Source organism: Gambusia affinis, linkage group LG05, assembly GCF_019740435.1.
Source record: "Gambusia affinis linkage group LG05, SWU_Gaff_1.0, whole genome shotgun sequence".
Taxonomy (NCBI): Eukaryota; Metazoa; Chordata; class Actinopteri; order Cyprinodontiformes; family Poeciliidae; genus Gambusia; species Gambusia affinis.
Genome location: NC_057872.1, coordinates 30,855,949 through 30,994,425, shown reverse-complemented (window position 1 = coordinate 30,994,425; position 138,477 = coordinate 30,855,949). Strand labels below are relative to the sequence as shown.

The 138,477-nt window shown below is 42.3% G+C and overlaps 11 protein-coding genes and 2 long non-coding RNA genes across 24 annotated transcripts; 6 read left to right on the top strand and 7 right to left on the bottom strand.

Moving 5' to 3' along the window:
- Positions 1-10,372: 10,372 nt before the first annotated feature.
- Positions 10,373-13,332, top strand: LOC122830484. The gene is made up of 3 exons (XR_006370542.1): positions 10,373-10,776; positions 11,166-11,309; positions 13,254-13,332. It is a non-coding gene; the product is annotated as an uncharacterized LOC122830484 (long non-coding RNA).
- Positions 11,321-17,673, bottom strand: si:ch73-139j3.4 (CD82 antigen). Of its 2 annotated transcripts, XM_044115801.1 has the most exons (9): positions 17,388-17,673; positions 16,954-17,319; positions 15,888-15,966; positions 15,048-15,160; positions 14,899-14,973; positions 13,641-13,739; positions 13,363-13,560; positions 12,444-12,527; positions 11,321-12,029 (listed from the first exon to the last, which is right to left on the bottom strand). In XM_044115801.1, the coding sequence occupies exons 2-9, from the start codon at positions 17,218-17,220 to the stop codon at positions 11,553-11,555; spliced, it is 1,392 nt and encodes a 463-aa protein (XP_043971736.1). In that variant the 5' UTR covers positions 17,221-17,319; positions 17,388-17,673; the 3' UTR covers positions 11,321-11,552. The 2 variants fall into 2 exon arrangements, with proteins under 2 accessions (XP_043971736.1, XP_043971735.1); XM_044115800.1 differs by having other exon boundaries at positions 16,954-17,673.
- Positions 17,674-29,336: 11,663 nt separating this feature from the next.
- LOC122830483 (oocyte zinc finger protein XlCOF20-like) lies at positions 29,337-37,021 on the top strand. 2 transcript variants are annotated; one of them, XR_006370541.1, is made up of 4 exons: positions 29,337-29,473; positions 30,182-30,313; positions 32,197-33,917; positions 36,901-37,021. XR_006370541.1 is itself a non-coding variant. In XM_044115803.1 (3 exons), exons 1-3 carry the CDS (start codon positions 29,425-29,427, stop codon positions 32,994-32,996), a joined length of 981 nt encoding a protein of 326 aa, XP_043971738.1. In that variant the 5' UTR covers positions 29,337-29,424; the 3' UTR covers positions 32,997-33,974. The 2 variants fall into 2 exon arrangements, 1 of the variants encoding a protein (XP_043971738.1); XM_044115803.1 differs by lacking the exon at positions 36,901-37,021 and having other exon boundaries at positions 32,197-33,974.
- si:dkey-199f5.8 (beta-1,4-galactosyltransferase 3) lies at positions 34,104-48,400 on the bottom strand. Its single transcript, XM_044115802.1, has 7 exons — positions 48,199-48,400; positions 39,683-40,344; positions 36,989-37,224; positions 36,320-36,507; positions 36,115-36,237; positions 35,938-36,042; positions 34,104-34,995 (listed from the first exon to the last, which is right to left on the bottom strand). Exons 2-7 carry the CDS (start codon positions 39,951-39,953, stop codon positions 34,776-34,778), a joined length of 1,143 nt encoding a protein of 380 aa, XP_043971737.1. The 5' UTR covers positions 39,954-40,344; positions 48,199-48,400; the 3' UTR covers positions 34,104-34,775.
- A 5,342-nt stretch (positions 48,401-53,742) lies between these two features.
- On the bottom strand, positions 53,743-62,330 carry psmc4 (proteasome 26S subunit, ATPase 4). Its single transcript, XM_044117977.1, has 11 exons — positions 62,227-62,330; positions 60,734-60,832; positions 60,050-60,236; positions 58,791-58,937; positions 58,589-58,698; positions 57,210-57,303; positions 56,966-57,133; positions 56,821-56,897; positions 55,373-55,541; positions 54,167-54,222; positions 53,743-54,093 (listed from the first exon to the last, which is right to left on the bottom strand). Exons 1-11 carry the CDS (start codon positions 62,293-62,295, stop codon positions 53,980-53,982), a joined length of 1,290 nt encoding a protein of 429 aa, XP_043973912.1. The 5' UTR covers positions 62,296-62,330; the 3' UTR covers positions 53,743-53,979.
- A 1,281-nt stretch (positions 62,331-63,611) lies between these two features.
- On the top strand, positions 63,612-69,886 carry LOC122831635. The gene is made up of 6 exons (XM_044117982.1): positions 63,612-63,685; positions 63,817-63,962; positions 67,906-68,241; positions 69,162-69,425; positions 69,510-69,545; positions 69,662-69,886. The coding sequence occupies exons 2-6, from the start codon at positions 63,905-63,907 to the stop codon at positions 69,766-69,768; spliced, it is 801 nt and encodes a 266-aa protein (XP_043973917.1). The 5' UTR covers positions 63,612-63,685; positions 63,817-63,904; the 3' UTR covers positions 69,769-69,886.
- A 128-nt stretch (positions 69,887-70,014) lies between these two features.
- On the top strand, positions 70,015-83,016 carry scn1ba (sodium channel, voltage-gated, type I, beta a). Of its 3 annotated transcripts, XM_044117978.1 has the most exons (8): positions 70,015-71,204; positions 71,890-72,238; positions 72,328-72,518; positions 78,507-78,673; positions 79,070-79,307; positions 80,345-80,486; positions 80,598-80,668; positions 80,839-83,016. In XM_044117978.1, exons 2-7 carry the CDS (start codon positions 72,138-72,140, stop codon positions 80,662-80,664), a joined length of 906 nt encoding a protein of 301 aa, XP_043973913.1. In that variant the 5' UTR covers positions 70,015-71,204; positions 71,890-72,137; the 3' UTR covers positions 80,665-80,668; positions 80,839-83,016. The 3 variants fall into 3 exon arrangements, with proteins under 3 accessions (XP_043973913.1, XP_043973916.1, XP_043973915.1); XM_044117981.1 differs by adding an exon at positions 77,771-77,987 and having other exon boundaries at positions 70,015-72,518; XM_044117980.1 differs by lacking the exon at positions 70,015-71,204 and having other exon boundaries at positions 72,110-72,222.
- Positions 83,017-83,835: 819 nt separating this feature from the next.
- gramd1a (GRAM domain containing 1A) lies at positions 83,836-108,638 on the bottom strand. Of its 6 annotated transcripts, XM_044117971.1 has the most exons (22): positions 108,484-108,638; positions 107,174-107,288; positions 102,887-103,358; positions 98,568-98,745; positions 97,915-97,935; positions 97,745-97,829; positions 95,954-96,057; positions 95,070-95,165; positions 94,825-94,905; positions 93,317-93,435; positions 92,798-93,101; positions 91,504-91,657; positions 90,086-90,238; positions 89,387-89,508; positions 89,178-89,320; positions 87,867-87,970; positions 87,300-87,515; positions 87,113-87,197; positions 86,577-86,588; positions 85,520-85,627; positions 84,980-85,100; positions 83,836-84,902 (listed from the first exon to the last, which is right to left on the bottom strand). In XM_044117971.1, the coding sequence occupies exons 3-22, from the start codon at positions 103,258-103,260 to the stop codon at positions 84,807-84,809; spliced, it is 2,676 nt and encodes an 891-aa protein (XP_043973906.1). In that variant the 5' UTR covers positions 103,261-103,358; positions 107,174-107,288; positions 108,484-108,638; the 3' UTR covers positions 83,836-84,806. The 6 variants fall into 6 exon arrangements, with proteins under 6 accessions (XP_043973906.1, XP_043973908.1, XP_043973907.1 ...); XM_044117973.1 differs by lacking the exon at positions 86,577-86,588 and having other exon boundaries at positions 108,484-108,637; XM_044117972.1 differs by lacking the exons at positions 107,174-107,288; positions 108,484-108,638 and adding an exon at positions 106,011-106,149.
- Positions 108,639-109,589: 951 nt separating this feature from the next.
- Positions 109,590-113,916, top strand: si:ch211-225p5.8 (uncharacterized protein LOC555567 homolog). Of its 2 annotated transcripts, none has more exons than XM_044116529.1 (5): positions 109,590-110,457; positions 111,445-111,611; positions 112,422-112,656; positions 112,727-112,886; positions 112,952-113,916. In XM_044116529.1, the coding sequence occupies exons 1-5, from the start codon at positions 110,418-110,420 to the stop codon at positions 112,995-112,997; spliced, it is 648 nt and encodes a 215-aa protein (XP_043972464.1). In that variant the 5' UTR covers positions 109,590-110,417; the 3' UTR covers positions 112,998-113,916. The 2 variants fall into 2 exon arrangements, with proteins under 2 accessions (XP_043972464.1, XP_043972465.1); XM_044116530.1 differs by having other exon boundaries at positions 111,396-111,611.
- A 937-nt stretch (positions 113,917-114,853) lies between these two features.
- Positions 114,854-116,356, top strand: LOC122830820 (potassium voltage-gated channel subfamily E member 1). The gene is made up of 2 exons (XM_044116531.1): positions 114,854-115,300; positions 115,889-116,356. The coding sequence occupies exon 2, from the start codon at positions 115,917-115,919 to the stop codon at positions 116,310-116,312; it is 396 nt and encodes a 131-aa protein (XP_043972466.1). The 5' UTR covers positions 114,854-115,300; positions 115,889-115,916; the 3' UTR covers positions 116,313-116,356.
- Positions 116,357-117,297: 941 nt separating this feature from the next.
- On the bottom strand, positions 117,298-120,445 carry dnajc28 (DnaJ (Hsp40) homolog, subfamily C, member 28). Of its 2 annotated transcripts, none has more exons than XM_044116527.1 (2): positions 120,367-120,445; positions 117,298-118,450 (listed from the first exon to the last, which is right to left on the bottom strand). In XM_044116527.1, the coding sequence occupies exon 2, from the start codon at positions 118,438-118,440 to the stop codon at positions 117,304-117,306; it is 1,137 nt and encodes a 378-aa protein (XP_043972462.1). In that variant the 5' UTR covers positions 118,441-118,450; positions 120,367-120,445; the 3' UTR covers positions 117,298-117,303. The 2 variants fall into 2 exon arrangements, with proteins under 2 accessions (XP_043972462.1, XP_043972461.1); XM_044116526.1 differs by having other exon boundaries at positions 120,292-120,400.
- A 4,777-nt stretch (positions 120,446-125,222) lies between these two features.
- pycard (PYD and CARD domain containing) lies at positions 125,223-131,524 on the bottom strand. The gene is made up of 5 exons (XM_044117735.1): positions 131,210-131,524; positions 129,500-129,631; positions 128,618-128,866; positions 127,814-127,867; positions 125,223-125,572 (listed from the first exon to the last, which is right to left on the bottom strand). The coding sequence occupies exons 1-5, from the start codon at positions 131,457-131,459 to the stop codon at positions 125,313-125,315; spliced, it is 945 nt and encodes a 314-aa protein (XP_043973670.1). The 5' UTR covers positions 131,460-131,524; the 3' UTR covers positions 125,223-125,312.
- Positions 131,525-132,002: 478 nt separating this feature from the next.
- LOC122830921 lies at positions 132,003-134,374 on the bottom strand. Its single transcript, XR_006370616.1, has 4 exons — positions 133,040-134,374; positions 132,868-132,957; positions 132,487-132,828; positions 132,003-132,165 (listed from the first exon to the last, which is right to left on the bottom strand). It is a non-coding gene; the product is annotated as an uncharacterized LOC122830921 (long non-coding RNA).
- Positions 134,375-138,477: the final 4,103 nt, after the last annotated feature.

Below are 138,477 nucleotides of genomic sequence, written 5' to 3'. Positions count from 1 at the left end.
AAAATCTATAATTGGGGGTGTTCTGCCCCAAGTGGAGCAGTTCAGGATTTTGTTCATCAATCAGGGAAAAATTGGAGCAGGAGATCGACAGGCGCAGCGTCTGCCGTGAAGCGGCCGCTGTACCGGTCCATCATGAAGAGAGAGCCGAGTCAAAAAGCAAAGCTCTCGATTTACTGCTGGATCTACGTTCCCACCCTCATCAGGACTCGCTGGAGGGACGATGAGTCCTGGATGGCCTGGGAACGCCTCAGGGTTCCTCTGGAGGAGCTGCAACCAGAGGCTGCGGAGGGAAGACTGGACCTCCCTTCTGAAGCTGCTGACCCGGACAGGATGGATGCACTGATTCAAAATCCCTCCAGCTGCAGGTCAAAGGTCAGCATGTAGGACTGCTGTGGATTCTTATCTGAGGATGTAAAACATCAACACTGCAAAAACACTAAAGGTGAAAACAGTTTCTGGTGCAACAATCTGAGTTCACCTGAAATGAGAAACACAAACGTATGAGAAACTTTTCATTTCTTCATATGGATGAAAAATTACAGTTAAACTCACTTAGAACATTTTCCTCATGAAATAATCTGACAACGGAGTGAAAACGTTTTCATCAACAAGTAGTTTTAGTGGAGAATTGATGTTCTAACAGTTTCTTACTGATCAGACGTCTGCAGACATGTTGGTCCCAGAGTGAGTCAGAGAACGTGAAGAGTGTTTCTGTGAAATATGAAAAATGTGGATTCCTGATCCCATCATGTAGGGAAATTTGCATAAATTTCCCACTGTGATGTCAAAACTTCTGAGAAGATGCAGGAGGATTCCAGAGAACGAGCCGCCATGATGGAGGATAAATATCAGCTGCTGCAGCCGGAGCATCCACAGTACCAGCAGCCCGGGTGGGGACCAGAACCAGAACCAGGACCAGAACCAGAACCAGAACCAGAACAAGAACCAGGACCAGAACCAGGACCAGAACCAGGACCAGAACCAGAACCAGAACCAGAACAAGAACCAGGACCAGAACCAGGACCAGAACCAGAACCAGGACCAGAACCAGAACCAGAACCAGAACAAGAACCAGAACCAGAACCAGAACCAGAACCAGGGAGCCACCAGAGTGCTGCATCTTCTCCGCTGCTTCAGCCTCCAACAGACGAAAACAAGTCAGTGTTTCTGTTTCAGTGTTTCAGTGTTTCAGTGTTATAAATGAAACTCTAAATATATTTTAAAATTTTCATGCCTTCTAATGTTTTTCTGTGTTTTTACGTCTTCAGTTGGTTTTTAAATTATTTTTAAAATATTTTGTTTATGAGTCTATTTAGTAAAAAAAAAAAAAATAGAAAGAATTATTAGATTTAATTTCATTTAAATATCGGGCTGCACAGTGGTGCAGTTGGTAGAGCTGCTGCCTTGCAGCCAGAAGGTTCTGGGTTTGATTCCCGGCCTGGGGTCTTTCTGCACAGTTTGCATGTTCTCCCTGTTCTCTCCGGTTCTCCGGGTTCCTCCCAGAAACACGACTGTCAGGTTCACTGCTCTGTATAAATTCTTCCTGTGTGTGTGTGTGTGTGTGTGTGTGTGTGTGTGTGTGTGTGTGTGTGTGTGTTACATCTGTGTTGCCTGGCAACAGACCGGTGACCTGTCCAGGTGACGCTGGCCGGACAGGCAGCAGCTCCTCTGACCCCACTGGGAACAAGAGTGTTAGGAAATGGATGGATTTAAATATCACAAGATTTTAACTTTATTTTCTAACAAGGAAATTAAAATCCTTGTTGTTTATTTATTTTTTTCCTTGCATAAAAAACAGTTTAAAAAATTAAAATAAAAATAACATTTGGTGACAGACATGACGGCTCTCCTGGACATGAAGGAGTTTTTATGAATGTTTTTGACTGTTGTCATGAAGTGTCATCCAGTAAATAATGACACTAAGGAAGCCTGTTATTAGAAAGTTTAGTGGAAGGAAAAGGTGCACAAGCAGCAGGAAGCGATATCAGAACTAGCTGGACTTCCAGAACCTCAGCTGATCTCCTCTGAGCCGCATTGAAGCAGGACTTCCTGCCAATCGAGCCCAGAGCTGAGGAGGTCCAGTGTGGAGACGAGGCTCAGTGGAACGTCTGTCTGGGTTGAAATGATCTTTTTCTACTGTTGTTACTGTGAGGCATTTTTTCATCCTGTCTAACTTACTGGATGCTGATGGAAACGGACGGCGTCTCGTTGTGGAGCCGTTTCTGTCATTCAGGCAGAAGCAGCTGATCCAGAGTGACGGATGTTTTTCAGCAGCAACTGGTTGGTTCTGCTGGGAATCCATCTCTGAGTTACTGGGCCGTTTCCATGAGTCACTGCAGCGTCTGGCCCAGAAGAACCCAGAAAGGTTTCATCATCTGATCTTAACGTTCAGCGGCTTCCAGCCCGAAACACGACACTCAAAAAAATCACTTTTCACCAAGAAAATGTGATTTAAAACTCATGAGTGTGAATTTTAATATTTAAACACAAAAAATCCATTAATGTAGTGAATTTTAAATTATATTAAAGTGCAAAAAAGATTCAGGATTTATTGATTCATTTCATTTTAAGGTGAAAATAAATGATTTTCAGACTTTTTGTTGTTTTCTGCAAACAATCAAAAACTGATAACATTAAAAACAGCATAAAAACTTTGGACAAATTTAGTTAAAATAACAGAAATTTACACAAAAACATGAAAATAGAGAATATTCAGTTTATATAGGAGTTATTGACAGCATAAATAATAAAGTAAACATGTCATAACAACATTCTTTTAATTAACTGGATCATAGATGGAGGTTTTTTAAAGATGCTCAACAGATTTTTGTGTTTTTTACTGAATTTGAACCAGATGAAGCTGAAATTACTGGAGATTTACAGACAGTTTATCTTTTATCCTAAATGTAAAATGTTTATATTTTTGGCTTCATTTCTGCTCTGGATGTTTTGTTTTGTCACTAACGACCTTTTCGTGAATATGATTATTCAGTCACTAAATTAGCTGACAATTATTCCAATAATCATTTAGGCAGGTGAATCATTTCAGCGGTTATAATAGGCTCCTCCCCCGTCGACCAAGTTATGACGTCATAGACACAACTTTATTCTTCTCCTGTCGGGACAGAAATGTTTGTAATGTCTTCAACCTTTACAACAAAAGTCAAACCTGAAGGTCATCTGGTACCGTCCAGTAAGAAAGGTCAAACGGTGCTGAAGCAGGAGCACGAGAGATTATTGGGAAATGCATCGATGACTGGAAGCCTACTATCAATTTTCTCTCCGCTGACATACAAGATATTAAAAGCACAGAGCTCACCACGGTCAGCCGAGTCAGCAGAGCTGAGGAAAAGATTCAAGCACTGGAAAACAAAGTTCTGGAGATAACATGAGAGAAGAGACGGAGGATGTGAGGCTGGAGGTCTGTCAGAATATAATCCCAAACTACAAAGAGAAACTTGATTCCTTCTGAAAACATCCAACCAAACCAGAACCCCGAGATTTCATCAGCATTTCCACAACTTGAACTGGAAGATGGCAAAAGATTCTGGCTGCTTGAAGTGAAGAAATGTAAGAAGATCTTTCTGTGGAAGAGAAACGGAGCCGCCGAAAAATCCAACAGCCCACAAGGATAGAAGATCACACACTTTATAGGAGATCGAGGTTTTGTGGACGGGAAGGAAATGAAATAACTGTTTGATCGAATCCCATTCAACCTGTAATGGAGGAAAAGTTTTATGTTCCCAGTTAAGTTGGACTGAAACTCAGACACTCACCTGGTTTGTTGTTTTACTCTGTTAAAGCTGGAGGACTGAAGGATGTCACTCATTCACTCCCTTGATGGCGACTATAAAGTTTGGGAAGCTGAGTGGGGAGAAGAGCTGTGGACTCACCTGCAGCAGGTCATTAACTGTGAAACACAAACTGAATGGCAGCATCATGCTGAGTGGACGCTGTCAGTCATCACATGATGAATCTCTTTCTTATTGGTAACATTTCTGGTTGTAAGGAAAATGTCAGGATTGATGCTCTTGTTGAAAAACGTGGTGATATTAAGATCATTTTAGATTTCAACATCACTGTGAGTGAGAAGGTTGACAGACAGAATAAATTCAGATTGTTGACTTTATGAATGAGTGAAGTTTAATAGATATTTGGAGGGTAAATAATCCAAACACAAAAAGGTTTACATGGAGAAACGAAGCTGGTTCATAAGATAAGATAAGATTTATTTGTTATTGTCATCAACATTTAAATTACAAATCTGAGATCATTCAAGCAGCTCTTAGTGATCATAAAGGTTTTTTGTTCAGGTTTGTTTCTCCCCTGGTAGAAACACTAAAAGGAAGCTGCATATTAGAAAATTAATATTTTCCTTCCTAACCACAAATTTGTCTGTTTAACAATTAAAAACAAAATCTCAGAGCTCTTAAAACAGCACAATCTGAAAATAACTGAACGTTACTGGGAGCTTTTAAAATCTGAGTTCAGAAAGATGTTCAGTAAAGATATCAAATAGAATAAAAACAGCATAAAGGAGGAAACCTGCTTGTTCTCTGAGATGATGTCTTTATCCTCCAGTCTTCCTGAAAACAGAGACAAGTTACAAAACCTTTAGATTAAACTGGATCAAATTTAGATTAAAAAGCAAAATGAGCTTTTAGACGTTCTGGGACCAAAAGGTTAAAGAGGCAGAACAAAACTTTAGTTATTTCTTCAAACTTGAAAAGCAAAGACAAACTAAAAAGTTTTATTAAACTTAACTTTTATTAAACTTAATTCAAGAGCACAATTATTGATTGGTGATATACGTAAAAGTTATTATAAATCATCGTCTGATTCCAGACTTTCTCCTGAGGAACAGGATTATTTCTTTAACTCATTAACAACATTTAGTGACCAAAACAAAATATGATGTGACTCTTTAATCACACCTGATGAAACTAAATGAGTTATTAATAATCAGAACTTTACGACGTTCTCAGAAGAACTGACTCCATTTTTACATTCTGTGTTTATTGAAAGCATTAATAATGAAAAACTGTCTCAAAGCTGAATTAATCCCAGAACCTCAGAAGGAATCATTCATTCTGGATAATTAAGTAAAGAAAGTTTTATTTCTTTACTCAACAGTGATTCAAATATTTTAGACCAAAATGGAAACAGTTGTTAGAGGTTTTATCTGATTATTGATTATATAAAACTGGTTCTTGGTATCTTAGACTATCCAGAAATGGGTTCATTTAACAGCTTTATTTTATTTTTAAAAGACATTTGACTGATAGAACAAGAGTTCATCTTCAGAGCCCTCAGATTATTTGGCTGTGGGGATCATTTTAAAAATCAATCTGCTCTCTTTATGGAAACAATTCAGTAAAATGAAGGACTAACAGATTTAAAACAGAAGGTGATTCATCAGGGAATCTCCTTTTTCTTTCTTCTAACTACTTTTATTAAAATATTGATCTCTAAGGCGTCCCAGTTGGAAAAACTCGAGTCAACTAGCTGATGATGCAACTTTATTCTTACAAGATAAGTTTCAAATTGATGTTGCACTTAAACTTTTAAATCCATTTTCTGGTCTTAAACTGAACTCATCTAAATGTGAACTTCTTCCAATCAATAGTTGTAATCAATTATCTATCAGGAATTCCTGTGAAATCTGAAGTTAAAGATCTTGTGGTAACTATAATTAAAGAGCAAACAGCAAGAATTAATAAAAACTTTGATCTATTTATTCCCTCCAGTCAACAAAGATTTAATCTGGTTACAGAGAGAGCTGACCGTCAGCTGGCTGAAACTGAAAGTTTTTCTCATCTTGTCTTAACGTCCCAAACAACAAACTTTATTCAGATATTGATTGGGAACAAACATGGTTGTTTTTTGTCTCAGTACAGGAGGCGTCTCTTAAAATGTTACACAGATGTTACCCTGTAAATTCAGTCCTGAATAAATATATTCTAAATATTGATCCTCTTTGTTCCTTTTGTCACATGAACCAGAAACATTAAATCACCTTTTTGGGAATTTCAGCAAAACTTTTAGCTGAAAGAGCTGAGCTGTTTCTTTAGTCAGAAATGTAATATATTTATTCCTTTGAGTGTTAAACGTATTTTCTTTGGTATTTCCAATCACAGCATGTCTGGGAAAGAATATATTATAAACTTTATTATTCTGTTGGCTCAGTTTCACAGACATGCCTGTAAATTTGCTCAAAACAAACCAACCTCTGTTTTTAGAGTTTATGTAAGATGTTTATTGGACTCTTTAAAAATGTGCACCAACTGTACAGTTGTGAAACTTTTAACCTTAAGTGATGAATTTGATTTGTAAACTGTTATTTTTTCTTTTTCTCATGGATCCTGTGGATTTGTTGTCTTGGTATTTCCAGCATAATACTGTCTGCAATTGTATATTCTTTATTTGTTAATAAAGTTTATTTTTTTAAAAAACGTCTCTTAGCAGCCAGTCTAGCCTGGCCTGCACAGTTTGGAGGTGTTTACGCAGCTCCTCCCTCCGTGCGCAGCAGCTAGCTTGGTCTTTGAAACGCTGAGATTCTCACCGTAACGCAGCAAACATCTTGTTTCTGGGAGGTCTAACTAAGTCTGCTTCTCTTGCAGTGACTTGCCGTCTCATTTGCTTCCTGTTCCTGGCCTTGTGGGCGGAGCTTGTAACGGGCCGGGCGATGCCAACGAGCTGGACGCCGTCGGTGACCTCTGACGTGCGAAGCCTGGCCGGGAGCCTGGAAGCGGAGCTGCAGAATTACAGCCGCTTGCTGAAGGAGTCGGTGAGGTTCCGTCTCTGGTCTCCGTTCAGCAGAAACACGCCGGCGGGTTTAATCTCACTCCGTTTCCTTCTGTCCTGTTTTTCACAGAAACACTTTAAAGGCCTGCCGTCTCAGGAGTGTGAAGAGACTCCGCTCCCGTGGAGCAAGGTGAGCTGGAGACAGCCTGGACTCAGGACGGTCTCGCCTTCATGCCAGGATTTTCTGTAAATGTTTAGCAGAGGTCATGATTCCTCTATTGGCTGCTGAGCGAAAAATGATCAGCTGTGAAGGTGGTAATTATAATTATTGTGACGCACTTTGGTGTCAGCAAACAACCAGATGTCCATTTAGTCGCAGGTTAACTGTCTTTGCTTCTTTGAGTTCTCGCCACAATTTATGTTTGCTCTCAACGAGCCCAGCTGGTCTGAGATCTGCTGTTCGCCATTTGTTAGTTGTGGTTTGTCAGGATGAAACAATGAGGAAATAACAATAAATCTGGAAACTTCTTGTTGGCGCCAAGCTGTCAGAAGGTGCTGAAGTTGGTCTCTGCTTTGTTTCAAGCCTCGCGTGATTTAGCGTGGCTACCAGAGGAACGTTCACTGTGGAACTGAACTGCAGGCTCAGCTAGGAGACAGAAACATGCCGAGTCAATGTGCTGCTGTAGCTCGTCTTCTTCAAGGTCCAACATGATGCTAGCATTCAGAGACGGAAGCAGTGATTTGACCTCTGACATCAACAAGAACTTTAGGCAGTGCTAACTGCTAACTAAATGGTTATGCTAACCCTAAAGAGATAATCATTAACATTAGTTCTGCTAACTCAAACTTCAAACCAGAGGTTGCAGATTAATTTAGGGGCAGCTAACTGCACTAAGTTTTCACTTAGCAAAAATTGCTAAATGAATAGTTAGCATCACTATTAGCGTGTTAACAGAAGTGTGTCCACCACTAGTTTTGAGTCATTCAGGTTTTCTATGACTTTTCTCATAAATTGTCTTCATTGCAGTCGGCTGACAGACTCTGTCAGAAACAAACCTGCACAGTGGAAATCCAACGTTACGCTGACGAAAACAATCAGGACAAAATGGGAACTTTGGTGAAACACATGATGATGTTCAACGGAGAGCTGCTGCAACACCTGGTGAGTTTCTGCCAAACGATGATGAAGGGAACGATAAACTAGAAATGGAGGGAGGATGAGGTGTTTTTCACAGATTTTGTAAGACATTTGATTGATTGATTGATTGATTGATTGATTTCAGAGTGTGGACGCCTGTCCCGTCCCGTTGTCCACCAGCAGTCCGGTCTCGGCCCCAGGCCACCCGGACTTCTCGGTCCTGGTGGAGCTGCTGCAGTGCATCGCCTGCTGGAGGAAGCAGGTGATCGCGGTGGCGGAGCAGAAAACCGGATCTGCTCTGTGAGCGCAGAGATAATTTAATTCCTCAAGACGATTCAATGGGCTGCACAGTGGTGCAGTTGGTAGAACTGTTGCCTTGCAGCAAGAAGGTCCTGGGTTCGATTCCCGGCCCGGGGTCTTTCTGGAGTTAGTGTAACCCTTCTCGCTTTTCACAGCACCAGTGTAGCCTTGCTTGCTTGGTTGTTGTCACCTGGTGAGATATAAAATGAAACTCTCACAGTGTGACTGACTGCATGCCAGTGGTCCACCAGCTGAAAAACTAAAGACACAGTTAGTGTGGTGACTGAGTGGTCAGACACAAACTGGCCCAGTTCTCACTATTTTCCAGTCCAACCACAAGAAAACTTTACAAATTATATTTGTAAATGTTAAATGATCTTTCAGTATTTCATAAATTGTTGAAGTAGTAAAATACGACCCTAAGTAAAAACAGTGAAGAGCTTCCTGTCTGCTCCTCCACCAGGTTCCTCAGAGAGCCTGAAGGACCCGATGCATGCAGTCACTCATCACACCACCAGGTGGCTCCAAACACATGGATCAAAAATCTCATTACAAACACACACACACTATTATTATTATCATTTTGGGCAAAATTCACATATACATTCATACACACTTTTCTCTCTGTTACATTTGCATGTTCTCCCTGTGCATGGTGGGTTCTCTCTGGGTTCTCCGGCTTCCTCCCACAGTCCTAAAACATGACTGTCAGGTTAACTGGTCTCTCTAAATTCTCCCTAGGTGGGTGTGTGTGTGTGTGTGTGTGTGTGTGTGTGTGTGTGTGTGTGTGTGTGTTGCCCTGCGACAGACTGGTGACCTGTCCAGGGTGACCCCGTGACCCCGCCTCTCACCCAGAACGTAGCTGGAGAGGAACCAGCAACCCTCCCGACCCCATGGGCCTTACCAGAAGGGCCGCTTTTCATTGGCTGATGCCCATTCTATGTGATCACGTGATTGGCCGTCTCACAAACAGGCTTCCTGTTAGCTAAGTACAGCAAAATAGCACTGATACAACTTGTACACCTTGTAGCCTGTCTGCTACAGTCTCACGTTAGCTAAACAGATCAATATGCAACGTGTATCTGACTCACACTGAAGATTTTATTTTAGTAGAAAAGGCTTTGGACTAAACTGTTCCTCCTGTTAGCCTCTCTAGCACCAAGTACAGCTGGTCAATCAACCATCGCTGGGTTCAGGGAAACAACGATTAATAATCCAGAAATAAACTTGGTATCGTAACGGACTGAATGTTTTGTTTTTAACATAATCTTTGCTCGTCTTCCATCTAAGAAATGGATGGACATGTCTAGTTTTCTGTTTGCAGTCAGAAAAAGAAGCTTGAATTAATGTTTATTCTTCTGGATTATCCAGCTTTGCTATTTTATGGAGTCACATTTTTCCATCTTTCCTTTACTGTATTAAACTTTTTTATTTTAAAACTGTTTTTTAACTGTTGAGATTTTCTGCACTGTCTCTGTGGGGCTGTCTTTGTGTACTTTTGTAGCTTTTCTATAAGATGACTGAGAATGTTTTTTCTATTTATTGAATACTGAATAAATCATTTAATATTTAATAAAAATGTTAAGATAAACAAGAGTCTCTTGGTCACATTTAATCCCAACATTTTTCAACTTCTGGTTCTGCTGCTACTTCCTGGATACGGAAACATTTTTAAATAACAAATTTGCAGAATTTGTCTTTGATTATAAGCTACTAATTAACAATATTGATCTATATAAAGACAGTCATCATGTTACTGAATTCTCAGAATAATGATCAATAATAAGTTAAGAATGTAGGAAACAGATAAATATCAATATGTGACACTTTATTTCTACAACATGCCCCAATATGAAACATTTTCATCTAGACATTTAAATTTACACCAGTGTAATTTTTAACAACAATTAAAGAAAACAACAGCTAACTGCTAACGCCTGGTTCACACGGCGGGATTTTAGAATTACCGGGTTCTTTTCAAAATCTGAGAGAAAATAAATGATACACAACAAACTACACATGAACAGATTCCAATCACCAACCTTCAGATATCAGACGGAAAATCTCGCAAAATCTCTCGAGATCAGACGTGAGTTTAGAGTAAACAAACATGACAAGGCGACAGTTTGATTGATGGTCACAAACGGAGATAAAAACAGCGCTGAGGCGTCCAGCGGACTCTCTGTCCTTTTGTTTCTCAGTTTTTATTAACCTAAAACACGCCGCGGATTTTTAAAGGAGAAAATAGTTTTTCTCTTAAAACTCTTCAAGCAGCCATACTAGTCCAGTACAGGAAAACCTTTTAAAATTAGAAACAATTTAGAGGAAAAACACAAGATTTTATTCAAAATAGCTAATGTTTATGTAACCCTGCTGTGTTTGTATATTCTGCTTTTCAGTATTCTTTTATTTTATGGGTAGTGTCCCTTTAAGAGCACTGAACAACATTACTTTACGGCAGCATTCCCGCTGCAGTTGCTAGGGGAATTCCCGGGCTTCAGAGTTTCAGAGCTGCTGCAGAACAGAGACATGCTAGTCAGCGTGGCTTCTGGATATCATTTGATTTTTATGCCTATATGATGTTTTCCTGCTAGGTGAGCATTACTGGAGATTTGTAATGTCGTATATGTTCTAATTTTATGTACTAAGTTGTTCGCTAATGCGGTTAATACGGTTGTTTTAGAAACCAAACTCCTGTTCTACCATGGGTACTGTGAGTTAAAATGACTGTCAAGTTTGTCACGTTAAGTGAAAATTTTAATTTTCATTGATGTTCATAAGGTGCATATTATTTTATGCAGTTATATTCTTGATAAAGAATCTTATATGCGGTTTTAAATTGAAGCCCACTGCAGTTGCTAGGGGAATTCCCGGGCTTCAGAGTTTCAGAGCTGCTGCAGAACAGAGACATGCTAGTCAGCGTGGCTTCTGGATATCATCTGACTTTCATCTCTTTTATGCCTCTATGATGTTTTCCTGCTAGTGCATTGTTGTGAGAGGAACGGTGGGAGGATGTTCAAGTGCCTGCAGAGGAGGAAGGAGAGACTGCTGAGTTTTTCATGTTTGTGGACACCGGCTGCCATCATCATTCTGGGTCCCTATCCCAGTCAGGACAGCTTTTTCCTTAGTATGCACCAGACACACACATACAAATATAGAGATCTATATGAACTTTATTTTTTTCACCCTGTTACACTCATGTTTGGAGTGACTGTTGTTTTTTGTCTTGTTTTCAGATAAACTGATCGAGTTGAGATAAAGTTGGATTTATTTCAGTCCAGTAATTTGTAATAAAACTGGTTGATAGTAAACTGCTATCTGAACGACTAAATTCTATTCTTTGGTTACATTTACAACATTGAGTCGGTGTTTAATAATGCTGAGTAGCCTCTTGGTAACCATGGTAATCCTGGTTCTGGCTGAAATTAAGTGGCTCCTGGAAGCCCTGGTTCTGGTCCTGGTTATAGTTGTACTGGTCAAACGTCATGTTGTTGGCATCTCCAGCAGGCATGTACCCCTGGTTCTGGTTCTGGTTCTGGTTGTAATGAAATGGCTCCTGGTACCCCTGGTTCTGGTTCTGGTTGTAATGAAATGGCTCCTGGTACTCCTGGTTCTGGTTGTACTGGTCAGCCATGTGGTTGGTGTCTCCAGCTGTCATGTAGTTTGGTTCTGCAGCGCCTTCATCCGGGTCTATGAAGGCGTGGTTCTGCTCTCCGCCGTCCGGGTCGGGCTCGGAGGCGGAGTGTGAGTCGGTGTCGTCTTCACCAACGAGCCGCTTGTTTTTCTTTAAAGTGTCTTTTTCTCCAAACATGCGGAACAGAGACCCAGCGATGAAAATGTCAACGATCTGCAGAGCAAAGGGCCGTTAGCACCCCCTTCAGGCAGCCACAGGCATTACAACTGAAATGCAGAAATCCATCCTTAAAACCTAAATGACTGAAATTATATCAAATTGTACAAAAATTGTAAATTTTTTTAAATCAAATTACTTGTGATTTTGCTGTTTATGATAATTACGACTTACTGCAGAATCTAGTTAAGGGTTAAAATTATTTACTGGTTTAATTAGCCTGCTGCATGTTTCCTCTTTAATAAACCAGGTGCAGTTCACACTCCGACCACTAGATGGTATCTAATTACTGATAATAGCAACCATAGAATGAGAGGAAACTGTATCTTTTATAGTTTTTATGCTCCCTCCTTGTTTTATGCCCAGTGAAGGAGGAATGAGTGGAGGTTAAACCTTTCAGATTATTCTTACCTGGATTAAAACGAGGAATGCAGCCATGGCAACGATGGTTATGACGTTCTCCTGCAGCCATTGGTTGATCGTCTGCTTGCAGCTCTGCAGCATTAAACACATCATTTCAATGAACCAGCTCATTATCAGGTGAGGATTCTCTGTGCAGACGCGGTTCATGTTGTTTACATCTGGAAATGTTGCGCATTAGAGCAACATTGGAGGCAAACAGCTGATTCTGTTGCGTTCCATCCGTAGCGGCGGTAGAACTGAATGAAACCTGGAGGTGTTTTATTAATTCAGTGCAGGGAGCCACAGAAAAGGGAAAAATAACAGAAAAACTTGAAACCACTCCTACTCTTATTTTTTGTCGCTTACTGTGTCGGCTACGCTTCACACAGACTTGTTGCCATGGCAACCTACTGACGACAACGCCACTATGTGTCAGGATTCAATACCAAAAAATAATGTAATATTTCCCACACAAAGAGCAGAACATTCACTCCGTTACAGTTTCATGTTTTTATGTTTGATGTTTATTTTGTGATTATTAATAAGTGATCGCTGTGATAGATTAGCTACTGCTGCTATTAGCTAAGCTAACACAGCAGTGGTTGAGTAGCTAACTTGAAGCCCTGCTCTATTTGTCAGAGTTGGTGTGACGGACGCTTTTTTTTTAACTGAACCAAAACACCAAATTCCACAGCACGTCTACATGTGAAGGTTGTCAAAGTCAAGCTAGCAGAACTGACCTACTTCCCTCTCCCTCAATATGTTTTCTTAATTAAAACTTTCCTGACCAAAACTGTCTCTTTTTCTTTTATGTATCAGACGTTAGGAGCTTTTCGCCCTGCAGCTGGGAGCTGCGGCGGGATGGAGCACACATGACGTCACTCTGCTATGGATCCAGATTTCTGCTGTTCGTTTTAGTCGACTGTACCTCATTAAAAGTCCCAGTTCCTGTTCCAAACACCGTTTCATTGGTGCTTTCGTTTTCCAAGCACCAGGATGAGTTTATGCTAGGCTGAAAGGACCGGAAACAGGAACACGGCAGCACGTTCCGACCTGTCAGGTTCAGAGTTTGAATGAAGGAGTTCTTGAGCCAGTCGTCTGGTCCATTTACTCCACAGCAATTAGTCTGTGAGCCAGAATAAAGACAAATATTAACCAGGCATCTTTTATTTTAGCTAGGACAGAAGTGATGGTGGAGAAACTCACAAAATGCTGAATGTTATCCATGATTCTGTCGGCTCTGCTGCTGCCATTTCCGTACTGAGATATGATGTTATTCACGGTTTGAGCCAGGCTACCATCGATCTGGTGAGGGAAACTGCGGTAAGCTGTGATCTTTGAGAAAGACTGAATTAATCACAGACTAAAATATTCACACATGCATTCAAACCAAACCAGAGTTCAACCGAACCAATGAACCATTGTTTGCTATGTGATCCGCTTCAGAGTTTGATTATGCATTCATACCTCCACAAACGAACCGGACTATCTAGGCAGACGTACTGGAGTTGGATTACAGTGGATTAAACAGCGCTGGTTCTGGTTCTGGTTATACTGAGCAGCCCAACAATATCAACATTTACATTCTTGTCTTTCGAGTGAAGCAAACTGATTACGTGTAGAAAAATGTAACTTTTTCCTTCTTCTGTTCACTAGTCACTATTTTCACAACCGTTACCAGGATCAGTTTTAGGTCTTCTGTCCAATTATTTCTGTGCACAGCAGAGTAAATTCACAACACACTTTTAAATCCCAGGACAGGGTGCTGGTCTGCTAGGTCTCCTCCTGATTTCCTCCTAATCTCAGGGTTAGACGTTTGAACCAACATCTGAGCCTCAGGCTTGTTTAGCTGTTTTATGCAGCTTCAGCAGCTGGAAACTCTTTAACTCTTTCTAGGTGGACGAGAATCAAACCAACAGACCTCTTCAGGTAAGAAGTTAAAGGGGCGCTATTATGTGTTTTCCAGGCACTTAGTGCCGTTTTATAGCACAATCAAGTAACGTTTTTACCTTCAGTTGTTATAAAAATACTAAATATATCCAACATGACTTAAAAGAAATATTTACTTCCTGATTTAATTGGGTCTCTGTCTCTTTAAAAACTTCTGCTCTTCCTGAAGCTCCGCCTCCAGGAAGTCGTCCGAACATGGCTCCTCTATGAACCCTTTAGCGTTTTTACCAACGTTGCTCTGCAGCAGTTCCTAGAATGAGCTCAGCAGATGTTTGCTAATTGCTGCTGGCTAGTCTGAAGGAGCTGGGTGGAGGAGGAGCTGCAAGGAGGCGGGGCTAGGCCCACCCAGGCGTTTTTTACAGCTGAATGGTTGCCATGGAGATTAAAGTATTTCTCAGACATGAAGGAGTCAAAGCAAAACTCCAGGTTTATTTCTGATGAGAGAAAAACATTAAAACATTTTTGGGGAAAAAAGTAGATTTTGCGTGATAGAGACGCTGTGAAGAGGACTGACCCTGTTTCTGTACAGGAGCAGCAGGACGGTGACGTACAGCTGACCCAGGACCAGGGCGATCAGGAAGCAGAGGTACTGAGGAGGAAGAGCGCGCAGAGTTGAGCAGGTAGCAGCTGTTTTCCTCCAGCAGGGAATCATGGGAAACTCACCACCAGCAGCAGGAACCGTTTCTCCAGGGCCGCTCCAGTACACCCAGTCAGGCTGACCAGCGCCACCACTCCACCGATTATAAACAGACCTGCTGCCACCACCTTCAGCTCCTCTGGACGCAAAAACACAAAAATATAAAAAGTATTTTAAAAAACAAAACTGAGACGGATTCGGGGTGAAGAACCTCCAGCGGACCTGACCGGTGCTAACATTATTAAAAAATTAAAATACTGAGAATTAAGTTAAAATATTATTATTTATGTGATTATGTAACATTATTCTTGTACATTTATAACTTCATATTGTTTTAATTTATTTTTTTACAGTTTTATTTCTGTAACATTTTGACTCTATTTCCATCTGACTTTATTCTCATAATTATTTTTTTGCAGTTTTTTTCTAGCCCACAGAGTTTGCGACTTTGTTGTGATCTGCAGAATTTTTGGAGCTTCAGCATCAGATCCAGTTTTGTTCTGGACCTGGATCTGGACAGAACCACCAGAATTCAAACTGTTTGAAACTATTGCAAATTTAGTAGAAATATTTATTCTTCTTTAATTTATTGGATGGCAGAAAAATCCATCTGAATTTCTTCAAATGGCCAAAATAAATTGTTTGATATTAAGTCATATTTATACCCAGAGAAACAGGAAGTGGTGGATTATTAAATAAAAACTCTGATGCCATTAGAAAATAACACTGTGAATTAAAATCTGCTTTATTTACATTTACTTTACTGGAAATTTCAGTTTTCATCTTTTCCTCTGGGGAGATTTTCCTCACCATGAATAAATGTTACACTGTTCCTTTAAACAAAAGTATTTATTTTAATTTGGTACCAGAGGAGAGGACATTCAGGAAGCTTCCAGAGTCGAAGAGGATCCAGATTCCACAGCCCATAACGCTCAGACCCAGAACCTGCAGAGAAAGTCCAACTGAAGTTCAGACCTGCATCGTGTTTCTGCAGGTGAAACTGCAACAGGTGAGCGAAGCATCAGAGCAACAAGCTGGACATGCTAACATGGAGCTAACACTGCAGGCATGCTAGAGTGGGATTTATGCTAACATTAAATTTATGCTAAAACTGATGTTATACTAAAAAAAAAAAAGTATCCTAGAACAAAATTTACAATAAGGCAAAAATGAAACATATATTTAAAGGGAACTTATTCTAAAACTGAATATTTTGTTAAATAGAATTTAAGCTAAACTAAAACAAAATAAAATGAATACTAAAATAAAATTAATGTGAAACTGAATCTATGATGGATTCTATCATAACTGCCATTGTGCACATTTTTTTGTTATGATTTTTGCATTTTGTTGATCTTTCTGGGCCACCGTACTTCTAAACATCTGATCAAAACAGTTCAATCTATTTCTTAACAAGTCATAAAATGATGCAAACGTTTGAAACAATATAACCTTTCAGCTCAGGTGTGTTGAAGCAAGAAGAAACATCTGAATCCTGGGCGTCTCTAAATCAATAATCAATAAATCATTTTATTTATAGCCCTTCCTGGCTCTTCTGCCTAAACAGCCATTAAAGAGGCAACTATATGATCAATTGTTTCCAGGTCCAAGTGCTGAGCCTTGGGGAACTCCTTTACAGAAAAGATTCAACATGATCACTTCCTGTTGCTACGAAGAGCCACTTCCTGTCGCAACAAACAAAACAACCAGGAGGAACAAACGGACTGGAAGCAAAGAAACTGGATCTGGAAACAGGAAATGTTCTTCAAAAAGCATCAACAGTTAATATTAAACTCTGAAGAATAAACCAAACATTTGAGAAATATTTAAAAAGATGACCAACAAAAATAAAAATCTCCAGTTAGGAGTCAAAAAGAACCTGATTGAAATGATTTAAAACAAGTTGATGAAGAAAATCCAGGAGAAACTCACCAGGAAGACGGAGTTTAAAACCGTGAAGCAGAACTTCAGCACCTCGATTTTCACGTCCAGCTTCATCCTGACCAGCAGCAGGTCCAGGCCGTTCTGTCGTTTTCTGTCGTTTTCCTGCTTTTCTGTCGTTTTCCTGCTTTTCTGTTGTTTTTCTGTTGTTTTCTGTCGTTTTTCTGTCGTTTTTCTGTCGTTTTCCTGGTTTTCTGTCGTTTTTCTGTCGTTTTCCTGGTTTTCTGTCGTTTTTCTGTCGTTTTTCTGACAACACATCCACAGCAACAGAGACGTTCTCCAACTAACCGCTTCGCTTCCCGTCCAATCCTCTGGGAACCAGGTCTGTGCTGAGATCAAAGGTCACTTCCTTATTACCTGTTAAACATCAAACTGCTCAGGTGGTTTCCATGGAAACAAACACCAGGTGTTTCCTCTGATCTCACCTGAAACCCAGAAACTCGTCTTTGTCTCGTTCTGTGTGACATCCCAGAGTTAAACTCCTAAAAGAAAAACTCTAACTTGCTGCATTTCCCATCATCCCTTGGGGCGTTCAGGACCGCTGAGACGGAACAAGGAAGCAGAAGTTCTGAGCATTCCCGATCGATCAGTTATTAAACAAACTGTTTTATTTATTTATCAGTTTCCTGATCTGTTTTCCAACCTGAACCTTTAATTGTTTAAATAAGTTCATGTTTTCAAAACGTTCTGGGTTTTGTTTAAAGTTATTATCATCATGTGATTAATCATTATAGTTAAATGAAAATCAACAGTTCTTTGTAGATTGATGATGAAATTTTGTTTATGTGAATAAATTAAGCTCGAGTTGTCAATATTAAATGAAAGCAGATTTTTGTTTTCATTGTTTTTCATCCAGTTATTCAACAGGCGGCCAACAGGCGGCGCTGTTTCACTTTTTGCTTCTTTTCTTAAGGAAAAAATAATGATGCAGTAAAACTCCTAATCGTATGTTTTGTTTCACTGAGTTGATCTTCAGAAAATGAAACTAAACAGAATATTTCAGCTTGACAGTTTTCACTGACAACCTGCAAAATGTCCCGTTTTCACTAGAAAACTCTCATTTTTCATGAAACTAAATATTTCAGTACCTCTGAGGTAAATGGCAAGATAAATATTTACTTTGGACTTTTATTCTTTAAAGAATAGTTTACAGCTCTTGGCCCAACAGCCAATCAGAGTCTGGCTCTCCGCTGGTTCCGTTTCTGATTCAGATGAACAGAAATAATAAACCAGACATTAAAGTGACTTTACCTGAAGTCAACCAGCAGAGGGCGCTGCGATGCTCATCTTCATGTTGTGAATGAATACAGAGGAACGGAAAGTTTCCTTCATCCAGAAGCTTTTTAACATTTTTAACCCCTAAAGAGGAGAAGATAAAATCCTCCCTGGCCTCAGCAAACACTCTTTATGTTTCCCAGCAGGAAAAATGTCTGCAGGCCAACAATCCATCAGGAAACCCTGATTCCTCTGTGGAGGCATCACTGGGAACAATGGAGTTATAAATCTGTTTAACTGGGGAGGCTGACTGGGAGCCGAGCTGAACAGAACCAGAACCCAGGATGGTGTGATCATTTTCTGTTTTCATCTGTTGGTTCTGCTTCACTAGAAATGAGCAGGAAGAGGATTCAGATGTAACAAAACGATACACTACACCCATACACTACATAGTTTATAAAACACTTTAGTGACTCTAGTGAGTCCCAATGATGAGGTTTTACATTTAGTTTTGGGCTAAAAGCAAATTATAAAACATTTTCCACCTTTTCCTCCCCAGGATCGAACATCAGAGCTGTTTGAGCGACTCATTAACTGAATGTCCACAACATCTTTAAGATTTTCTTTATGCTAAATATTTTATTAGTAAAACATTTTTAAAGAGTTAGTACAGCAGAAATAATCAAATAAGTAAATCCGTCATCTAGTCCAGTGGTCCCCAACCTCTTTAGAACCGCAGACCGGTCAAGACTTCGCATATTTGCTACGGACCTGGGGGGGGGGGGCAAGACCAAAGTATTTGATTATTCCTTTTTGCGGCCCTGGGGTTGGGGACCACTGATCTAGTCCATCTTTCCCTAACGTTGACACTGAGAGCTGAAGAGGGAACCTTTGAGAGTTTGGCGTTTCCAAGCCCAGACCTGTCCTGATGATGAAGGAGGTGTTGCAGCAGGAGGATGATGATGATCGATGAAGGCAGGGATCTCTGTAGGTCTGATGAGCTTCTGTCTCTGTAGGATGGAGGAAGAGTCCTGACTCAGAGCAGCAGGTCTCGGGTCTCAGGGTGACTTCCTCATGTGTGAAACGTTCCTCAGCTTCTTGTCTTGCGGCTCTGAATCTTCCTTCATCTTGTCTCACGATCTTTCTGGTCCGTTGAGATGTAGGCGAGCCGACCTGGAAGGAGGCACCAGTTCTTCTTCTTTGCCTTTATCTTCATCTTGGTCTTTGTGGTCTGAACCCGCTGATGACAGAAGTTTGATCTGAAGCCTCAAGGGACTGGTCAGACTGGTTGGTCCCCATGAACAGGTCAGTCTTTGACTCTTCTTCAGCTGCAGAGTTCTTTGTCCATCTGGATCTTGGCTGGAAGCTGCCTGGAGGATCCAACCAAAGGTTCCTCTTTAATTCACCTTTTTTAGGGTTTATCCACCATTTTGGTGCGTTTGCATTGGCGAAGTCTGATGCTGTTTGTTTCATTGCTCAGACAGATGATCTCTGATCCATCTGTGTCTCAGAGACATTCTGTCCTGATGTCTGTCCTGATGTTTGTCCTGATGTCTGTCCTGATGTCTGTCCTGATGTCTGTCCTGATGTTTGTCCTGATGTCTCAGGTTGCTCAACGCTCCTCCTACATCCGTTGCCTGCACATCGTTTTTCCCAACAGTTTAAGAGAGATTCTGATTTCTTATGATTAGATAGAAAGAAGAAATAAAAGTTCACAGGAGGCAAAACCAACACACAGCCAGACTGATTTTATTTAAGTTTAAGTTCACTGTTGTGTCTAAACGTCACTCATGTAATTAAATTTAAAGGTCATTTTATTTATTGATACTGTTAAACTAAAACCTCCAGCTTGGGGAAGTGGGAGGATCTCAGGTTTTCTTGACAAACATTTAACTTTCCAACTGATTTACATCTGAGCTAAATGATGTAAATCAGTTGGAAAGTTAAGTAACCAAGACATTTAGTTTAACCTTTAATAGTTTGTAAACTAAGCATCTAGGCTAAAAACTAAATAGTTTCCTTGTTGGTCAAATATTCAGAAAGAAAGCTAAATATTTTGCTTCAAACTTCATATTAATCTTTATAACTAAATACTTTGTTCAGAGGTGTGTATTTAGTCAGGAAACTAAATATTTAGCTTGAAGTTTAATATTTAGCTTGCTATAAAAAATAGTTTCAAAATAAATATTTAATTCATATTAAATATAATACAAATTATTTATAATTTATGTTATAAATTATAATGTATATAATTATAAAAATTTATATAATTTATATAAAATGTATATAATATATGTATATCTCTCTATATATTATATATAAACATATACACACACTGTGTGTGTGTGTGTGTGTGTGTGTGTGTGTGTGTGTGTGTGTGTGTGTGTGTGTGTGTGTGTGTGTGTGTGTGTGAGAAGCAGCGAGGTCACATGACTCATCAGGAAGGTTCTGCTGGGTTCTGCTGGGTTCTGTCCAGAAGCAGATCCTCTGACTGTAAAATGTTTTCTGCTGTAACTGATGTTACGGCCTTAACACTGTAAAACCAAACAGCTCCTCCAGTTGAATCTTCTCATTGTTTAACTTTAGCTGAGATTAAAGCAACAGAAAACAGCTGGAAGGAAAAACTGGATCTCATTTGATCTGCCTGATTCCCGTCCCACTGATGATGCTAATGCTAACGCTAACGCTAAGGAAAAGGTTGTGGGTTTGGATCCCATCAGAACATTTCTGAGTGAAGTTTGAATGCTGCCCCTGTTCTCCACGTCCTGTGATGTCATCAGGGTTCTATCCACTTCTGTCCTAAAGGAGTTTTATTCCGGTTCTGATCAGGCTCTGATCAGGTTCTGATCAAGTTCTGATCAGGCTCTGATCAGGTTCTGATCCAGCTCTCTCTCTCTGAGGCCACGCCCCCTCCTCCTCTCCCTCAGAGTCTCAGTCGGCTCCAGCGTCTCGTCCAGGATGAACGTCCCTCTCTCTCTCTCGATTGCCCTGATCCTGTTTTCCTGCTACGGTGAGTGACCTTTGACCTCTGACCTCCTAACTGACCCCTGTCAGTCCGCTGAACGACCAGAAAACGGTTTTTACTCTGTTTCACTCGCAGCTTTCGCATCTGAAGAGCCTTAAAGACGAAACAGTTTAACCACCGGGTCCTAAAGTATTTACTAAAGTATTTATCAAAGTATTTACTAAAGTTTTTACTAAAGTTTTTACTAAAGTTTTTACTAAAGTTTTTACTAAAGTTTTTACTAAAGTTTTTACACCCCAGAACGTTTTTCTGCCTCAGTGTTTTGAAGGTAAATCAGGTTTTAGACAAAGTGAAATTAAATTCTGCTGCTTCGCTGTTAGGAAATCTCATTTCTGTTCCTGTTTAAACAAGTTTCTGAGACTAAAATGAAAAAGAAAACATTTGTTTTCAGCCAGCGGAGGGAATCAGAGCTCTGTGCTGTGTGACAGGCACTCGGACCTGTAGAGACCTGAACGCTGCGGGTCGGCCGTTAATCCAGCCGAGGAAGGAAAGAGACGCTGGATTACCTGAGTTTACGCTACAATCTGTGAGCTGCAGCCAGAATCAAACAAACAAGTCTTCATAAAACTGTGGCAGACAAACGAGAACAGCTACAGGATGAAAGTCGTTTATGTAATCGGAAGGAAACGCCTGGAGGTTGAAATCACACTGAAACTAAACGGAATTTAAAGTCGTCGCCGTTTTTCTCACATGGAGAAAAATTCATCCAGAAATTCACAAAAAACGGAGAGAATTTTCTCCCCAGACGATAAAAGACTCCTGGTGAAAGCAGAGATGAACCCGGTTCTGATTGGACGTCCATCAGAACCAGCACCCAGAGTCCAACCGGGTCACAGGAGGTTCCCAGTTACCCGACCCAGTTAGCATTCTGACTCACATTTCTCTCAAATTTCCCCCAGAATGCTCAGCTTAGACGGTTCTGACCCAGTTAAATCCTCAGAACGATTCAGGAAACAACGCGCTAACAGCAGAGCTAACTCTTAGCTTAGCGCTTTGCTAACTTTGCTAACGTTTAGCGCACTTCGCTTCTCAAGTTCATTTTTCCAGATAAATTCTTAAGTGTGAATTTACTTGACAGTTTTGTCAAAAGTTCAACTTCTGAGCTGAAGTTTAGAATATTAACTATTAAGAAATCTTCTAGTAGTTAGATAATTATATTCATGCTCTTATTTTGAAGGGGTTGAAGTCTGTTCTGTTCATAAATTCCATTTCCTCTCTTCATGTTTGTCTTCCGCCCAATAACTTTATTAAAACAGGAAACATTCCCAAACAGACATAAACATGATACAATATTTCCAATAAGAGTAAAAAGTATTTAGTAATTAAGTACTGAGCATCAGATCAAAAGATTTAAAATCTAAAGTTCTGTAGAAACGGTAAATTATGGAAATTTTAAAACTAAAATAAAAAACTTTTATCAAAAATAACATAAAATAGATTTTAGGCAGAAGAAACTTTTCCAAACTGTTGAGAGGTCAGTAAATAAAAAACCAGCGGCGCTAACGGTCAACATCAGGAGGAGCTGCTGCCTGTCCAGCTAACGGCCCCAACGAGAGGCGGGGTCACCTGGACAGGTGACCAGTCTGTCGCAGAGCAACACAGAGACAGACAGGACACACACACACACACACACTCACACACACACACACACACACACACACACACACACACACACTCACACCTAGGGAGAATTTAGAGAAACCAATTAACCTGACAGTCATGTTTTTGGACTGTGGGAGGAAGCCGGAGAACCCGGAGAGAACCCACCATGCACAGGGAGAACATGCAAACTCCATGCAGAAAGACCCCGGGCCGGGAATCGAACCCAGGACCTTCTTGCTGCAAGGCAACAGCCTGATATAACAACATGGTATTATTAAAAACTAATGCTAAATCACCAAATTAAAAATTAGCTCTGCTATTAGCGCATTAGCAGGTTAGCATGCCGGTAGTTCTGGTGTTTACTGAACCTTTAATTTACCTCCAAACATTAAAACATTAAAACATTAAAACAGTGAAACAGTTAAACAGATTTTCTCCAGTGTTACTCAAACCACCAGTTAATCCACCTCTGATTAAATCCGTTTAGTTTCAGGTTTTGAATTAAAATACTGAAATAAAAGAACTTTTTGAAGTTTTTCTGTGTTCCTGAGATGCTGCAGATTTTTCTGCAGTGTTTGGCTTCTGAACACTGAATGACTTCAACTTACAGAACCAGTTTTCAGGGAGAGTAAAGCCCATCAGAGCATGAGTTATCGCCTCGCTCTGTGGGAAACCACCCAACACGTGAACCCAGAAACAAACCCGCCGCGAAGAAACGGATGACAGACTGATTTACTGTCAGAACGTCGTCAGTGATGTGGAGGAGTTTGGTTAATATGAGCCAAAAAAGGAGGTTTCCAACGAACCCAGAGGAGCTGCAGGTTCCAGATTTAAACGTCCTTCAGTCGAGAAATCAGGACCAAAATGATTCCCTGACCTCAGTGGATCCTCTGACCAAAACATTTCCTCCTTTCTGCTTCTGCCTCGTCGTGTTTTTTGTAAAAACATCTTCAGTTAGGAAATTATTCTCTGGTTCTGGAGTTTGCTGACAAGCTGCAGCTTTTTTGCAGATATTAATGATGTTTAGCTGCTATTAATGATGTCATTAATAACATCAGATATTAATGATGTTTAGCTGCTAAATATCTTTTCACATTAAAGCAGATAAATATTTCCAGAACTTAGAATGAAAAATTAATCAACAGACGCAGCTTGCTCACCTTTATTCAGGTTTTCTCGCCTTTAATCTTCACATATAGATTCATATTCTGTCCAGATATAAATATTTCCATGTTAAACATTAAAGATAAGAGTATTTAATAAAATGAAATGTCGTTAGCAATGCTTAGCTTTTGCACTGTTAGCCCCATCTTCCTCCAGGCGTAGAGTTTCTAATCTAGATGTCTTCTGTAATTTAGTGTTTGCAGATAACTGAGTGATTAATGAAGGAACTCTAATCTTTCTGTGGCCTTCAGTCAGACTTTCTTTGTTTAGTTGTGAAACCTCCGCTGCTCTGTTTTCACTTTCCAAACAGACCAGGAGACGAAACCCTGAAACATGAGCGATCATGTTCATCGATTCAGAGCAGTGCAGACACGTTTCTGTCTGAATCTGTCTGAGAAACATTCAGATCACTGTGGCTAAAACCAAACGCAGCAGATGAAACCCTGCAGGTCACAGAAACGTCTCACTCCCCACAGGGAGGAAAAAACCAAACGCCCAGCCACCACATCCGCCTCGCTGCGCTAACATTAGTTCTGCTAACAGTAATTAGCAGAAGCTAAAGCTAAAGGACCAAATTAAACTACGATGAAATGCACCATGTGTCAGTCAGACGTTAGTTACGGCACACATCGCCCTCTGCAGGGCCAGGTTTGTTACTGCACAGCTTCCTGCGTTTCAGGAAGTGAAACTTTCACCGTTTAGTTTTCTACTAGCTGAGTTTTGCTAACCCTGCTGCTGTTTTAGCCTGGCCTGCTCATGTTTTAAACTGTTTACTGTGGGCCTACAGAGATGCATTCTGGGTAAAGAATGAACATCAGGTGGGAAAACATACGGACAGGAAATGGAACCACTGCATAGAAGCTCTTCACCGACTTCAAAATAAGAGCATGAAAAGTTTATAAATAGTAAAGTAAATTTAAGCAAAGTTCTCTAAATGTTTTCAAAGTTCCCTAAAGCGATAAACAACAACAACAACATACTTCTCATGTGACATCACTTCCAGGAACTTTGTAACTGACTGACAGCCATCTTGGTAGGCAGTTGCTATGGCGTTGCTATGACAACAGTAAACAGTCACCAGAACCTCTTCATTCATACCATACCATACCATACCAGCTCTATTTATAAAGCACTTTAAAACAACCACAGTTGATACAAAGTGCTGTACAATAAAAAAAAAAACACAACAAAATAAGAATAATTATAATTAAAAGTAGTTTAAAAACAAAGACATACACTTTAAACTAGATCTCACTGGTGTTGAAAGCCAAGTTAAATAGATGGGTTTTAAGACGAGCTGGATGTATCCGACCAAAGACTTCAGCTGAAGTTCCTCTGAATGGTCAGATGCATTCTGGGTAAAGACACATTTACCCACGAGTTAGCGCCGCTCTGAGCGCGTTAGCAGATCAGCGTCCAGCTCTGGTCATCCAGCTGATCCCAGCGTCAGAAACCACCAGAAAACCCAAAGCTCCATCTCAGACTCTACAGTTCGCAGGCTAAAGGTTAAAGGTCATGACAGCACAGATAGGAAAACTGTAGAGCTGAAGAGAGAATGGCGCGTTGTGAAGCTTCCATGTTTTTCTCAGAAACAATTTAAAATATTTGCTGATTGAATCTGATGGAGACTTTGAACCGTCGCAGGATTTCACTTAAATCCAGGTTTCCATGGTTACCTTCCTGGACTTAATGTCTCATTTTGCTGCTCTGAACCGGTTCCTGTGATGTCAGGCCCACAGAGCGGTCCGTTAAGCCCGAGGGGGATAAGTGCTGACACGGCGTTTATCAGTCTGGACCAACAAGCTCCGACACATCTCCGCTTTCCTTCCAGCTGCCAGAAGCAACTTCAGGACAGAGGTGGCTGAAGTTCAGCGGGTCTGAAACAAACGAGGTTTTCCCAGAAACAGGAAGGTCTGAGTCCAAACGTCGGCCGGTCACCCGACCCAAACGGGTTCTTAATGAAGCTGCTGTCAGAATACTGGGACAAACTTTTAAATCCCTTCCAGGTTTTTTCTGTTTTGTGTTGTGTAAGAAAATCTGTTACTTTCGCTTTGAGTCTTTAGATTCCTGCGTGTCAGCAGCATTTCGGTGCCTCAGGCGCCGACATGCTGCTGCTGCTGCTGCAGCTGCTGCTGCTGCTGCAGCTGCTGGACCAGACCTGCAGGGTCTGAACCGCTGAATTAGCTCCACTAGAAGATCAGGTTACTGATGGCATCTTAAAACAACAGCAGGTTTTAAAACTCCTTGACTTGAATAATAAAACAGAGATAAAAAGTTTGACAGTAAATGTTTCTTAACAAATGTTTCATATTAAATACATTTTTACGTCAGATAAACCTGAGTTAACAAAACAGAGTAGAAAAACAAACCTGAATGAACATGAACATGTAAAGATAATTAATCACCTGGACGGCCAACCAACACAATCCAATACATATATATATACATATATATATATATATATATATATATATATATATATATATATATATATATATATATATATATATATATATATATATATATATATATATATATATATATATATATATATATATATATATATATATATATATATATATATATATATGTAATGTTAGGAAAAATATTTTCTAAATAATTGCCTAAATATTTTAGAAATTGTCCTCCATTTATTCATACAAAAGAAATCCTCTTTGTTTTATTTAAATGTTGCACCAACATAATTTATGGTTTTAGGAAAATGTTATTTAAAAATGTGGATATTTTAACTCTGAAGTTTGAACTAATGAATTCTGTTTCCTGACAGGAAATGTAAGCAGCAACGATGAAGAAGAAGAGACAATTCAATCCAGTTACAGTGAATCAACGACGCCTTATTACGACTACGACTACAACGCCACCTTCGAGTATTACTTCGGTAACAGCAGCAAACTGCAGCTTCAGGTTTATTCACATTTCATTTACTGACAGAGGAATCTGGTTTTTCTGTCCTTCTAGTGAATCACAGCTTCATCGGCTCAAACGAGGTGAGTAACGGCTCTGCTGCTCTCATTTGTCCTGTTTATATCATTCATACCTTTATCATCATCCAGTTTAGCTGCAGTAGATACAAAGGAAATCTTTTACAACTTAAAGTCTAAACACATTTTATTTCAGAATTATTTATTTGTTAAATAAATGATCAATCAGAAATATCCGAATCAAGTCAAAACTGGAGATGTGACTCTTATTCTGCTTTTCAGATTTAGGCTCAGAATGTTTCTGTAAAGTTCGTTTGATGAAAAGAAGTAAATCTGCTTTAAAAATGCACAAACTGGAAAAGTATGTTTACAGATTAAGAGTTCCCAATAAGAGACCAGCGGCGACCCCTGCTGGCTGAAAATCATCCTAAACATAAAACCAGTCAGATCTGAGCGTCAGAAATCACACAGCAGAACAACATGAAAATATCATTTATTTTCACAGAAAAGTGTTTTTGTTTTATCCAAGTGGTTCATTTTAAAAACATTTTCTTTCTCTTTCAGACCTTTCCAGATTCGGACACCATGGTAGGCAATAGATTCACAATAAAACGCAGCTTCCACGTGTTTCCAGTCTGATTTGTTTAAACTGAATATTTTGATTTTAAATATTTATAAATTAGTAGCTCGTTAGCGTAGCTCGTTAGCGTAGCTTACTAGCGTAGCTTGCTAGCTTGTGTTGATAGTTGTGGGATTAATATTAATAGATGAACAACTTAAAACTTAAGCAACAGAAGAAATTTGAGGATTGAGCCAAGTCAGGGGAGTCTCAGATTCACACAATTTAATTTATATGGAGCTAAATTAGTGTCGATAAAGTTTGTTTAAAAAGTAAAAACAATTTCAACAGAAAAACTGTTTTTAAACTTTTCTTCCAGTTTAAAATCTTTTTTCGTTTAAAACTTTTAAAATCAGTTTTTAAAAAATACGGTTTCAAAACTTTCAATACCCAAAAAAGTTGTTCAGTTTCAATGATTTTTGTCTGAAATTTTCAGTTTCAAATCTTTTTTTCCAATTTCAGATCTATTTTGTGTAGTTTTATTTTCAGTCCAGAAGCATTTGTTGAATCAAGATATATTTTTGTTTGCATCACAAATAAATGTGAGTCAGGTGTGTTCATTAGTGAATATTGAGACCATTTTAGCTCCATATGAATGGGACCATTGTTTTTCCGATGATGATGATGATGATGATGATGATGATGATGATGATGATGATGATGATGATGATGATGATGATGATGATGATGACATCACATCTGTTTCATTCTCTTGCAGACGGTCTTCAGCAGCTGCAGATCAATAACCGACCGATCGCTGCTGATCAGCTCTCTGCTGCTGTCTCTGGCGGCTCTTTTCCACTAACAGCCATCGTTTCCATGACGATGCTGCCACCACATTCAGTTTTATTATGTAATAAATGATTTCACTTGCATGAGGAGGCGTGTTGGTGAAGCAGCTTGAACTAAACCTTAGTGGGACGTTTGGGTTCGGACTTAAAGTTGTTGCTAATGTCTGATCAATACTGATCCATCCAGACGGGATTTCTGTTAGCATCGATACCAGTTAGCACCTGATGGTTACCAGTTATTGATATGGGATCGTTGTTCAGCCATGATGCTGAAAAGACCGTTTTAAATTCAGGGTAATTCGGACACCAGGACGGTGAATCAACCGGATAGAAAACGTTTTAGCCACATTAGCATAATAAACTGAAGATGAGTGAATCATATCCTAACTTGGACCCAAATGAAATGTTTGTTTTTGAATTTAAATCTTTGTATTTAGTTGGACTGATCCGATTCTTTGTCTTTTTATATAAATGGGGTCTGTTTGTTCTGATGTCTTCTGAGGTGTTGGTGTTATAAAAATAAACTGGAGTTACCATTTCTATTCTAATTTTTTAAAAGTATTGATGACTGAAGTTTAACATTAAAACCTGAGGACCGTCCGATAAGTCAGTCTGATTTATTAAATTTTATGCGTTCCACCTGTATCTTAGAAATCACATATTAGTATTTGTATCTTCTTTCTTTGTTACAGAGAATCCCAACAGGACCAGAACTTGGTCCGGAGAGTCAGAAATGACTGAAAAACAGAAAAAACAGAAACCTTCAGAAAGTCTCAAAAACACTTCAGGAAATTTACTTTTAATTTCATATTTTTTCTTCAGATTTTTAAACGATTTATTCATATATATAGTTGTACGAAATTCATATTAAATGTGAATTCATATTAAATTAATTTCATGGTTTATAGCCAGACTGGTTTTGCTAGCTAAGGCGAGCTTGCCACTCACAACATGGCGGCGAAAGACGAGCTGTTTGTGGGCGGAGCAAACCGAGGACCAGGCAGAGGAAGGAAGGAGGACGCTTTGTTTCAGAGCAGAAAGCGGCCGGAGGAAACGTGGACATGCTGAGCTGCAGAAAGCTTCACGGAGTTTATTGACGTAGAGATGGATCCGGTTCTAAACCTGGAAGTTCGGGTTCTGCTCCACAGAACAGGTATGACGCGCTAACACCGGAAGGGCCGCTGGGACTTTCACACAGAAACAACATGGAGCCATTTCTCCCAACAGCAGAAACATCTCAGCTTCAGTTTCTGCTGCGAGAAGTTCAGTGGAGAGTTGAAGCTCCTCAGGCAGGTCAGGTCAGGTCAGCCATGTTTTTACTTACGTAAACAGATCTCGCGAGAATAGAACAGAGTTCTGTTTTTATTCTTTCTCCAGGATCATCTATCAGGTTTCAGGTTATCACATGTTTCTGAGTGCTATAGAAATATTACAGCATATAGATATATCTGGATGATGTCTGGATCTGCTGCTACAGTAGCAACTTTAGTTAGAATGACTGATCCTCATAGAAAATTCAATGGAGGGAAAAACTCACTTGCTTTACAGCTGGAGTTTGTATTAAAATGTACTTTAAATTTTAAATGATGTTCTGCATAACTACATCAAACAAATAGACTTCATTGCATCAAATTATACTTAAAAAATAAGAAGGAGGAAACAGAAACGGAACCACAGAGAAACTCTGAAAGATTCCAGGAATCCTGGAGAATTATTGATAAGAGGAAAGTCTGTCTGCTTAAAGGAAAATGAAAAAGAAAAGACAGAAACTGAACTAAAACGGATGTTCGGTTTGAATATTCCCGACCTGCAGATGATATTCAGACCGACTGGTGAAAAAGATCTTATTTTTTCCCTGCAGACGTTCAACAGCAGCATGTCTGCAAACAGGAGAGGGTTCTGAAACAGGAGGAACCAGAACCTCCGGATATTAAAGAGGAGCAGGACGAGCAGAACCGGACTCCTACGGACGAACAGGGAAAACCAAACAAGTGTGAGTTCTGTGGGAAAATCTAGAAACAGAAGTCGTCCAGGTCCTGAAGTATGTAGGAGGATGAAGTTAATTCTTTAAATCCAAACATTATTCTGCACTGAAAATGTGAATGTACTATTATCCTTCATTACTGACTGACTGACTGACTGACTGACTGACTGACTGACTGACTGACTGACTGACTGACTGAACATTCACAAACTAAATTTTAAAAGCTCAGTATGTTTGTCTCATTGGATTACAATAAACGCAGATTTTATATTTCATCTAATGCACGTCGCTTGCAGGAATTGTAACAAATGATTTAAAAAGGGACAGTGCGACATTTCAAACATGAATCTCACCATTTGATATGCTGAACCAGATTGTAGCAGCTAGTTTATATCTAATGCTAGTGCATGTGTGCTAATGGACGGCTAAAGAAGAAGCATTAGATGATAGAAACCATGGAGAAACTGTCATGATATTGAATGTCTGTATAAAGAAAAACTCCTGGACAAACAGAGGAATGTTTTTATGAGCTGCAATCTAGAAATATTCTAGATTAGAAATAACTGGATGGAAGAAAAATGTAGAAGTTCATCAAAAAGTTGCATTTATCTGTGAAGATTTCAACATTGATCTAAAAGCAACAGGCTCAGTGGAATATGAATAAATGTTATTTAGATGGCAGTTCAGACGGTTCGGTCTGCAGAGTCATTGGATAAATAATGTCCAGTTGAAGAAAACGAGATGAAAAGCAGAAAAATGAGCAGTAAATTACAAAAGGAACAGAAAAAAATAAAATAAAAACTTTTTAGGGAATTTATAAAACAGAAAACTTCTGAATCAGAAAACAAATATAAGAAATATAAAAATAATTTGACTGATGTTATGAAGGAATGTAAAAAGGAATATTATTATGAATTATTGTATAGTAATAAAACTAATACAAAGGCAACATGGAACATTTTAAATAATGTTATCAGGAAAACTTTTCCTGCAGAATCGAGTCGTAAGAATCATAATGTTGGTTATTATGAGACCACAAACCTGTTATTCTTAAAATCTAGAATTATTACATTTGAAGAGCTGGTGGGATTAAAAATGGCTGAAATGATGTTTAAGGCATCTAATAAAGAGCTGCCTGAGCTCATAGAGAGCATGTTTTATAAAAGACAAGGAGGATAAAACTCAAACTTAAGGACTGGTAGTTTACCAACAACAAGAAAGAGCTTTTGAATTTCAATTCATTATGGAACAAGTTAAATGAGGAAAGAAAGTCAAAATTTAATACAATTTAAGGGGAAATATTAGAAAATAATTTTCACAAGATATGGAAATATGGATGATTGTTGGCACTAATGTGTAAATTGAGGCTAACGCATATGAGTGGGTGGGAATGGATGTATTTACTGTATAAACCCAGATAAAATGGAAAATTAATGAACTTATGTCACTTTATTATTTTTGATTTAATAATGTGGATCCATTTGAATCCACTGTGAGTTTATGGGGTTCAGAAGTTTCTCGCTTCTTTCTACTCTGTTTCAAGCTTCTTAAGATTATTGTAGCAGAAAAATATGTCGTTTGCATTCCTTGTTCATGTGAGTGATTTTCTACAATGTTCTAAATAAATAAAATGCTACTTGCTATCTCAAGACTAGCATAGATAACTATTCCTGTCATCTGCTAACGTCGGCCGATCGCTAATCAGACAGCAGCTAGCTTCAGATGGGATGTAGCTTCCTGCCTCCAGAGAATAGCCTCTGCTTGCGCTGGTCTTCATTTTTTTAAGTCAAACACATGTAATTCCTGATTGAACCAGTTGGTGGCAGCCTTTCTCACACAGCAAATGAAGTAGCTTCTTACTAAACTCACTTTTCTTCTTCCTTTGTCTCCAGGCCAACGGGACGTTATCTTGGATACTCGTCATATAAAACAGGAGAATATTTCCAGACCGGACCAGGAGGAACCAGAACCTCCACAGATCAAAGAGGAAGAGAAGAATCCACGCCACAGTCAGGCCGAAAACCAGCTTGAACTGAACCAGGAGACCAAGGCTGTTAGTTTGACCTCTGCTAACGAGGAACAACACCAAAGTGAATCCGAACCAAACCGGAACCAGCTCAGAAGAACCAGCAGTGAAGCAGACACCTCACCCGTCTCAGGGAGTCGGAGCGACACAGGATCTGATCAGAAACCTTTGCAGTGTTCCCACTGTGGGAAAACGTTTGTGTGTAGAGCCAAACTGACGGCTCACACACGAGTTCACACCGGAGAGAAGCCGTTTGTTTGTAAAATGTGTGGGAAAAGATTCAGAACCAACGATTGCTTAAAGCGACATGTGCTAATCCACACAGGTGAGAAACCTTGGATTTGTGAGATCTGTGGGAATAGATTCAGTCAGAGCTACTACCTATCAGTTCACACCAGAACCCACACCGGAGAGAAACCGTACCACTGTGAGGTGTGTGGGAAAAGTTTCCCCAGCAACTCCGCCTTGCGCAGTCACACCAGTGTCCACACGGCGGAGAGGCCACATGTGTGTGAAGAATGTGGGAAAAGCTTTGGACGGAAGGGAACATTAGACAAACACAGGAGAACCCACACCGGAGAGAAACCGTATTTCTGTGAGACGTGTGGAAAACTTTTCAGAGACAACTACACGTTATCGCAGCACATAAAAATCCACGCGAGGTAATAAAACAGAGTTGCCATGGTGACCACGTGAAAAGTCCGACTGCGGTCGGCCGGCATGTCATGAAAGTTTCAAACTCAACACCGATACCAAGAAATGAATAATTTTAAAAACGTTCTTAGTTTATTACCCACAGCAAACACCGGTTTGTTTCTTTGCTTCTCTATTTAGCAGCAGCTGGGCTGTCGGCTGATTAACATCTTCTGCATTAAATGGCAGCATTAACTGGAGTTTGACCCCCACACCAGGGGGTCAAACTCCAGTCCTGGAGGTCCGATGTCCTGCAGCCTTTAGATGAGCCTCTGCTGCAGCACCTGAACAGAATACTGAGGTCATTAAGGTTCTGGAGAACCGATCCACACAGGAGGAGGTCATGAAGCCGTTTCATTCCAGGGTTTTGTGGATCATCTAAAACCTGCAGCACAGTGACTGGAGGACTGGAGTCTGACTCCTGTACCAAAACCCATTTCAGGAGCAAAATGAGATAAAAACATAAATACAGTATCAAAGGTTATTATAGAATATGTGATGTAAAAACTAAACTGGAGCTGAATGGTTCTAGTGCCGAGTACAGATATTTGAATGTCCTTCCTGTAAATATTTTCCATAATAATGTTAACTAAGGTCACATTTTCAGTTCCAAATCCAACAGCCTGATTTGTTAAACAAATTTTTGTCGCTGAAACGATCATATCCTCCTCCACCTGTGATGTTGTGCATTTAATGGACTCTTTATACAACAGCTTCCGTTTGGGAAAAGCGGCTCGGTCGTTTTCAGTCTGTTGAAAATGTGATTTTACACTCGGTGCTTGCAGGGCTTAGCCAAGGTAACAATTAGTGATGAACGTCGATCCGAAGCTCTGACAAGTAATCTGGAGAAAAGTTTTAAGAAGTTCGCCTCGTTATACGTTCACAGACACGAAGGTGAGTTTTATTTTCTTTAAACTTTGTTGGTGTTGTGCTAGCTATTGTGTTAGCATAGCGTCTTAGCATCAGAGGAACTAAAGTTCGATTCCTCTGGGTGTCTCGATTTCAGACGTCCAGCATTGAACGATTTTCTGTTTCATATGAACAATAAAAACCAGGAGGGAAGAAAAACCCGACAGAACATTTTCATCTTGAATCTGTTTATTTATGATTATAAGGCCACTGTGGACTGTGCAGAAGTTGGAAAGGAGAACAGAAATTAACTGACACCAGAACCCAGAGCAACCCGTCCCATTCAGTTCCTCTCCTCCAGGAGTAAAAGTCTCAGTCTGTCCGACCCAAACTGCCGTTTATGGATCAGAACCAGGCTGGAGTGTCTAAGGCCATTTCCCATCTACGTGATGCAGGAGTCTGATGCAACCTGGAGCTCCAAGCAAACAAACATCAAGTGATATGAAGAGTAAAAACTTCTTCTTTGGTTTCTTCTGCCAAACTCAGAGGAGAAGAGAGATGTTTTCACACAATCAGCCGTCGGAGTGAAGAAAATGCAGGAATTCATTTATCATCCACAGGAAACGAGGAAAAAGAGAAACAGATGCAGTGAATCTGAAACTGACCCAGGCCCGGTCAGCTGATCAGAAAACGCTCCAGCAGCTTCCTCCTCTGAACTCTTTCTACGCTCTAAGGTCTACATGAAGAGAAAAGACGCGATTCTAAGGCCTCATGGTTTATACAGCGCCTGACACACAAACTCACAGAGTCCAACCAGGTTCCTCCTCTCTGCAGCTCCAGATGACCGCAGGAGCCACAAGGGGGAGCTATCACTTCATTTTACCACAAATCACACCAACAGGATTATTTCACAGCAAGTTTCTCCTGGAGTTTGGTTGAAGAATTGGCTGAAAGTTTCGGCGCTGCGGGTTTCGGTGCAGGCGGGTGCAGGCCGGACTCCGTCCCGATGTTGACGGTGATGTTGGTGTAGAGAGGCAGGTAGTCCCTGGAGACGACCTCGTACTCCACCGTGTTCATGCCGTCCATCTTCCAGGTCTGACGTGTCTTCGCCAACATGTTGAACCTGAAGGGAGACAAAGTTAGGATGACTTACACAAACAACAAACGTTTTCAATTCCAATGATTTAACAAATAGACACAACGTCGCTCACAACGATATTCTTCTGTTTCAAGAATCTGTGATCATTCATTGAACTTCTTTAGAAATATGGATTGTGGACGCCAACATTAGCATTAGCAATATGTTTAGCATTGAGATGTTATGTTAGCTTCTGCAGCTAACAGCTTGAATAGGCTAACTCCTTGTAGCACAACTTGAGCAGCAGTATTTCTTCCGGGTCATTGATGAAGCAGGTTGTAACCCCAGTGGGTCGAGAGCAGCAGTTAGCGGATGTAGCTTGTCCGTCAGATTTACGGTTGTACCAGAAACAAAATACAAAAGTTCTGGCACTTGTATGTATTAAAACTTAAAAACGCAATTGTGTTAAAAATATATTTATATTTAACGCGGTTAAATCTTTGTAACTGATTATTAAAACTTTAATTTATTTTGTCCATTTCTGACTAAATGTGTCATTTTGTTTGACTAATTTGACTTTGTGTATTAACATAAAATATGACAGAACCAACTCCAAAATAGCAGTTAGCAGCTAAGCTAGCATTGCTAAGTGCTAACAGAACTTTTGTATTTATCTCAAAACATTGTCAAAACAAAAATCTGTAAAGAATCACAATTTGGTGAAAATTATCCACCTGGAATGAAAACTCTTTACTGCTTGCTCACTTCTTCATGTGTCTGTGATGACAGGAAAAGATGCACCGCCACCCTCTGGTGTAACTCAGTATTACACCCTCATTAAATACACGTTAACCTCCTTCTAGTTCTGTTGAATTACCAGTAAAGCCAAATGTTAATCAATGTGCTACATGTAGGATTCATGTTAATGTGCAGAAGGCTGGTTGCTTTGACTAGGCCATGGAGTCCAGTCGTGCGGTTGCTCTCTACCTCTTGGGGTTCACGTCGTTGCCCTTGTCCAGCTTGTGTTTGATCATTTTGTAACGGCCGACTTTCAGAGACGGACGGCTGATGAACATCCCCGCCAGAGACACCCTGAGGACGGAGAGCAGAAGGTCAAAGGCAGAAGGTCAAAGGTCGGTCGTGGAGCATCGGAACGGGTCTGACCTGACGCCGATGTCGTCGTCCTCGCCGCCCCAGCCCCAGTAGTTGTTGGGGAAGCCGTTCATCTTCAGGTAGTGCAGCGGCGACAGCGCCGACACGCCTCCAAAGTACATTTTGTACGGAAGCCTGGAGGGGACAAGCAGCAGAGGCAGCGTGAGTCGACCAGTAGGAGGCGCCGCGGACTCTAACGGACACTGCGGCGGCGCACTTGTAGCCAAACTTGTCCATGGCGATGGCGGCGTGCTTGGGGTTGGCGTCGCAGACGTAGAGGTTGCGGTCGTCCTCGGGGATGAGGTCGACGTCGTGGAAGAAGAGGCAGTCCCAGTCTTCCTCCCTCATCGCCTCCCGGAAGCCAACGTTCATCAGCTTGGCCCGGTTGAAGGTGTAATTCCCGGCCTGCGGCGCAAGAACATCCAGAAAAACCAAAACTGAACAGAAAAACGGATCATATTTCATTTTTATTCACATCTGAATGAATCCAGGAAAAATAAAAACCATTTGATTTTATAAAGAGAAAAGTTTCCCATAATAATCCAGGCTGCATGTTTTCCAGAACCAGAACCAGTTTACGGTTCATCATATGATGCTGTTTTCACCAGTAGACCTGAACTGGTTTCCAGTCTGATGCTCTCAGAGCCAGACTGGAAACATTCGGTTTGGGTCGATACCGAGTCAATTTTTCAATCGCTGCAGGTCACAGAAAAACATTCAAGTTATTAGTTTTTCTCATTAAAAGAGAAAAACTGGTGGAAAAACAGAGAAATGACGAGATTTTCCTCCGTCATGCAGGGAGCAGCCAGCAGAGGGAGCAGCAGAGCCGACGGCACCCGGTTCTGCCCGGTTCTTCCGGGTTCTGCCCGTTCTGGGTTCCACTCACCTGGTGGATGACGTAGATGCCGTAGCTGAGCTGCTGCCGCTGCAGGAACGGATGCAGGTAGTAGAGCAGGAACTTCAGGTGATGCTCGCGGTGGCGGTGCGGGATGATGATGGCGGTCCGGTGGCGGGCCTCGCAGTCCGGCGGCCGGTACCGCCCCCCGCTCACCACCAGGGGGTTCTTCTTCTGGACCTGGGCCAGGGTCAGGCCGGACGGGAAGCTGACGTGGATCGGCCCGCCTGCGGACACAAAACAGGTTCTGGTTTATCGGATCGGAGGCAGAACCACAGAGCAGCATGGAGGCAGAAACCGGGTCGGCGGGCAGTTCTGACTCAGACCAGCAGGTAGCCAACAGAACCAGGGGGTCAAAGGTTAAGATCAACAGCAGCAACAGTTTCATAATGACACCCTGAGGAAAAGCCAGCAGAAGCAGAGCTGATTGATTGATCCATTATGGAAAAATCATAATCAATTAATCAATAACTGGAGAAAATCGACTCTAAAAAGGCTGTTAGAAAACCTTCATCTGTTTGACCCAGAACTGTTCTGGTGTTTTGGCTCCACCTGGTTAATCAATAATCACCAGATTAGAAAACACTGAATTTACAGAAAAGCAGCTAAAAATCCTTCAAACATTCAGAAAGGAAAACGGCTCTTCATTTTTTTATTTCAATCGATTAATCGATAACTAAAACAATGGAGAAACACCCACTGACTTCAGCAGAGGGATGACCTTTGACCTCAGCTGGTCAACATGCAGACCAGCCACTTCTGTAAGAAGATTTTCCCAGAGTTCCTGGCGTTTCCCGCCTGGAATCCTGTAATTCTGCGACTGATGGGTTCAGCAGCACAATCTTCATATTTTATACTCTAGGGCCTAAAAGGCAACAAATGAACACCAGAACTGAACAGAACCACCATTTCTGGTTCTGGTTCTGGTTCCGTCTCTGCGGCAGAACCAGCAGCTGCTGCAGCGGAGAAGTCAGACGACGGATACATCCTCCTCTTTTCCGTCTTTAGAAGAGATAATTAATCCCAAACCTCCAAACGGCCCGGCAGCGCCGCGCTGGGAAGTCCAATCAGAAAAAGAAAACGACGCTCACGGCGTTTCACACGGACCTAAAAGAGGGACGGACAATGGGAAAAAAAAAAAAGCGGAGGATGCTGGTGGATTTGTGGATGAATGTCGACGGTCTGGTTTCGAGATCGGACTGTAAACAACAACAACAACAACAACAACAACAACGTCTGAACTGGTTTTAATCATCAAACTGATTGTTGTGTTGTTGGCTGTCAAGTTTAACTATTAATTTATTTAGTATTATATTAAGAAGAATAACAACTTGAAGCCATTTATATTTATAAAATAAATATTTATGACTAATAAGTAGATATTTGTATATTTAAATAAATGTAAATATTAATGTGAAATGTACTTTAAAGTCAGAGAACTTAAGTTTAGTTACTTGTTCATTTAACTTTAATTACTTTGTGGGTTTGCTCAGTGTTGTTTATATAGTTTATTATCATTTCCTGTGTAGTTTGAGTGAAATTAATTTATGTAAACTTACATGCAGATTAGTAATTATTTATGTTTCTTCTTTTGGGTTTGTTTAGAGGTTTTTACCAGCTTCTGGACCAGTTATGAAAATGTCCTGACAGACGTTAAATAAATGGAGGATAAAACGAAGCAAACTGAGTAAAACCCAGTTGAAGAAAATCTGCATCGACTTATTGACGCCTCTTCAAGTGGGGAAGCTGCAAAAACTAGAAAAGAACCTGACAGCGCTCATCGAGATGGACCCGGTAAATTAGCGGCGCTGTGCCTTTAAGGCCTCCTGTGCTGCAGCGTCGGCACGGCGACGGGCTTACATAAGCCCTGGTCTCAGGAGCAGAAGGGAGGAAGAGGAGCGGGATGAAGAGCCTGCAGGCGGCGCCGGTCCGGATCAGAGCCAGAACATGAAGGTTCTGGCCCAACAGAACCTTCAGGCCTGCAGGATCAACATTAAAACATGGCTGCTGGACGGGAAACAACAACAACAACAATAACAATAATAATAATAATAATAATAATAATAATAATAATAACTTGGTGAGACAAAGGCAGCAAATGGTTGGATGGATGGTTGGATGGATGGTTGGTTGGTTGGTTGGATGGATGGATGGATGGATGGATGGATGGATGGATGTTATTTTTATTTTCTCCACTGTTTCCTCTCTGAGTCGTCAGTAAATATAAATTCTGAGTTGATGGTTTTAATTTTAACAATTTAAAAATAAAAAGTATTTATGTTTGTTGCATCAGGCAAAAAAGTATCAATAAATAGTTCTTAAATTTTTTAATACCAAAAAGTATCGTGATGAAATTCTTGAAATCATCCCAAACTTTGGTCTAGTTAAAGTCCTGGCAGAGTACACTGCATGTGTTTACGTTTGTGATGGTGGGACAGAAAATACTCGTCTCTGGCCTGTAGATGGGATGCAGCGGTTGCTATGGAAACCTGATTGTTTCCATAACAACAAGTGGAGACGTTTACTGGATGAAACAGCTCCTCTGTGTCGCGTCATCTTTATTCCCCCAGGAAACAGGAAGTCACTAATCACTAACTAGAAGGTTCCCCCTTGTTTCAGAGGGAAAAACAGCAGTGATGATTTGCTGGGTTCTGCCGGGTTTGGACCGGAGGGTTCTGGACTCACCGATGAGCGGGGACGTCTTGGGGCAGTAAGGCATGTCGTCGGCGTGGCCGTGTCCCCGGGACAGGTGGGACAGGTTGGCGTAGACGTCCCCACCGCCCAGCGCGGCGCCGGTGCGGTTCCGGACCGGGCCGGCCGCCTCGCCCTTACGGAAGATCCGGATGAAGTAGCTGACCCGCTTGTGGTAGCCCTCCCGGGACAGCAGCGCCATGACGACCAGCTGGATGCCCAGGAACATGAACAGGAAGCGCCACTTGGACTGCAGGGTAACCATGGCGACGGCTGGATGAATGAAGCGGTTCTGAAAGGTCCAGGTGAGGACGTGAGACGAAACGGATCAGTTCAGGGATAGGAAGGCACTTCAGGTAGGCGTGGGGGGGAGCTTCCCCCCAGACAGGAAACAGGAAGTATCAACCGGCAGGAGAGGAAACGAGCGCCTGGCGATCCTTCAGCTCATCGCTGGGCCGACCTCTGGGGGTCCGGCTCGCCGTGAGGTGAAGACCCGGCCCGCTCATTCTGCTGCCGTCGGCTGATTTGGCTGCCGCCCCCCCATCATGGCCCCCGTGGGCCGCCGCCAGAACAAAGGGAGCGAGGATTACAGCCGGTTCTGGAACAACGATGCCGGCCCGCGGTACTCGCTGACCCGTTGCCGTGGCAACCAGGTTCTGAAAAACAACAGAGGAAGAAAAGGGGTGAACAAACCAAGCGAGAGTGACCTCTGACCTCTGCTGCTGCGTCAGAAACAAACCCATTAATTAGTCGGTTAAAGCAGCCGGCCAGGCGGCGATAATCCTAATCCTAATCCACTGAAGGCGAGCAGCTTCCAGCTAATCACCTGATCGCACGTCTGACAGAGGAAGAGCGACATTAAAACTAAATCTGAAGAACAAACTTCAGTACTGGAAACGTCGACCATCTTCACACAACAGTGTATAAAAAATATAAAACGATGATTTGTTGCTACCAACTTTTCTGAAAGAGATAAATGAATTTATGACTGGCTGCTAAAGTTGTTTCTAGTCTCTTAAACTCCATCATTTTTCACTAATCACTTTAAAAAATGTCTTACAAATAAAATCAATTTCCACAGATTTATTTAAATTTCACTGAAGGAAAAATAAGATGCTTGATTTGTTGCTTGAAGTCAGATTTATGTTTTAGATTTAAGGTTTGAAATTCTGAGAGGATGAACATGAAACCCAGGAACCGGATCTGGAGTCGGTTTGTTTGGGCTCAAAGGAGCCTTCATCCTCTTCATCCTCTTCATCCTCTTCATCAGCTCAGAGGTTTCAGGGGGAAATCTGCATTAGCTGCTCGTCTTCATCACTTCCCTTCATGTGAATAAAAGTGGGAATGTGAACAGTTGATCGTCGCTCCTTGATGAACTGCAGATTAACCGGTTCTCCTGGGAGGAGATGTTTGGGTCAAACCTGAAGTTCCGGCTGCACATGATCCATCAGAACCGCCGGACGGCCCAGGAGACCCAATCAGAGCTGCAGAAAGTCCTCACATCCTCGGCACCGAACATTTACCCTGTTTATGATGAGGATCAGGACAACTAGCTGCAGGACCACGGCCCTGCTCAGCAGCGCCCCCGGTGGAGACGCCGCTGCACTGCATGCTATGCTGTAAACGGGCCGAGTCAGATCGGCGAGGAAACGCTCGGCACTCAGGAGCAAAGCAGAACATCAGGACGGGTTCACAGCGCAGCAGCAGATGATCCGCTTTAAATCCGACAGAAGGAAAATCAACGGGCCACCAAACCCGCTGGAGTTTTTCAGACAAACCGTCTAAACTGGTCTTTAATCTTTTTATCTCTACGTTTCTGTGCAAACAGACATTTTCATGTAAAAAGATTCATTAGAATTAAGAAAGGCTGAAGATTTGTCGCCTGTCACTGATGGAAAAAGCTGCTGGATTTGTTGTGACTGTTTTAACAAAAACACAAAAAAACAAGCCGCTATCGTCGCCAGTTGCTTTTTGTAGAGAATGTTTCAGGGGAAATGTCCAGATTTGTTGCTGATCGCCTTTAAAAACACAAACGACATCAGTTTCTAGTTTTTTGAGAAAGATGCTACATTTGTTGCTTGTTACTGTTGGAAAACGTTCAGCAGTCCAATCAGATTTGATTCTTGACAAACGATTTGATTTGACAAAAGATGCCAGTTTGTGCCAAAAACATAAGTTGGCACATTTGCTGCTAATCACTTTACTGAAAAAAACAAATCACTAAATTGGTCGATAGTCGTTTTGTGTATATAAGTAAAAAAAGCAGCCAGTTTGTTGCCACACTTTTATTTTTTTAAGGTTTTATTGGCTCTAGTGGCCTTTATTTGATAGTTAATTGACAGGAAAGTGGGTAAGGGGGAAGACATGCGGCACCAGGCCGGGAATCGAACCTGCGACAGCCGCGTGGAGGACCAAGGCCTTCTTATGTGGGTTGTGCTCAACCCCTGCGCCACCACAGCACATCCCAGTTTGTTGCCACATTTAGAAACTTTTTGTTTCTTTTTATACAACAAACGACTTTCAACACATTCAGTGACTTTCCAAAGTCATTAAATTTGCAACGCCACTGTTCCTCCTGACCACAACCTGCGAGCGCCACACCTGGCCACGCCCCTCACTGCCTCTTGCCCCGCCCACTTTGGAGATTTTCCAACAAAACCCCGGAGAATCAGTGGAGTATTGTCAAGAAGAAGACTATGTGAACATAACTTATTTTTAAATTGGTCGGATGTTAAATACAAGTAGAAATAAACTGATGTGAATCGCTCTTCCTTTGGTAGGAGATGATAAACGTCTCATGTTTAACGTCCCTATATTTTGCTTTTAGCCGCAGCAGCGGATGCTTTCAGCGTGCAGAGCATCAATATTGCATCTGCTGCAGACATAAGAGAGAAAGACCGACAAGAAGTTAGCTTGAGGATGAGAGGAAGCCGGCGGTCATCAACAGGAGGTAAACTCATTAGTCTGAAAGCGTTAAGCCATGACATCCGTAATGATGACTGATTGAACATTATGAGTCATTATCAGCCGAGCTGCATCTCCTCCTGATGCAGCATGAAGCCGACTCCTCAGGCTGGAAGAGATCAGCAGCAAACCCACCCAGTCCATGTTGACTTTTAGCTAATTTTAAATGTTTGCTCACTGAATGGAGTCACTTAATGTTAGTCTACATACTATTAATGGCAGTCATGTTAGCATTTTAGCTGTCATTAGCATTTAATCTAATTTTAGTAAAGTTCAAGCTAACACTACATTCTACAGTCACCATCTTATCTAAAACAGCATTTTAGCTTTAAAAACTATTGTTTCCAATGTCGTTTCAACATGCTAACGTTAGCTTTGCATCGATCTTCTACATTTGAGCTGAATTTAAAATTAACATACTGAATGGAATAAATTAATGTTAGCCAACATGCTACAATTAGCTCTTTATCTAACATTAGCATTTTAGCTCAAGAAATTGTGGTTTCCAACATCTAAGCTAATTCTAGCTTTGTATTCATCAGCTACATTTTAGCTAATTCTAACATCAACATGCTGAAATAAGTTAATGTTATCCAACATGCTAGCATTAGTCAACATGCTACAGTTAGCTAGCATGTTGACTAATGTTAGCATTGCATCCATTATATTTGAGCTAATTTTAAATTAAAAGCTTAAACTTACATCCTGAATAGCAATTAAATGCTGTCAAACATGCTCGTGTTAGCCAACATGCTATAGTTAGCATTTTAGCTAGCTTTAGCTTTTCAGCTTGTTTTACCTTATAACTGCTGTTTTCAAACTTATGAAACATGGGCGTTAGCAACCCACAACATTTAGCATCTTAGCTAAAAACATTTTAGCTCATCAAAACAGACCGCTCTTATTGATCTTTTGCTTTTCCTCAGCAGAGGGTTTAGTTTGTGTGCAGAGTTCTGCTCTAGTTTCTAATGCTCGTCGTCTTCTCATAATTTATGACATTTCTGTAATTTACAGCACAAACATTCAGCTTACAGAACTCAACGCATTCTCACAGGAAACGTCCATTTTCTAGCTGTGTTTAAAGCTCTTAAAAACTGCAGTGAAATTCCTTGTTGAGCCTCAGTTCAAGTCAACAAAGCTGGTTCTGATTTTACGCCGAGCCAGACGTTCCACACACAGCTGGTTTGGATCAGAACCGGTGAGGCAGCAAACAAAATGTCCCAACAGAAGCTGGAAGAACCTCATTTCTGAAGTTTCTACAGAAATGTAGAAAAAAGCTTCAACTACCAACGACCTTCATCCCCTGACCCCTTGACCTCCTGACCCCTGGGGATCTGCTGAGGCAAGTCCAGAATCCGAGGCAGGAATCCAGGCCAGGTTTTCAGGGAAACTGTCAGTCTGCTGCTGAGAATGCGCTCCTGACCGGAAGACAACAGGAAGTGCTATGGCCGATCAGACGGCTGGTTTCCATGGAAACCGAGAGGAATTTATGGTTAGATTAAATCCCGTGAAGTCGGGCCTAAAATCGGTCCTGGATATCTGGAGTCATTTAAGAAACTAATTAAAACACGACGGACTGAAATATTAGTTTGTGACTTCACTAAAGGGTTGATTTGTTCAAATGAATCAAAGTTGAAATATTCATCCATTCATCGACCCAAACCAGGTTTAGTCAGTTTATTTTATTGTAATTTAGTGATTTAGGTTTAGTTAGATTTGACTAATTGCTAGTTTTTATTGGTCATTTAGTTTTTATTAGTCATAATAGTAGTTTTAGTTTTTACAGACTTTGATTTTTAGGAGCAGAATTAAAACAATTTAAGACGTTGTTACGTTTACATCGATTGGATGATGAATACTCAACAGAAGATGACGTTTCTAAAGATGGACTCAATTTTTAACAAACTGACTGGAGTTTTATCCCAACTTCCACCATTTTGTCTCCAGGAGAACGTGGCGCCGTAATTTACCGACCGCTGACAAACTGCTTGTATGGGGAAAAAATAAATGTCACATCAAACCGAAAGGCTGATAGATTAACAGAGATGAAAACGGAGGATATATCTCTATAATCTCAGCATATTATAGTTCCAGTTAGTTTCTACAATAAAACCTCATCAGGGCTGATGAACACAACACAACTAACTTTTTATTTCTTATCTCAACATGTTGATAATTTTGTGTTTAAAGAGACTCCATACGTCAGTGACGGGTCCCCTCCTGTCGTCTCTGACCTCTGACCTTTATGGGGTTTCCATCACATCAGTCTTGCAGGGTGTGAAGTGTTTACACAGCAGAGTCCTTAAATGATGCAGTTTTCCCTCCAACACGGTAAAAACAAAACCAACTTCCTGTTGGAGGTGTGAACATTTCCTCCTCCACTGATGAACTTCTGACCTTCCAGGCATTTTTTCTGTCTGATAACTTTATGGCTCATATTTTAGGCTGCAGCTCTACCGTACATGACAGCTGCTGCTCTTTGTGACGGTGCGTTCAAAGACAAATGTGAAATCCAAGGTCAGGTGTTCCGTGTTACTGTCTGATTGCTTTGATTTAATCTGCAGTTCATCGTGAAACAATAATCCAGGCCTCCCAGCTCTTCGGATGATGTGATGAAACCAGGATGAAGACAAAATTATGTTTTTGTGATTCTAATTAATTTATTCATTTAAATCATTCTGTTGCAATGATGATTTAAAATGCTTTATTTTTTTGTTTGATTCTTTTTTTAAATTTTTGTTACACATGAATTTTTTAAATTTCAAATACTTTTTTAAATGAACTTTTTAGTTTCAAGATATGTTTTTTTCCTGATTAAATTTTTTTTTTGTTAAGATTATTCTGATTAAATTTTTTCTGCTTTAGAATTATTTTTTTCTGTTTCCAGTCATTGTTTAAATTGAGTTTTTCTGTTTCATATAACTTCTTTTAAAGATGTTTTGTGTCAAATACATTTTTGAAAAAAATCAAATAAAAATATTTCCCCTGATGTAGCTCCGTAGGTCAGACTGCAGCTACTCTGTGTTCACTGGACTTGCAGCAGGTCCGGTCCTGAACAGGATCACCAGCTTTTTCTAGAAAAGCTGAACAAACACTGAACATCTTTCTTATTCCAACAACCAACCAGGAAGAATGCGTCGGCATGGCGACGCCTGCCAGCTTCCTCGTCATGGAAACCAGAAGCCGGTTCGTGTCTCCTGAGGCCACGGCGGACTGCCGCCCCCTCCATCCGGTCGCTCCGATGACGTTTCCACCCCCAGGTGAGGTCCCGCCCCCATCCAGGTGCCAAGCAGCCGCCGTTTCCATAGCGACGGGAAAGCCTGAAGGGAGCCAACCGACCCACAACAAAACCAGAGCAACAACTTCGACCAGAAGGAACACGGCGGTTCTGTTTGCACACAGAGAGCCGGTCCAGCGGCGCCGATGTCATCAGGAGACCCGACAGATTAAAATGGATTCATTATGGTTTTAAACTCCAAACACAGATTTTGTCCCAACAGATCACTGACTCGTTTTCATAGCAAGAGTCGTTTTTTAAAAATAAAACATTTAACGAGAATTTGTGACTATTTAATCCCAAAAGCAAACATTAAACACCTGGTTCAGAAAATTATACAATAAATCATTGTTGTCTGATAACAGACAGGTTAATAAGATAAAGTTAATCTAAAGTTAAAGATTTTAGTAAATCATTTTTTCTCTTTTTTTAAATAAAACCATTCTGAGCGGAACCTTTTATTTGAGTGTTTCTGGTACACCCATATCTCTGACGCACCAACAGCAGCAAACATTTTGACACACCTGGAGTTTATTTCTGCTTCAAAAAGCTTCTGATTGGAGGCTGGAAAAGACTCTGTTTCAGATGCACTTTTCTCCAATCTGATGACTGAATAACAGATTAAAAACAATAAATATATTTATTAATGAGCTCAGGTGTCTGTTCTACAATTTAGCAGAATTATACAATAATTTTTAGGTTAAAATCTTTTGCTCATTTTGTGAATATATGTTGATTAAAATATAATTAACTCGATTAAACATCTTAATCAAGTTTCAAGACTAAAAAGACCTTTCAGCCTTTTCCGCACTCCAGCATAAAAACATCGGAAAGCGTTAAGGATTCTGACATCCGCTGTAGAAAAAGGACAAGAACAGACGGACATCTTGTTTCAGACGTCAGGACGTTTACAGTAAATAAACATGTTTCCATCAGAGCGGTTAAAACTCTGGTAAAGCCACTCCAAACATGGCGCCACTCTACAAACTCCATGGAAAAACAATCGTTTTATAAACTCCACCCATCAAATCTTAGTTGGTTTTTTGTATTTTGATAAAAGGCCAACTACAAGTATATTGTTCTAAAATCTGGACTTCTTATCCGTGGTTCTGACCCATGTTTTTCAGTTTGCTCCAACGTTTTTGCACCATGGGATAAAAATCACCAAGTTAAAATAAATCAGGGGAAACATTTTTTTTTTTTTCAGCAAAAATGCAAAATCATTTTATTGCTCATTCTTTTCTTTTTACCCACTTAGCAAGAAATCAAAATGTATTTTAATTAAAAGGTAGGAAAAAGGGTTGCAGTTTCCTAACTTGTCAGTAAAGATATTATTTTTCTCAGGAACAAAAATAAGAATTGTCTTTTAAAACCCGTAACTTTAATGGGTTTTGTTTTCGAGTAAGACAAGTCACTAAGATTTGTGGTCCTACTTACCTAATAAAAGAAACACACTGGTTTAGAAACTTAAATGTTCTATACAAGTTGTAAATTTCATACAAAGGAAAACGCAAAAAGTCACTCACAACCAGTGCAACGGCCGCAAATGGCCAGAAGAGCCGCAAATTTACAGAAGAGTTCCTGTAAATCCTGAAGGGTCCGGTCATTAATATGAAGGAGGAGGAGGAAGAGGAGGAAGAGGAGGAGGCCCTGCGGGGCCTTTTGTTTGGAGCAGAACAGTGAAACTCCTCCGATAAGATAAATCCCGTTTCAGCTGGAAATCGGCTCCTCCAGTCGGAACCAACCAGGCCCTGAAAGCGTCTCAGTTGACCCAACTTAACTGCTGATGAAACAACGAGTTTCCGGTGATGGTTAAACTCGGAGCGAAACTTTTCTTTGTTCCTCTTTCTCTTCAGATGGGACGAACAAAACCAACTCGCTGAAATGTGAAGCGCAGAAAACGAGCTAATAACCCGCTGAGATGTTCAGGTGTCCTCGGATCACCCAGCTCCAGAGCCACCGTTTAATCGTTAACAGCAGCGGTTCTGCTCCCGGTTCGGAGAGGAGCTAACAAGTCCAAACATCTCCCAGCATACACGAACAGAACCTGGTCCACCCCAGGGCAGCTGTGGTCCGGTTCCGGTAGCGGAACCAACTCTTTAACCCAGGCTCAGGTCGCCAGATGTGGGGGAAACCGAGCCGAGACGAGCCGAGACGAACCGAGCTAACGACTGTTAGCTCACTAGCTCGCTAGCGAACGCGACCAGAACAACAGTGTCAAAACTTCATTATTTTAACTTTATTCCTTTATGGTAACAATGAAACTTACCGAGAGAGGAGGCGTGGGTATCGGACGGCGCTCCCCGCAGCCGCTCCGCCGTGTTTCTGACGTGTTTGTGAAGTCAAGGCGGTCTGAGAGGAGCAGGAGGTTCCCTCCCCTTCACCACGAGCCCCACACCGCCCACAACAGCCGGCGCAGGGGGAGAAGGTTCACGCTGCCCCGGCAAAACTACCGAACTACCGAGGTGCCAAAACCACACGGGGGAAGAGTCACTCTACCACCATAAAATGAAGAGATTTTGAAATGCCACAACAAGAGTCAAAGAAAGAGAAAATATTTAGTCTAAATAGTTAAAGTTACAGAACTACTCAGGTGCCCAAAGAGAGTAAAGATTCACTCTGCTGCAATAAAAATACAGAAGTATTGAAATGCCACAAACAGAGCCAAACGAAGGAGAAAAGGTTTAGTGTGCCACGTTAAAAATTACAGAACTACTCAGGTGCCAAAACCAAAGATTCACTCTGCTGCCATAATAAATACAGAAGTATTTCATACATGTAGTAGTCTGTCATTCAATTGCACATTTAAAAATTTACAGACTGAAATAAATTTTGTTGCAAGGCTCCAATAATAAATAAATAAGTAATAATACAAGTATCAATGTAAATACATATAATAGAAGATGAAACTAAAGGGGTTTATCATCCTTACGGCCTGAGGGATGAAGCTGCTGTGGAATCTGGTTGTTCTGCATTTGAAGCTGCTGAATATTTTCCCAGAGGCAGCAGGGAGTCCTGGCCCTGTCCAGGGTGGACGGGTCATCAGGACAGGCAGCGACTGCTCAGGCAGCGACTGCTCAGGCAGCGACTGCTCAGGCCTGATGACTCTCTCAGCTGCCCTCTAATTTCAAAAGAAGAGACGTTTTGAGACGTCGTAATGATGGCAGTGAGGAAGCCATTCACTGATGATTTTTGGGCCCTGGAATGATGATGGCCGTCCTGAAGCAGGACGAAACAGCAGCACAGCTCAGCGAGGTGTTGAATATATCGTTGAGGACGAGAGCCAGCTGGTCGGCACAGGACTTCAGAACCAGACCCGGTATCAGGGTTAGGGTGAGGGTTAGGGTCTTCTCATGTTGAGTCTTCTCATGGTCCTCTGAACATCAGCAGTCTGATTATCTGTTCCTCTGGATGAGGAGAGGATTTTCTCAGGACTGTTGCTGAGGGCTTCAAAGCGACCAAAGCAGCTCAGTGCATTCAGAAATCTTCAGCGTCCTCGCAGCCTGCGATTGTCCGGATGCTTTGCCACATGCACAAGAGCTTCACAGGCAGAGCCAAAGGAACAGGGAAACATTCCCTTTGAAAAGTTACAGAACTCCTGAGGTGCCAAAAGGCAGAGATCCACTCTACGGCAATAAAAAGAATGGAATCTGACTACAAAGTGTTTCTTAACTCCAACCTCTAAAGCAGTGTTTCCCAACCCTGGTCCTCAAGGCACACTGTCCTACATGTTTTAGAGGTTTCCCTGCTTTAATGTACCTGATTCAACTGATTGCAGTTCAACAAACGCCTGTTAATCAGTCATCAATTGAAATCAGCTGCACTGAAGCAAGGAAATACCTAAAACATGCAGGGCAGTGTGCCTTGAGGACCAGGGTTGGGAAACACTGATCTAAAGAAATAAACAAGTTTGAAATTTAAAACCTGTCACTGAGACATGGTTCTGTAGAAACCATGTCAAGACCCAATTATGAACCAGAACCTAAGCAGCAGGTGTGGCTCCTGAGCGGTAACCGGATCATGATGTCAGAGGTCAGAAATGAAGAAGAATGAGGTCATTGTTGCTTGTATGGAGTTATGGTTTAAAAACTGATGCAGTTCTAGAACAAAGTCCCAGTTAAAAGTCAACATTTCACCCAGAAGACCAGCTTTGAAAATCACAACTACCCGTAAGTGACCTTTACCTTTATGAGAGCGTTGAACCAAACCTCATTTTTCATCCGATACCAGACACGATCCTGGTGGAGACCTCTAGCTTCTGAATGAGTCTCAGGTCAAAGGTCAAAGGCTTAAATAGCAAGACACCTGGAAATGTTCTGGTACCAGATAGGAAATGAGAAAAAAAGCAGCAAAAAGCCCAAAATAAGACTTCAGGTTGCATTCACACCAGCGCCGTTTAATCCACTTTAGTCCAACTCCGGTTCGAACCCAAACCTCGGGTCTGGGTTCTGAAGTGAACTCTGGTGGTTTGGATGCATATATAAACGCCAAGCGGACTGGAGACCGCTCCAAAAGCAGGAAGCGAACTACAGCACAGAGCATTCTGGGTAAAAACAACCAAGACAAACGCTAGTGCTAGCGGGAGAAATGGATCTGGAGACAAAAGAGAAAAAAACGCTAAAATCTGAAGCTCCTCCATTTTTGTTTCCATTTGGTGAAGAGGGAAGTTGCATTCAGTGTTTTCTTCAGTGGTTTTGGTGTAGCGCCCCCACAGGTGAGGCAGGGAACAGGTTTTTAAAACGGTTTAGTTTATTTGACAGAGAGCAGTGTGAAAGGGAACAGGTTTTTCAATTCATTAGCATCATTTTACACAATAGTTGAAACGCGAGTCCCAACTGAACCGGGTCTACCGGATCATCAGGCAGGAATAAAACCTCAGAAACCCAGGAGAACTTTGGAGCTCCTGAATCTGAGGTTTTGGATTTATTAGGCGCCTGTCCGTCCGTCCATCCATTTTCTAACACCTTGTCCCTGTGGGGTCGGGAGGAGCTGCTGCCTCTCCAGCTACGTTCTGGGCAAGAGGTGGGGTCGCCTGGACGACAGGTGGGGTCGCCTGGACGACAGGTGGGGTCGCCTGGACGACAGGCGGGGTCGCCTGGACGACAGGTGGGGTCGCCTGGACGACAGGTGGGGTCGCCTGGACGACAGGTGGGGTCGCCTGGACGACAGGTGGGGTCTCCTGGACGACAGGTGGGGTCGCCTGGACGACAGGTGGGGTCGCCTGGACGACAGGCGGGGTCGCCTGGACAGGTCGTTTTGGTGAATGACCATTTTGCTTTCAGGGTTGTTGGAGAAATGGCCCAAACTCGTTTGTACCGGTTGCTTCCTCGCCGGGTCTCGGCCGCCCAGACCAGAATGGACAGCCTGGTGCCGGTTCTGTGGGACCGGATGTTCCCCAGGCTGCTTTTCGGGCCCAACCACAAGTTGGAGCGGATCTTTGGCGGCATGCTGCACCACCCGGAGCGCTCCGCCATGCAGATCTGCCCGTACTACTTCGACCAGGTGACCTGGAGGCTCCCGGCCGCGTCGCCCTGGTTGGTGGTCCGCTCACACTGCCGTCACGTCCGGCGCTGGTTTGTCTCTGTGTGATCAAACTTCCCTCCCGGCTTTAAGGCAGAACAACCTGGAGCTGCACTGCTTCGACTCCTGGGGCGACGTGCAGAAGGAGAAGCAGCGGAGCGCGGAGCAGCATCAGAGCGGAGGCAGCCAGCCGGGGAGCCGGCCCGACGCCGGGGTCTACCTGAGCCGGCTCTGCCAGCTGCAGGACCTGCAGACCGGAGGCAGCATGACCACGCAGATGTTCATCCACCTGATGTACGACTACAGCGACTGACGCCTCATTAAAACACGCCTTATTTTTAAAAACGTGAATGTTGGAGGTGTGAAAACATGATTAATTAAGTTTACGCACCCAGGGTGAGAAGAGCTGGAGAGGATGACCTTCAGGATCAGCACAAGGTCACGGCAGAAATATGGGGAACCATTGGTGAAGTTACACTGTCAAAAATTAACAGCAAGAATTTGAGTCATTTAGCCTGACATATTTTACCAAACTAAATATTTAGTTAGCAAGCTAAATGTTTAACTAGTAAGCTATAAATTTAACTTGAAGCCGAATATTTAATTAGCAAAAGAAACATTTAACTTCAAACTAATTAGTGAGCAAGCTAAATATTTTCCTCAAAACTAAGAAGCTAAATTTTTAACTTCAAACTGAATATTTAGTTAGCAAACCTAATATTCAGCTTCAAACTAAAATATAAATTTTAGTTAGCAAACTATAAATATTTCACTCCAAACTAAATGTTAACAAGCTCAGCATTTAAATTCAAACTGAATATTTAGTTAGCAAGCTAAATGCTATGGTTGCTAACTAAATATTTACTTAAACTACATATTTAGCTCCACAGTAGTTAGTAGGCCAAATATTAATTTATTTATCCTATTTGTCATCCAGAGTTTAGTATTTTTCTAGATATTAACATCAGTTTTGGTCAGATTAAAGTTCTTATTTTACGTTAAACTTCATCTCATCCGTTTCCTGACGCCAGCGGATCTATTCCTTATTGATCTATTTACCAGATCTTGTATCATAGCTCTATGTTGATTCTCATAATTGATAAAGATGGGAAGATGATCCCACTAGTCATTAAAATCCCACCTAATGACATTCTGTCATCATTCCTGGTGTTGATAATTTCAATAATCAATTTCTGTTGAATTTCTACTTTAGCTAGCAAGCTAACTATTTAGCTTCAAGCTGCATATTTAATTTCAAACTAAACATTTTTAGACAAAATCCTTCAAAATAAATATTCTGCTGCACGGCTAAATATTTATCTGGGATAAAGAAAAGGCTTTAGTGTAACTAAATATTTAACTCCATCCCAAGCGTGAAACTCAGAGAAATAAAAAACTAAACTTGAGTTTTCAAAAAACATAAAAAATACTTTCAAAGTTTTTTTGATGAAAGTACCGTTTCCTGATTGTTTTTGAGCTTCAATGAAAATGTGTTAATATTATAGTATTGGGTAAATGGCAGAATTTCTTATAAACTATCGACAGTCATAATAACATGGAAATAAATTTAAGTAAAAACAATTAAAAGTTTAGTTTCATAAATTATGAATAATATTCATGGAAAACTATCCTGGTACTGGTCACTGCAGCAGATATTCCAGCTCTCCGCCCACTGAAAGCCCCGGGCGTTGCTTTGTGCTAATGCATTGTCTGAGGTTCAAAAACAAATGGAGGACATTGTTTGGGGTGAAGTTACATCTGCCTGGTCGGCATGTTGAGCTCAGGATGCTGATGGCTGCCTGGTGTTGATCCAAACCTTGTATCTCTGAGCGCTTTCACCTTTTCCACACAATGCTGGCAGAGGAAATCACTTTTATTTACCTCTTTTAAATGAATGTGGTGAATCCTGTAAACAGCAGAGACGTCAACCTTTGTACATTTCTTGTTTGAAGTAAAGTTGTAATATTGCAACACTGGGTTTTACAGGGTTAAAGGTCAGAGAAGGAGGATTTGAAAAGGAGTAAACAAGTTTGGCTTGTAGAAGCAGAAAGTTTGATTCAAGATGGCTGCAGGGTTTAGACTAACGAAGCTGCATCTGAATGAACGACGAGACTTTGAGGCCAAGCTGCTGTTTCTCAGGGTCGGTTCCACTTTATCGACCGTTAATCTCGGTTTGTTTTTGTGAATCCTGGGATTAAATAACCAGTGAAACTCAGACATTAATCACCTGCTCTAACTGAACCCGCCTCTTTCATCTCAGCTTTATCTCCTAAATAAAACACAGATCCTCTGCTGTTATGGAAAACGTGTTTATTGTAATTCTTTAAAGTAACACCTTGTTGAGGGAGAACATCCTATTTATAGGAAGCAGCAGAGGCTCTGGATCGCCTCTCCTGACGGTTGGGGGCGTCTCGGGGCTCAGACTGATCCGAGGTCAGGCCCGGCGCCACGACGACTAAATTTAGTCCAGAAAGACAGAATAGTGATGAATCCACGCAGACAGAAATCGATATCTGGAACCGCCGCCTCTCTACTTGTAGAACTCGTGCTCCTGCTCGTCCTTCTTGATCACCGTCTTGTAAGCTTTTTCGAAGTCTTTGGCGAGGACGATGTACCTGTTCTCCCGCACGGCCAGCATGCCGGCCTGAGGAAGAGGAGGAGAATGAGCCACGAGCCGACCTTTGACCTGGGGATGTGGAGGTGAAGGGTCAGCTCACCTCTTGGCAGATGGAGTTGATGTCCGCTCCAGAGATCTTGTCGGGTCGAGCCACATCTGAGCAGCAGTTAAAGATGAAACGGACGGAGGAAACGCGGCGCAGCCTGCCGGCAGCAGGAAGTGATGCGAGCGTCTGCAGGAAGTAAACAAACCACCCGACCTCCACACACCTGAGGAAGACTCCGGTCGTCCGGCGTGACTTTCCAAACCGGAAGCAGAATGAAGCGTGGAGCGTTTCGTTTAATTATGAAACCGTTAAACGTTCACAGCCGTTCATCAGAAGTTTGACGTTTCCTTTAATCTGAACCTGCTTTACCTTCACATCATGCTGCGTTCACTGACCCCCCTCAGCTGGAAACCAGAGCTTCTCAGCTCTGGTTTTCTGCTTAAAAAGTCTGTTGCCAGAGGTAAACCTTTCAGGGTGTTAAGAGCCTTCAAGTCTCTCAGGTCTGATTTTTAATCAACTTATTCAGTAAATCTGCGTTAAAAGAAACACAAAATCCTCTTTTTTAGCCCTTAAGAACATTTTATCATTTGAGTCTTGGAGAGAAGAAAAGGTGAGTCTAGTCTCTCCTGCTGCACTGCATATTTCTGTATATATTCAGTTTGGGTCTTAACTTTCAATCTGTTCAGTTTTCTCTTTTCCACATGAACATTTTTCATCTATGATGTCACAGTTTTTCCTGCCTAAATGCTAAAAAGGGTCAAGAACACCAAGGCTGGATGAGCAGTGTTTACATCTTTATCCATCTGGGAATAAAGCAGGTTTCTGTGCTGCTACATGATCTGCTATGGAACTACAAAAATGGCCGAAGGGGGCGGAGCTGGATGCTCTGCGACCTGGAAGTGGTTCAGCTGCGTTTAACGAGCTGCTCTCTAACGGGAGTCAGGGAGGAGCCTGTGGATTAAACCATCACAGATCCAGTTTCCACTGGATGGTTTAGAAAAGGAAGAATTAAAGGCATGATGGGGATTCCTTAGAAATGTGACCCAAATGTTTCTATAAACTGCTAAAATGTTTTCATGCTGCTGGATATCCGAAGTGTTGTGAGAAATAATAAGAAATAATAAGATATTTGTATAAAATTATTCACACCCTGGCAGACTTGGACAAAACCAATTAGTTGCTTCCTGACAGGAAGTGAGACGAGCGTCTCAGAAAGACGACAAACGGCTAAATGTTAGCCGAGGTGATTCAGGAGGATACAGTCCTCCAGGTCGACCTCCTCTGACAGGTTCATCTTGCTGGTGATGGTGGAGAAGATGAGGCGTTTCTGCCGGCGGTCAGGCAGCGGGAACTCGATCTTCCGGTCCAGACGGCCCGGTCGGAGCAGCGCCGGGTCCAGGGTGTCGGCTCTGTTGGTGGCCATGATGACCTGAGGGCGGGGCAACACACTGACGGTGAAAAGGCTTCCAGGTTCACAGAGTTTGTTAAGAAGAAAACTAATTTTCTATTGAAAAAAGTGAAGCGAGTTATTCTCTAAAGGGGGATTTAATAGAACAATAAAGTAACCGTGTTTCCTTCAGAGGTCAAATGTGACTTAAAACAGGAAATAAAATTGGGCCTCTGTGTCTTTAAGAAGTGATGGAACATGATGGTTTATTTTTACATGATACTGCCCCTTTAAGAACGCAGAATTTTCTTCTTCTACTGTTGATCAGACCGCAGCTCGCTGGTTCTCTGAGCATTTAGTGTGACCTTTGAAGAAACGTTTAAATGCCTCACCGTTAAAGAAACGGCTTGAACTCAACCAGTTTTTAAATTCAGGTGTTTCTGCAGCTTAATGACGATCATTTCCTGATCTTTTCACTCCGACTGGGAGGGAATCCGCCGCCGTCCTGCTGCTAGACGCTGCAGGCCTTTTCAGGCGAGATAAGCTGCGATGACGTCAGCGTTCATTCATTAAGACGAAAGGTTCAGTTTGAGGCGCAGCAGCAACACAAGCATCCAAACAGATAAATGTGCCGTAAAACATGAAGCTTGTCACTCCTCTAAAAGCCCTTCTGCTTAATGTATTCAATGTTTCATAAGTAAATGAGAAGTCGGACGTTTAGTGGCTGATTCTGATCTCCTGATTCCAGCAGTGAGTTTTAATCCACCAGAAAACAACAAAAATAAGCCTAAAACTTTAAACTTTTCATTCTGTTTTTTTCTTCATAAAATTAACAGCTGGACCTGAACTGCTGCTTCACCCACCAGGTTCTCTGGTTGCTATGGAAGCCCAAAAGGTCCAACAGAAACTCATATTTACAACTTTTAGTCACAATTCCACGTTTTAAAAAGGTTAAAATTTTGACTTTGTTATAATTTGAACTAAATCCAAAAACAAATTTTAGTAATAATTTCAAATTTAAAGTCAAATTTAAATTTTTAAATCAAATAGGAGTTTTAAAAGCCAATTTCCAGTTAATTAATTTAACATTTTTAAGATATAATCTTACATTATTATTTCAAGTTTTAAAGTTTTCGATCATTATTTTGCCTTTGGAAGTTCACATATAAATGTCACAGTTTTGAGTTTTACTTCCTAATTTTGAATTTTTAAGTCATAATCTTGAGATCTCGGTCCTAATTTAGAGTCTGCGGACTGACTGGACGATGCCTCACCTGGTCAGCTGACGGCGCAGCTGCAGGTGAGCCGCAGCCGGACTCACCTTGACGTTGACGTTCTGGTCGAAGCCGTCCATCTGGTTGAGCAGCTCCAGCAGGATCCGCTGCACCTCCCTGTCAGCTGCAGGAAACAGAGAGTCAGTCGCGGCCGGCCGCGTTCAGACCGACCCGGACCAAACGCAGCCTCACCGCCGGTCTGAGCGTCGAAGCGCTTCGTGGCGATGGCGTCGATCTCGTCGATGAAGATGATGGCCGGAGCGTTCTCCTTGGCCAGCCGGAAGACGTCCCGCACCATCCGCGGCCCCTCGCCCAGGTACTTCTGGACGAACTCCGACCCCACCACGCGGATGAACGCCGCTGCAGGAGAACAGGAAGTGAGGTCAGACACGCAGCCGGCCGGCCTCCGGTGGAAGCGCGGCGGTGGCGGCCCGACCTGTGGTGTGGTGGGCCACGGCCTTGGCCAGCATGGTCTTCCCGCAGCCGGGGGGGCCGTACATCAGGACGCCTCTGGGGGGGTCGATGCCGATCTGAGCAGATAAAGAGCCGGACGCACAACCTTTGATCTCTAGTTCAACATTTCCTGGTTGAATCGGCGCCGTTTCTCTCCTCATAAAGTAAAAATCCACAGCGCTGCTTTCTGTGTTTACAAGAATTTAAACGGCCAGTACTTTATTTTTATTTGGTATAAAAATAAAAAAAATACATTTGACTTTCTGATTTAACGCCTTGAAATTCGGCCTCTGTTTCTTTAAGAAACTCCTCCTCTTCCTGAAGCTCCGCCTCCAGGAAGTCATCCAACATGGCGCCTCCATTAACCCTTTAATGTTTTCACCAGCGCTGCTCTGAGACGTAGCTCCTATAATGAGCTCAGTAGGTCTTTGCTGATTGCTGCTGGCTAGTCTGAAGGAGCTGAGTGGGGCAGAGTACCCAAAATGTTTAGCAGTACTTCAACATATTTTTACTCAAGTAAAAAACATATTTGGTAAAAAGTCGACTCAAGTCCTGAGTAACTAATCAAATGATCAACCATTTAATAATTAAAAATTACATCATCAGACGGAAAAAAATCTAAAGTTAAGTTTAAATGTTGGTATTTTTAAGACCAAAATGAAGATAATTAATATGAACAACGACATTGCTGTAGTATAAGGCCAGTTTATTTCAATATAAAACTGTGTTCTGGCATCATTTTTATTCTACCATTTGTTGAAAATGTTCTCAGAACAACATTATTGTTTATCGCATTACCTCTGGGACAATTTAAGGTCCAGTAAAAAGAGTTACTGTGGCAAATTTTACTGGAAAGTAAGTTTATAGATCTTAAAGATCAATAAACTTCAAATTATAATGAACATTTTAACACTGGAAACTGGCTAGGCTAAGCTAAGCTAGGTGCCAAAACCGTCAGTTTAACTACAAATTGAGCGCTCGTGGTGACCGTAACACAAATGTTACTGAACAAACTTCCACAGGCAAAGAGAAAGCAGACACTGATGAGAGGAAAGATCAATCTGGTGTGTGGAAATGGTTTCAGTATTTAAGATCTGATAAACTTCAGCGCGTTGCAAAATGTGCCGCAGAGTCGTGCCGACCAGCAGCAGGAACATCGAATCTGTCACACAATCTGAAGCATTTCCATACCATAAAGCCAACAAACCGCCTTAAAATGGACCAATCTGACAGAAAAACAGCTGAACTGATCAACAGATTCACAACCAAACAGTAGAAATAAACAGCAGCAAACCTTTGTAAAGTTTATAAGAGGCTTAAAAGGCATTTTAAAGCATGTTTAGTGAGAAGCCGGATGCTGACCTGCTTGTAGAGCTCAAAGTGAGTCAGTGGCAGCTCCACAGCCTCCCGGACCTCCTGCTTCTGGATGTCCATGCCCCCGATGTCTGCATACATCACGTCCGGCTTCTGGTCTGTGGGCGCAAAGCACACAGAGTGTAAGGTCCAGTCTGGCCCGGTCCAGTCCAGTCCGGTCCGGTCCGGTCCGGTCCGGTCCGCAGCGTACCTGACGTCAGCATCATGATGCTGCTGTCGGCCTCCGGAGGAAGAACGTCCACCAGCGCGTTGCTGTGCTTGTGCAGAGCCACCGAGGCGTTGGGCTTCAGCAGCTCTCGGTCGATGGTGCTCAGGATGCGGACATAATAGTTGGACCCTGAACGCAGCACAGAGCCGAACGCTTAATAATTAAAATATAAACTCGTACATAAAACCTTTAAAACACAAATTCAATACATAAAAACCACCCACAGTTGACACTGAATATTCAGCAACTCAGTTTTATTTCAGGAAAACTAAAATGTTTTTGATCTCTTGAGTCTTTTAATCCATAAAGAGTTTAAATTTCTCCTTCAGAAGATTCAACATTTCTAGAAACATAAACTGAAGAATATTTGAGCCTGAAGGGGAAACAGGAACTGAATCCCAACAATGTTCTGATTCTCTGATGTTATGTAAACAACACGACTGTGGCGCCCCCCACTGGCCAGGATGCAACTGCACAGGAGATTGATTTGTTTAAAAATTATTCCTGTTTTATAAATATATTTTTTTAATAAAAAAAAATTACTTTTTAAATGGATGAATAAAAAAAGAGAAAATATTTAAATACACTAATACAAAACTAAAAGTTATTTCAATAAATAACAAAATAAAATAATAAAAACATGTTTGATTTAAATCAGGATTTTGTAAGAAAAATTAAAAATATAAACAGAAAAGTAAAAAAAAGAAATTTTGTAAGAAACAATAAAAAATGTTTTTACTTTGAAACAGGATTTTCCAAGGATTATCCCGTAGATAACTGCTCTTTTTCTTTGCTAAAAATCCTGAAAGTTTGCAGTACATATATTTTAAAATCTAAACTAAAAATGTATATTTTAGTCAAGCTAATAAAATGAATTTCTTGCAGAAACAGGGAAGTGTATGTCATAATAGAGTGAAAACTTTTAAGGGTTTTGGACAATTTCCATAGCCAGATTCTTTTGGGTTTGATTGAAAAAAATAAGTAGATTTAGTTTTTTCTTAGGATTTGAGTCTTTGAAAACAAGTGCTGTATTTAGCAATAAATTAGAGAAAAACAGAAAAGTTACTGTTGAACAGCAATGTGGAGCCAAACACTAAACACCCTGATAAACGCTTCACTGAAGTAAAAGAAGAGCTGCAGAGTTGCATTTGATGCGTCTCGTGTCGCTCAGCCGTGTGCAGCCGACTGATCTGATGCTGAGCTGGAGGAACATCACAGCGATGCGGTCCGGAACCGGATACCTGTGGTGGAGCCAACGATGGCCGTGTTCTGGTCCACGGCCTCCAGGAACTGGCCGATGACCAGAGGGATGCTCTGGATCCTCTTCACCTCCTCCTGGGCGTGCAGGAACTCCTTCTTCAGGTTCTTCTGCTCATCCTTAATGTACTCCTCCTGCACCTCCAGGAACTCCAGCTCCTGCTGCAGCTTCTGCACACATACACATACACACACACGCACACACACCATTTGTTTGTTTGTTTATTTGACTATTCTTCCTGGGGTCCAGGTCAAAGAGCGGCGCATCGATTGCAGTTTTCTGGACGATCACTAATCATTGATCTGTCCAGCGATTCTGCTTCATGTTTTAAAAAGTGACTTGTATTAAAAGTTTGGCTAATTAAAAGTTGATGATGTAAAAAAAAAAAGTCTAAAGGGAAATTTCTTACCACCGTATTGTTTTGTACAAACTGGAAATAATTGTATATTTGGGACAATTCAGTCCAAGATGAGCTGCCCCATGTTGGACTAAAAGTAGCAATGGAGTCACACTGTGAGGCAAGACAGACGTGGTGCTGATTTAAGGGACTAATTTTAAGGCATAATGTAAACATCTTTTATAACTAATACTTGTCTCAGAGACCATTTATTCATCGTCTCTCCCGGAGCTCAGCAGATGTGAGTGGACAGAGAGAGAAGCAGGAAACCTTATATCTGGTGTAGAGATCCTCCAGGTCCTCTGGTTCTGGAGCCAGGAAGGACAGACCGGTCTGGGGCCTGGAGCTCAGGATGGAGGGAAGCTCCTCCTGTCAGGGGTCCAAACACACACAGAGTCACAACAACAACAACAACAACAACAACAACAACAACAACACACACACACACAATAATAATGTAAATCATTTAAGATAATGTTTTACATTATCTTAAATGATTTACATGTTTTAAGATAATGTATATTTGTCTAATTTGACCTTAAGTGAAATATTCTTTTAGGTTTATTGCTGTCATTTTGTTAATCAGTAAGGAATTGATTAAAGTATAATTCATTAAAAACAACTAAATCTTCTTCTTTGGGTTTTATATATTTGTAGAGTCAGAATCTCACCAAACGTCACTGTTATCTAATCTTTAAATTTATCATATCATCATTGGGAAATTTAACTGGCTCCTCAATGTTGTTTCAGCTTTATGCAAGTAAAGAAGAAACTCAAAACAATGTGTCAGACTAAAGTTTTGGATAATCTACAATTAACTTGAAATGTTTCATATAGTATTTTAAATATGAGCATGTTCTACAAACGGGTACAGAACTGATCTAAAAACATTTAGTAGTTTAATAAGAAAAGAACCCAGAAGTATTAGGAAATACAGAGTAAAAAATTAAAAGCTGATCCCTGTAAGCATTTTATGTAAGTATTTGTTAAAGAAAATGTAGCGAAACGTTTTTAATATTGAGTTTAGCCTAAAGACAGATCAACTGTCATAAAATAATTAAAAAATAAAAGGATCTAACTTATGTACAGAAGAGACTGCAGTAACCATCCTTTAGTAAAACTATTAAATGATGCAATCACAGAAATAGGACATTTTAAGATTAACTTAATGTGGTGATTGTTAAAAATGCTGCTTCATTTTTGTTTACTTCTGAATAACATTGTTTTTCTTATTTTTAAAATGCATTTATGATGCTGCTGTTAGTCAATTAAAAAGGCCGCGCAATTATTTCATTGTTTACACATAGACAAGACCATTTTTACAGCTTACATATAATTTTCAGACAGATTTTCGTCAGGATTTCACAGAGACACCTATTTAGGTGGTTAGCAGTCAGCTAACTTTAGCAGCTCAACATGATAAACCATAGCGCCCAAACAGCAGAGCCGTCGAGCAGAAATGCAACAACGAACATCCGTAAACTATTAACAGAAATACCTAATCCAGTTTTACATATAAGTTCGCCACAACCGTAAAATACATTACTTTTATTTCTCTCTAGACGGGATGCTAACGCTAACAGTAGCTGCACCGAGCGGAGAATGAATTGGCAGGTTTTCCGAGTAAGCTACTTTAAAGAGCTAAAAAAAAAAAAAAAATCGACCTTAAACTAAGTCTGAAGAAGGTACTCCAGAACACACTACTTCACTAAAGTGTGTTATTAAAAGTAAACAGTATAACAAAGGCTAAAAACTGATCTTACCGGGCTCTTTTCTACAACAACGCACTCCTCCATGTTAAAATTCTCTAGTTTGACGTAATGCGTCAGCATCAGGGTTTGTGGGTAATGTAGTTCTTTCCCTCCGTTCGGAGTAACTGGTGGAAAATCGTGGTGGAAAAGCACATGAACGTTTGAGGAGCATGTAAAACTTGACTGAATTTATTCATTTATAAAAATGTAAACATTAAATATGTTTAACTTACATTATTTTGTTTTACATTACTTTTTTATGTTTCACTTGTCTTCTCTTATTATTTTCACATAAAAAAAAAAAAATGTCCAGAAGAAGAGCCGCTCCAGGTAAAAGCGAGCTAAGTCGGCGCCCTAAATATTAAAGATTTGCTAACATTACATTTTCTGGAGTAAATATCCATCTGTCATACAACTACAGTCGGTTGAAATTTTGATTGAGGCGTTTACAAACTACTGAATCCATTGTAGGCTCATCTTTGGTTAATAAAAACGGAAAAAATGTATTTGGAGAAATAAAGGGACAAAAATACCCCCCAAAAAAACTACTGAAACTATTCGTGGTATAAAAGCTACGTGATTGGAGACAACACAAAGTATTTGAGCTTGCCTAAAATGCAGGAACAGATGGAAATTACACAGAAAATGTGAAGCTAATAAATCCAAAAATGATCAGAAATATTTTGATTTCATCTTGACTACAATAAAATAAGATTTTTAGAAATCCGTACACAAAGTTTGATCAAAGTCTGTAGAGAGTTTGTTTTTTGGAAATAAAAGGAGTTCAAACTAAATTTACAACTTCAGTGAAACATGATGGAGGTTGCATTATGATGTGGGCTGCAGCACATGTAGCTACATTTAAACACATAAAACATAGTGCTGTATAAGACATACAGCAGTAGTTTTATTGCACAAAACAAAATCTAAATATCATAGTCTGAATCATTTCTGACTAAACATAATTTAACACACCAGTTGCTCCTCATGACTAAACTTGTTAAATAATGTGAGAGACTGTTGGATTTTTCCACTTTTTAGTAGTTAGATGTTATTTTTTAAAGGTAGGCGTAACGTGTTAAACAACATCCTGTTGAAGAGCGAGCAGTGGCCTACACCTCTGCAGCGCGCTCAGCAGCTTGCTCTGGTCGGTACCATAACTCCTGATTACCAGCAATAAGTCGGTTGTCATGGAAACATGTCACCGTGAGGTGGAGCGACGGCGAAAGGCGTCCAGAGGCAGAGTAAATGTGTGAGAGCGGTTTCAGCAGAACTAACTTCAGGAGAGCGTCACTTACAGACAGAAGAACCTGATCAGAGCTCAGCAGGTGAATAATCACCAGCCTCATTTTTTAAAGTTCAGATTTCATGAAAAAATAAACAGGGAGCAGAAAGTTTTCTTTATTTTTCGTTCCCATCTGTTTTTTGTTTTTCAAAAGACTTTTGGTGCAAATCAGAGAAGAAGGCCACCGTAAGCTAACAAATGCTTCACAGAGGAATGGGGGTTTACTGAATGCAACGTTCACCACATCCTGTTTGGGTCTTTTTCTGGCATTTTCAGTTTCATGAACTCTGTCAGAAATCCTCCGTGTCTCTGTGTAGGTTTGGAAGTAAAACCCGGCTGACCGAGCGGTGCTTCAGGAAGACGGAGCGTCCTCTTTCTCTTCGCCTCTCTGCAGCAGCAGGAAACATGCAGGGCTTCAGCCGCCGTGGGAAGATGTTGCTGCATGTCTGCTTCATGGTCTCAGGTAAAAACAAACCTCAGCTCAGGTTTGTTAAAGGAAATCAGAAAATATGTTCCGCTCTTCAGCATCTCCTATAGATTTAAATAAAGAAACGTCCGTATTTATCAGCCATAAAAGCAGAATAACGTCATTTGGGTCATGTTTGGCTGATAAAACTGTAAAAAGAGAAAATAACAGAAAACTAAAGGAAATTTTCAACAATTTCATCTTTGGAAAAGATGCTAATTATGTAAAAACCATTTGGGGAAAAATTCCTGAAATTATTCTAGTGTTTAGTTTTCAGTTCATTTATCCAACAGTTAATGCTAACAAGAGATTCCAAAATCATTTTAATCAAATTAAATACATGCAAAACTTTCCTAATAAAATCAGAAACCAACTCCAAAAATCGGTTTTTCTGCTTTTCACAACAAAAGTACTTAGACATTAAAGGACTGAGAACTCAAAAATGAATGTAAAAAACTACCTCGGTTTTCTGGATTCATTAAAATTGTTTCAAGTTTTCACAACTTAAAGTATTTTTTCAGCCAAAAAATAGGATGTTTCTTTTTTAACTGTAGAGTTTCAGAAAGAAAACCACAGCAGGAGTTTCTTTCAGATCTTATAATTCATTTTATTTGTAGTTTGTTGTTTGGTTTATTTATTTCGAACATTTAAAATGTCTTCCAGCTCCAGACTGAAATGTTCATCAAATTTTAAAGGTTATAGATCTTTGAGAATACCGTATAACTGAAAAAACAGTATAATTTATGACAGATGCAGTTTGATTTGGTGTCTTAGCTTTATGGGACGGTTTCTCTGATTTCTGCTCTGGCTCCTCTAGCGCTTGTTTATGTGTTTAAAGTTTTTATGGGGGAGAAGACATTTTGAATAGTTTGAGGCTTCAGTGTGAAGCCCAGGTGAAGGTGAAAGCTCGTTAACCACCGGGCCCCAAACGCACCGCCCTGCCGGGAAACTCCCTGGTGGCTCCGATTACCCGTCTGCCCCCGTTCTGAACCGCAGTTCAACTCCAACACCAGCAAACTTATTAAAGTGATGAAATATGATTGATGATGCAGTGGGACTGGCTGCTCATGTTATTCTCTATGGGAAGATATTACAGTCATAAACAGCTTATTTACATTGTACCTATAGCAGTTTGAATTCCAAAAACCATTAAAATAATAAAAAACTGTAGATTTTTCACCTAACTACGCCATAAATACAGCAGATAAAGCATATTATTGCTGCTTTTTAAATGTTTTAATCCTGCAGACGTATTCAGTTTCATTCAGTCCTCAGATGAAGCTTTTACAGAGGAGATGAAACAAAAACTTGTTCTGAACAATTCATTTAAAAATTCAACAGAAAAAAATCACTGTCTCACTTCATGTTTCCTTTCAGAGAGAAAGTCTCCTTTCCTGTTTTTCAAAGTTTTTGTTCCTGGATTCATTTTTGACTCTACAATAGTTTGATGCTGACCTCGTTTGTTCATATTTTCCCTCCAAGAAGTTAAAATTTCCACATTAAAGTCATTCTCATCACTTGTCCAGGCTTTCTGAATGAATTCTTTGGTCTTTGGGCTTGTTTTAGTCTACAGATACGTTATGTGTTTTAAAATAATCAGTGGAATCAAAGCAACATAAAAATAATGGGAGAGAACATCACAACTGAGGTGCAGCAGCTGAAATTAGAAGAAGGAGTAAAAATTTAAAGAGCATTTAAGACGAAGCTGGCAGCCATCTAACGTTAGCTAACGTTAGCTAACATTAGCTAACATTAGCTAACGTTAGCTGGCAGCCTTTGAAGAAGTGAAGACTGGAGTAATGTGAACTCTCCAGCTTGGTAAGAGTCGAGCTGCAACTTTCCGCAATTTGAATGCGATGCATTGAGGATTTATCAAAAAGCTGTTAAAAAGAGCGTTAAAATAATCCACCTAAGAGAAAAACAAGCAAAATGCTTTCCAGTTCACACAGAGACACCACAGTTTAGCTTCAGCTTTTTAAAGATTAAAACAGTTTTGAACTAATTACCTGAAATAAAGATCAACAGACGTGAAACTTTCTGAGTTTAGAATGAAACTAACATTATATAAATGAAACTTTTCTAATGTCAGGAATATTTTCATCAGTGATTCGACTGTAAGCATCTTAAAATTAACCATAATCTCAATCTTGACAATTCAAAAAAAACCTCAAAGGATTTAAAAGGACAGAATAACTGCAAGTCGCCAAAACAAAATCGATCAGAAACACGACTGAAACGGAGCAAAAAGGAGTAACATGCAGTAGGAAGGAACAGATCCCTGAGGGACACCATGAGGCAGAGCTGATGGATCAGAAATCATTTCATTAATGCAGGTCCTGAAGGATTAAAGACAGGATTTATATGTGTAGAGTGCCCCAAAAGTGTGCTTGCATATTACTTTTAAATAATAAGTCAGACGTAGAAAATGATTTATTTTTCCTGCCTTTCAGGACTTTTGTATTGTTCACTGTAATCTGCATAAATATCAGAAATCGTGCTGAAGATTTAATTTCTAAACTTCTTCATTCCTGATTTTCTTCAATCAGGTTTTATTTCCAAACATTTCAAAACTAAATATGTAAAATCTGCATTAAAGTTCACGTTTAACCGGCTGAATTTAGGGATTTATTCCATTTTTTGGTTTTCCCTCAGATGCAGCTTTTCTGCTCTGTTGGAAAGTCAGATTCTGCTGAACTCTGACTGTTAGAAACTGGCTTCCAGGATGAGCGTTGCTCACCCCGGGATGAGCGTTGCTCACCCCGGGATGAGCGTTGCTCACACCAGGATGAGCGTTGCTCACCCCAGGATGAGCGTTGCTCACACCAGGATGAGCGTTGCTCACCCCAGGATGAGCGTTGCTCACCCCAGGATGAGCGCTGCTCACCCCAGGATGAGCGCTGCTCACCCCAGGATGAGCGCTGCTCACCCCAGGATGAGCGCTGCTCACCCCAGGATGAGCGTTGCTCACCCCAGGATGCTTGTTCCACGTCAGTTTAAACCACATGTGTCAAACTCAAGGCCTAGGGGCCAAATTTGGCCCGGTGTAGCTTTTTATCTGGCCTTTAAAACTCCAAATTACATGAATTAATCCCTCAAGTTTTTCACAAATCTGAAAAATGCATACAAAAACCAAACAAAGTCAGCAGATCCTCACATTTTGCTCTGATTTTTACTGCAAAGTTTTCTTAAAATTGGCCAAAAGCATTGGGTTTAAGTGATTGATGTCTCAGCCTTATTGATGTCAAGCTGTAGTCTGTGAGCCACATGGTGAGTGATTAAAAAGTCACACTTAGCATCAAATATTCCTAAATTCTCCCAACCCCATTAATGACAAGAGTGAACAGAAAATGGATGGATGGATGGATATTCCTAAATTAGCACCACAAAATTTGAGATATTGATAAAAAATAAAAATAAAAAAAAACACGCACAAAAACATTTTTTTAAAATCCTATATGGACTAACCAGAATTAATTTTAAGAAACTGAATACTGAAACAAACGCTATTCATCAATATTTTAACAGTTTGTTTTATTAATACACTCTGGCACAACTGACCCTTCAACAACATTCAGATTTTTATGGTCCAAAATGAAAATGAGTTCGACACCGCTGGTTCAAACCAAACCGACCCAGAAATAGATGAAACCTGTTTATTTCCACTGCGGGTTTATTTCTCACCATGTTTACGTCATCGTTTCTCAGTAGAGCTCTTCAGCTTCAGTTGTGGTCACCGCTAATAACAGAGCTAACATTTAGCTTACCATTTGAGCTAACTTTAATTTAACTTTAAAGTTAATTTAGCTTTCCCTAAATGAACTTTCAAAATCTCTAATATACTTGTCTGTTTTGTTAACCTTGAGTTGAGTAAAGATGCTGCTTTTTAAGCTTTTTAAAGGTTTACCACCGCCACTGCTCTGTTTCCGTCCTTGTTTCTCAGCTTGCTGCGGTGGTTTTCCTGCCGCCGTGGCGGAGTTCTCCCTGCGGCAGCCTGCGGTGGTCGCCGGCCCGCTGGGCCAGAACGTCCTGCTGCCCTGCCAGCTGCTGGACTCCCAGCGGGAGAAGCTCCTCAACCGGCCCGTCCTGTACTGGGAGGTCAATGGGAAACAGCTGCCGTTTAACGAGAACAAAATCTCCTCCAGTCCCAACAAATCTATTGAGCTGACGGAGGTGCGGTGGTCCGACGGCGGGACGTACGAGTGCAAACTGTCCATCCGAACCGACAAGAGAGGAAGCTTCAGGCTGAGGGGAAACAAAACCACGCTCATCGTCCACGGTAGAGTCCCAACCTCTCTGCTGCCTAAGAAGGAAGTTTGTTTTCAGCAGGATTTTATAGAAATGATGAGTTTTAACGGAGCTGACCGAGCAGCCGGGCGAATTACAGACAGAAAAATGACAATGAAGAAAACAGATTCCTGGTGTCCTGAATTTAAGATTCAGAAAACCAAATTCAATCATCTGCTAATGAACTAAAGCAGGGGTGTACAAAGCGCGGCACGGGGGCCGTACGTGGTCCTTGGACGTATTTTTTAGGGCCTCCATCTGCAGCTCAAGACTGACATCAAACTTTTTATTTATAATGAGGGTAAAATTAATACAAACATGGTTTTCTTACAGTGGAAACATTAAGTACAACACAAAGCTTTTCAAATTAAATATAAAATTTTATTTGAAAATAATGTGTTGATCTCAGAGGGAAATTACATGAAATTAAATTCTTCAAAGAGAATGTCTGTTAGCATCATATTATTTATAATAACTACAATTAAATTTATCCAGACACTTTTACTGAAAGGTTGGCTTGTTTAATTTATTAAACTCGGCTGAATATAGCAAACGTTTTGAAATAAAATAACCCAAACTCTGTTTTAATAACACAGAATAAATTTGTAAAATTGAACCAAAACATTTTGACGACTATAAATTTTTCCGTAAATACATCAAACATGAAGAAATTCTTTCTACCCTTTGAATCTAGAATGAATAAAATTACTTTTCTACAAAAAATTAATCTGAAGACTTTATTTTCTCAGTTTTAATTTGGGGGATTTTGACTCCAAGAGTTTTGGGCAAGAAGTTTGTACACCCTGAATTAAAACCTAAAACACATTTTAAAAAACTTTTTTACCTAAATCACAGAGAAAACAGAGGGAATCAACTAAAGTTCATCTTAAAAGCAACAGTGTGTCATTTCAGATGCCATGACCTTTGACCTCTGCAGCCGCCATGATTCCCTGCTGCGCTGTGAGGTCACCGTGTCGCAGGATCCGGGTTTGACTCTGACGCTGAGCAGAAACGGCTGCGTCGTGCAGAGCTCCGCCCCCTCAGAGCGCCGCGCCGCCAACGGCACCGTCACTCTGGCTGCAACCGTCCCCCTGACCGGCAACGGGCAATACGGCTGTCAACTGAAGCTGCACGACGTCCTGATAACCAGCAGCAACTTCCACAGCCAGCAAACGGGTAGATATCAGCTTCACTGTTTCAGAGTTTAAAATAAAAACAGTCTCGCGACAGTAACTGGGATCATTATTATGTTCATTTCAGCAGCTGGAGAAGATAGAAAAGATGCAACATCAACATGTAATTCTTAGCAGCTTTCACTTTTCTTCCTGCTGAAATGGTCATTTTAGAATTTCTGGGAGCCGTAGTTAAATTCCCAGCATGCCGTAGTTTCATCTGTGTGTTTCTGTGAGCAGATGAGCGGCGCCGGTACCCGGAGCCGTGGTTCCTCTACGCGGGCCTCCTGCTGGTGCCGGCCCTGGTTCTGCTGGCCTTGGCGGCGGCCATGTTGATGTGCAGATGAGTTCTCCGGTCCGGCTCGTCTCGGTTCCTCTTCCTCTGAACTCACGTCTAGTTTCTATGAAACTGTTAGGAAAGTTGACATTAAAAATGTTTTAAAAAATAAAACTTTTCTCACTTCATCTCAAACGTTCTGCTTGGTTTTATGGTTATGTTCATTTTTATTTTTTTTATTTTATTTTTGTTTGTTGAATCTCTTTGTGATTTCTTTTTTTGAAATGTGTTGTATAGTCAAAGTTTTAGCTACTGGAGCTTCGGTCCAGGTGTCATGGTTGTCTGCTTGTTTTCCAGTCCCACAGCATGATACTGCCAGTTTCATTCTTTCATAAATTTTTCCTGTTTTTGTGGTGAAACTTCTCCATTTCTGCCTCGTCTGGCCTTTAAACTCTCCAGAAGGTTTTCTGGAATTATATATTTAGTTTTCAAACTACGTTTTTAGTTTGTGAATTAAATATTTTCTTCAAAATGTAGACACATTTTCTTAAATAAACTAAATTACTACTGTTAATTTTTTACTTTTGACCTGAATCTCTTTTCTCAGTGTTGGCCTCAAAACATTTAATGTTTTTTTTTTGTTGTTTTTTTTGCTTAAATTCTGCAGAAACTCAGAACTCGGAAACTTCCTGCTTTCCTGGAAACGAAACAGCAGATTAGTCACCCTGTGATGATTATGTTATGCAGTGGTTCATGACTGCCTGTCGCTCTCCAAACACCCCCAGCTCTCGACCCCTGACCACGCTCACACACCCACACACACACACACGCTCACACACACGTGACGTGACCTGACGCGCCTCTGCGTACAAACAAGAGGAAAAATGAACCAACAGTGGTTGTAAACAGGCAGATTTTGATCTAAAAACTGAGAAAATGTGTACTTTTACTTTCTCACAAGTTAAAATATGAGATTGATCTACTGTGGTCTCCGTGATGCTGCTTGTTCTCTGAAGAACCTCTAAAGCTGCAGGATTCTTGCTGAATCCCCAAAAGCGGCTCCTGTCCTCTAGGTGGCAGCATCGTCCTAAACCTGAATGGGATAAAAATGAATGAAAGATGCGTCTTGTAAGATGTAAAGAAAAAGGTGGAAGATTATTAAAAATGGATGATGATGATGATGATGATGATGATGATGATGATGATGATGATGATGATGATGATGAGTGGGAAACAGATGTTGTGAAGAAGAAAGAGGAAAACTATTGTGATGAAAAGGTAACAAAGAATCAATATGATAGTGGAAATCAATTAAAAAGTCAAATAGACTGTTTATATCCAAAACATATTGTTAATATTTACTGATTAGATTTAGTGTGAGATGTTTTTTTTAATCATTTCTTCTCATCAGATGTTTTGTCTTCCCGGTAGTTTGATGAGTTGATCTCCTGATGGACTTTTCATCCAGTTGGTTCTGATCGGTCCCAGTTTGTGATGCTTCAAACTGTAAAACTCTCCTTCGTTTCCTTCCTGCTCGTATTATTTCTGTTGATCGTTTTATTTTTGCTCACTTTCAGTTTACCTTATTGTTTTATAAACCAGTTCAGCCCAGAAGCGTTTTGAGGGTGTTGGTGAAACACACCATTAGCTTCATGCATTAGCTTCTGCTACATAGCCTACCGTATCAGTATAGCATTTTAGCAGTAGCTTCAGCTGAATATTGTGTTGACAAAGCTTTTTAGCTTTAGCTTCTAATAATTGTTGTAGTAGTGCTTTATCAGTAGCTCACATTAAATACCACGTTGGCAAAAAAACATGTTACTGTAGCTCTGTAGCATTAGCTCTCACTAAATCTCGTGTTTTTATAGCGTTTTAATATGAACTTTTACTAATATTATGTTGGCATAGTGCTTCAGCATTAGCTTCAGCTAATTACAATTTTGGAATAGCATTTTAGCGGCGCTCATATTTCTGATTAGAGGTTTAGGGTTTGTGCTGCTAACTCTCTAGCCCTCCCAGCGGTCAGGAGGATTTAAAAGTCCTGATGAATTTGTCTGCTGATATGAACTCTGAGATCTCCTCACGTCGGTTTTATGTGTTTGTTTCTTAAAATCGTGTCATAACTGTTGACCTTTTCACTCCCTCCAACCTCCTGCGCCTGTTTGTGTTTTTTGCATCTTGTTCTCTGCAGCATGTGGGACCTTCACGGAAACATCACATAGGAAAATCCGTTACCATAGAAACACCTTTAAGGCTCCCCCTCCCCCTCCTCCTCCTCATCTCTGCTGCTATGCTCCGCCTCCCTCCCCCGTCCCGGAGCGCAGCATCCCTCCGTCAGTTTGCGCGCGTCGCTCAGGGAATCAACGCTCCAGAGCCGATTTTCCCGCCTGTCTGAGCGCTCCGGACAGCAGGCAGAGGATCGGCCCGTCCTCCTGCTGGATGGCGGGATGGAAGCCGTTCACCTTTGACCCATTGGGGGTTTTGGAGGAGAATACCAGATTTTCTGTGGAGGAAGCAGAGAAATGTGAGAGTAAAAGCAGGTGAAACGTCTCCAGAACCCGACTCTGCTTCCATTTCCTGCTCTGGACTCTGAGCTCTTTATTCATTTGGACCGGCCGTCCTCCATCAGGTCCTCCTCCCCCCTCCCTTGGTGGCGGTGGACGCTCCCCTCTTCATCAGGAGGAGAGGAAGAGGAGGGCAGACCACACCCAGAGTCCCAGCAGCTCCGTCCTCCTCTTCCTGGCTGCAGAGTGTCGGTGTGTTTGGTGAGCGGAGCCGGGATGCTGCTGCTGCTGCCGCTGACCCTGCTGGCTCTTCAAGGTGAGTGGCTGTTTGTTGACCTCTGGCTTCACCAGGATTCCTGGTTCAGTTTGTTTTACTGGAGTTGGCCGCAGGAACAAGGTCAGCATGCAAACTTTGGCCTTTTAACCAACACTTCCTCAGGCTTTCTGGGACTTTTCCTCATGCGTGACCTTCAGAGAGGCTGCAGAAACATCATCGTTGGGATTATAAGACTATAAGAACTGCTTGGAAACCAAAATGTGAGAACGTGAAACAAATACAGACGAGCCAAAAAAGAGAAGCATAAAGACGAGCTGTGAACTTCTGGACGCTCCATCAGTCATAAAATATTCAGATCAGGCTGCAGATAGAAGTAAAGATGGACAGGAAGGAAACGATCAGCAGCGATTAAAGGTTGGGTTTGAAAGCTGCTGAACCATAAATAATCTCACTGAGGCTGAAAATCTCTGCCAACAGGGATTAAATCTTCTTTTATTAGACAGTGGAGATGTCTCATCTGACAACAAACTGCTCTAAAATATTATTATTTTAGTTATTTTCCTGAACTTTAGCGCAAACGGCTGAAATGTAGAAAAAATACAGGAAGTTGCAACACGCAACTCGTTAAGTGATGCTGCTTAATGAGGAGTTGCTATTAATTTCCTCTGCAGAGGCAAAACTGTCCTCCTTTAAAACCATAATTTACATTAAAATCCTGGGAAACATCATATTGAACTGATAAATATGATGATTTTATTTAACAGTGTAGTGTAAAAGTTCAGTAAAATAATGAGGGAGGAAAGTTTGTAAAGATGGATGAGTGGAAAAAACCTAAAGTTTAAATATGGAGGAGGAAGATGAGTGGGATGAAAAGGAGAATAAAGAGGAGAAGGAAGGATTTCAGGAGAGAAGAGAGGGAGGAAGAGGAATGTAGAGAGGAAGATTATTGAAAAGGAGTTAAGAAGAATCAGGAGGAAGAGAGAAAAACTGAGATGTAAAGAAAAAGGTGGAAGATTATGAAAAATGGATGATGATGAGGATGATGATGAGGATGATGATGATGAGGATGATGATGATGATGATGATGATGATGATGATGATGAGGATGATGATGAGGATGATGAGGATGATGATGATGAGGATGATGATGATGATGATGATGATGATGATGATGAGTGGGAAACAGACGTTGTGAAGAAGAAAGAGGAAGACTATTGTGATGAAAAGGTAACAAAGAATCAATATGATAGTGGAAATCAATTAAAAAGTCAAATAGACTGTTTATATCCAAAACATATTGTTAATATTTACTGATTAGATTTAGTGTCAGAGGTTTTTTTTTTATCATTTCCACTTTAAGGCCCAAAAACATCTGCTGGTCTGAAAATGAGATAAATCCCCTGAATCCTGGAAAAGAAGAACTGACAGTTGATTCATCTTGTAAAGAGTCAAAGTGCGTCTCCAGCGGGATGCGAGTGTCAGTAACTCAAAGAAACTCATGCAGTAAATAAAGTTCAGCGGGACGCAAAGCAGGAAACAGAAGGAGGAAAAAGCTGCAGATTTCTCAGCCCAGATTCATGAATCATCCACCGGCTTTAATCTTGTTATTAATTTAAAGTGGTAGGGTCCGGCGGGCCGCCCGCTCCGGGTCGGCGCCGAGCTCTTTGTGTTGGCCGCCGCATTACGGAGCCATTAGTCTGCAAATGGATCCTGGAGGCAACTTCTGGTCAGAGGAGACCGCTTTGATCAAGACGGCGAGGAAACCGCAGCGCAGCAAAGAGCTGAGCGACCCGCCGACTGGATGCAAGGAAAAGACCAGAACCAGCAACAAACCCCCCAAACCACAACGAGCTGCAGCACAACGAGCTGCAGCACAACGAGCTGCAGCATCATGCTGTTGTTTCAACATCCAGAACCTGGTTCTGGTTCTGGTTCTGCTCTGCATCCCCAGAACCAGAACCAAACAAGGAGAAGCAGCTTTCAGCATCTATGCACCACAAATCTGGAACAAACTTCCAGAAAACTGTAAAACAGCTGAAACACTGACTTCCTTTAAATCTCAACTAAAAACCCACTTGTTTAGAGTTTTATTTGAAACATAATCAATTACTAATTTATTGATGGAATCTGATTTAATGTCGTGTTTTGATTATTGATTCTGTGTTTGATTTGATGTGAAGCTCTTTGAAAAGCCTTGATGCTGAAATGTGATATACTAATAAAGTTTGATTGATTGATTGAACATCAACAGGCATGAAAAGTTTCTGGTGATGTACTGAACTCCTTCTGTTATCCAACAGAACCGGTACCGGTACTCCAAAGTTCTGTTCAGTCCAGCAGCTGTCTGCTCCTCTTCCTCAGTCAGGGCCGGACGCTCAGCTAATTAGCATGACCTTCCACTGTTTACTGTGTTGATGTAGCATCTTAGCACTAGCAAACGTCCAGTTGGTTTAGCATGTTAGCACTAGCAGTTGGTTTAGCATGTTAGCATTAGTGCTGTGGTTAGCGCTCTACGGTTAGCACAGCTAACGTTCCCTGATCTTTGTGAAGCAGGATGTCTTTAAGGCTCTAATATCTTTCCTCTGTCCCAGAAGAGGATCCAAACCTTGATACCGCCTCCTGTTCTGACCCCAGAACCTTTTTTAAAAGGCAGTTTGACCCAAAAGCTGGTCGGAACCGGTTCAGAATGAGTCGCTGCAGCTGGTCTTGGTCAGGGTTTCTCTCAAACAGGAAGCTGTTGACTGACGCTCTTCATCGGAGTCATCGCTCAGCCTCAGCTCCGTCTGGCAGCTGAGTCCAGACGGGACAGAGTTCGGTTCTGGTTCTGTTTGAAGCTCCGGGTTTCCTCCACGGGTCTGACCCAGACAGAAGAATCTGGAGCGAGATAATTCTCTATGACCTGATAACACGCATACACACACACACACACACACACACACACACACACCGACTGTTGGCGCTGCAGGAATCTTCTAGAATTTCCTCCTGAGTTCAGTTTATTTTGGTTTTGGTTTCATTTCTCCTTCATTTTGCATTTAAAACAAAGAATTTCCATAAAATCTAAATTTTTTTCTCCGTTTCTCACTAAAAGTAATTTTTCTCACCAAAACAAAGTAAAGATATTTATAAAAACTGAAACTAAAATCCAGATTTTCATTTCAAAAAGTGAACCTTCAGTTAAAACAAACGATGAAGACGAAGCAGCAGAGAAAGATGACAGACGGACCGAGAGGAACATGAAGCTTCGTCAGCGTTGGTGATGCATGGCTGCACAATGTGTGTGTGTGTGTGTGAGTGTGTGTGTGTGTGTGTGTGTGGGTGAGGGTGTGTGTGTGTGTGTGTGTGTGTGTGTGTGTGTGTGTGTGTTTCTCATGCGTGAGAACCGTCAGGACAGACAGACGGACCGTCCCAGTCTGAGGAACGGGACGTTGTTCATCTTCTACTGGAAAATGTTTTTGTTCTTCTGGATTGGAAGGATCCAATGTGGACACACACACTGGACCAGAACCAGAACCAGAACCCAGCAGCTGCAGAGGTTGTCCTTTTCTGCAGCTGGAGGACGTTTCAGTCCTCAGAGGCAAACAGCTGCTGATTGACGGATTAAAACCAGCAGCAGCAAAATCCTAATCTGCAGCTTCTGCATAATCCCAGACGTCAGAGTGCAGCTTGCTGGCCGGGTTTCCTGCTGCCGGACTGGATCAGCGTCCTTCCTGATGCGATGACTCTGCTCTCCTTCCTGTCGCTCTGCATCTTCGTTTCTCCGCCTCCTGCTGCTCCGGTCGCTCCGAATCGCTCGGCTTTGCAGACGGAACCAACCGACCGAATCACTGGAACAGGAAAATACAGCGGCGGCCATCTTGGATTGAGTCGGATAATCAGAACCGAACTCTCAACTCCTGTTTTAAAAACATGTTTGAACTTTTTCATCCAGCTTCATTTTGCTGCAGTGGAGACCAAAAGTTTACATACACCTTGGGAAAAGAATCATCCAGTTTTTTATGTCTGAAGTTAAATCAGAACAAACTTCTCCTGTTTTAGGTCAGCAAGAATCACCAAGGTTGTTTCTAGGTGCCAAAAGCCAAACAATGACAGAAATGATCTGTTATTGATTGATTAATATCTTTAAGGTCAAAAGTTTTCATATGTGTGATGTGCTGCTCTCGCTGTGTCACAGCTTCCTGTTTTGCGTTGAGCCTGATGAATCCTCCAGTTTTTTCCCGTGTTTGCTGCAGAGTCAGAGTGTCTCTGCTTGTATTCCGGGTTTTCTTCCCCTCATGCTTGGTTCTGCAGAGCGGCGTGAATAATCTGCGTTTTGACACCGGAGGCCTGCTGCCTCTGTGTCTCTGCCGTGAAGTGATGAAAGTCTGTAATTAACACCAACCATCCTGACAGCAGCAGAGATGAAGCTGAAGCACCAGAAGTAGCTGCTTCCTGTGGAAGCAGGAAGTATTTATAGACTCACCTTCTGCCTGGGGTCTGTTCGGCTGCGGATCTGCCAGGCGGATAACCTGAAAACCGGAGAATCTGGCCTCAGATCAGCCGTCGCTCCGGGTTAAAACATGAACACGTGAGCCGCAGCCGGGCTGCACTGGACCCGAACCGGAGCAGCAGGAAGCTCCGTGGTTTAAAAGGAAAGTCTGGTTTGTGTTGCAGTCAGTGATTCTCAGGAACGCCTCAGCTTGGGTCGTCTTTAAGGTCACAGACGTCTGAGGCGGTCTAGTCAAAGTCTTGTTACAATATTGAAGGTTCTAAATAAAGTCTCGGTTCTGTTTCAGGAAGGACTTGGATGATGTTTTGGACGGTCGACTCCAAGTTTTATTGTTTATCCCTGTTTGGTCTTTATCAGAACTTTATTGGGACTTTATCAGGTATTTATCAGGTATTTATCAGGACTTGGACGGTCCAACCAAAGTCTCACTCGGGTCTTAAAGCTTCACAATTTGCGGGTCAGAACTTTCTCTGTTGGAGGAAATGATTTTGCTGGAATCTTTCCTTCGGTGTTTCTGCAGCGATCGATTCTTCCTCACCAGCTTTAGAAACGTTTCATTGGAGATGCTGCTGGTCAAATGAACAAAACAGTCAATAAGTGAAATGGTCAGTTGGTGGATATGAAACGATGATGAATAAACAGTTTTCTATATAATTTTGCTCCTAATATTGTCTTTTCCTCCTTTTCCTCTGCAGCTAACCTTTGACCTCTTCTTGTTCTCTCCCCTCATCTCCATCTTCTGATCGTTTTCCTGTCTGTCCTCCATCGTTCTTCGCTCTTCCTCTTCATGCTCCTCCAACAGCCTCAGATTCAAATCAAACACATTTCAAGGTTTTATCAGCGTTGATCTGATCTGGAGTTTTGTTTCCTGTCCCCCCTCCCCCCTCCATCTCGTTATTTAAAATGCCCCGCCCCCTGAGGTGAAAGTTCAGGGTAGCACATCTTTGGTTGAGAGCGCTGCTGAGGCCTCAGTGGAAACTGCCAGATGCAGTTTGAGACAGAAACGTTTGGAGCTCCAGGTGTGTTACTTTGGCCGATGACGAGTTTGTGTCATGATGAGAATGATAATAATGATAATAATGATAATAATGATGATAATAATGATAATAATGATAATAATTGGCATATATAGACTCTGGCCTCTATATATGATGTTAGCTCCGGTTGGGAACTGACAGAATGCAGAACAACCGTCTAACTTCTCACTGAAACCTTTTATTTCCTCTCAGTTTCACATTTTGAAGAGAAAATTTCAGCAAAACTGAAATCCAAATTTATGGAATGCCAAAGTGAAGCGATGAGCGGAAATAAAAACAATGCAAGAAAAAAGATTCAAAGTCACGCATGTGTTGAGGAAGCACGTAAAACTGAAGCTGCAGCAGCTCCGGCTGTTTTCTCAAGTACTGACAGTTTGCCTGCGAGTACTGAGAGAAAACGCCGCGGCTCCTCCTGGAGCCCCACGGCCGCCCACGCCTCTCCTCTCTGACCTCTGACCTGCGACCAGCAGGAACTGACAGAATCTCCTCCTCACTCTGCAGCCGGCCTGTGCCGCGGCGCCTGCGTGGAGGTGGACTCGGACACGGAGGCCGTGGCCAACGAGGGCTTCAAGCTGGGCTGCATCTCCTGCAAGATGAGGGCCGAGGTTCCGGCCAGAGCCGTGGTCACCTGGGAGTTCAGGGTCAGCGAAGACCAGAACTTCTCTCTGGTAAGGATTCACACAGGATCACTCTGCTGCTGTTGTCATGTCAGCCATCACACAGCAGGAGGAGACAGAGAAATGATCCTGAGGGGAACAAAGTGTGACGGCTCCAGGGTTTCCAGGGTTTTTCCTGTGCAGGTTTTCATAGTTAGAATTTTGTGATCAGCAGAGAAATCCTGCAGAAATGATCCACCTGCTACAAAGCAGCATCACTGGTTCCCTCGTGTCCAGTGATGCAGGATTCCTGTTTTCCAGCTGATGTTTGTTTCCTGCCGGTGGGAATCGGAGATTCGAGTCCAGACGGGAAGCCGGAGGTCCTGCAGCGGCTCGGCGTTCCTCAGGGTTGGGTCTGGGTCCCGTCAACGTCTCACGGCTCCGTCTCTCCTCTGCTTCCTGTTTCAGCTCTATGAGTACGAAGAGAAAAGGGGCGACATTTTGGACCCGCGTTTCGAGGAGCGTCTGGACTGGAACGGCAGCAAAAACACGGAGGACCTGCAGGACGGCTCCATCTACATCCTGAACGTGACCTTCAACGACACGGGGACCTACAGGTGCACCTTCAGGAGAACCCTCATTTACACCAACTATAACTTTGAGAACTACACCACCAAGCTGATCCACCTCCACGTGGTTCCAAAACGTAAGAACCGGGTCGACGGGAATCTTTCTGCTCCTCCGCTGCACTTACATCAAAAATCTGTTAAACAAAAATAGGGATTCATTTTCACCAACTTATGCAGTCGTTTGTTAATATCACATAAATATCATATTTAGTTTGAAGCCAATTATTCAGCTTCAGGTCTGTAAACTGAAGCTAAACGTTCAGTTTACAGATCGATATATTTTCATATTTATATTATGATACTTTAGAAATATTACTTCTGCTTATCATCACCAAATTTTAATATTAACTAAATATTTAGCTCAATATTTTAGCTTTGAGCTAAATATCAAGTTTGTTAAGTAAATATTAAACATGCTAAATAAATAGCTTGGAGATAAATATTTTGTTGATCAACTAAAAACAACTAAAAACGTGATATTTATTTAGAAACTCTGAGGTTTGAATAAATCCATGAATTTCTTCCTGTTTTCTCTCCTATGACCTGAACTGAGGTTTTATGTTTTGACAAATGTCACCGTTTAGAGGTGGACAGAAAAACTGCAGCCTGGTCACTTTTCTCACTTCCTGACGACATTTAAGGAAAAATAAAAGGAAAACTGATCATTTTCTCCTTTTCTGTTTTTCCATCAGTGGTTTGATGGAAACGTGAAATCTGCCTCTCAGGTTTCTGTCTGATTGTTGGCTGTAATCTGATCCAGCTGAACGTTGCTGCAGCAGCTGCTGCAGTTCATGCAAACGCTGCAGCAGTCGGTTTGTTTGCTGAGCTGCTTTTCAAACAAACTCATCTCATGTTTGCTTTCAGTCACACCTTTATAACCTGTTTCTACTTTTACTAAACGTTTGTGCCGATAAACTTCCATTCATCGACAAGAAGCTGCAGCCGTTCATGAAAAGAAGCTTTTAGTGGAATTTATTTGGGATTCAGTCAGAAACCAGAGAAGTGAGTGGAAAACACGGCCTGCAGCTGTTCCCACTGCGCAGACGACTGGAGGTCACTGGGTTTCCGTAGCAACCACTGGCGGTTATCTGGTGTTCCCTGTGTGTCGCCGTAGTAACCAGAAGCATGGCGTCCATCCTGTCCGAGGTCATGATGTACGTCTCCATCATCGGGCTGCAGCTGTGGCTGGTGGTGGAGATGATCTACTGCTACAGGAAGATCTCAGCGGCCGGAGAGGAGGCGCTGAGGGAGACCGAGTGAGTGATCCAGACCCGGATCAGGACCAGGATCTGGATCTGGACCCGGATCCAGATCCAGATCCAGATCCAGATCCAGATCTGTTTCAGTCTGTCTCTCTGTCCCTGCAGGGCCGAGTATTTAGCCGTCGCTTCAGAGAGTAAAGAAAACTGCGGCGCCGTCCAGGAGGCAGAGTGACCCGGTACGTTTGACTTTTCTTCCAGGTTTTTCCACCAATGTGGTTCCATACCAGTCAGAAAGCTCCACTGGTTTCTGATTTTATTTGTGTTCCTTTAACTTTTCTGCAGCCTGAACAAATGCAGTGAAACGTCTCTGAGCTGCAACTTTTCTTCTGTTTGCTTTAAATTCCAGGTTGATGGAGAGTCCAAGGCGACGTCCCTGAGGAACTCCGCCTCCCTCTCGTCTCTCCTCGTGATGGAAGCCATGAGAGAGCGGAGCCGCTGTAAATACGCTTCACCTCCAGACCGCCTCCCACTGCATGCTGACCAACAGCCAGTCCTTCCTCACCGTTTGCATTTAAAGATGACATTTTAAAAAGGAAAACGGCAACAAATAAGTTTTAAAAGAATATTTTAAGAACTGCAGCGGCTCACTGCCAACTGTTAAAGTACCTGAAGTTTTTCCCTCTTTAGATTTTCTTTTCCAAAACCTGCAGAAAAAGAGAAAGACCAACATTATTCTGCAGTTATGCATCAAAACAAAACTGGTGTCATGTTTCACGCCTCTGCATGTTGTTCAATCAGAGAGGACTCAATGGCGCTGCAGCAGTGCCACCCAGTGGACCAAAAGAGAAACAACACGTTTCACCTGGATGCTCAGAGGTTTATTTATCAAATAAATCAATAAATTAAAATCCAGAGGCCTCAGTTTACACATATCACAGCTGAATATCCTGCAGAGTATCAAACTGTGGACATTCTGTCAGTAACCTGCGTTATTACAGCTGAAACATTTTAATTGTGCATGTTTACTAACCTGGACCTGGAGGAAAACGGGCCGATGTGGGATCTGCTGCTCCGGCGCCGAGGAGATGAAGCCATGAAGAGTTTAACATCCAGCACACTCAGGTCTTCCTCCATGCAACTCTGGGACCAAATTAGGCTTAAAATGACCTTTTCAAAAGGTGCTTTGCCCAGTACAAAGTCGGTAAATATTCAAATACACCTTGCAGTCGGCATATTTGGACACTTTTTAGTCTTTGTTCGATTGCATGACTCTCCAGAAGTGCTTTAAGAAGTGAACTCAAAGCCGATTTCTGCCTTCCACCGATTATAATCTGTAATCAACCGTAAAATAACTCAAAGCTCCAGCTGAAGCCTCACGCTGCTGCAGCTCATGAAGTTTATATTTCTAATATATTAATGAAGTCCAGCGTCTTTCTGAGCAGAATCAGAACTAAAACCCTGCAGAACATTTACATTCAGTCCAAAAGTTTCGACATAAAGAATATTCCTGCTTAACGAAGGAATAACTTACGTTTTATTTGATTCAATGTTGATCTGTTTTTAACCAACAGAAAACTGAAGCAGATCAAATCTCTGAGAAAAGACAGAAAATCTGATTTTTTTTCACATTTAAATCTCAAATTTCCCTTTTTTTAAACACGTCTGTTCATCAGTTTTTCTTCATATTTAAATTTGACCGAATTGATTTGGAAATCTGCTGATGGTTCTGTAGACGGATTCCCATGAGACCAGAACCGGTCAGGAGTTCTGGGAGCTCTCAGAGCGACAATCAGACCAGAAACGCTGAAAACAGGAAGTTTAGGCGCGGCGCTGAGAAGGAAGCTGCAGCTCAAAGCGAGACTTCCTGAGTTTCACCGGATCATCGCAGCAGAACCTGCAGTCCCACTGCAGCAAATGCTCGACACCAACAATCAGGAAAGGTCAGAGGTGAAGCCTGGTTTTCAGGTTGGATAAAGTTCTGGCACTTAAAGGCTTCTGTAGAAATGAACTTTCTCTTCCTGTTAAAACTTTCTCCACCAGCAGCGTTTTAATCCAGATTAGGTGAAATCTGGAAAAGGGGACGGAGTTTAATTGGGTGATTTTAGAAGTTATCAGTGATCATTTGTTGCTATGCATGAGATTGTTACTATGGTTACACAGCAACCGGATAATCCAGATTATTTGCACTTTTACAAAGTAAAACTTGCCAATTTGAAATCTGATATCTAAATTAAAATCTCTTCATGTACTCGCGCTGAAACAGTTTTAATTTTAATAAAAATTTTAAAATGCTGAGTTTTGTGACGTGGGTCCAGCTGATGCCTCGGGCCGGCTCTGCTAACTTTAGATCTTTTGAAACTTGAAGTTGAGCTCCTGCAGCTTTTCTTCCTACCTCCAGTGAACACTAGGGGGCAGCAGAGCGCTGCTCCTCTCTGGGTCCCGGTAACAGAACACCAAGCTGGACGGAACCCGGCTGAGCCGCTCCGCTCCGGTTCTGCTGCATGGAAACAAGAAAACCGCAGACTGGCTGCATGTGTCGCCATGGAAACGTCAGTCCCAACAATAAAAGCATGAATAAAAGTTTCTCGGTCGGGTTCTGAGTCGTTCTTTGGGTCTGAATGCGTTTGTGAAGAAGAAGAAAGGGTCAAAATCAAACCATCAGCTGGTTCGGTTCTGAAAACATCGGAGAACCGAACAGAACCAACAGAAAACCCGAGAAATAAAAACTTCCGGTTCACTCCGCCAGTGAACCGGAAGAGAAAGAAAAGGAAAATATTTATTCATCTTCTGAATATTAAAGTGACAGAAAATCTGAAATATTTCCACCTGGAGCTGATCAGAAAAAGAAAATACTTTTACTTTGGAGACTTTATAATTTTGGGTTTCACACACAAACATGAACCCAGATTAAATTACGTTTTAATTATGGAAAATTTGCTCATTTGGTTATTTTTTAGGATACAAAATAAAATAATGTATTTTTTTCTATAAATGACAAATTCAAATATGTTTAAACAAACTAATATTGCAAAATATCTAAAAATGAGAGCATTAGTTTTACTATTTAAATATTAAATTTGTGCAAATTCAGAAAAGAATCTAAACTATTAAATTATTTCAATTCTGTTTTTAACATGTTTACAAAATTTTAGGATTTAATTGATGTTTAACATTTTTAAATAGATTTTAAGGACATAAAAGTATTAAGGGATTAATTTTCTCAGCTTCATATTCATGAATGAAAATCTTAAAATATCAAACTGGAAATTTATATTTGCCTTTAGTATTCCACAGCAAAATAAAAACATTAACATTTATTAATTAAAATTTTTATTTATAATTTCTAAACATTGAATTAATATTTTTCAAGAAACGTGAAGAAAACCCTCAGACTCAGACAGGAGCGAGTTGTTGCATGTTTTAGGATTTTCATTTTTCTCCATCTTGTTTTGTACATCACAATTTTACAGTACATTCTCTCCTCATCCTTCCATAATAAATACACCAGCCTCTCGTTTCCATGACGACCGTGCACAGCAGGGCCAACCAGCTTCTGCAGCCGCTGAAGTCGGGACAAAAACCCAAAAAGCAGAGATGAGAAAGCGATCTTCAGAATTAGAACAGGAAGTGAAAAAGTACAAAATAACGACGAGTAAATTCAGATTAATTTCACAAAACAAAAAAAACAAAAACACTGTTTCCCTTTTTGTTCTTCCGGGCCTGAAAAGTTCTGATTGGTCCGTTTCATTCCGACTCGGCTGAAGATTTGGACACACAGAAAAACTTGTAAAAAGAAACAAAAACACTGAAGAGAAAAAGTAGCATGTGATAACGTAACCATGGCGACGCACTCTCCTTGTTCTTCACACATCATCATCATCACTATTATTATCATTATAATTATTATAATAATCTAGTTTTCAGAGAAACATTCGTAGAGCAAAAGGTTTTCATTATTGCTGAACCTCGTTCTCCTATTGGTCCAAACATCAGCAAATCAGAGCGCAGAACAGCCATCACATGACTTGTTCAAGCAGGACGAGACTTGGGAGGTAATAATAAATACTGAGGAGGTCCGGAACCGGTCCCGGCGCCACGCAGCAGGTCGGGAACCAGTCGGGAACCCGGCGGCCCGCCTGTGGCCCGGTTCTGCTCAATGTACATGGAGTGGTGGTGGGAGGGGCTTATTGCTGTGGTTCTGGAAGCTTCTCATTGGTCGAAGCTAAAGGTGTCTGATGCGACTTCAAGTCAGGCAGGAGAGGGGGGTTGTGGGTAGTGTAGTTCATCTGTCTGTCCCACCCAGGACCAGGTTCTGATAGGAAGTGTCGGAGTCCTGAGACCGGAGCGGGGGGGATGCGGGTCGGAGGTCAGAGGTCAAGTCTCAGACAGGGTTTCTGTGTCAGTGGGCGGATCCGGGTCCCCGTCCGGAACCACGATGTTCCTGTGGAGTTTCTCCAGGGAATGCTTCATCTGCGGAGCAAACAGAACCGGTCAGCTGCTGCGGCTGAAAGAGGGCGGTTCTGGTTCTGTGCGGAGCCGGTTCTGACCTGGTCCAGCAGGGAGACGGAGGACTGCAGGATCTGCTGCCACTTACTGAGCTGCGCCTGGTGGAACTGCCGCTGGAGGTGCAGAACCTGGGCCCACTCGCCCGCCGTCTGGGGCAGAGGGCTGACAGCACAACGGCAACAAGTCACAACGGCAACAAGTCACAACGGCAACAAGTCACAACGGCAACAAGTCACAACGGCAACAAGTCACAACGTAAAACATTTCATGCTCTGGAAATGAAGGATGCATTTTCTATCTAATAAGATGTTTGTCAAACGTGTCTGTTGGAGCTACAACAGTTTCATCTGTTCCACTTTTACAATCTATGAAAATCTCAAAGAAAATAATTTATCAAACTCTGAGCTCTCAAAGTCTAAATGAATCGTAGAATATTTATCAGAAAGTGTTTGGCTAATGAACTGTAAACGACTGGAAAAGTGGCTAAACTGTAAATTATGACAGGATGAGGATAAACAGTTCAGTGGTTCTGGAGTCCAGAACCCTGCTGGGAATCTCCTGCATCCCAGCGGCTCGTTTACCTGTCGGCCACAGAGTAGGAGTGCCAGCGCTCCAGGGTGTGAGCTGCTCTTTCCAGAGCGTACAGCTTGTAGAACAGCAGCATGTTGAGAGCCACCAGCACCACCAGACTGGGGGTCAGAGAGACGGAGAGGTCAAACACACCGGACCGGACCGGACCGCACACAGCCAGAAAACAAAACAAGATGGCGACCAGAGCGAACAGGATGGAGAGGAAACAGAAACGGTTGAGACTCGTCTGGAAAACACGACACACTCATGACATCATGGGAACAATCCACCAGAACCAGAACCATCAAAACTGCTGACAGGGTTTCAGTTTGGGTTCAAAATTAATCAAAGATCAATATTTTCATGTCTCTGTGTGAAACATTTCAGAATCCGTCTGATAATCTTTAATAACATCAATCTGTTTCCTATAGTTATACCTGCAGAAACTCTGCCCCCTGTTGACGTAAACAGGAACTGCAGCTGCTCTTCACATCAGATTAATTTAATATCAGTGCAAACAGCAGCTATGTGGAGGATTATGACTCCATGATTTCAGGTTCTGAATTTAAAACAAACAGGAAGCAGTTTGTTAAACCTGCAGCAGCGCAGTACTTCCTTCCTCTGCTAGGGGGCGCCCTTTAGCTTTGAGGCTAAACTTGTTCCTGAGGCCTTCAGTTATCACATCTGAACTGAAACTGTATCAAACTGAAGACATTTTCCAAAACCAGCTGGGAAAACGTCATTTATTTAAACATTTACTAATATTTGTAACTTTTATCTCTCAGCCAATAGAAACGTGACATCAGGAAGTTCAGTGAATCCATAAACCATCTATAATCTGTTTTATCACCTTACACATTTAATTATTTTATTAATCGCCTCCTTGTTTTATTAGAGCCGCATAATAAAACGATTATGATTCTGTTTCAGGTTATTGGTCAGAATATTCCAGAGTTCTGGTTCTGCAGGCGGGTTTCTCATTAAATGTTGGATTTTTCACATTTTGGGTCGTTTGTCATTCACATGGTCTCATTTATGCAGCAGAAAAGCAGAAGCTGTCGTACGAACCTGATACAGATCCTACGCATGGGGGGGAGAAACAGGAAGGCCGTTAGTCCGACCCACAAAGTCAACAGCAGGGGTCAGAGGTCAGCGTGCAAAGTCAACTCTGCTTTGTCTCAGCAAGTTCAAAAAAATCATTGAAAAGTTGATTTAAATCAATAATTTGGTTTAAAAACGATCATTTATAGAGCAACAGATTATTTACAGATAGAAACCAAACAAACTGTTTCTAGGAGAAGATGAAGATTATCTCACACTAACAAAACAACTTCAATAAAACTATTTATATCTAAAGATATCGGGGGAAAGTTGAGTGGAAGGAAAAACAAAACTACAAACTTCAAATCTGTTTTACTGGAAAATATAAAATCTGAGAAACAGATTGTGTTTTTTAACCAGAATCATTCAATTGAAGAGAAATAAATATTTATTTTACGTTTCTCACTGATTTTCTGACTTACTGAGACGCAGCTGAACATTCAGAGAATCAGAGCAGAGCTGCAAACATGCAGGACCAACGGTGACCAGAGGGGGGCGCTTACATGAAGCTGACGATGAGGAGGACGGTGGAGATGCCGCCGTGTCCGCCGGCGCGCCCGCGTTCGCCCAGCTTGAGGAACGGAGTGCCTGCAGACACCAAGCAACGATTCAGCAGCAGGAAACACCGAGCTGCGCGCTGACGTCTCCCTCCAGCCACCAGGGGGCAGCAGAGGGGTAAACTGGACTTACTGGCCTCCCTGCGGTTCCGCTCCTCCCCGACGCCTCGCTCCCCTCGATCGCCCGCCTCCACACCGCCTCCCTCCCTCTCGCTCTGCCGTCGAGAGCAGGCGCGCTTTCGCCTTCGAAGGGACGGCGGCGTCTTGGCGTCGGCGCCCGCGGCGTCGCCTGTGGTTACCACGGAAACTTCCGTCTGCAGCAGCGTCTCCAGCTTGCACACTTCGCTCTCTGCATGTGGGATCAGGAGGTGATAAATATTCACACCCTGAGAACTTCACTACATTTGGGTATGAACTTTGACTAGGCCATTCTAACCCATAAATCTGCTTTGATATAAACAAGTTGGCAACATTTGTAACCAAAAGAGCCAATTTTGCTGAGTGACTAAAACACGTTGCTCAGAGCTGAGTGTTAATCAGAACCACGTTTGTTTCTATTTTAAGTTTCAAAATAAAGAAAAACATCGTCTGGTTTTTATGATTTTTAAAGAAGCAGGAAAACCTCCAGCCAGTCTCATCATCATCCTCATCTTCATCATCATGAGAATAAACGACGGCTGATGGCGGCGCTGCGCCTCACCCATGTTCCTGTAGTACTCCTCAATGCCGCTCCAGGTGTTCTTCTCTATCAGTGCTTTGACTAGACTCCACGGCTGCTTCCTGTAGCAGATGTCTGAGGAAACTCTGCATGGAGGGAAACCGAGCAGTGAAACAGTTCAGCAGGTTGATCATCATCAGTGAAGCCCTCAGATGGACCCAGACGGGTCAGAACCGTTCAGAACCGTTCAGCCTGTTGTTCTTGTGTGACATGCAGCTGGTCTCCTGCTGGGTAAACCCAGACAGGCTGTAACCAGGAGGCAGCAGCGGTTCTGACCCGACCCGCGCTCACCAACACAATCATTCAGTCTCAGTTCTCTTATCTAATCATGGATTGGTTCGTTATCGCAGAGCAAACAGTGATAAGTGAGGAAACCGGCTCGACCCGGTCAGAGCAGCTCAGGAACGCAAAACAAACCAAAGTTATTAATATTTAAATCCACAGAATTAAATGTGGGTCGGAACCAGAACTTTAACGTTTTCCACCAAGTCAAGCCTAAAAACAGTCAGCAGTTGCTGAAGCTCCATCAGGACTGGATGTTTCTCTCTAAAGGAGCCACAGCAGCTGACCACATACTGAGGTTCCTTTGACTTTATTTATTTATTGGTCGTATAAAGTTTTATCAGCTCCGTTTATCATGTTGTTGCTTAATGTGCCAGTTCAGATCTTTGACGCGACTGAATGAGTTAAACCATCCATGCTCATGTTTTACACTAAATGAGACTTTGTGCAGCATAAATGACTTAAATATCAGTTTTCCATGTAAACAGAAATATTCAATAATTGAACATTGTTGCTATGAACAAACTTATTTTGAATAAAATGCAGAAGTCTGTATTTTCAGGTGCAATCAGACAATGTCACCTTCAGTTGTTATAAAAATGCTACAAATATCAGAAGAAGTTTGACCTCCTGACCCGACGCCTGGAAATTGGGCCTCTGTCTCTTTAAAACCTGCTGAAGCTCCGCCTCCAGGACGTCATCATGAAAACGTTTCTCTGTTAAACATTTCTTCTTCAGAGTGAAGTAGAACTTAAGACGCGCTCAGCTGACATGTTTGCCAATTGCTGCTGGCTAGTCTGAAGGAGCTGAATGGAGGAGAGGGAGGGGCTCTGAGGTGGAAACTGCAGCTGAATGGTTGCCATGGAGAAACACGTTATCTTATCATTTTGTTAAACGTTTGTTTCTTCTCACTGTGTCCAAAGATAACTTTGAATGTTAGACCAAGGCACCAGACGGCGCCCCCTGCCGGCGCGGCGACCCTCGCGTTGACCTGTGCGCAGCGCGGCCCACCTGAGGCGGCTCTTGTGTTTGCTGATGGAGGTCAGGCAGTATCTGTGGACGGTGTAGAAGTAGTCCTGGTAGGGGATCCCGGAGGTGATGACCTCTGAGTCCACCACGTAGCACTCGCCTCTGGAGCAGCTCTTATGCAGCGTCTGCAGGGGGAGCGGGGTTAGTTCTGCAGGGTCAGAGGTCAGCTGGACCTGGACGCACAAACCAACCTGCGTCTCGACCACAGGGGCCGTTTTGGGGCCCAGCGGGTTGTTGAGAGAGATGGTGTAGCTCAGAACCCGGCTGCTGGTACCGCTGGCGCCGTCCTGCTGCCACTCGCCCACCGACAGGTCTGAGAGAGAGAGAGAGAGAGAGAAAATGGCGGACATCGGGGTGAAAACATGAAAACGTCCAGAAGGTCAACAGTTGCTGTGCGCTCTGGTTGTTTTAGTTAAACGTTTCTAAACCTGGAGAAAAGCTTTGAACTCTGAACAGGAAGGGTCAAAGGTCATTTGGAAATGACCTGACCTCACAGGAGCCCCACGTCATTCCTGATGTCGTTCCACCCTGGCGTTGTGCTAGCACTGATCTGGAAGCTCAAACTGACTGATTGGGTTCAGATGATCTGATGAGCAGCTCGTTTCCTCATGAAAACAGCAGGAGGACGACAGACACGTGTGTGTGTGTGTGTGTGTGTGTGTGTGTGTGTGTGTGCGTCAGCAGTCTGAGGAGCTCAATGAGAGCAGCAAGAAAACAAAACACTCCAACGGTCACCGCCTCAACAGGAAAAACTGGCATTCTTGTTCCACAGCCACAAGTTCACACACGCTCTGCAGAACCAGCCGACTGAATCACTGAGCCGCCGAGCGGGGCGGGGCCCGGTCCGGACCCAGACCCGGACCCCGGGGTGCAGGGGAGGGCTGACGTACCGGTGAAGTGCCTCTGGGAGAACAGGTGCTGGATGAAGTGTGTGTCTGCGGAGAACAGCAGGTCGTGCAGCTTGTCCACGCTCATCCGGACCGTCGTGTTGATGTTGAGGCGGCCGCTGAGGTTCGAACAGAACGCCTCCACCTCGCCCGACGCTGCAACACACACAGGCGGGTCGCTCAGGTTTTAGTTTAGCTCAATATTTACTTTGAGGCTAAATATTTAACTCCCAGATAAAAACTAAGCCAAACATTTAGTTTAAATATTTAATTTGTAAGACATTTAGCTCTGGGCTAATTTTTAAACCTAGTTAGCAAAACCTAGTTAAATATTTAGTCTGAAACTTTACTAAATTCAATTCAATTAAAAATGCTTAGTTCCACCCAAAGGGAAGTGAAAATTTTACAGATTTTACGTATAAAATCAAGAGCTGGTCAGAAAAGAGGCTCCTGTATATCTGCAGTAAGTGAATAGTTCAAGTAAACCGTCTGCAGTTCCTCCTCCTGGCAGGTCTGGTGGCGATTTGGAAACATCCTGAATCTACAGTCTGGAGCTGATCTGGTTACTCTAGCTCTTCACCTTGAGAACTTTCCATCATCCACAGGAACCTTTTGGGTCTTTTGAGAAAATTCCTGCTTCACTGCAAATCAATTCATCTTTCTGAAAGACCTGAAACTATTCCTGGAACACGACTCTGGTACGGTCAATAAATAAACCCTGTTTTGGTATAAAGTGATTTAAAGGTGAAGCTCATTCAACCTCTGGGGGTCACAGGTCTCCACTGGGGTCGCCGTCTGGGTCGGCTCTGCAGCAGAACCTCAACACGGATCCAGGCAGCAGAACCGCTTGAAGGCTAGTGAAAATAAAATCTGTTTCCTGGGTATTTACAGACATTCACCCTCACTGCTTATTGAAGCGTTACATTCCTGTAAGGTCAGCTGAGGTCAGGGATCAGGCCGGATTCACCAGGCAGAACCGGACAGGTTCTCCAGTCACTGCTGGGTTTAAAAAACTGCAGTGACTCAAAGAAACAATTTAAAGTTTGAACTGGAAGGAAACTAAAGATGAGCTGAAGACAGAAACCTTCAACCTGAATGAACTCTGAGCTTCACTGACCGTCTGGTTCTGCATGAACTTTGTTCTTAAGGACGCTGGTTTTTACATGATTACCTTGAACTAAGCACAGCTTGTTTAGACGACACACACTTGCTTTAAAGAGTGTGTGTGTGGATCTGGCTGAACTGTAATTGAATTAATGACTTTAATTTTAAACTTCACCGGCCTCACAGTGCTGCCAGGTGACATTAATTAAGAACCGAGTCTTGGAGGTAAAAACTCCCCTCTGACCACAACAGAAACGTTTTCCAGAGTTCATGTGAGTGAAGGAACAAACGATGATGATGATGATGAAGACACTCACTCTCGTCCTGCGTGTCGGACGAGTTGCTGGGGTCGGTGGGCAGCTCGTCGTCGTTGGTGATGTCCAATGAGGAGAGGTTTCCCAGGCTGGCGGCCGGTGGGGGCGGCACGTGATTGGTCGACTCGGGCTGACTGTCGCCTCCTTCCTCCAGGGTCTGAAGCAGAGGGGGGGGGGAGGGGGGGCACACGGCCCAGCGTCATGTGACTGGTGAGAAACGGGCGTGGCGCTGAACAAAGCTGCAGCAGCTTTATTATCTGATGCTATCTGGTCACATCTTTACGTTTTAGCCTCATGCTGGTTGTTTTCATATTTTCACTCAGATGTTCTGAATAACAAACAGAAAACTTTCAAATGAGAAGCTTCAAATATCCTCTTAGGAACACAATTAACTGGATGTTAATGTTTCAATAACTGACTAAATCTGATAATACTTGCAGTTTAACTGTCATCAAAACAATGTTTCACTACGTTAGCTTAGTTTAGCTTAGCTTACTCAACCATCTATTTTACATTTCATTTCTTTATTTTAGTTCAGATTAGTTTATTTTAGAGTCTGAGTCTATTTGGTCTCATTTTACGCTGTTAGCACATCTTTTTATACATCGTTATTCTAACTCATGTTAGCTCTTAGTGGAACGTATTTATACTGTTAGTGTGGATTATTTTATGCTTTCTTGTAACTTATTTTGTTCTACAGTAGAATAATTTATTTTACACTGTACATCTTATGCTATATTATTGTATCTTGTGTTTTTATCAGTACAGCTCATTTCATGTAGCGTGTTAACAGTTTAGCACAGCAAATACATTTTGCTAGCATAGCCAACATCATGTGAGTTAGACGTCTTCTTAACTTAGCTGAACTTTCTAAGTTTAGTTTATTTTTCATTTTCTTGGCTCATTTATGCTTCTGATTTCTTATTTACATTATCAGCATATTTAGCTTGGTTTATTTCAATTAAAATTATTTTGCAGTTATCTAGTTTGGTTCCAAAAAATCTATAAATTAATAACTTGACATATCACAACATATTTTGCTCTTCGTCCTTAAATTAATTTTGAAAATTAGAAGATATGCAGAGAAAGCAGCAGAATCTGGAGGAGAACCTTCATTTCAGAGAACTGAACAAAAAGTGTCAAATTTCAGGGACATTAAAATTTTAAATCCTGGACGTGTTAAAAAGTGAAAACAATCCGTTTCATATGTTTCAGGAAACTGCTGCAGCTTTTCAGCCGGACTCTAGAGATCAGATTATAATCCCATCAGGGTGTGTTTCTAAATAAGGATACTTACGAACGATGCGGCTGCAGAGACTGAGGCGGTGATGGGGGGGGTGAGGGCCAGCAGCGAGCCGTGGCAGCTGGGCGGGCTGGGCTCCATGGGTTCTGGGCCGGGTCTACTTCCTGAAGAGGACGGCACCTCGATGGGCTGGCAGGCGGCGCAGGGGGGCGGGAAGGCGCCGCTGAGGACGGGGGCGGACCCCGGACTGGTCAGACCGCAGTGGACCGAGACGGGAGGCGGGGAGCTGCCGGCGGACGGCGCCGACACCGTGCTCAGGTCCAACAGGTCTGTCACCGATATGGACTCCTCTCCCGGCCTGAGGAGGCAGGAAGAGGAATGCAGGCGGTTAATGTAAAGCAGTCAGACAATAGAAATATTGGTATGCAAACGAAACCCCAAGGGAAGTATTTGCATGTTCACACTGAAAACTGGTTGTGCTTTTGAGGAACAGATGCAAACAACAGAGGAACTTCAGTTTTATAAAGTCCAGCTGAAAGAAGGTCTCTGGTTGGTTTCCATGGAAACACTCACAGCAGGCCGTTGATGTGTTCGCCGGTGGGAGAGACGTAGTCGTCGTCCTCGCTGGTCAGGCCCAGCTCGGTGCCGTAGCACTGGTGGACGATGTGCCACAGCTCTTTGGGGGACAGAGACTGAAAGAAACAGAAACAAACTTCATGATGGAGACGTCAACCGGGGGGCCTTACCGTCAACCGGGGGCCTCACTGTCAACCGGGGGCCTCACCGTCAACCGGGGGCCTCCCCGTCAACCGGCGGCCTCCCCGTCAACTGTTCAATCCAATTGATTTGTTTTTATGGGAACTGAAGAGAAAAATGCCCTGAGCCAACACCGGAGGAGGTAATTCCAGATTATAATCCCGTCAGGATGTTTCATGGGTCAGGGCTTCGTTTCTGATCCAAACAGAACTTAAAACACATGCTGCAGCATGAATTAAAAACCTAAAATAATCCAGCCAAACTGGCATGGATTAATCTGCTGCGCTGATAGAACAGGTTTAATTTGGGCTCAAACTGAAATAAATCACATGATGAAATCTACATCCTGCCGTTTCAACCCTGATGATTGGTGACGACTGGTTCAAAATAAAAAACCAACAACGACATGACTTCAGTTTTTTACTCCAAAAGCAGGAAGTGGGCTACAGCGCAGGGCATTCTGGGTAAATCATCAAAACAATCATGTGAGGAGGCAGGAGGAATGGCTGGTGGTCTTCTCTAAAGACAAAGGAGAAAATCCTGGAGAAGGAGGAAGTTTTTCAGAGGTTTTATCCAAGTCTTAAAGGAGCAGCGTCATGCGTTTCTAGGAATATAGTTACTTGATTTTGCTCTAAAATGGAAAATATGTTACCTTCAGTTGTTATAAAAAGGCTATATAACTTGACACTGAAATGGGCGCCTGTCTCTTTAAAAACCTGTTCTGAAGCTCCGCCTTCAGGAACTCATCCCAACATGGCTCCTGTATTAACCTTTAGTATTTTTACCAGCGCTGCTCTGAGATGCAGCTCCTATAATGAGTAGGAGTTTGCTAATTGCTGCCAGCTAGTCTGAAGGAGCCGAGTGTGTGAAGGCTGCTCTGTGGGAAAAAACTTGGAACCTCTGGGGAGGAGCTTTGTCCTCGAAGGCGGGACTAGGGCCACCCAGGTGTTTTCTACAGCTGAACGGTTGCCATGGGGACTAAAGGATTTCTCAAACATGGAAGAATGAACCAAGAAAACACTCCAGGTTTCCTTTTGATGAGGGAATAACATAAAAACATGATGCACAGCTCAAAAACGTTCTAATGTTTTCCAGATTCAGGATTTCACCAGCCTGGAAATGTTTACTCTGGGTCTGATCTTCCTGACAAATAAAAACTGTTCTGATGTTCAGAGTCCAATCAGCAGCAGGCGGTTCTGTTTCCGTTACAGACTAGACAGTAACTGGATCCGCTCCCTCAGGCCTGTGGTTCTGTTTTCACAGCTCCTTCCTGACTGTCATCCACTCGGAGACGGTAACCGTGGCGACGTGGGGGAAGGCCGTACCTTGTCCAACAGCGCGTTCTGCCACAGGCGGAAAATCATCATGAAGCTGCGTTCCCTGGCGCCGAACGACGTGAAGAAATGCTGAGGCAGGAAACAGGAAGCAGAGAGACAAAAGACGAGAAGAAAGGCGTGAGAACAGAGAGACAGCTGGACTTCCTGCGTTCGATCAAACGGCGTGAGGAGGTCCAGCCGAGTCAGCCGGTTCCGTCCTGCCGCTGCAGCAGCAGGAGCGGCGGGCGGCGTACCTTCTCGCTGTCGGTGCTGATCTGGATGGCGTTGGGGATCAGCTTGGCCGTCTTCTCCTTCGTCATCGACGTCACGTCTTTCAGCTGGATGGTGATCTGAGAGACAACAGCAGCTTCATTCATCATTAAAGAAATAAGAAACACAAAACCTGCAGGTTAAACTATATTTCATACAGTCATCAACAGGATGAAAAGCTTTCGCTCCATTGGTTGTTTCATCCTTTTATTTTATAAATTTATCTTGATCAGCAACAACAAAAATCCTTCTAATGTTAAAGTAAAAACTGATTCTACAAATAATGACAAGTAAAAATAAGAAACATAGATTCACTCCCTCTAAGCCACTGAGTGAACTGAACAGAGGTCCAGACAGCCGGTTCTGGTTTCACAGAGTGGAAAACAGATGAACTGAGAGCTGAGAGTCTGCAGCAGCACTGAAACCATCAACCATTAATATAAACACTTCCTATTTAAAACAAAACAATAAATCTCCTATTAAGAATATTTGTCATGCAGTTATTAACAGATAAATCTGAAAATGAATCTGTGGTTCAGATCCATCCTGCTGCTGTTCAGATGATTCTGGTTTTCTGGTGTAACTGCAGATTCATCGTTTGCTACAAATATTCAATGATGCTGTTGTTGAGTTTTAGGCAGCAAAATGTTTATTTTCTGATATAAAATATTATTTATTGTCTCCTTTTAATTTGTTTTTAATGTTGTATAAAACATTTACCTCATAAGCAAAACTGAAATCATTTAACATTCAAACAGCAGAGTTTGAAAAGGAAGTAGATGTCTGCAGTGAGGCGTGTGTGTGTTGGTGTGTGTGTGTTGGTGTGTGTGTGTGTGTGTGTGTGTGTGTGTGTGTGTGTGTGTCGTACAGTGGTTTCCCAGCGGAAGATGTTGCTGTAGAAGCAGAGCCAGTTCTCTGACAGATAGAGGCGTCCCTGAAGCAGAATGTCCTTCTGCAGAGCGCAGGAGTAGTCTGGTGAAAACAGAGCAGAGAGCAGGTCAGCTGACACACACACACACACACACACACACACACACACAGGAATCACTTCAACTCCAGACGCCGGGCTGAAAGTGTTGATTAAACCGTTTAAACGCTCCTCCACCCTCCTGAGGGATTAAACTGAGTCTCACTGATGATTCAGAGAAGAGCTGAAGAGATTCATAACTAGAATAATCAGGACTGGTGAAGGTAGAACCGTGTAAATCCAACTTGTTTCAGTGTTTTGTGCCCACCAGCCAATCAGACACATGTGTTTGGTCTCCAGGCAGATTTTAGTCTGACCTTTAACCTCAGTGCAGGTTCAGGTGGACGGTGTGGATCTGGAGGATTTCCTCTGAAACTTTCTGACTTTCCAGTGATCTGCAGCTGGTTCTGAAACTAACTGTTTCTGTCAGCTGCTGGGATCTAAATGGATTCAGACTGCAGAGACCATCGGATCAGCGTTCTCCTCCAGGTTCTAACTCAGCCTGCATGATGTCAGCAAGTCCAGCTTCTCTGCAGCCATGATATCAGACAACAGCACTGCTTTGTGGAGCCTCTGGCTGGAAAATGATGCTTTGCTATGATTTTATGTCTACAACAGTAAAATGACCCCAGAGGTTCTTCCTTGGGTCATTCACTCCAATCCTTTTTTGAAGCATATATCTGGTTTTCATATTGCTAATATCCAGTAGCTTCACCATCTTTCTAACTGTAAACGCCTTTACTGCACTTAGCTTCCCATAAGCTAATTGTTTCTACAGTAAACAGTTTAAAATCTGCTGACGTCCTGCTGCAGTCAATTAGCTCAACAACTATGAGACAGAAACCGTGAAGGAAAGCTGAACCACAAGCTGCCCGCAGGGTTCAGACTCCTCCAGACTAGTGGCAGCAGCAATTAGCAAACACCTGCTGGAACCATAGTTCATTGTAGAAAGATTGTGAACGGCTTCATGGAGGAGCACTGTTGTGATGACGTGCTGAAGGCGGCGTGTTGGAAACGGTGGGAGCTTCTTAAAGAGACAGAGTCCAATTTCAAGGCATCAGGTGTTGTGACGCTTTGATGTAAAATCTAACAACTTTAAAGTTATTTTTATACCAACTGAAGGTAACAGTTACTTGATTGTGCTATAAAACATCACTAAGTGCCTAGAAAACACATAATACAGCCTGTTTTAGACTCTGTGAGAACAGAGCGCAGCACCGACATCAGCTCTGATTGTTCCACATTTTCCACTCATCCCTTCTCTCCGACTGCGGCGTTCCCGTCGCTCTGCACCGAGACCAAACGCCAACCTGCTGCTCAGGCAGCGTGCAGAGAGAACATATATTTTTAACATCCCATCCTGGTGTAGTGTGGGTTTTTAGCGTCATGGAAACCGCAGCTCTAGTTCTGACCAGTTCTGCTTTGTTCTGAGGCTGATCAGAGTGTGTGTGTGTGTGTGTGTGAGAGAGAAACTGTGTGATGGTCGTTAGATGTTCCTCCAGAGCAAAGCGTGTGGGAACCCTGTGGTTGACAAACAGCAGCGATTCATTCGTACTTCACTTCTCCTTTCAGCCGAAGCTTTTCTAACTAAATCCCCCAAACTCCTCTTCCTCATTTCATTCCCGCCGGGCTGAAGAACCGGGCTGGTCTGAACTTTGATCCCAGAACGACCCGTAAACGTCCTGAACTCACCCACGATGAGCCGCTCGGAGTCGGGGAGCTTCTTGAAGATTTTTCGGAAGTCCTCGTTGCGCTGTTTGTACGTGGGACTGAGGACCTGGGAGAGGAAGGCAGACATGGCTTCAGAGGCCAGAGGCTTCAGATGAAGCCAAAGTTCAGCGGCGGCGTTAATGAGTACTCACGTTGTACCAGCTCTGCATTTTCTGCAAAGAGAAACAACACAGCCACTAAGCTCTGCAGCCAGATAAGGTCACCACAGAAACTCATTTCACACCAGCGGGCCGTTGCTGGGTTTTAGCAACCTGCAGAGTTTCCACAGCAGGTTGCTGCAACCGTCAGACCAAAAAACCCCTAAAACTGACTGAAGACTGAGAAGCTGCAGCAGCTGAGAGGAAGCAGAGAGATAAAGTCATGAGGAAGAGCTGCTCTGCCCCCGGAGCACCGAGCCAGAGGGATTCTGGGTAAAATAAAGCCCCTGATGGACGCTGCTGTCAGATTGCTGCAAGCAGTAAGTATTCACACCCTGCTGGTATCAGTTTAAATAATATTAACAGCATTTTGTTGTTTTCATTACCAAATATTTAAAGACATTTCATACATTTTGTAAATCATGACCAACAATAATCTCACTGATTCTTTGAATCTGCTGTACAGATATTTTTATTCTGTTGGACATCGGCCCTCAGTGGACAGAGATCTAGTTCTCACGTTATCATCACATCCTAACAGTCTTCAGTCAGAGGCCTTTTCAGATTCGATGTAACACTGACTGCTACTGGAGACACATGGATGATCAGAGTTACATTTAGCGTCGGGCCTTCAGAGCCGTCCTCACCTTGGCGTTACGGCTGAAGTGGCGGGAGGACAGGGAGGGCACGGAGGGCAGGGAGGGCAGAGGGCTGTCGGCGCCGCCCACCCCTCCCTCACCCTCGCTGGCCTTGCCCCCCCCCAGGACCCTCCGCCGCAGGGAGGGGGAGCTGCCGGGCGTGCTGCGTGGAGAGTTACTGGCCGTGCTGCAGACACACACACACACACACACACACACACACAGATTGGCTCAGTAAAACCAACAAACTGAACTGAAATCCTGTAATTATTCAACTGCAGGTGGAGTTTGTCTTCAGTTTTATGAACTCTGATGATTACTGATGGATTCAGTCTCCACTCTTCATGTCTGACAGTTTCTCTATAATCAACACAGCGATGCTTCGGCTTCCTGCAGTCAAACCGTCCAGAGGAAACGCTGCAACCGAAGCAGGAAGCTGCAGGACTTCACGTCTTTCTCCAGGCTCTGAAACATTTTGCTCTGCTGCTGGAGCCAAGCAAACGAATCCACTAAAGAGTTTATCTGCAACCAGAAACAAGCCCACAGCATCACACGTCCTCTGCTGTACCCAGCAGTGGGTCTGAACTGATCATCTACTCCGTTTCACCAGCAGCTGCAGGAGGAACATCAGAGTCAAACCAACTCCATTTGTCTTTTAGATTTCACCACCAGTGTGACTTTTGCTTGTAAAGTTATACAGGAACTATGAACAGAATCATGGTGCTCTATGTTTCACATCTCTTTAGTAATGTTTGGTAGTTTTAGGAGGCATTAGATGGTCTGACGTCTAACTGAGCCACCAGCTAAACAAAACTGACGTCTTTAACTGATTCATCATGAAAAATCCCTCAGAAACATTTTGACTCCCCCGATAGGAAACCGTTAATGTGACTGAAGGCTCCAACCAGCAGAGGAAGCCCATAATGTACAGATAAACAAAATAAAAACCTGCAAGAAGGATCAAAAATGGTTCATCTGTAAACCTCAGTAAACCTGAGGAAAAATATCACCAAAAAATATAAAACATGGTCAAAATCTAATAAAAAGCAACAAATATTCCAACTATTCCAGAAATAAACATGTTCGTTACTCCAGAGATCTTCCTCATTATGCTGAATCTACATTTTTAGAACAACATTAACTGTATATAGCCTTCACTCAGCCAGCTGAGCAGCAGTGCACAGCATAGCAGGCATGTTATTTCCACTGTGTGGGACAATAAAGGTCATTTCTATTTCTGTACTAAAATTTTGAGGGGAATTTTGAGCCGTTTTGAAACCAAAACTCTCCCTGTCACATATTAGCAGGCGATAAACTGTTCCAGTAATTAACAATAATAATAATAATAATAACAATAATAATAATAATAATAAATGTTGTAGTGAGACCATTGTCAAGTAATCTATTGATAACGTCATCATGCAAAGGAAGATATTTTAAATATCCAAAACTAAAATGGATTATGATGTTTCTGGAAAGAACATTATTTAATTTATGATGCTCGGCAAGCAAAACCATAACTGCTAAAACCTCAGTACTCCCTCATACTGGGAACCAGTCCATGCTGGTTAAAGATGGAGGCTAACCAGAAAGCAGCCAATCAGATCAACAGGTCAGGACGGTAAATCAGCTTCACTTCTTCTGCCTTCATCACATTCAAACCGCCAGTAAATCATCCCAGAGGCTTTTGCTGCTGACTGCAGCTAACAGGTGAGCAGCATCAGCAGCATCAGCAGCACAACAGTCCGGAGGCCGAGCAGCAGCGTCCATGCGGGGCCGCGCTGGTTACGCTCTGTGCGGGATGGAGGAGCCCCGCAGCAGCGAGCGGTTCAGTCAGATCTGTTTACCTCCACTAACCGGCGCTGCGCTCTAATCTGCAGGGTCCGGTTCATTTCCCCGGAGATAAGCCGGGCTAGGAGCGCAGAGAGCCGGCTGGCAGCGCGGCGCGGCCCCGCTAAGCAACACTTACTCAAACATGTCATGAGGCGGCAGAGGTCCAGATGAAACCCGCCCAGAACCGCCGACCGGCCCGCCGCTGGCTGCCTGTTCCCCCGGTGAGCTCACTCAGAAAGCCCGGGGATCCGGGCAGGGGGGCCGGATCACCGTCCGCCGCTCGGCCGCCTTTCAGTCGCTCTGCCTCGGATCGGAAAGCGGCGGCGTCCCGCGGGCGGAGCTCCCCGGTACCGGACCGACCAACCCACTAGCCCGAACACAAGAGCCGGTAACGGGCTGCAGTCTGTCAGCCGACCCCTAATCCCTCTGCAGCCGAGGAGGAGGAGTAAGAAGACTAGGAGGAGGAGGAGGAGGAGGAGGAAGAGGCCTTGCTGCTCTGATAAGGATGACCAGACAGAGGAAAACTGAAGGTTTGAGCTGAAGGACAAACTGCAGCCTCACGTTCACCAACAGACCGTTCTACATGTAAAACACAGATTATTTAATCTGGCTAAGCAAAATATCTGGCCTGACTGGAGCAGAGCCCACCCAATCCCTTAACCCCCAACCTGCGTCCATCTCTCTGGATTAGAGTCCAGATGATAATCCAGGCTGGCCTGAGCCAGGCCCGCATGCATGGCTGTCCCTCTGTGTAATCTGCAGACGGAGAGGAGCGGTCCGAACCCGAGCCAAAGAGAACAGAGATGAAATGAGCCGACAGTGTGGAGAGGAAGTGGGTGAAAGCAGAGGACTGAAGATGGTGGTTCAGGACATTTCATCAACTTCCTGTCTGCGTTCAGATCAAGTTAAAAACCAAGAAACGCTTCAAGAGTCAGTGACGACAGGAAGAAAACAGTTCCACAGAACAAACTGTTTATAAAACCGCAAACTGAACGAAACCAGGACGAGCTGGAGGTCAGAGAACGATCCAGAACCAGCAGCCATGTTGCTCCTCAAAACTGTTGTTTACAGTCAACAGTTTTGTACCTGCAGCCTGAAACAGAGACTGTGAACACAGCTGGTGTAGCCACCTCGCCACCGCCACCTCCACCTCCACCTCCACCTCGCCACCTCCACCTCGGGTATTGATGCATATTAGATGTATATGGTAGATGAAAATATGAAGAATTGAAAATGTTGCATTCAGGGTCTCTCAGTAATTAGAAGCTGTGAAATGAAGTAATTTACATTCATTCTGAAGAAACTTCAAATACAAGTGAAACAATCTTACATTTTTCTGAGGATTGATGAAGTAGTTCTGAATTTGAACTGAACTGTAGTGAAGGTCTTGCATATTGATGGATTTTAGCTGTGAACTCTGACCCTGGGGTTCAGAGGGTTCAGAGGTTCACTGTAATAGAAACATGTAGAAAAATGGGACTTCTAGCTGCTTCCATCCACTTTCCCAAAGGAAGTGACACAGAGGAAGCTGGTGCAGCAAAACGGACTTCTCTGGAAGAGCTGACAGGTTGTGATACTGTGATGAACACGTTATCACACCGGAGGCTGACTGGTGTTACTTTCACAGATTAATGCAGCAGATAATCTCATCTGGTTTGTGGTTCAGCTCTTGCATGTTAATGGCGGATTAAACATCAAACATTATGATTTTTATCTGATAAAAATTAAAAGTGCTCTCGTTCCTCTTCCTGTTGCTTCATGACTGAGAGCTGATAAGGAAAACTGGTTTCCAACAGCAACACACTGACATGAAAGACTCAGAATAATCCACAACCTGGGAAGATTGAATTAAAAGAAATAATAAATGTATCAAAGACAATCTGAGGGAGGCTTGGATTAAATTAAATACACAAATTATTTCAACTAAACTTTAAGCAGAATGTGTTTATTTCTACCCAACATGCAGCAGATTATTTAACGTTGTTATCATGCAGATTATTTAACGTCGTTATCATGCAGCAGCAGTAAAAGGCAGCAGCTGCTCATGCAGCCCACTGCAGTGATGAACGTCTGATCTGATTGGATTCACATGACATCATCAGAGCCAGGGCCTGCTCCCATTGGCTGGAGATGATGTCATCACTGTGAGGAATGGTCCCGCCTCCTCAGCAGTTTCTCCCTGTTTGTTTACATCATTTCTGCTGCTCACAGATTGGGATTAGAACCCTGGTAATCTGCAGGTTATGCAGCCAGATTGTTCTAACCGGGTCAGAAAGCTGACATCAGACAGAACCATGAATCATCTGAAGGTTCTGATCTGTTCCGCCCTACAGATCCAGCCAGTTCTGAAATTCTGACAAAAAAACGTCCCTGATCTGATGACTGAGGCCGGTAATCTGGTACCGGCTCTGTGGACCTGAATGTGGATGAGCTGAAGGAGAACTGCAGACCGGTCCGGTCCGGTCCGGTCCAGTGCCGACTGACTGCTCACTAACCTGCAGCCGTCCATGTCTGAGTCTCTGCTCAGCAGGCTCCTGAGAGACCAGCGGGAGCGCCGGCTGGGGGAGGGGCTTCTGGACCAGGACCGGGTCGGCGGCAGCAGCCGGTCATGTGACGGGCTGCACCGTCGCTCGCCGTCCTCCACCACGATCTGCGGCGCCTCGCCCCATCCTGGCCGCGTGGCGCCGCCATGCAGGTCCGCCGGGCCCTCGCAGCGCCGCTTGGTTCTGGTCCTGCTGCGGTGGGACCGGCCCGGTGCTCTGGGGCTGGGGGGGCGGGACCAGGACTCTGTGTCAGAGGACGGCGGCAGGACGGTGAGGGTGGGGATGGAGACGGGCTCCACTCTGACCGGGGACGACGAGCTCATCATCGGGTCACTGCTGCGCGGCCACGGCCGGGTCCGACCCGGTCTCCGCCATGATGCTGCAGGCGTCGCAGAGAGGGGCTCAGGTCATGACCCCTGTGACGCTGAGGAAAGTTTGGTGGAAGACAGAACAGTTTCAGAACGGCTCTGCAGACGTTCCTTCACTCCAACAGCCAACCAGAACCAGAACCAGCTGCAGCTTCCGGACCTCTGGCCCAAAACGTCCCGCCAGACAGCGCCAGCTTCAGAAAGTCAGGCGAGCGTAGGCGCCGTGCGGCGGCGGCGGGGCACCCTGAGCCGAGTCTGCCTGAGGAGTGGAGAGAGCAGAGAGCTGATGTTCAGCCTGGCGCCGCCGCCGCCATGCGCTGTGGGTCACGTGACCACGCGGTTGATCATTAGCTCGTGTTGCAGCACAGACCTGATCGATACGCTTCACTCAACAGACAGACCTTCATCTATGGAGGAAGTTCTGATCATTTTGGTTGCAGCATTAAATCACAAATTCTGCCGCTTTAATTTAAGACGTTTTAAAACATTTAAAGGTTATTTAAACTAAAACCAGCATAATAACAGGAAGTTATGATATTAAGTAAAGTAAATGTACGTGAATGTTTTCTGGTTCTGTTCTGTGACATCAGCACCTTCAGATCAATCATTTTGCCTCATGATGGCGACTGACGAGTTCAACCATCACGGAAAATCCCAGAATCAAACCACCGGCTGATCCGACAGTTTACAGACGACCACTGAGAAAAACTACTTTTTATCAAATGTCGCCAGTTTTAATAAACATTGTAACGCATTAAAGAATTTAGATTTTTTTTTCTCAGATTTTAGAATTATTTTTCAAATATCTGTGAAAATATTTTTAATTTTCACATTTTTTCCTCCATTTCCTGTAAAACAAAGTGAGAATTTTGACATTTCCCCTCTAATTTATGTAAAACTAGTTTAGAATTGGCATTTTTTCAGAATTTTTTGCAAATTTTTTTTTACAGCGCTAACCATCTTCCATACAAATGAGCCAGTGGTGAATAATATAACAAGGAGCACAAATTAAAATGTATGACAGGAGATATTTAAGAATCGTGAACAAACTCCCTTAGTCAGAACTGAAAAGTTGCAGAAAGTTTGTGGCTGTAGCTGTTCTGAGCCAGCGATCAGAACCGACAGAAGACAGAAATGCAACCCAACATCAGCGGACCCGGACCCGGCCCAAACCAAGCCGACGGTAACCATGCAGCAGCCCTGCAGCTCGGCTCCATTGTTTGTGCTCAAAGCAGAAACTTCCAGGGAAAAGATCCTGATCCCGTCCAGCGCTATCGGAGCGATCTGTTTGAACAAGAACAATCTGGGCAGCGGCTTGTTTGTCCACAGTAATCCACCGTAATCTCAGCAGCCGCACAGCCTGACCCTGCAAACAATCTGAGCGATGAAAGACAACATGATGAGCCGACAACTTCCTGGACCGACCAGAACCGAGCCGAGCAGAGAGAGGAAAGAGGAGCTTCAGAGTCAGACTAATTAAAGGGCTATTCCACTGTTTTCAAACGATCCAGGCCGACAGCTGCAGTTCAACAACTGAAACACCTGGACCAGTCAAAGCTCAGCTGAATTATGCCTCCTTTATTCCAGGTGTGAAAACCCCCAAAAAGGACAAATTCAACACGTTTGTTTCAGGGTCAAAGGTCACAACAGACCAGTGGGAGAAAAGCAGCTGATGACAGAGTTCAACCACAAAACTGAAATATGAAAGCATTAATATTTCAAAACACACCGATTAAAGATATTGATGGTGGAAGTTGGTCTGTATTTGATTGGTCATGTGACAGAGATAGCGAAGCAGCGCAAGATTTACTGAAGCAGAGGAACATCAGACTCCCTCCAAAAACCACAACATCTGTTCAAACACCAAACATTCCTCAATATATATTAAAAGACCCCGGTCGTTTTGGCGCTAAAGCAGATGCTAGCATCCACAGACTCTTATTTCAGCTGCTGGCGTTCAGCCAATCAACACAAATGGGGTAAAAATGGCGCTCCTGGATTGGTTGCTTTGCAAATGCCAGCCAATCAGTGTCAAGTATCACGTACACGGCATTTCAGTTTCCCATGCTGGTTTTTCTGTCGAACATTTTACAGAAGAAAAACGATAGTAAAAAGGCAATTTTTCCACAAGTAATTTTTGGTTAAATTCTGCAGAAAAATCTAGTGGTTTACTGTAATAATGGGAAATATCAGTTATCGGCCTGAATGTTCATATTGGCGACATCTTGTCTTATACTGAATATTTCAGAAAGTCAGAGTAAAGTTTTCAAACCTGCCCAGGGTTTCTATATTCCAAAAATATTGATTTACATGAATAATTAGATTTAAAATCCATAAATTGTGAATAATTCTCCTCTAAATTGTTTCAGTATCTTTGTTTTCATGGTTAACCTCCTTAAACTGCTGTGAACAGGGTGAAATGAGTCTTACAATCCCCCTATTTTATCTGCCCAGTCCAAGTTTTACTTGCTTCATCCAAGGAGATCTAAAGGTCAGAGCATTTCACTTTCCACTGTTTGGTTTTCACACTGAACAACATTTAAACTGCATTTCAGAATTATCTGAGCAGTTTAACGTGACCCACTTCAGATTAGACTAGACTAAATGTTTCAGATTTTAATTAAAGGTGGTGTACATATGTAAAACAGCCCTTTATTCGCTTGAGCGCCGGATCTGAGAAACTTTACGCCCAAAGTTAGCGCTCCTACCTCCCATTGGAAGAGTTTCCTGCGGTTCTGCTGTCTTGTTCGGCCTCGAAAACGAGCCGGGCCACGGTTCGGGAGCCGATGTTGAAATCCACTTTCTCACAGGAGCACATCAACATTCTCAGACGAGAAACGGAGCAGGAGGAGCAACAGCAGCAGCGGGAGGCGAAGGTGGAGGAGGCATCTACCGGCCGCAGCTAACGGCTCCTAGCCGGCTAACGGCTGCTCCCCGCGGACCCCCAGAGGCCCGAAAACTGATCACCAGCAGGGTTCAACCTCCAGCAGACACAACACCGTCCCAACGCCTTGCATCTCCAGTCTGTTAGTCACTTTTATCAGGTTAATTTTAGGTTAAATATCGAAGTGAGCTTGGCAAGAGAGCCGAACCGTCTCGGATTAAAGAGCCGAACAAAAGCGGTTTTTGTCGGAAAGTGAAAAAGAACGAAGCGAGTTAACCGGCAGACTGGGTCAAAAGACAGGGGAGGACACCGGACCTCACCGGAGCTACATAAATATAACCCGGCATACCTTATAAATCATTACATCTACAATTGTGCTATCTGTTGAACATTTTAACATGTCATAGATAAAAATTGTAAATACCTCCTTAAAATGGCGATAATTTTTAAGTCAAACACTCTAAACCTCCCCGCCTGAAAACTTTTTGGTACATTCCGGGATAAATAACTGTACCCAAAGATGTGGCGAGAGGAAGGAGTGTTTACACCTCACAAAGCACCGCGAACAGATTTAAAGAAGCAATTAACTTTAGTCTGTCATCTAAATAAAGAACCATTCAATTGATCCGATGCAAAGGCACTTTTATTAATAAAATACACTTCGCCTAAATAACGGATTTTTTGTACGTCCACAAGAAAACCACAATGACAGATTCAGATACGAAACGGAAAGCAGCAAATGCAGAAAAAAATCCCACAACTTTCTGAACTTTAAAGTTAATTTAAAGGGAGGAAAATACAAGCTATAAGAATTCACAGTGTCGAAGCGACATCTGGTGTCCGATTAGTGTCTGTGCATCCATTTTTTAACCTGAACTCCGTTTTACGTGTTTAATGAAGACATATTCACAACAAACTCTCTGGAATTATTAATAATAAAGGGGTCGATATTTAGGATTGGGTGTGTAAAACACGCAGAGGTCCCACCTGCTTCCTGTAGCTGCATCACTTCATCTGATCCCACAGAGTCCCACCAGAAGGAGATCAGATGTCTTCAACAGAAACAGGCAGAGGAGCGGATGGGAGGTCACCTTGACTGCAGCTGAAAATAAAAACTACGTAAAGAAGAAAAACATGCTGCAAACATGTAATGCTCTGTGTGAAGATGTTTTCACTTTTCGTCAGTGTGTGTTATTGTTTTAGATCTCTGCATAGTTTCAGCAAGAGAAGTTTGGTTCATTTATTGGATTATCTCAAACTCTTTTCACCACATTACAGATGTTATTGTTTGGATGGATTGATGTCAGAGCCCCGGATTCAGGAGGAGCTGCATTGTTTGCTTCTAAAAACAAAGCAATTTATATTTTATACATGTTTAGTTTCAGAGCAAAACATTTTAAAATAGTTTAAGTTAGATTTTCTTTACGGAGGATCAATATCAGTTATGAAAGTCTTCTGGTAAATGTTAGGAAACAAAAGAAATCTGCAGGATATTTCTCATAATAACTGACTCAACATCTTTTTTAAGCTTTAAATAGAAAGTTTTGTGCACTGAAGCGTTTTGTCACTCGGTGAACCACGCTGAACTGAAGTACAGAGAGGAATAAATATTCTCACAATCACAAAGATGAAAAACAAAAAGGAACTCATTAAAATTCAAAGATAGAAGCCAATCAACATATTAAAACACTTTTGGTTTACACCGGGTTAAAAGTGCAGGTGATAATTATTTTAGATGAATACTTATTGCATCCAGCACTGTTTAAAAATTGCATTATGTGCTTAACTGCATATGAGAATACTGCATGTGTACTGATGATTATGATGATGGCTGTAGACACAATGTAATGTTTGGTGACAGTCTGATATTTCTATGACTTTATTTTTCTGTTTTTATGAAGTAAAACGCTTTGAAGTGCCTCGTTGCTGAACTGTACTATACAAATAAACTTGACTGGTTGGAAAAACTCACCTTGTGAATTATTAAATAATTTTACAAAACAGCTCTGCAGTAGATTTGTTGTCACTTTAACCTGATGTTTTAGTCCCAGAAGCAAGAAATATGCAGATATTTTCATATTTATTACAATATTTTATGTGTCTTATATCTTTTATGACTAGCTATATCAACTGTTTCAAACACAAAACTCCTAAGATTTTCTCAGAGTTTCGTTGTTCTGCATTAAAACCCAGATTAGAGGAAATGTCCCAGTCTGGGCTCTAACCTCGACTCGGAGCAGTTCACGGCTCTAAACGATGCAGAATAAAAGAATAAAAGAGTAAAAGAGCGTTTTTACCTTCCCGTTTCAGAGCATCACAGTGACTCTGCAGTTTCCAGGCGTCCCATGCTGCGTCCCTCAGCCTCCGGTTTGTCGCCTCCTGCAGCGGCCAGCTCACATGCTGCAGCCTGTGCAGCGAACAGCTTGTGTCCGGCTGGCTGGCGGACGCTCAGCCTGCAGCAGCTGAACCGACGGCTGGAAACTCGATCTGAGCTAAAAATAAAAGAAACGCCAGCAGCAGCAGAGAGAGGAGCAGGCTCTCCCTGTTCTGGTCAGGGTACAGATGCATGCAGGGTTTATCATATGTCAACATTTCCTTGAAGCCCCCCCGTGCCCCCCCCCCCCCCCCCCCTGCAGCTGCTCAGTCTGATTGTTGTTCTTGTTTAAGGTCGAAGTGACGCTTCGCTGCAGCAAAACAAACACCCAGATGACCACATGGTGTTCAATCTGACCAGCGGGGTCGGGGGTCATTCATCTCGTCAGTGGCCGGACCGGACCGGGTTGGGCCGGACCGGACCGGGTTGGGCCTCCTGTCCACGCTGTGGCCTTCAGCCAGCATCTGTTTTGTGAACCTGGACTCCAGATGGACCGGGCTGAGCCTGGTACCAGCTCACACAGATTCACTCAGATCTGTGGATTATGTCTCAATTATGGTAAAAATAAAAAATAAATAAATAAAAATGAAGCATTTTCTATAGAGGAGATCTGATGTCAAGAACATAATTTGAAGCTTAGAGAAACATTTTTTATTTCCGTCCAGAAGTTGGACATCCAGCTTCATTTGATTAACTTCTATCTCCACATTTCATCGCTGCTCCTCTGCAGTCTGCATGTTAAAACCTGCTTTGCTGCTCTTTTTGTTAGCAAGTCAGCTAAATATCTGATGCCATAAATCATGAGGTCTTTTGGGAAAGAGTTGAGTTCTGGTTCTACCAAAGCTGGGAAACTTTCCACAAACGTTTTCATCCTCAGCCAGGAATGTTTCAGATGTTCTTATACGTTATTTTTGTGGTGAAAAGATGTGAGAAGTGACAGCTTTGAGGTGCTCAGAATAAAAACAGCGCCCCCTACAGTCACAACAATTAGAGGCCTGTTGACAAAAACTGGGTCAGTTTTCAGTTTTATTTATTATAGATGTTGTTTTTTATTACTTTTAGCATGAAAAGCAGATAATTTGTTTCTGACCATCAAACAGAACAAGTTTGTGTTTCAGAACGAAAATGAAATAAAGATTTTTTCTTTGTTTTCTGATGAAAAGATCAAAGATTAAAATCAGCAAAAATACAAAATAAATGAAGCATAAAACAATAAATTAAACAAACTGCTGACAGAAGAGTGTTTGTCCTGCTGGGACGTCCCTGATCCAAACACTGAATCCCGTCCAGCCTGAGCCGTGACCTCTGACCTGGAGGACATGATCTGTATTTACAGACAACATGAAGCCCTCCTGCTGCACATGACAATATTTACTTTCACCTCAGTGTTTGCTTGCTCTTCACATATTTGTCTAACAAAACACAGCGAGGTGATTTTACATGAAGGACATCAGAGAAGAAGAAGAAACAGATTTTAAACTCAAATGATCTTTTTCCTGAAGGAAACCCTCCACCTGTGTAACTCAGAGTGGACGGTCACGTTGCCACGGAGAACATCTCATCATCTCAGGTTTCTGCTGCCTCCCAACACGCCCAGCGCCGGATTCTCACTCTAAATTTAGCCGCCTTAAAGTCAGACGAGACAGCAGAGGGGCAGCTTACCGTAAAACCCCAGAGGCTCTGAATGTCTGATGATTCATATCTGAAGTTCTGATGGATTAGTGTGGAGCGGTCCTGCACGAGGAGCATGGTGCCGGTCCAGAGTCCAGAGTAACTCCGCTCTGCAAGAACTTTTCTGGATCTGGGAACGTCTGGCATTTTCTGCAGCAGCTGTTTGAATATTTCCCCTGCAGAACGATGAGCTGCTGGACGTTTTTAGTCGCCTTCAGCCTTCTTGGTGAGTCCAGCATGAAAATGCACTGAGCTTACAGCCGGAACCAGCCAAACGAACCGGGTTCCTGCTGGTTGAAGTGGCTTACAGATCCACAAAATGAGAAATAACTGAAACCAAGTCAGCTTAAACCCAAAGGAAATAAAAGATAAAAAAAAAAAATTACATTCGTTTCAGTTCAAAACTCCTGCAGGTGAATCAATTAAATGTTTTTGTGACTCAGATCCTCCAAGAACCTTCAAAAAGTCGAGTCCAGTAGCAGTCAGTCTTGCAGCGTGTCTGAAGAGGCCTCTGACTGAAGACTGTTATTAACAGTCTCATGAATATCATGACATGCTAACAGCTCAATATCTGATGTTTCACAGTAACAAGTCCTGGATGACATCAGTTGCTAGCTAGCTGTGCTAATCCGCCTCCTTTGCTTTTGCTGCTGCTCTTTAAACCTGTCAGGCTGTTTGGTTGAACTTTGAACTCCTTCCTTTTCCTCTCTGTATCCATGAAGCCTCTGGGACTTGGGGTCAAAGTTCAGGTGTTATTTGAGCTTCTGAGATGCTAATCACCTGCTCTGTTGGAAAAACAATATCTTGTTTCCACGGTTACACAATATAACCCAGCATCTAGAGCCAGAGGGAGAAACTGTCCAAACGGAAACGATGCGTCCAGAGAAATGATGAAGAACAGGAGAAGAAGAAATCAGGAGTAACAGAACAGCTCAGACATCTGCAGCTCAAATTGTTACTTTAAAACTTAAATCCTGATTTGGTCTCAGATCAGAATCCATGTCTGAACTCATGGACGGCAACAAACTAGTACAAAAATTATTGAATTGATGAAGACAAAGTTCCTCAGAGGAAGAGATTTCCATGTTTCTCCCTACAAAGATGAAAACACAAAACTAACAGGATCACATCTCCAGTTTCATTTCTTTAACATCTGATCCCCAGACTGACTGGTCATGTTTGTTGTTGTCTAACTGGTGGCTCTCCGGTGAAGTGCCTTGGTGCCACGCAGGCTGTGCGGAGGTGGACTCCATGACCGAAGCCGTGGCGGGAGAAGGATTCCTGCTCGGCTGCATTTCCTGTAAGAAAAGAGAGGAAGTGTCGGCCAGAGCCACGGTGGACTGGCACTTCAAACGGGCCGAGGGCCACGAGTTCACACAGGTGAGTCAGAACTATCAGAATCAGAAACTGCTTTCAAATAATAATCAAAAAACAAAATCAAGGCCATTAGCAGCCTGTGTGTCTGGGGGAGGAGTCGACAGGAGGCCTGATCAGCCAATCAGAGCAGAGATAACATGATTAGATATTTTTTTAGACATAATATTCTGTTTCTCAAAACATTCAACAGACAAAACAACAATTTCAATTTGAAACTTTAGCAGATTATTTAATTATTTCACAACTCAAAACATTTTTTATGTAAAAGGGAATTAAAACACTTTAGAGATATTAACATGATGCTGCTTAAACGTAAATTAAATATAGTTTATTTTAGCAATTATATAATTTAAAATTAGGTAAATTACACTATATTTACTTTAATTTATGCTTTTCCTCATTTTTATGGCTTGTCTGGTGAGTGGGAGGATTTCTGGTGATGTGAAGGTTGGGGGGTTTCTGAGGGGTTTCTTCAGCAAAATATTTTCAATAAATATAAATAAATAATACATTAAATTCACTTCAATTCAAAAGTACTTTATTAACCCCAAACGTAAATTAAATGTTGTTTAAACTCATTGTAGTTTCTTTAAAGAGTCGTTGTATTTGCTGATGGCTGTGGTCAGGAAGAAACTCCTGTAGCAGTCAGTGCTACAGTGACGGCATCGAAGCCTCTGACTGAATGCACTCTGTACTGTTCTTCATTTTATGAGGAATCCATCTTGGCTCCATCGTGTCCAGAGGTTTCCGGAAGCCGGTGGCTGCATCAGCTAGCTGACCTGATTCACCCCTGCGCTGTCGTCCTTCTCCCAGATCTTCCACTATAAACACCCCGACGCTCAAGTCCTCCATGAAGACTTCAGCGACCGGCTGCAGTGGCAGGGAACGCTGAACGACGACGTCCAGATCGGCGCCGTTTTCCTCCAGAACGTCACCTTCAACGACAGCGGGACGTACCGCTGCACCTTCCGCCGCACCCTCCTCCTGCAGCTGCAGCCCGAGAACGTGGTGGTGGAGAAGGAGGTGGAGCTCACTGTGGTGGCCGCAGGTGAGCAGGCGCTGGGGGCGGGGCCAGGCATGTCCAGCATTCTGACACGTGATTGGCTGGTGTCCTGCAGCCAACCGGGAGCTGACGGCGGTGATCTCTGAGATCGTGATGTACGTCCTGATCGTGGTTCTGCAGCTGTGGCTCATCCTGGTCATGGTCTACTGCTACAAGAAGATCTGGAACGAACACGAAGCGCGAGAGGCGAAGAAAGCGCTGGAAGCGGAGGGATCGTGAGTCTCCACTTCCTGTTTCTCAGTTTCCTGTCTGCTGATTCTCACCTCTCTTCTGTTTCCAGACTGCTGGAGTCCAAGGATCCCTGTGACGGCGTGCAGGCGGAGTAACACCAGAGAGCGTCAGCAGGTTCCTCTGGAGCTGCAGCAAGGAACATAAAGAATATGTTTCCACATATTTGTTGTAACTGAGGTGATTGACAGCGCTAAGCCCCGCCTCCTGGCTCTGATTGGTTGTTTTTGGGAGCGGAGCTTCTCTTCAGACAGCAGATTGATCTTTTCACAGATTGTTTCTCTCATAACGAAATGTAATGGTGACAGGTTTTATGTAAAAAACATATTTTTCATAAATGTTACTCATATCAGTTTTACGAAGTGAGTGAACATCCAGAGAGACGGATTACAGATTAACTTCAAGAGTTCATCATCTCTGACAGACTTTCAATTTTATTCTTGATGAAACGTCTGACCTGCTGTTTGGTTTGTTTTCCGGGTCACCAGAACCTCTCAGGTGGTTCTGAAAGCTCCATCACTTCAGCTTAAACTGAGATAACATGAAGGACTCTGATGTCACATCCTGTCTGTTGCCATGGGAAACCGTCTGAATGGGAAAGCAGAAAAGATATTTTCTTTCTTCTTCTTGTCCGGCTGTGGATTATTTCTGTTTTCTTACTTGTAGGGATGAACTGATGTGAAAACTTGGGCCGATATTAATATCCAATATTACTACAGATAACCAATATTTATCGATATTGTTCGATATATTTCTAGGTGTCTCGCTGCATGCCTTCCTGTCTCCTCTCTGTTGGACTTTGACTTTATTTTGGTCATTTCCATCTTGTGTTTATTTAGTTGTTCCTGACCTGTTTGGATGTCGGTCAGTTTGTTTCTGTTGTGTCCAGTGTGTCCAGTAATCATGATCCCAGTAGGTTTATGTGCTCCCAGTTTCACTTTGTCAGATCCTCCTGTTTTCTTCTTGCTCGTTTCTTTGTTCTGTTTCTTCCATTAAATTTTCCTTTCATCGTCTTTCCTCCAGGTTATTTGCAAACAGAAGTTAATTTTAAATTCATGGTATTTAAAATCCACTGTTTTATACTCTGAAGTTCACCTTGATGCAGCTGCATCTGTTTTTACTAAACCTTGGCTAAAAACAGGAAGTGATGTTAAATGAAGTCAGATTCAGTTTTTATTGCTGAGAATAGACCATTTAAAGAAATTAGCCGTTCATTTAGTAAAGCCTACAAACTAAACTTTTGAATTTTTGGATTAATGCGTCTTGTTCCTACAAAGAAAAAACTAAATAGTTCATGTTTAGTTTATTGTTGATCAGATAAGAAAATGCACATCATTTTTAGTGAATTAAAAAACATTTGTTTGAGTTTGTGATTGTGGCCCACTCCTCAGGCCATGATGCTGCCACCGCCGTGCCTCAGCAGAATAACTGAAGCAGGTTTTTATTTAACACACGTTAGAAATGTTGGATTTCCGTTGAATCAAATCCACTGGACTTTTTATATTTTCCTTTCCAAGCACCAAACCTTCCTGTAGAGCTTCAAATGGATCTTCATCAGTGGTTCTCTGGAGGTCAATCCAAGGTCATCTTTGGAGAAGAAACATTCAGAAAACCTGGACAATTTAAAATTTGCCTCCTTGGAAAGAAAAACTGCAGAACCGAGAACTGGAGCAGAACTTTACCAGAATCATCTGCCAGCATGAAGGAAGACTTACTGAACAAATTCATGTTTACATCAGTGGAAGATAAGAAGCAGAGATTCATGCATAATCTTGAATATTTTCAGCCAGCAGTGTGTGTCGGTGTGTGTGTGTCTGTGTGTGTGTGTGTGTGTGTGTGTGTGTCTGTGTGTAGGTGTGTGTGTGTGTGTGTGTCTGTGTGTGTGTGGGTGTGTGTAGGTGTGTGTGTGTGTCTGTGTGTAGGTGTGTGTGTGTGTGTGTGTGTGTGTGTGTCTGTGTGTGTGTCTGTGTGTAGGTGTGTGTGTGTGTCTGTGTGTGTGTGTGTGTGTGTGTCTGTGTGTAGGTGTGTGTGTGTGTGTGTGTCAGAGGACGTTTGGAGGTGGATCTGCTGTAACTTAATCTCTGCTCCGCTGCAGGTTTTCACTCTGAAAGCAGCTTTGTTCTCTGGCAGATCAGCGTCACACTGACCCAGTAAGACCAGTAAGAGCCAAACAGAACCACTGCATGTGACAGAACCTTAGCTTTCTGATCCAGACTCACACAGATCCAACAGAACCAGCCGGTCGGACCCGTGGTTCAGCTGGAGGACCATCTGAAGATCCGTTGACCTTTCCCTGCGACCTCTGGTTTCATCAGATGTGTTGACGTGTGGCCTCTACGTGGAGCGCGACCTCGACGGGCGGCAGGAGTCAGAGCTGGAGATGCTCCTGAAGCTGCACCAGGTAGGTCCAAACCAGGCTTTCAAATGGATCTTATCATCCTTCAAATCAGACAAACTGGCTCTGAAAAGGTCGGCCAGCAAAGATAAAGATGTCCAGGATTAAAACCTGAAGTTTGTTGGGTAGAAAAAAGTTCTGAGTTCTGATTAATGTTGAATATTCTCCATTTTGAGGGGTTTTAAAGATAATAAGACGCATTTTGCTGACATAAAAGCTAAATATATTGTCAGAGTGACATTGAAGATGGATTATTTCAGAAGTTAAGTTTATTCTCACGGAGGCTTTTCTTAATTAACATGATCAGATTTATCCTCCAGTGCAACCTAAATACCTATGGAAATGTTTAAAATGCTATAAATATGTGAAATTCCTGCATATTCCTGTATTTTTATACTTTTATATGTTTTCTTCTGCTAAAGAAAACTTATGGCACACTTATAAGCATTTTACTTTTACAGAAATGAAAACGATAAGCTTAATATTTCTGTTATATTTTGCTATTTATGTGCAAATAAAACCAAAATATTTCTAGAATATAAAATAAAATAAAAATAAGCATAGAAACATCTTCAGTTTTCTTTCTGGTTGCAGTTCACCGAGTGGCCAGCAGAGGGCAGCGATGCTCCGCTTCAACAGCACCGAGCTGCAGTCTCTCCTGCTCTCCGTCCTGCAGCACTGCCTCAACAGCAGCGGCCTGCAGCCGCCCGGGAACCACACTACCCATGATGCTTTGCAGCAAGCGGCGGCCTCCGCCAGGGGGCGCCCTCAGCCTGAGGAGCTGATGTTCATCCTGCTGATGGTCGGCCTCTTCAGCTTCTTTACCTTCGGCATCATGCTGAGCTACATCCGCTCCAAGAAGCTGGAGAGCTCCCAGGACCCGTACCACCAGTACATCGCCCAAGACTGGAGCACGGTGGCGGGGCCGCCCAGGGCCGTAGCTGAGGCGCTGCAGCGGGGGGCCCAGGACCCGGTGGTCCTCTGCAACCCAGCGGCTCTGCAGCCGCTGCCAGAGTAAACTGACGACGATTCTCCAGGCCTGGAGGATCATCTGAGGATGATCTGCTGACACAACCACCCTGCTGTCACCGGACAGTAAAACTGCCTCTCAGCATGATGGTGCCACCACCATGTTTGACACTGTATGTCAAAAAGTGAGATACTCAGAAGATTTTAAATAAATAATCTTTAATGTCTCGGCAACCAAACATTTGTGTTTGCTCTGTTTTTTCCATCTGGATTCTTCTCACCTCATTCGCTACGTTTACAAGTGTCACGCAAATTATGAGTGAACTTTTAAAAAGCTAAAAAAAAAAGTGAATTCTGCATGTTTCCATCTACAGGCCATGAAGAGTGAAATTTATTCAGATGTTGGTGCTACGCATGGCTGGAATAAACGCCATGGCTTTATTTAAAATTGTCGTCGGTTTAAAAAACGCTGGTTTTCAGTAGAGGAAAACCACGCTGAATATTGGGACCGTTTCCTCTGGTTAGGCACCGATGAACCACTGGTGGGTCTGTGGCGCCTTACCAGAGGCACAAAACATGGAAAAAATCCAGATTCTCTCCTGTTTATTGTAAGATGTGTGGTTTAGTTAGCAAGCTCTACTTTCTGTTTGCTACAGACAAGCGTAACGTCAACATGTGACGAAGTTTCGTGTCCTGGTTGATTCACTCTAAACCAGCAGGTGGAAACACGGCTAATTCACTATCTTCTCTTTTTTGCAACTCTAAACTTTAAAAGTTTGCTCTGAATTATTCAGATGGGAACAAAACTAATGAGGAGCCAACGTTCGGTACCAGAGAATCCTTCAGTCTGTGTGCAAAGGAGCATTAGAACGACCATCACATTAATCCAATAAGAGTTTTCCATACAGCAACAACACAAACATCCTGGTTTGATGATAACATTTTTTCTTTGTTTTTCTCTTGTGTTTTAGTTTGATTTACCTTTTAAAGGTGAAGAAAGCAGCGGCTGGTCGGAGACTTTTGCCCGTTGCTATGCAGGGTTAGTATCCGAGGAGACTCTGCATCCAGGACACCAGGCCTCGCCTCTTAGCTGGAGTCCTGCCTGCGGCGTTGGCTCTCTTCTTCTCCTCCTTCCTCCGCTCCCTCTCTTCCTGCCGGACCTGCAGAAGCTCCGCCCTCCGTTGCTCGGCAACCCTTTGGGCCCGCGCCGCCTCCCGGGCCAGGCTGAAATGGACCATCTGCATGCTCAGCATGGGGACGATCAGGTTGTAGTCGTCCACCATCTTGTTGAGCTTCGCCAGCTCTTCCTCCACGGCGCCGCAGAGCCGCTCCCAGTGGCGCCGCTCGGCCGGGGTCATGGGGTCGCCGAGCTGCGCCCGGGCCTCCAGCAGCCGGGTCCGGACCCGGGCGGCGCCCTCCCGGATGTCGCGCTGCATCACCACCCAGGGCGGCTGGTAGCCGTTGTCGATGAGGATGCGGTTGAGGTTGTGGGTCATGGGGTCGGCGTACGGGTTGTGCTGGAACTTGTTGAGCGGCTTCCCGGCGCCGCTCAGGTTCCGGAAGTCTCCGCGGGCCATGGACTCCTGGATCAGGTCCTCCACCAGCCGCTCCACCGCCTGCGTGATCTTGATCTTGTGGCTGCGCTGACGGGCGTCCCGCTCCGCCAGCGCCCCGTCCGCCGCCGCGCGCTCGTGCTCCCTCTGGCGGTAGCTGAGGACCTGCTCGGCGGCCCGGTCCACACGGACCTGCCGGTACTGCCGCTCCCGCTGGCTCGGGGTTCCCGAGCCCACGCCCTCATAGCTCAGGTAGTGTCTGTGCTGCAGAGCGTTTCCTCGGCTTTTGTCCTCGTCGTCGTCCTCCGTCGCTCCGTCCGGCTGTCGGGTCTTACTCTGATGGGCCAGAACGGCCCGGTACGCCTCCTCGACCCGAGCGAACAGCCTGGCGTTGGCGGTGGGCTCGCCGCAGTCCGGGTGGTAGAGCTTGGCGAGGCGCAGGTAGGCGGCCCTCACCTCCGCCGGGCTGCTGCAGCCCTCGGCGGGCAGCTGCAGCACCTTGTAGCTCTCCTGGAGGCTGCGACTGATCCGACCGTCCGAGTTGAACCGCCGGGAGGACAAGAGCAGGAGGCGGCCATGATGGAAACCCCGGCGCCACGGCGACAGCAGGAGACTGCTGCTCATCTCTGCAGATCTTAAATGAAATCGTTCAGAATCAGGAAATGAATCTGCATCCAAACATTTCTCTGACAGTTCCTGCTTTGAAAAAATGTTAGACCATTCCAAGTGGGCGGAGCTAAGAGACACTGGGGGGGCGGAGCTAAGAGACACTGGGGGGCGGAGCTAAGAGACACTGGGGGGCTGAGCCGGGATTTGGTCAAAATGAGGGAAAACGTTGTCGACTTTACTTTTTTACTATATTTAGCAACTTTTCAGGCCCTTAATCGACTTTTTTCAAAAAAGCGTCTGGCAACAAATTTAGAGACTTTTTTTTTCTATAAAGTAACCAACAAAAAACAAAGTGACATTTTTCAAAAAAAGCAACTACAAAAACCTAGCAGCTTTTTCCAAAAACAACTAGCAACTAATATAGCAACTCTTTTTAAAAACAGCAACTAACAACAAATTGACTTTTTTCAAACAAGCAACTAGCAATAAACTTAGCAACCTTTTACGTTAAGAAAGCAACTAGTGACAAATGCAGCAACTTTTTCTCTGTTATTAGAGACTTTTTCGACGTGTGAAGCAGCAACCGCTTTGCAGGAACCGTCCTGAGTGAGTCTGCTGCCTTCAGCTCTTCCTCAGCTGCTGTCAGTCTCTCCCAGTCGTCCAGACCTGCTCCACTCCGTGTCCACGCTGCACATAAATCACAAATGTGCAGAGCGGAGAAACGCTAACGATTAACACTCACCATGCTCACTATTCCACCTCCGGACTCGCCACCAGGGGGCGTGTGTCTGAGTCAGGTGGTTTTATACCTGAACTTGGACTGAGTGACGTCAACCAACCTGCACCGCCTGGTTAACGGACAACAAATTCAACTGCAGTAGCCACTGTTTGACCCACAGAGGGCAGCACTGAGACGGTTTCAGGCTAAAATATAGCAAAATGAAATACATTTACAAAAAAATATCACACTGTGCACAGATATACAAGGATACCAGCCTTAAGAACCAATTTAAACAACTTAGCAGAAAAATAATAACTGGATTTGGGTTTTATTTTCTCTTTGATTTGAGCCTTTGAATGATCGTTTATCTCCAGGGTGGAAGAAGTGACAACATGCAGCTGCAGTAACGGATTTAAAAGTCTGACTTGGATCATCTTCAGAACCAGACCGGTCCGGAGTGAAGGTTAAGGGTCAGGAAAAGGGAAGCAAACATCTCTGCAGATCCCACACATCCTGGACATGAACTGTTTAGACTTATTGATGCCTTCAGAGCATCTGAAACAGTTCAAATTAAATTATTGTTTGCAAACCTGCTGGACCTGAATTGAGAAACAACCAATTTTAACAAACTGCCAAGAATGATGGCAGGAGCTTCTTGACCAGCCAAATATTACTGGGTGTTTATTGATATACTTCAGCCTAATTTGATTTTATGTGGTTTAAAAAATACATTATCAATAAATCCAAGTTTTCTCCGAAACTTTTTTAAAAGTTCCTTACAGTTCTGTTTTCTACTAATGCAACAGCAGCTTAAATAAATCATAAAAAGGCCCAAAATAATCTGACATTGATGCTAACGACTAATGTGTGGCAAACTCGCCCGGTGACATAAATCCAACTGATTTATTACCACAGTAGATTTAATTGCGTCAAGAACAATAAAGAGTGTACTGGCCCTTTAATACCAGTCTGAATAACACCTGAAGGCATTTCTCTTCATAACACCTGTTCAAAGCGCCAACTGTCTCCTGAAGTTTGAGCAGCCGGTTCAATAACAGCCTCAGTGTTTGGCTAAAAGAGTCAAACTAACGGAAGATTTACAGGAAAAAACACCGACAAATGTGACAGAAAGCTGCGGCCCAGACCTGCTCTCAGTCCGGTCAGGAAGCCGCGTCCAGGCTCCGGGAGCCAGAGGACCTCCAACAGCTGGACCAGCTCACCTGAGAGTCCGTTGTGTTGTTATGTAGCTTCTTCCTCTTCCTGGGCCTGTCCGCCGCTGAGACTTCCCACCGCCCCCTGCCGTCAGGTCGGGGAATTACAGCCACACATGGAAACGCTGCGTTTGTTCTTAAACTTGCATACACTAAAAAATAGCAAGTTAATAACTAACAGTTTCTAGTCTAATTTGGTAATTGATAGGTATTTTGTTTGCCTAAATACAAAGAAATAACCACAGACAACGTTTATGAGTTTTCAACCAAGCTTCTGCAGAAGGAGACACAGAGAACTGTTCCTCTGAACAGTTCACCATGTGTTCTGAAACTCTGCAGAAGAACTTGCCTCTTATTAACACAAAACAAAAGCAAGGGGGCTGGTGCTGATAAGATTAGGAGCCCCCAGGAACTAACACATAACAAACAGAGGTTTACGACTAAGAAAACTCTCAGAAGACCATCTTCAAACATCATGCTAACGGTTAAAGAAAGGTTAGCTCTGTCTCACACACTAACAAATTTCTCCTCTCTGGGGTGTGAATACTAAACCTCTGAATGAAAAGCAAACTGGTCACTACTTATGTAAGAATGATAACAAAACATAATTATTCTAACAGTAATAAATCATTATGAGAAATTAGTTTCCTGGTGTAACCTCTTTAACTTTATATTGTTTTTCATTTTAGATGGTATTTTTTCCATTTATCTAGTTTTAGGTGTGAAACTTGATATTTTCCTCATATTTTGTAAAAACTTGTTTTTATAATCAGCACATGCTTTTGTCCACCAGTACCACTTTAATGAAAAGTAGAAAAATAATTTCTTTATTTATTCTTTGATTTTCTTACTTTGAAATTTGTTTGCATTTGGTTTTTATTTACTTTAAATTTAGGGATTTAAAAAAATAATTTCTAGGTTCACACATTTTTATGAATTTATTTTCATTTAAACAGAAACCTGTGAAAAAACAACACATTATCCCTGTTATAAAAACATTTATTTATCTTCAGTGGATTGTAGGATAAAAACATTATACAAAAATATTATTTTATAGAAATACTTTATACTTCGCAGTTGCAGCATAGAGACCAACACAGTAACAACTACCACAGAGTAATAGTTGTAGATAAAATAAAACAAAGTATAAATACAAAATGCTACAAATTGTAAAATTATAAAATGCTGTAAAATATAAGATACAACTTAAGAGCAGTCCTTGCAGAGATTCAAAAAATGCAGATATGTAAATATATGTACAGCAATTGAGCCACAGTGCAGTTGTGCAAATTGGGCTGATTAGTGCAGAACAAGTGGATCATAGTGGATCATAGTGGATCATAGTGGATCACAGTGGATCACAGTGGATCACAGGGGATCATAGTGGATCATAGTGGATCATAGGGGATCATAGGGGATCATAGTGGATCATAGTGGATCATAGTGGATCACAGTTGATCACAGTGGATCATAGGGGATCATAGTGGATCATAGGGGATCATAGTGGATCACAGTGGATCATAGTGGATCACAGTGGATCATAGTGGATCATAGTGGATCATAGTGGATCATAGTAGTTTCCATCCTGCAGCTGGACCTCCTGATTTCTGAAGGACACTTTGAGGTCGTCTCTCCATCTTCTGCTGCTGCTCAGGTTTCCTGCAACACAAACATCCCATTTCTGTAGATCCTTTTTACTCTCTGAATGTTTAAATGCTGACATTATGTTGTGAATGAAACATGTCAGAGTTCCTCACCATTACAACGAGCTGCCTGTCATCCTCCTTCTCTGTTAAACAGATCAGAGACAAAAATCTGTCGCACAAATCAGTGAAATATTTACAAAGTTTTAAAGTTTGTTCCTTCTGAATGGAAATCCAGCAAATATCAAGTAGACAGAAACAGTTAAATATTTAATCTCATCAGTCCAAAGGAGCTGCTGACATTTTGTTTTAGGAAGAAAAGACTTTCTGCTCCCCTCATGACCTTTAACCTTTCACCTGCTGCAGAGTCTGAGATGGAGCTCTTTGGTTTCTCTGAGCTTCACAGCACCAGTTGCTTCTCTGAACTTGTTGCTGATGTTTGTCCATTTTGTTGTTGTATTAACACAATAAAACCAAACAGTTAATTTGTTTAAATCAGTGAACCTCAGGACTTCACTCTAAGAGGAAATGTTTTCTGTTTGTTTTACTTGAAGTCAGGTTCAAATAATTTAAGGCTATTATTTAAACATCTTTTCTCTGCCCTGATATGTAAACCTCTAGTATATAAGAAGTGCATACTTTCCTTTGTCATTGCTAAACAATTCATGATGCAGTACCTACATTGGGACATCAGGGGGCGTTTCTGATGTTCAAAGCTAAAATGCAGTTTTGTCTAAATCTGCAGGTAAAATAGTTCCGTTTAGATTTGCAGGTAACAAATGAAGAATAATTCATTTGAACAAATCTGCATTTTTAAAAAAACTGTCTTAATAAATCAGCAGTTTTTTTGTTTCCTCTGAAGTTGAACTCGTTTTCTTTTTAAATCTAAATGCTCGTCGGGCGCAGAGACAAACTCTTGTCTCCTCAGCTCCACTTTAACTCACAGAGTTTCTCTGCCTGCTGGTTGCAGCCGATTTTCCTCAGGATCTCCTCGGTGACGTGCACAGCCTGGTCCTCCGTGAAGGTGGAGACCAGAACATCTACGATCTCCAGGCGGCTCTTCCCCTCCACCCTGCAGCGTCTGACCTTCGGCTCCTGGCTGCGGTCCAGCAGCTGGAAGACAAACTTGTCCAGGTTCTCCTTGCTCAGGTCCTCCAGGGTTTCAGCTAGAAGCTGCTTAATGCTGCGCGGCATTTCTCTGGAAGATGAAGCTGCTGGAACAGAAACCGAACCATATCCATTATTTATTATTTTATTAAAATAGAGAGATCTGGAGGATTGTCTTCCTTTACATGTCAGTTATGAATGTTATTGATGGTTTTTATGACCTCCAGTAATTTTCCTGCCTTCTGTTGACGACCCCCCATCAATGAAATGGTTTTAATTCAGTTATAATGAAGATAAAACAGCTGGATCCAACCAACAGCTTCTCTTCTTTGTGTCAACATGACCAAGGTCAAGCTCATCCCAGCAAACTGTTGTATTTCCAACTAGTTTGGATGATCATATGAAAGTTGCACATTCAATATCAAATTTGGGTCGGTCCGGAGGAGGAGGAAGGACGGTTCTGTTGGACTCCTTCTTCCCGCAGCTCCGTCTCCTTCGGGACAGAGAAGCTTCCTCTTCCTGAAATCTGCTTTAAAGATCACGACAAACCAGATTTTAACAATTCAATAGTTAAAATCCTTACATTCCTGAAATAATGGCCTAATCATTTTTGACATTTTTTTTTTTTTGCCTAATTCATTCAAGATGGTGAATGAATGAAAAAAAAAAAAACAATGACAGATTATTATTTCCGGAAGGTGACAATATTAAAGATATTTAATTTATCTAGCTTTTTTAGTGTGCATTTAAGGAATTAATGAACTATGTGACTAAATCTTTCTCAAATTACAGATTTCCCTTCCAGGTCAGATCTACATAGATCTACATAGATCTACATAGATCTACACTAGATCTACATTACTGGATTTAATATTGACCGAAATATTCTGTATTTTTCTTCTTCAGTTTTCTGCACTATGATCGTTGTGATGTTAGTGATCATTGTGCTACAGCTGTTGTAAAGAATGTTAAACAGAGAATCATCTTTTTTCTATATGAAAACTTTTTGAATAAAGTCACTGGGTACATAAATTAAACCAATGTGTAATTTCTAACTGTAACTGTCTTCATTTCACCTGATCAGGTGTCTCCATCCCAGCCTAACAGCGTCGGTCTTCAACTGGTACCAATTTGGCTCCAACTCCTCCCCTCATCATTTCTATATTCTTTACACCAAATGTTTTATAAACATTAATGTTGTTTCCACATATCATCTCCAATGTCCGCTGGACTTCGGGTTGCTCCGTGTCAGCTGTTTGGGATTCCCCTCTGTAATTTCCCCTCAGAAAGCAGGAGGAGAATCCGGCTTTCTGATTGGCTACCTGTCACATTCAACAGGCTGCGTTAAGCTCCCAGTGGGGAAAACCCCTGATTTAGATCGGAGCGCCACAACGATCTACCGTAACACACCACACACTACAGGATGATCGGTTATGAAACCACAAGAGACAATCTGAGAACATCAACGTTCTCAGATTGTCTTCAGGGGAAAATGTAGGAGTGAACTAACGTGTAGTGTGAACTATTGCATCAGGTAGTCGATGTTCCATCTTCTCTATTTAAATCTAATGATTACTGAAGGACAATATGGTTTACAGACTTCATAATCTGAACTCTTTTGGTTGAATCCAGTATTTATTTACACTTTGGTGTTTTTATTCATTTTTGTTAATGGAGACTGAGAATCCATTTTATTTTTGGTTGTCTGGGCCTGAACTCCCCTCAGCGTCTGGGACCTTCAGCGATGAGGATGATGAAGGTCAACAGAAACTCTGATCTGCCAAAGTTCTTACAAAATGATTTCTAACTTGTGTTGAGGCGACACTGGATTCATCCTGGATTATTAATAATTATTAATAATTATTAATAATCCACCAGGTCAGTCAGGGAGTTCAAATCCAGACGAGTTAAAACTTCCCTCTGAGGACATTAAAGCGACGGCACTCCTGTGTTTTAAACCTGATTTAAAACACCATTTACAGCCTGACACTCATACAATATTTAGTCTTACACTATTTGCATCTTTAGAAAGAGTTTTAATAAACGGCTGAACTTTAACATTTGAATTAATCTGTTGTGACGAGTTTGTTTCTCCTGCAGTAAAACTCAGAAACAAATGAAGCAACTCTTTATTCTTCTAGAATAAAAGTGGTTTAATGTGTTTTTTTCATTCTGTTTAAAATAGATTTAATTTTCCTCCAGGATTTATTTTTTCATCAGGTCATCGATGAGGAAACGTTGCTGCTCCTTCAGGATTTGGAGGAAGATATCCTTTGCGTTCCTGCCGGCTCCTTGTACGTCTCCGTACAGCCGTCTCATCTGGTTCTGGGAGGGCCGCAGCATCATTATCTCATCATAAGTTTCATTTTGAATAACTTTGGCTTTTAAGAGCTTGTCCAAAATGGGCGGAACGGCGGTGACTCTCTGGATCAGCTCATCCCTGTGTCTGTCCACGAAGTGTTCCTCTGAGGAGAGAAAACAGGAAATATTTAGTCACTGCACAAGATTTAAACTAAACTTTCATTTCCTTCTGATATTCAGATGATGTGCATATATAGTTTTGTTCCCCGGCTGAGTTTGTCTAGCTTGTAACTCTGCAGCTTCTCACTTTTATCCAGGCAGCAAAGTGAATGTTGGAGACGTTTTTTCTGAGGCTAATGTTGATCTACAGACAAAATAAATCATCTTAAAGGAGTCAAAGGTGCAGAAAGAGTAAATCTTATGAAGCGGTTTCATCCAGCGCCGTCAGCCTCATAAAGAAGAACCAGCCGGTTCCACCTGCAGCCGTCACAGCGATCCAGAAATCCTCACTGAGGAACGAACCAATCAGGAGGGACTTCCTGCCACATCCAGATCCTGAAACCAGGAAGGTTCCTGGGATTTCCAGTAAAACCATTTACAGCCTGACACACATGCATAGACAGCTGATTAGCATGACAGCATTTAGCTCTGCTCAGTGTTTCCTCCATCTGCAGGTTTATGAGAAACAACAGGCAGTAAAAACAAACCAGGGTTTGTTCTGGACGACCAGAGTTCCTTCCTGACACGGACCGAACTTCTGGAGAAACAAACATCACCGCTGCTGCTGTACCTCTGAACAGAGCATCCTCCTGGATGGGAGGAGGTTTAGAAACATCTCTGGGTTTAACTTGTTTTAAATTTCTCTCTATAATGCTCTTACTAGGGGTTAGCAGGCCGACCCGACCGGTTCGGTTCTGGTTCTCCAAACTAGAATCCCTCTGACTGCTGCAGCCTGAAGATCAGATCAGATAGCGACCTCTGTGAGATTTACTTTGACTGAACCTCATTTAAAACACATCAAGTCAAATCTGTAAAATGTCTGACTGCAGGCTGGAGTTCATGAAGTTTGGCTGGAAAAATGGAACCAGAAAACGGGAGGAAGTGGATCTCAATCTTAACTCCACAAATCATTCCTGTCATGTATAAATTATGGATGAATTTTCTTCAGGACCTTTTCTGGGCTGTTGGTTTTACTTTTGTTTTATTTTTGCAAATAAAACAAAAAATGACAAAACTTTGATGCCTTTTTTGTTCTAAAATATTTTTGTCATTTTCTTCTTTTTTACATTGAAATACTAACATTTTTACAACTTGTTTGTTTGTTCAGTAAAATATTAAACAGGCTGCAGTACAGAATGGAAACCAACTGGAAAAATAAAATAGTTCATTAGAGGATATTTATGTTCTAACTGGGGAGATAATTCAGCTAAGAAAGGCATTTGTGGTGATTAAGTTAAGTTAAGTTTTATTGTTCCTTAGCGATCTTAGCTGGACTCCAAACTACAGACAACGCAGGAAATAAAATCTACCAGAGAATCAATTTAGAGCAGAGAGAAGCAACGAGGAGGAAAGGAAGAATCTGAAGGTTCTACACTGAAAATAAAACCATCCGCAGCTGATTCAACCAACTGGGACTCCATTAAACTGGGACTCCATCAAACTGGGACTCCATCAAACTGGGACTCCATTAAACTGGGACTCCATTAAACTGGGACTCCATCAAACTGGGACTCCATTAAACTGTCATCTGAATCTGGTTCTGGTTCTGAGCTGCTGATCAGTATTTCATCGGTGTAATTTGTAAACAGCAGTTTATTACTTTGTTGATACTTTGGTGAAATGTATTAAAATTTTGTTTCTTTGATCAAATTGTTGCTGATTTATAGAAATATGTTTGTTAGATTTCTCCAACATACTGATTGAACAAATCTATTTTTGTATGTTATAAAACTTTGATAATTTTCGGTACTTTATTCATAATTAAACGTCGTTTATTAAATTAAAAAATGTGTATTTTGGTATAATTTTGTTTTTAAAAACGTTTCTCTAATTAAATGAAGTTTTGTCTTCTGAGGTGAATGAATTGAAGACAAAAAGTCTCTTTGGGTCCAGATCAGCTGACCTGCTGTTAAACCTGCCGGTTCTTCTGGTCATGAGGTAGAAAAGTATCGGTGTGTTTTCAGCAGGTGTGTGAACAACGACAGGAAGCAACATGCACACAAAAATGATTGCTGCAGTTCATTCTGCAAATTATTTCAATCTTCAAAATAAAGTTGATGTGATTTAAAGTAACTTATGCACCAACATGTAGCTTCATGTTTTCTACTTTTATGTTGAAACAACGACCCGTACAAGATCTCTGACTCGGCTTTTGTTTCTGGAGTTTAAAAGAAAAAATGACTCACCATCACTGGATCCATCAGCAGCAGAACACAAACCTGCTGTTTTAGCCTCTTCAACTGCAAAAAATAAAAATACAAAATCAGGGAATAAGAACAAAAACAAATTCTTCCTTCTGGGCAGAGGAGCCTTTTATGTGTGTGTGTGTGTGTGTGTGTGTGTGTGTGTGTGTGTGTGTGTGTGCCTTTTATTTTTTTGTCTGATTGTTTCCATAAAGTGTCAGATATATTCATATTAAATCCTGTATCTATTTCCATCCTATTTAAATCTACCGGATGTTTCTGGGAGGTTTTTCCCAGAGGCCTGTTGGAGATATCCATGATGATTGGCTCCCAGGAGCCCCTGATGGAAGAATCTCCCGCAGAGCCAGTTACAGGGCAGCTCCGACAGACAGAGCCGTCAAAAAGCGCTACTTTAGCGCACAAGTCCTGAGACCAGCCGCAGCTTGGATCAGCACCGATCCAGAACTAAACCGAGCCTAAAGCTCAGGCAGTCAGAACTGCTCAGGTTCTCAAATCCCCTCAAAGTAAGAAAACACTGTGCTGAAATTCAACCCCGATCTTAAGAGTTTGTTTTAGTTTTTCTTCAGTTTTTGCGCTTCGGGTTACTGAGTTGGAGCCAAAAGAAGGAAACTGATGTGATCGGATGTCTGGGTCAAAAGTGAAAGTAAAAAAGAGTCGCGCTGGTTTAGTTTTTCTTTGTTGAATCAACATGTTGCATTCTGAGTGTAAAACAGTCTAAAAGTTTGTTTTTTCCTGCTGATCTCTGTGTAGAAGGTAAACGGATCCAGATCCAGTGCAGATATTTACCCAGTTCGTCCGCGTCCTGCTGGCAGCGGATCTCTCTGAGGATTTCCTCCGCCACCTTCAGAGCTTTTCTCTCCGTGTAAACGTTGATCATCACCTCAGAAACCTTCATGTAGTCCTTGTCCTCCACCTGGCTCATCTTGACTCCGTCCTTCCGGTCCACCAGCTCTATTCGGAACTTCTTAAAGTTTTCGGTGGACAGATCCTCCAGTTTGTTACTTAAAATCTTTTTGGCAGTTTTTGGAGGCATTTCTCAGAATGATCCCGATGTGCTGCGACGGGCCTGATCTCCGGTCAGATTCTGACACTGTCTGATGACGTGGTGCGTTTCGGTGTTGTGGGAAAATGCGGTTTCGACATAACTTCCTAGTATTCATGAAAATGGTCAATTCCTCGCAGTTGAATATTGAATACATGTTTCGCATGTTGAATACATGATTAGAGATGATGATGTTTCTGGATGTGCCGCTGGCTCCTTTTTCTTATTTGAAAACACGTCCCTGAAGGCACCACGGAGGCTTCCCCTCAGTTCGGTTGTAACACACCCAGCTGGACCTGCGTGTGCAGGATGATATGCTTAATCTGAACTTGAACAGAAAGAACCAATCAATCTGCACATGAGCTGGATGTTTGAACATCATATTTACTGTCAAATCGATCCCTGCATGGAGCATGCGCAGTAGACGGAGTGTAAACCAGCGGTAAGAGGTGGAGAAAAGGAAGGACGTGTATTTTGGACTATGAGGTCACGTGATCAGCAGCTTTACAGGAAATGTACAACATGTTCTACAGGCTGAACCATGAACTACTATTATTTTCTATCAGCCATTCCACTAATGTGATTCTTTCTAAATACAATAATCTTTTCATCTCTGAGCAGATAACCGCCTCCATTGTTCCCCACTGAGCCGAAGTCCAGGTTCTTCTGGACTTCCTCAGTTCCTGTGTCCGATTGACCCATTGACCTGCTTGTGACAGTATTTGGGGCGACAGTTAAAGGGTTGAGGTTCTGGAGAACTGATCCACACCAGGAGGAGGTCATGAAGTACCTGCTCATCTAAGACCTGCAGGACAGCGACTGGAGGCTTGGAGTCTGACACCTGTGGCCCACACACACACACACACACACACCCACACACACACACACACACACCCACACACACACACACACACGCACACCTACACACACACACACACACACACACTCTTCTGATGAACCTGACCTTCCACTGATCAAACCTGTTCTACCTGCAGAGCTCCAGACCTGAACGCCTCATGGCTTCAGCTGCTGATCTTCATGCATCTGCAGGACACCTGGCTCAGGTCAAAGGTCATTTCATCTACAGCCAGCAGTTTAATTGGAAACGGGGCATTTTATAACATTTTATATTTACTGTTTGACATTTTAGAGTATCTTTATGAACTCCTTCCTCCTCTGAATGCTGTGTAATTACAGACGGGACGAGTCACATATTTCCCTGAGGAGGAACAAAACATTTTTACACAGGAAGGAGCCGATCTTCTTCAGGGAGGAGGAGCCTGACTGACATCTACTCTACAGCTCAACCTGAGAGCAGCAGCCATGTTTAAAGCTGCGATTCTTCACTTAATTCAGCGAGTGAAACGTTTTCAGGCTGCAACAGAAAAAAAGTAAAACAATAAAATAAACAAAAAAACAGCAAAATGTTTGTAAAAATGCAAACATCTGCTTTTATTTTCATTTAAACAAAGTAATGTTCCCAGCACCAGAATCACATTTTTCCAGATGAAAACATTTATTTCCAGCAGTTGGATAAAAACTTAGTAAAAAATTGATTCATTAAACTCAACAAGTTTAAAATAAAAGTGAGTCGTTTCCATTCTGCAGCTGAACTTCCTCTGGTTTCTGCAGAAACTTTGATTTCATCTCCATCATCTGCTGCTCCTGCAACACAAACATCAGGTTTCCATGGAAACACTTTGCTCTTTGAACGCCAAAGTTTCATTATGAATGAAACACGTTTCAGAACCACTCACTGTAAAAACGAGCTGCTCGTCATCCTCTTTGTTTCTCCTGGACTATAAAACAGATCAGAAACTTTCATGTAAAAAAATTGTCACCATATCAGTGAAAATATTTACAGAAGATTTTCAGTTTTTTCCACCTGCCTGGAAATTCTGCAGATGTTCCTGATATTTTCACTGCAGTTGTAAATGTTGCTGTTTTTTAATGTCAGATTGAAATACTTTAGGAAGCTGGTCAAACATTTTATTTTGCCCTGAGTGTAAAAAAGTTCTTCATCGTTACTAAACTCATCACAATGCAGTAACTAAAATAAACACTAGTGGGCGCTAATGATGATCAGGACTTAAAATACAGTTTCGTTCGCGTGAAATAAAAGTTAAACTTTGTTTTCTGTAGGTAACAATAAATAAGTAAAAATTTAATTGAATTTAATAAGTAAAATGCAAACAAATCTGCATTTATTTAATTAATCTTAGGTCGGTAGTTTGTTGTCTTGTTTCCTCTGAAGTTGAACTCGTTTTCTTTTTAAATCTAAATGCTCGTCGGGCGCAGAGACAAACTCTTGTCTCCTCAGCTCCACTTTAACTCACAGAGTTTCTCCGCCTGCTGGTTGCAGCCGATGCTCCTCAGGATCTCCTCGGTGACGTGCACAGCCTGGTCCTCCGTGAAGGTGGAGACCAGAACATCTACGATCTCCAGGCGGCTCTTCCCCTCCACCCTGCAGCGTCTGACCTGCGGCTCCTGGCGGCGGTCCAGCAGCTGGAAGACAAACTTGTCCAGGTTCTCCTTGCTCAGGTCCTCCAGGGTTTCAGCTAGAAGCTGCTTAATGCTGCGCGGCATTTCTCTGGAAGATGAAGCTGCTGGAACAGAAACCGAACCGAAACCAGGGAGGAGTTTGAGGAAGTTACAGTTCATGCTGGGAGGCGGGAACCAATGCAACACATTTTTTTAAGCTTTATTGAAAACATCTGCAGACAAGAAGCTATTAAAACATGAAAGCTTCAATAAAAAACACCAATTTTTCAAACTTTATATGAAAACTGATGAATCTGATGGAGGAAAACTTCATTTTATTTCCTTAAATTAAGTTTATGCTACAAATAAATTACATAACATGTAATCTAAATCTTTATTGAAATCCAATTAAAACTGCCTGCAGGCCTTTATACTGTATGTACAGGATTCATTCAACTTTATCAAAAGAATAAACCTTTATTTACTCAACATCTAAAGTCTTATGAGAGGAACTCTGTTGGTCGGTTCGGGTCGGGTCAGGTCGGGTCGGGTCAGCTCTCCCCTCCAGAACCACTACAGTTATCAAACTGGTCCCATATATGAAAACCATCAGCTGATAGAAACCAGTAAGACCACTTCGCTGGCGGTGTGGTGACAGTGATCAGCTGCAGCTCAAACTGGCAGCAGCTGATCACTGAACTCCCGTCAGTCTGGTTTAAAGGACACGTCTGACCTCTGACCCCTGACCCCTAGCTGCCAGGAACATCCTCTCCTCCTGTCGTCACAGGAACAGCTTGTTCCTGTCTGCTGCCTGCCAAGCAGAACAAACTGGTGAGTTCAGTTTCTGCCCATCGACTCCACTGGAACAAACACAACATCATCAATGCAAAATTAATTTCAGGAAACAAAATAAAAAACGGTCATAATTCCTCTGAATCTGACTTTAACTCAACAGAACATCAAACCCAAAACCTTCTCATGATTTCAGCCTTGTGTTGTTTAAACTTAAATGAAAACAAACCGTATTTAGTTTATTACAGTATAATAGCAGAAATAAAGAAAGATGGAAAAACCTCAGTTAGACTTCAGTAATAATTTTATTGGGTTTTGGTCAGATGTAGATGTTACTCACATCGGGTTTGTTCATCTGGGGATTTTAATTCTCCATGAAGGAAAAGCTGATGACCTCCAAGCAGGTCAGTACTGACCGTTCTTAGGGTGAACAAGATGCAGAGACCATCAGATATAAAACCTGCAGAACGTTCCGAGTCACTGACAGAAATGAAACGAGTTCAGAAGAACCTGAAGAAAGTGATTCTCCAAAAAATCCTCCTGACATCCACAGACTGTTCGCCGTGACTCTGAACCAATGACATCGCTGCGATCTCCGGGTCAATCCTCAGCGGCGCCGGCGCAGAAGGTTCTGGGGGCGGTACCTGCGTTCTGGGGCGGTACCTGCGTTCTGGGGCGGTACCTGCGTTCTGGGGCGGTACCTGCGTTCTGGGGGCGGTACCTGCGTTCTGGGGTTCCTCCCAGAATCTTTCATGAGTGAAATGTGTGGCTGAAGTGACGTCACTTACTCTCTGGATTAAAGCTGGATTCTCTAAAGCACAAAAAAATCTATTTTTAAGCCTTTTATTAAAATAATTCAGAATCAAAAACAAAATGTAGAAAATGTTGCTGACCTCTGACCCCTGCCAGTCGGTACAGCTGGTCCTGACGCCTCATCTTCAGTCGGATCTTCCTGGTCTCCTCCACACCTTCCTCTGCACCTCCTCTTCATCAGCTCCACCTCCTCTTCATCAGCTGCACCTCCTCTTCATCAGCTCCACCTCCTCTTCATCAGCTCCACCTCCTCTTCATCAGCTCCACCTCCTCCGCCCTGTTTGCTGCCTCCAGCTCCCTGTGGGACGTCGGCAGCACATGAACAACTTGAAGTCCCAGAAATCTCCTGGATCTGCTGAATCATCGTTTCTGCCTGGAAAAACAAGCAGCAGCTTTTCTGAGAGCAGGAACATCTTTTCTGTTTTACCAATATCTCTGTGGAACGATATACAATCAAACTTCACCACATCACAGGCCTGACTGGCTCTCTGGATTGATTTTGTTATTTGAAAGCTGCATTTTTTACTCAGGTAAGATTTACCTGGAATGGTTTTTATACTACAAAATTAAAAAACAGAATATTTTATCTTTAGACGTTAAACCTTCACTGCTGGTTGAATCCTTGGAGAATATTCCTGGACCTGAAACAGGAAACTGGACCTGGAAAACGTGACTCTTCAGTAAATCGTTCCCTCAGTGAAACCTGGAGGAGGTTTGAGTTTATTGCTGGTTCGTTTGATGCGTTGAAGGAAAACGGGAACAGAAAGCGCCAGACAAACCTGCTGCAGATCCCAGACATCGTTTATGGATCCAACAGAACAACGACCCAAATCCTGAAAGCTCTCAGAAATGACTGACGTACAAAATAAAATCTGTTTCTAAATGTTTTCCCCTCAGATCTACTGAGGTTTTATGAAATGTTTTGGTAAATTGAATCAGCTGGAGAACAACTACCTGCTGCTGACTGGACGTTTTATCAGTTTTATTTTACTAAATATTTCCCTGAACAAATCAAAACCAAACTGTGATTTGTGATAAGTGAGCAACAAATTTCATTTCAGCCGTCTGAGTTTCTTCTGTTACTTCAGAAATCGTTTTGATTTCAGTTATTGTTTCATATTTTTCTACAAAACACGATGAAGATGATGATGATGAAGATGAAGATGATGATGATGTCAGTAAATTCAGTCTTTACTGACATTTTACAACACAAACAGATTACATGACAACAGAAAACATAAAATCCCCCAATTAAAAACTTCCTTAAACAACATCAACTGCAACACAAAGATCTGCATGAAGGAACTTAAATTATTCAAACCTGTTTCTGTTTCCATATTTATCCAGGAAGTTATGACCAGCACTTCTACTGGTCACCTCCAGTTCTTAAAGATATTTATTTCATTAAATGAACACATTATGATGCTATAAAAATGTTTTGACAAACTGAAACAACAAAATGCACTAAATAAAATTTATTTTTCTGTTTCAGAAAAGAATATATCAAAGCTTAAAAACTTTGTATTTTTGGTAGTTTTGACCAACTTATGTATAAAGGATCCAATGTCAGAAAAACATCAGCGGATAAAAACTGAAGCAAACAAACCGACTCAAGAGATCAGGAGGATGTGAGAACAGTGGAAACGTTTTCCTTCAACCAGCTGCTGCTTTCTCATGTTTCAGGTAAAACCATCAGCTGGGAACCAAACAGTCTTCATCTGTTTCTGGAGCTGGACGGTTTCCTGAACGGTAATGTTCACAGGCACCGCGCCGTGACGTAACGTGATCAGTATTTGGGTCAAAGGTGACAGTTTCCTCCAGATGTTGGCGGTACAGTGGATACACGTCCAGCTGCTGCCACAGACACAAACTGAATACAACAATCTTAAATGTAAAACCTGCCGGTTCTGTGAGTCATCTTGAATTGAAGTGTAAAACCCAACTCAATCAAATCATTAGGAAGAACCGATTAACCAATCAGAAAGGGAGATTCTGATTGTAAAAGGTTCTGTTGGAAACACCACAGAAAATTATATTGAAACAATCAGTGCAGTGATTTTAAAAATGTACAAAGTAAGACAATTCGTATAGAGACCAGCTGCACAGTGGTGCAGTTGATAGCACTGCTGCCTTGCAGCAGGAAGGTCCTGGGTTCGATTCCCTTCTTTCTGCATGGAGTTAGCATGGCGGGTTCTCTCTGGAGATCCAGTCCAGCCCCTCCTGACCCTTCAACTTGTTACAAAATAATATTTAGCTGAAGTCCTGGGTTATGTTTATTTCCCATCAGCTCTCTCTGATCAAGAATCAACCGTTTAAATTGGAAAAACACCAAATAGAACAGAAGATCCAGGATTTCTGAATAAAAATGTTTTACTGCGTAAAATTGTGAAGTAAGTAAAATTTATTTTACATTGCAATCAAATTGAAAGCACAGAAGATAAATACACTAATAATAATAATAATAATAATAATAATAATAATAATAATAATAATAATAATAATAATAATAATAATAATAATAATAATAATAATAAATAAACAGAGTAGATACATGTAGTCTAAATATTTGTTTTCAGCTGAAAGAATCAACAGAATGAAGAGACAATCTGGTGTTTTTCTCTTCTCTACTGGAAGAGACGCTCAGAAGAGATTACAAATAAATGAATAAGATTGATGTAAAATGTTTAAGACAAATGTGATAAACTCCAAAATATCATAAATTGGATTATTGGATTGGATTATAAACTGGATTATTATCAAACCTCCCAAAGAGGTTTGATAATAATTTTATATAGATTTTAATTTCTTATATTGTCACCATTTTACTTAAAAACTGACATATTTCAATATGCAGACTGTTGTTTTGATTATGTTTATATCCAAAAAGGTGGAAAAATACCAAAAATAAACCAACTAAGACAAGAAGAAATGATTAAAAAAAGCTTAGAGAAATCACAATGTGAACATATTCTGTAAAAATGTATTTATTTTTTTAAACTCGCCATCATGGACAGAAGACTGGAGCTGCTGCAGACACGTTTCCTGTTAATCAGATTAATAAATCCCTGAAACATTTTTCTGAAACGAAGGCGTCTGATTCTCCCACCACAGTTTGATTCAGGGGATTATTTGAGGTTTGTGTGCAGGAAACGCAACACGCTGATATTTACTGATGTTAGACAAGAAAGAAAAGAGGAGGAGGAGTGGAGAGAGTTATAACCCAAACTGAGGACCAGCGCACAGAGAGGGTCAGTGATGAAGGTCAATCTGTCAGAAACCTTGTAGGCACTTGTAGTGAAATGTCACTGTGAGGCTTCCGTAGCCCGGGAACAGACTGATGAGCATGCGCTGTAGATCCAGTTGTTGTGAGACACCGAGAATAAAGCTGAGTTCTACAAGCTGCACAACGGGTCTATGGACAGTTCTTCATAAAAGATAACCGATCACGACAGCACTACTTTGTGAAGCGGAAGGTTACGTGCTCATAAAAGTAATAAAGGCGGAGTGGCTACCAGTTAAACTTATAATGATGTCTCCTGTCTCCTATGTATTACATAAGTAAGTTAATACTTCTGGAAACAATGTATTCACAAGGTACCGATGGTGACGAGGAGTCCAGATCCGCTGCAGAAGAACCAACAGACTGCAGTAAAAATGCACATTATGTTTTGTCCCATCTTCGTTCCTGTTTTGTATTTTAATTTATCCCTCAAAAGCAGCAGAACTTTTTAAACTGCTCTCTTAAAATGCAAGAAGTTTCTTAAAGTCTTTCTGGGGCGACGCGGGGATTTATGACGGTGTGTAAGTCCAGCTGGGTGTGTTAGCTGAATGTTTATGTCTGTCGTGGTGCCTTCAGGGACCTCTGTCTGCTGGTAAACTGAGCTGTTGCTTTTAAATAAGGAACCCAGCTGCACTTCCACTGTAACAGCTTCCTTTATACCGGTCCTGTCAGACAGACTCGCGTGGACAGTGGGTTGGATTGTAAGTGGTTTAATTTACAACCTGTAATGAGTGGTTGACAGAAACAAGACTTGGACTTAGACTTAGACAGACTTTATTGTCATTTTGTATGCACAGGGTGTATACATAACGAAATTTCGTTGCATACGGCTCAGGACAATGTTTTGAGGTTTCAATGAGGTTACCCAGAATAAATAAGTTACACAATAAAATATAAATATTAAATATAAAGTGCAGGAGTGACAGTAAAATAGAAGTTATTTAGCTATGTACATGAAGTGGAGACCAGTTATTTCGAGTGCAGTGCAGTTAAGAGTTCAGCAGTCTGATGGCAAGTGGGAAAAAGCTGTTTCTGAATCTGGTGGACCTGCACCGGATGCTGCAGAACCTCTTTCCAGAGGGCAACATGGAGAACAGTCTATGGTGGGGGTGTGAGGGGTCACTGACAATGTTTCGGCCTCGGGACACGCAGCGCTGGGATGAAATTTCCTGAATGGAGGGAAGGGGAGCCCTGATGATCCTCTCTGCCGTCCGCACCACTCTCCTCACGTTCTTCCAGTCGGAGGCGCTGCAGCCTCCACACCACACCGAGAGGCAGCTGGTCAGAATGCTCTCTATGGTGCTTCTGTAGAACGTCTTGAGGATGGGCGGGGGCAGGTGTGCTCTCCTCATCCTCGGCAGGAAATACAAACGTTTCTGTGCCCTCTTGACCAGAGTCGTGGTGTTCACAGTCCAGGTGAGGTCATTTGTTAGCCTGTTAGCCTCCCTTACTGGTCCACCTGTCACTCACACAAGAGTGCAAAACCGTCTGTGTCACAAATAATTATTACAATGAAGTTTAACAATATATTTTTTCTCTAACATGTGATCGTATAGTGGTTATAATTAATAATACATCTTTAATATGAATTTTATACAATTTCATCTTTCTTTTATAAATGAAACAATCTAGAAAAATAAATACAGATAGCAATCAAAATTAATTATTAAATTACCAAACAGCACCCTCTAGTGCTCCACAGAAAACACGGCCATGTTGTCATGGAAACAGCTAATAAACAAACTAACAAACTGCCAAACATAACTGACACATTAAATTATTTGCATTTTTACCTGTAATGAGTGGTTGACAGAAACATCCTGTTAGCCTGGATGTTTCTCCCTACTGGTCCACCTGTCACTCTGTGTATCGCAACAACACTCCAATTTAGTCCCCGAACAAAACCACAAAAACAAGTCAGAGGAGAACCAGTTTTGATGACTTACCACACAAGAGTGCAAAACCGTTTGTGTGGAATTTCCGGTTTCCCCTCTAATTTATAGGCAACCAGTAGGGGGCGCCAAACACCACTCATCACAAGGCAGTTATAAAATATATACAAAGATGTTTACCAAACATATTTTAGCAAGAATTTCACCTGTATATCTAATAGCCGTTACAACAAACATTGTCATCTTTAATAATCTATCAAACATATGAAACAACAAATATCTGCAGGCCTGAGAGAAAATTAGTTTGAATTAGATGGAAAGTTGTTGTTAAAACCTGATTTCCTCC

Bases quoted from the DNA above. Each gene is read 5' to 3' on its own strand.
- si:ch73-139j3.4 (XM_044115800.1), bottom strand. From the start codon at position 17,220: ATGTGTTGTCAGAAAAACGACAGAAAAACGACAGAAAACCAGGAAAAC. The intron at 15,967-16,953 runs GTGAGTTTCTCC...CTTTCTCTGCAG, and splicing joins TTTTAAACTCCGTCTTCCTG to GTTCTGGGTCTGAGCGTTAT. The intron at 14,974-15,047 runs GTGAGTTTCCCA...CTTCCTCCTCAG, and splicing joins AACGGTTCCTGCTGCTGGTG to TACCTCTGCTTCCTGATCGC.
- gramd1a (XM_044117971.1), bottom strand. From the start codon at position 103,260: ATGATGAGCTCGTCGTCCCCGGTCAGAGTGGAGCCCGTCTCCATCCCC. The intron at 94,906-95,069 runs GTACGCCGCCCG...TTCCTGCCTCAG, and splicing joins TCAGCACCGACAGCGAGAAG to CATTTCTTCACGTCGTTCGG. The intron at 87,971-89,177 runs GTGGGCCGCGCT...CCCTCCATGCAG, and splicing joins AAACACAAGAGCCGCCTCAG to AGTTTCCTCAGACATCTGCT.
- dnajc28 (XM_044116527.1), bottom strand. From the start codon at position 118,440: ATGAGCAGCAGTCTCCTGCTGTCGCCGTGGCGCCGGGGTTTCCATCAT.
- LOC122831635 (XM_044117982.1), top strand. From the start codon at position 63,905: ATGCAGGGCTTCAGCCGCCGTGGGAAGATGTTGCTGCATGTCTGCTTC. The intron at 68,242-69,161 runs GTAGAGTCCCAA...GTGTCATTTCAG, and splicing joins AACCACGCTCATCGTCCACG to ATGCCATGACCTTTGACCTC. The intron at 69,426-69,509 runs GTAGATATCAGC...TGTTCATTTCAG, and splicing joins CTTCCACAGCCAGCAAACGG to CAGCTGGAGAAGATAGAAAA.
- LOC122830483 (XM_044115803.1), top strand. From the start codon at position 29,425: ATGGATCCGGTTCTAAACCTGGAAGTTCGGGTTCTGCTCCACAGAACA. The intron at 29,474-30,181 runs GTATGACGCGCT...TTTTCCCTGCAG, and splicing joins GGTTCTGCTCCACAGAACAG to ACGTTCAACAGCAGCATGTC. The intron at 30,314-32,196 runs GTGAGTTCTGTG...CTTTGTCTCCAG, and splicing joins ACAGGGAAAACCAAACAAGT to GCCAACGGGACGTTATCTTG.
- pycard (XM_044117735.1), bottom strand. From the start codon at position 131,459: ATGCCGCGCAGCATTAAGCAGCTTCTAGCTGAAACCCTGGAGGACCTG. The intron at 128,867-129,499 runs GTTATCTGCTCA...GATCATTCTGAG, and splicing joins AGTGGGGAACAATGGAGGCG to AAATGCCTCCAAAAACTGCC. The intron at 127,868-128,617 runs GTAAATATCTGC...TATTTTTTGCAG, and splicing joins GCAGGACGCGGACGAACTGG to TTGAAGAGGCTAAAACAGCA.
- si:ch211-225p5.8 (XM_044116529.1), top strand. From the start codon at position 110,418: ATGAGCTGCTGGACGTTTTTAGTCGCCTTCAGCCTTCTTG. The intron at 110,458-111,444 runs GTGAGTCCAGCA...TCTCCGGTGAAG, and splicing joins AGTCGCCTTCAGCCTTCTTG to TGCCTTGGTGCCACGCAGGC. The intron at 112,657-112,726 runs GTGAGCAGGCGC...GGTGTCCTGCAG, and splicing joins GCTCACTGTGGTGGCCGCAG to CCAACCGGGAGCTGACGGCG.
- si:dkey-199f5.8 (XM_044115802.1), bottom strand. From the start codon at position 39,953: ATGGTTACCCTGCAGTCCAAGTGGCGCTTCCTGTTCATGTTCCTGGGC. The intron at 36,508-36,988 runs GTGAGTGGAACC...CTTGCGCCGCAG, and splicing joins GCATCTACGTCATCCACCAG to GCCGGGAATTACACCTTCAA. The intron at 36,043-36,114 runs GTCAGACCCGTT...CTCCGTCCTCAG, and splicing joins GACGACGACATCGGCGTCAG to GGTGTCTCTGGCGGGGATGT.
- scn1ba (XM_044117978.1), top strand. From the start codon at position 72,138: ATGGCGGGATGGAAGCCGTTCACCTTTGACCCATTGGGGGTTTTGGAG. The intron at 78,674-79,069 runs GTAAGGATTCAC...TTCCTGTTTCAG, and splicing joins AAGACCAGAACTTCTCTCTG to CTCTATGAGTACGAAGAGAA. The intron at 80,487-80,597 runs GTGAGTGATCCA...CTGTCCCTGCAG, and splicing joins GAGGCGCTGAGGGAGACCGA to GGCCGAGTATTTAGCCGTCG.
- psmc4 (XM_044117977.1), bottom strand. From the start codon at position 62,295: ATGCTGACGCATTACGTCAAACTAGAGAATTTTAACATGGAGGAGTGC. The intron at 60,237-60,733 runs GTTTCCTGCTTC...GTATGTGTGCAG, and splicing joins ATCTCTACACCAGATATAAG to AAGCTGCAGCAGGAGCTGGA. The intron at 56,898-56,965 runs GTGAGGCTGCGT...TGTTTCCTGCAG, and splicing joins CTTCGACGCTCAGACCGGCG to CTGACAGGGAGGTGCAGCGG.
- LOC122830820 (XM_044116531.1), top strand. From the start codon at position 115,917: ATGCTCCGCTTCAACAGCACCGAGCTGCAGTCTCTCCTGCTCTCCGTC.